Source organism: Rattus norvegicus, chromosome 1, assembly GCF_021556685.1.
Source record: "Rattus norvegicus strain SHRSP/BbbUtx chromosome 1, alternate assembly SHRSP_T2T, whole genome shotgun sequence".
In the NCBI taxonomy this organism is placed as follows: domain Eukaryota; kingdom Metazoa; phylum Chordata; class Mammalia; order Rodentia; family Muridae; genus Rattus; species Rattus norvegicus.
In genome coordinates this window covers 104,652,085-104,796,263 of record NC_141534.1, presented here as the reverse complement: position 1 = coordinate 104,796,263, position 144,179 = coordinate 104,652,085, and the positions used below count along the sequence as shown (strand labels likewise).

Below are 144,179 nucleotides of genomic sequence, written 5' to 3'. Positions count from 1 at the left end.
TTCTCATGTATGAATGTTTTTCATATTACCTGGTGTCAACATAATAGATAAACACTTACAAATATTTGCAGGGCTAGAGGCATTGCCAAACATTTAAGACAAGTTTACTTCTACAACCAAGGGTCAGTTTTTTTTTTTTCTGATACAATAGATAAGATATAATTGTCCACCTAAACATACAAAGCCTTATAGATATCCATCCCTTAAGAACATTCATAACAACCTGTAAAGGTAGAGAATGGATTCTTAACATCCACCTCCATGTTCTTTCAGTGGCCTCCTCTCCCACCTCCTTCTGGTTCAATCTCCTCCTCTTCCCTCAAACTTTTCTCCCGCCCATCCTTCCTTCTCATCCAATGACAGGCCTCATTTTATCTTGTACCTGCCTTCAGCTGTATGACATCATCCTACATTTCACCTTTTTTGTCTAATTAAATAAAAACCTTTTCTCTCAAATATACGCTGAGCACAACTATTATCATTTTGCAATTAAAAGCATAAATATACCCAACACTTGATTCAACATTTTATCAGTTAAACAGAACATTTAGTTATTCATTCCAGCTGAAGAAAGGCTTAAAATCTGTTATATCCTTACTAGCTTGTATACTATCTGATAACTATCTAATAAAATATGTATTTTCAAAGTTTAACAGCCTGATAGGCTACAAGAGTATAATCAGTCTTCAACCCTGTCAGAAATCTGACAATGACCAAAATCTACAAACATAGGAATCCTAACAAGGTTTCCAGAACTGAGAGGTTATAACAGTTCTCTGTTAGCAACATGTGAGCACAAGTCTTCAGGCTTCTAGCCCAAAATCAACTGAGAGACTCTTGAAATGCAGAAACCTTGAAGGGCTGACAATTCTGGCTCTGTAGGGATTATCAGTCAGCAATTATCCTGCATAAGGTGTCCCTTTTGGACAGTATTCGTCTGCAGATGAAGCAGGCAGTTTCTGCCCAGTGGCTGCCTAACTACAAAGTATTACCTTATCTGGAAGTAGAGATGCTCAGTTTATCCCTTAAATCTGACAAAGGAGAGCTGTTAGGAGCAGATATGTCTCAACAAAAGATAAATAACTTTAAATTTCATATTTTATGGATTTCTGATATTTTTGAAAAAATCTATCTATATAAAGTAATCTGGCATATTGTCTTTATATCTTAAATATTATCTTGAAAGTAATCTTACAAACTCAGAGCCATGAATTTGCTATTTGGACATTTACTCACATGTGTAATCAACTCAGAAGTTTGTAATGACATCAATATAAGGACTATTTCTAAACCTTGTACTTTTAAACTTTTTTAACAAATAAATTCTATACCAAAGCAAAGATTTTAGCCTAGATACCAAATAAGAGTATGGTTGTACAACTCAATCTAGCTAATTCCTCCCTGTTAAATTACAACCATTTCTAAATTCCTCATAAAAACAACCTTAGAATAACCACTTTCTGCCCCCCTCAAAAGTCCAGGGAATTGGGGCAACAATTCTTCTATAACTTCTTCAAGCTGTACAGGGGCATTGAGATATCATTGGAGGTAGGGGGTAGGAAGAATGAAGCAAATGTTGTAGCCAGATGTGTGTCTTGACTGGACACAGCTGAAAGTGTTTGAGACCAGAAATCCAAGTTGGTACATTGTGTAAAATATAATTCTCAATACAAAAGTTTAGAGTAGAAACCTGGAGGAAATGAACAATTTTCTAGACAGATACCAGGTACCAAATTTAAATCAGGAACAGATAAAACATCTAAACAACCCCATGACTACTAAAGAAATAGAAGCAGTTATTAAAAGTTTCCAACCAAAAAGAGCCAGGACCAGAAGGGTTTAGTGCAGAATTCTATCAGACCTTCATAGAAGACCTCAAACCAATACTGTCCAAACTATTCCACAAAAACAAAGCAGAAGGGGCACTACTGAATTCCTTCTATGAAGCCACAATTATGCTTATACCTAAACCACACAAAGACTCAACAAAGAAAGAAAATGTCAGACCAATTTCCCTTATTAATATCAATGCAAAAATACTCAATAAAATTCTTGCAAACTGAATCCAAGAATACATCAAAATGATCATGATCAAGTAGGCTTCATCCCAGGTATGCAGAGATGGTTCAATATATGGAAAACCATCAATGTAATCTACTATATAAACGAATTCAATTCAAAGATTAAAAACCACATGATCATTTCATTAGATGCTGAGAAAGCATTTGACAAAGTTCAACACCCCTTCATGATAAAAGTCCTAGAAAGAAAAGGAATTCAAGGCCCATACCTAAACATTGTAAAAGCCATATACAGTAAAACAGTAACTAACATTAAACTAAATGGAGAGAAACTTGAAGCAATCCCATTAAAACCAGGGACTAGACAAGACTGCCCACTCTCTCCCTACTTATTCAATATAGTTCTCAAAATCCTAGCCAGAGCAATCAGACAACAAAAGGAGATCAAAGGAGTACAGATTGGAAAGGAAGAAGTCAAAATATCACTATTTGCAGACGATATGATAGTATAATTAAGTGATCCCAAAAGTTCCACAAGAGAACTACTAAGCCTGATAAACAACTTCAGCAAAGTGGATGGGTATAAAATTAACTCAAACAAGTCAGTAGCCTTCCTCTATTCAAAGGATAAACAGGCTGAGAAAGAAATTAGGGAAATGACACCCTTCACAATAGCCACAAATAACATAAAATATCTCGGTGTGACTCTAACTAAGCAAGTGAAAGATCTGTATGATAAGAACTTCAAGTCTCTGGAGAAAGAAATGGAAGATCTCAGAAGATGGAAAGACCTCCCATGCTCACGGATTGGCAGGATTAATATAGTAAAAATGGCCATTTTACCAAGAGCAATCTACAGATTCAATGCAACCTCCATCAAAATTCCAATTCAATTCTTCATAGAGTTAGAAAGAACAATTTGCAAATTCAGTTGGAATAACAAAAAACCCAGGATATTGAAAACTATCCTCAACAATAAAAGAACTTCTGGGAGAATCACCATCCCTGACCTCAGGCAGTATTACAGAACAATAGTGATAAAACTTGTTTTATATTGGTACAGAGATAGCCCTTTGTAGGGCTGGATTTGTAGAAAGATATTGTGTAAATTTTGTTTTGTCATGGAATATCTTGGTTTCTCCCTCATTGTTAATTGAGAGTTTTGCTGGATATAATAGCCTGGGCTGGGATTTGTGTTCTAGGGTTTGTATGACATCTGTCTAGGATCTTCTGGTTTTCATAGTCTCTGTTGAGAAGTCTGGTGTAATTCTGATAGGTCTGCCTTTATATGTTACTTGACCTTTTTCCCTTACTGCTTTTAATATTTTTAGGACTGTTAATGGTTTTTAGAAGATACTGGAATATATTAACTGGCTGTGGCCTGTGATTATCTTCACTACTCAAGAGTTAAGCAATTTATTTCAGACTTTATGAGGTGATAAAGATTTAAATAGCCCAAGGAAACTCTCAGCTAGGGCTGAGAAGGAGTTAGCTTTGGTAGAAAGAAAATTGCAGAATACACATCTAGATCATATTGATCCAAAGATGGTCTGCATCTTATTCATCTTACCCTCTACTCATCCCCCTACAGGAATTTTTATGCAGAGGGAAGATTATATCTTAGAATGGATATTTTTAGCACATAAACAGAGTAAGAATCTAAAACCTATCTTGAGAAGGTCTCTAAATTGATACTAAAAGGAAAAAATGAGACTTCAACAATTAGAATGGACCCAGCTGAAATTGTGGTACCTTTTTCTAATGCAGAAATTGCCTCACTGTGGGCACAAGATGAACATTGTCAAAGAGCATGCAATAATTTCTTGGGAGAGATTAACAACAGATACCCTAAAACAAGTGACTTCAGTTCATAAAAAGAACTAATTGGATTCTCCCTCATATAATAATGAAAACTCCAATATCTGGAGCCCCTACATTTTACACTGATGCCAGTAATTCTGGAAAGGTAGGTTATAAGTCAGAAGATGTAAGCAAGGTGGCTGAGAGTCCCTATAAGTCAGTTCAAAAATTTGAATTATATGTAATACTCATGGTGTTGTCAGATTTTCAAGTCTCTCTCTCTCTCTCTTTTCACTGACTTTATTGGCTGTGGACTGTGGCGAGCTCAGCACCCGTTGGGTCCACTTGCTCTTCACCTTCTGGCTCTCCGTCTTCTTGGGCAGCAGCATGGCATGGATGTTGGGCAGGATGCCGCCCAGGTGATGGTCACAAGGCCCAGCAGCTTGTTGAGCTCTTTGTCGTTGTGGATGGCTAGCTGCAGGTGGCAAGGGATGATGCGTGTCTTCTTCTTGTCCCTTGCCACGTTGCCTGCCAGGATCTTGGTCATCAGGTACTCCAGCACTGCTGACAGGTACACGGGCGCTCCCATGCCCACACTTTCCTCATAGTTGCCCTTGAGCAGCAGCCGGTTGAACATGGCCCATGGGGAACTGGAGGCCCGCGTGCAATGACCGCGACTTGGCCTTGGGGAGCACTTTATCCCCCTGCTTGCCTCACCCGGACATGCTCGACCCAGCTCCTGGCACTCCAGGCAGGATTGTTTTACACATAGAGACTGCTGAACTTATTCAGATGATTCTGAATTGACTTCACTATTTATTCAGCTACATCAAATGATCAGAAAGAGGAGTTATAACTCTTATGTATATATATCACACATAAGATCTCATACAGTTCTGCCAGGCCCTCTGGCACAAGGTAATAATTAAATTGACAAGCTATTGATAGGAAGTGTACTAAAAGCTTCAGAATTCCATAAAAAACTCCATGTTAACAGCAAAGGTTTAAGGAAATAATTCTTTATCATTTGGCAACAAGCCAAGAAAACTGTGAAGCAATGACTTACTTGCCTCCATTGCCTACAGGAACCAACCCTAAGGGGGTACCCAAAGAATTGGCAGATGGATGTCTTCCATTTTAAAGAGTTTGGTAAACTGAAATATTTACACCATACTACAGATACGTATCCTGGATTTCAATGAGAAACTGCCTTAGCCTCAGAAAAGACTGATTCTGTATTACACAGTTGTTGGAAGTTATGGCCATTATGGGAATATCCATACGAATAAAAATGGAGAACAGCATATATCCACATATATCTCTAATAAGATGAGACAGCTTTTTACATATTATAATATAAAACATGCTACAGGCATATCACACAATCCTACAGGAGGAACGATTGTGTAGTGATCTAATCGAATTCTAAAGGAGATGCTTAATAGGCAAATGGGAGCAATAAATAACCTCAAAGATAGATTATATAGTGCATTATTAACTTTGAATTTTTTAAATGCTAATGAGCAAAATAGCACAGCTGCTGAAAGACTTTGGATTGTGGAAAAAACTACTGAACTAAATAAGCCTGTTCATATTAATGATATTCTGACATCAGAATTGAAAATGGGAAATATGTTGTGCTGGGGGAGGGGTTATGCCTATGTTTCCACAGGAAAAGAAAACCTGTGGGTTCCTTCCAAGTTGATACAGATCAGACATGAGAAAGGGAGACGACCTGAACAACTTGGTGACCAGGAAGAAAAGGGAGACTAGCACAATCAACAAATAGATGACGTATATGTGGTGATGTTTAAGTCTCTGTATATAGAGACGTCTCTGGGACTGACTGAGACTAAAATGTCTATATGCAGCCAATAACATTTATTGGGTACAAATTTCTTATAACTTGTCATTTCATACCATTCTTAAGATTACATGTATACAAAATTATATTATAGTTTAATTATGTGATCAAACTAACCTCTGAAGAAAGGCAGTCATCTCTCTTTATTGATCTTCATTAACCAATCTGTGCACCCTGCACACTCCATGTGATGTCTTTACAAAACTATATGATGCTTGTAAGTTTTGTGTGTCACAGGATGAAAGAAGAGAAAGACAGCCCTGAAAATATCCACACTCCAGGATGCTGAGAGCCTGGGATCTTCCATTCCAGCTCTGTATTTGCTTCTACCTCAACTACATCGAAGCTGCTTCTTTTAAAGACTTGCTTCCAGAACTTTTCCAGAACAGCTAGCTTGCCTATCTAGCCTTTCACACTGTCATAGTCAAAATGTAAGCTAAGCAGTGAAATTTCTCAGCACATAGTGACTAGAAGGCAAATGATGCCAGCTAGCTCTCCTATGACAAAGCCAATTTTCCTATTTTCCCTTGGGCCCCAAGAAGGGAATTCTTTGCCCCAATTTAGCTGGAAGCAGACAAGGAAGATTTTTGTCCCAATTCCTTATGTTGGGGGTGGATGGTTCTGCTTATTTTATGAATTATAGATATGTTGTCATTTAAGGGATACTTTATAAATGTTGCTTTGGATAGGGAGGGAACTGGAGAGTTTAAACCCAGGAATTTCTACCTTTCCTTTCCTCTTCTCTATCCTTCCTTCTTAGGTGAAGGGGAAAGGGGTGGAAGAGAAAGGGGGATATAATACATCATAGAAGTTAGAGAAATAGACAAATAGGGATAGGTTAGCAAATTTATATACAAAAATATTACATAGCTATATCTTACATTGGTAGAAATCTTTGCAATTAATACAACGTTGAAGTTATAGTCTCTTACATTGATATAGACTTTATTTGATACAAATTTAAGGTTTTCATTAGCATGAATTTTTATTGATATGAAATTGGGATTAATATTGTTACTCTCATATAGGCATGTGCCTATACAACACATTGAAGAATATAAGGCTTAGACCCAGTCCTATAACTGCGATTATAAACATTGTTAAGGACCAAATAGCAAACTCACGGTTCTGAGTAATTAAAAGTGTGTCTTTGAGACAATTCAATTAGAAATGGCCAAGAGTAGTCAAGGCTCAACAGTTCAGAAACGCTTTGTGTAGACAAACAGTCTTCAAACATGCCAGAAGTCCACAGAATATGACATTTATGGACATTTCTTTATTAAAGATCACTTGACTAGAGACCTATCTGCTCCTGACAGCGACCCTTCTTGGATTCTAAGAAGAAATGGAGAATCAATGGAGTTGCTCCAATTGTGGCAAGACAGCCACGAGGTAAAAATTGTCTCAATTCATCTACAGACAAAATACTGTCCAGAACAAGGACAAACTGTGCAGAATAGTTAACTGATAATCTCTGCCAAGACTGGGTAATCAGGCCTTCAAAATTCTGCATTACAAAGGTCTGTCAGATGATCCTGAGCCAGAAGACTGAAGATTAATGCTCCAATGTCTTGAGGAATGAGGGACTGTCCAGGTGAACAGCAGTCTTTATAAATTGGCTTAAGTTTTGGAAGCTGTGTTTTGTGCTTCTCATATTTTCAGGGAATATTAGTCACTCTTGGATTCTGACAGGGGTGAAGACTGGTTGAAACCCAAGCAGTTTAGCATTGATTTAGACTTAAGAAGATGGTTCTCAGATGTCATAAAATCTAAGCCAGTATGCATACTAGGTGTAGAATTATAAGTCTTTTAAGTTAGGATAGATGGCAGAGTGCCTTATTGACTAGGTGTTAAGTGTATCTTATACTTTATAAATTGTAGAATGGTAATAGTGGTACTCAATTTATATCTGAGGAAAAAAAGCTTTTTAACTGGACAAAAGGGGAAATGTGGGTTACTCTAATGCTTTTGTATTTGATGCTAATTATGTTTCCCCAAGAGGGGCTGCCTAGGATGCGGAGTGAATCATGTGTTCAGGTGAGTTCAGAAGTTTCTTCCCATTTTAACTTGTAAAATAAAGGTGAGAGCCTGTGATTGGGCAGGGGAAGTGAAAGTGGGGCTAAAAAGTTTTAGAGAGAAAGAGTGGGAGAGAGAGAGAGAGAGAGAGAGAGAGAGAGAGAGAGAGAGAGAGAGAGAGAGAGGATGGCTCAAGAAGAGGAGGTAGAAGCAAGATGAAGCTGAAGCACATGGTCTGGAAAAACTGGGATCACATAGCTGGGGAATAGAATAGTGTAGTGGTAGATCTGCCCAATCTAGGTGCAAAGCTTGTATTCATATTAATTGAGTTGTGCTTTATTTGCATGGACTTATTTTGGTTGGAGAATTTACCGCAACACAGTTACCCTCAGTTCTTTTTCTTAGCTTGCTGATTGTGGGTCAAGATGTGATGTTTCAGCTGCTGCTCCAGCCACCTGCCTTCACACTTTCACTACATTATCATAAGACTCTCACCCCCTAGAAACATAAGCACATTTAAACCCTTTCTTTTTTTTTTTAAGATTTATTTATTTATTATATGTATGTAGGTGAGGACACTGTCACTGTTTTCAGACACATCAGAAAGGGGCATCTAGTCCCATTACAGATGGTTGTGAGCCACCATGTGGTTGCTGGGAATTGAACTCGGACCTCTGGAAGAGCAGTCAGTGCTCTTAACCGCTGAGCCATCTCTCCAGCCCCAATCCCTTTCTTTTCATAAGTTGTCTTGGTTATGGTGTTTTGTCAGAGCAAAGGAAAGAAAAGAAACCTAATATGGTGACCTTGTTAAAAAGAGAAAAAATATGTTAACTTAAGATTCAATGTATAGATTACTGTACTGGTTTGATTGGAGCCTTGAATTCAGTTAGCTTTATCCATGTAACAAACTATGTAAAGACCCAATGACAAGGACCAGCTTCTTCTTGTAGAGAAGTTCTGAGGAAGGGATGTTTGGGAGCAGTGAAACAAAAAATTAGAAGTTAAATGGTGGCTCAAAACTGGAGGGCTGTGTTCTGCTGGAGACACCTTTCCAACGTGCTTTCTTTCTGTTCTGCTTTATTTCTCTCTGCTCTGCTTTTTCTGGAGATATCCAGACAACTCTCTGTATGTTTTGCTCCAGGAGTTCTCTGCTATTCTAAAAAAAATCTCCAGACAGCTCATCCCCAGTAGATCATAAGCCCAGCATTTGATTTTATATATCAATCCAGTCATTACTTCAGGTTTCCTTTTCATTATCATATGAAATCGCATCCCTTGACTCCAGCCCTTTAATTCTTAGGAAACAGCAAGCACACATTAATTTATAACATTACAAAAGAAGTCAGAGATCTGCCTGCCTCTATTAAGCACAGATGCTAAACTAGCTGGGTGGGACCCCACACTGAAGTGAGGATTCCTACCACACCTGGGCCTACACTTCCTTTGTCCTAGGCTCAACCTTTAACTCAGGGATTTGCTTGCCTTTGTAAACATAAACAAACAAACAAACAAAAAAGCTTAGCTGTGTGGCATCTACTGCAATTGTTACTCCCTAAATCTCATTATCACCTCACTTAGTATATTTGTTACAAGTTGTCTTATAGTTTAGCTGCCTCTGTTCCTTTAGATTTGTGAAGCCCCTCATATTGCATTCTTCTCTTTTGCAGAATTAAAAAATTACATATTTTCAAAGTTGTATCTTTAGAATTTGTTTCCACAGCCTTAACGACTGTGCTGAATGTACCAGCATTTACCATTTTTCTAAGACAGTAGCCACACCTTTGCCTTCTGACCTTGTACTCATTCTGATTATCATGAAATCATCTCAGTTAACAGGGAGGGCATTCATTAAAAAAGGAGTGTAAAATATGTACATTATTATATAAACAAGCTTTATGCCCATTTTTGCAATCAACACTTGTGGAGGCCCCCATCTGATAGCCCTGTCCCACGGGCAGGAGGCATGTCATTCTGTCCCCACCAAGGCCATGCTGGACCTGGCAACCCAGAATAAGGAAAGAAGATCATGGAGATCAAGATGAGTATGACCTGAATCTGAGACATGAACTGTTGAGAAATCCCAGCAGACAAAGTTACAGAGATGCTGGTTTGTTTCTCAGGAGTCTCCAGAAAGGCTTCTTAACCCTAAATTTCAAAATTCTGGCCCCAGACTGACTGGCATGCTCTGCCTTCACTCTTTGGCTTTCCAGTCCTTTTTTTATCATCCTTACCTCTTGCTCCATCCCCAACTGTATATAACTCTCTGACCACACTCTTGTTCCCATGCGTCTCAGTCTGAGAAAACTCATCACCCGTTATCTTCCTTTCTGTATACGAATGGCTTGAATCTCCCAGATGTCTCTTCCTAGTCAGTTCTCAGACATTCTTTTCTCTTTTGCTTCTCATTAAGAATCTCAAGACATCCCATTTCCCTTTGGGGCCTGATTATTTTGTTTTGTTATGTTGCGGCTTTGGAGATATGAGCTTGTGATCAAGTAGGATGTGAACTCACTATTTAACATACTCTAGCCTTGAACTCATGATCCTTCCTGCCTCTGCCTCTATAAATAGCAAATATCTACCAGTTAATTTTCTGTTACAATCAGATTTTCTCTCCGGCATTTCCTCATGGTGTAAGTCAGACTAGCAATCTATTCATACTTGATGATCTGTCTCCAATACCTGCAACTAAGAATGACTTATACCCTTGTTTCAATGCATAGAATATTGCACGATTGAAATTACTTGACTTTTAAGGTTACTTCATAAAATGTCAAAGAATGTTTTCATTGTTGATGTAAGTAAATACATTCTCTAGAAGCCTTCAGCCGCCATGTAAGATTCTGATTCACTCTGAGGTCACAAGGTTTAGAAAACACAAAATAGTGAAGATGGAGAGAAAATTATAATGCCCACCAGCTTCCAAAGCTTCATCATAGTGGCCCAAGGTTTATCACATATCAACCACAGAAAAACATGGATCACAACCATCCAGTCAGACCCCTCTAAATCTCCTATCATATAAGAGGTAGGAGCAGCTCAAAGGTACTATGGTTTAAGGTAATTGTAGCCATGCATCAGCAAATAGCTATAACACTTTCCTTCACACATAATAACTGAGCTGACCTGAAGGTCTACCACCAGACTCCATTGGCAGGTCTCAAGGGGGTCTCAGAATGACCCACCAATTTGATCAAGTTTCTTGAGTTTAAGCAGAGACCAGATGAATTGCCTTCAGCCTTTCTAAAGTGGCTCATGGAGGAATTCTGCCAGTGTATACCCTATGAACCCAGTAGTGAGGCACACAAACCTACTGTGACTATTGCTTTTATAGACGAGGCTAATAGAGATATCAGGAAAAAACTTCAGAGGCTAGAGGGACTACAGGATAAGTCATTGAGGGATTTAGTGCAGGTTGGTGAGAAAGTCTGAGACAGGAGGAGAAGGAACAGAGAACGAGAAAGAAAGATGAAAGAGATGAAAAAAGAAAAGTGACAGAAAAGGAATTTACAGAGAATATTGGCTACAGTAGTAAGGGAAAGCAGAGAAGAGAGACTCCAACCAAAGAGAGACAGAACAACATGTTGAAAAGGACTAGTGTGCATATTGTGAGGACAGGGACCACCGGGTCCAAGAGTGCCCTAATAAATGGAAGCCAGGGGCAGGAAATCCCAGGACTTGGGAAAAGCACCACCAAACAATGAAGGTGTTATTCCTGGGGGATGACAGTGACTAGGAAGGGCAGGGTTCAGATTCCTTCCCCAAGCCTTAAAAGTGGAAGGGAAACACACCCAATTCTTGTTGAATACTGGGACCCAACACTCAGTCTTCCTCCAAGTTGAAAGGCTAGTCTCCAGCAAAAAAAAAAAAAAAAGGGTTCAAGAGGCCACTGGGACTAAACAATATTCATGGACTATCTGAGGAATAATGCACCTGGGTGTGGGCCGGGTATCCCACCCATTCATGGTCAATCCTGACTGCCACTATTCCTTGCTCAGGAGAGATCTGCTCTCCAAGGTGGAGGCTCAGATCCACTTCCTTCCTGAGAGCCCTCAATTGAGAGGGCCTTCTGAAGAACCTGACCAGGTCCTTACTATTAGGCTGGAGGACAAATACAAATTGTTTGAGACCAATACCAAAAGACAGAATATTACTTGGTGGCTGGAAAAGTTTCCTCTTGCTTGGGCTGAAATGGCTGGGCTAAGTTATGTGTATCTGCAGGCTGTGTATGTGGAGCTTAAAACCCAGGCTGATCCTGTCTCAGTGTGCCAGTACCCAATGTTGGGGAAGGCATGAGCAGGTATTAAGCCACACATCTCTCAGCTCTTTCAGCTTGGGGTGTCACTTAGTGATGTTTAGCCTGGAACACACTGCTCCTGCCAGTTAAGAAGCCAGGCACTAGCGATTATCACCCAGTCCAGAACTTAAGTAAACCATGGTAGAGTGGCTGACATCTACCCTAATGTGCCTAACCCCTACACTCTGTTGAGTTCTTCACCAACCTTCCAAATTTTGGTACATTGTTTTAGACTTGAAAGACACTTTCCTCTGCCTCACCTTGGCACCCCAAAGTCAATAATACTTCACCTTTGGATGGAAAGACCCAGAGGATGGGACCACCAGTCAGTTTACATGGACTAGATTCTCCACTGGTTGGGCTCAATCTGGCCACCATGTGTGAGGTCCGAATTGAACCTGTTCCAGAACCTCTTGAGTGAGACTCATGGAGGCAATAATCAATGCAATAGCAAGAGGAGTTTAATTCCCACATGTCAGGGTCCTCCCAATTCAAGGGTAGATGTCCCTGAGCAGACTCTGACAGGAAATTATATACCTTACAAATAATTGGGGCAGAATTAAAATAATTGGTAACTAGTCAGGGTATTATTGATGGGGCAAAGTGACCTCCAAGTTGACTCATAGTCAGTGGACCATTCTGGAATCTCCAGGGGGGACAGTTGTGAGTCAAGGGGAAGTGAGTTGGGAGTTACAGGTGGCTTTGTTTGACAGTTTGGCTTGTAGTTGCTCTGGAAACTAACTACTCCTTGGAATGGAGGGGTTTTGTGCTTGGAGGTTTGTGGTGGAACTTTCCCACTGACCTTAGGTTGACCCCAACTCTGGTTCTTTCACTTGCTGCCTGGTCCCGTGTGTGTGGAGCCACCACAGCCCAAGGGTCAAATACTGGCAGAAGCCCATGGGTGAAGGAAATGTAAGACTTGGAGTGAGTCTTATCTACCACAAGACCCCTCAAGTGAGACATGAGAATGGATTTTGATGCAAATCCAAGAGGTTTATTTTTCTGGTGCATCAGGGTCAACCCTCAATCAGCCCCTTGTGGCAAGTGATGAGAAAGCAACCCCGAATGGCTATAACAAGAAGTTTTTATACATTTTAAGGGTGCAGGTTACATCAGCAAGGTTACAGTTTAAACTTATTGGCTAAGCATATTGACCTTTGAATCTATTGGCTAGCAAGCATATCAAATTTGAACTCTATTTGGGACTACTCTGCAGTTTTTCAAGAATTTTCCTACCTTCCAAGAACTGTGGGTAGAGAATGGAATTTGGCCTAGCCTTGACTCAAAGTGGGAAGCTAGTACTTTGTCTAATCTTAACCTGAGGCAGGGGTGTAAGGCTGGCAAAAGCCCCTAGGGTCCTTCACAGGAACCCCATAACCTACCTACTTTCTACCAGGCCAAGCTTCTTTTTTTTTTTTTTTTCCGGAGCTGAGAACCGAACCCAGGGCCTTGCGCTTACTAGGCAAGTGCTCTACCACTGAGCTAAATCCTCAACTCCCAGGCCAAGCTTCTTAATGGCTCTTACACTTTAGTAAGAACTAGGGTCTTTCAGAAAGACCTCTCTGACCAACCCCTGCTGGAAGCCGAGGCTATCCGGTTTACAGATCTTTCTTCATGAAGGTCAGAGATGAGTGGGTGCTACTGTGGTGGACCGCACAAATGTCAACTGGGCTGGCTGTGAAAGACCCAGAGTTGAGGCCAATCTGGGGTGGGTGATAAAATTCCCACCACAAACCTCCAAGCACAAGGACCCTTCCCTTCTAGGAAGAAAAAAGCTGGTTCAGCTCCTGGAATAGCTGCAAGCCAAACTGTCACACAAAGCTACCTGTGGCTTCCAACCTATCCCCCCTCGATAAGTCTTGAATAGTACAATGAGTTGATCTGAAAGTTGTTTTGCTCTACCAAATGCACATAGTACCCTGCTTGATTACCATTGTGCAAATTCTGCCTCCATTGTTTGAATTCTGCCCTAATTGTTTGCAAGGTATATAATCCCCTGTTATAATCTGCTCAGGGTTATCTCCCCTTGAAGTGGTATGATCCCCACATGTTGGAATTAAACTCCTCATGCTTTTGCATTGATCACTGTCTCTGTAAGTCCTAGAAGAGGTACAATTCGAACCTCATAACTGACTCTCCCTACCACCTCCCACATGTTGGCCCAGAAAGTAGAGCTAATTTCCTTTGGAGCCTGGGGCTAGCAAGAAAATTAACATCTATAGGATTAGCAGGTGTGCCTTTGCTGCCAAGAGAAAGGACTGCTTACGTCAGAGGGAAAAAGAAATAAAAAACAGGAAATCTTGGATCTCTTGAATGCCTTGATGAAGCTAGCAACTGTGAGCATTATTCATTGACCAGGACATCAGAAGTGAAGAGATTCAGTGGCACAGGGCAATAATCAGGCAAATCAAGTGGCTCAAGAAGTGGCTATGCCAGAGCCTATTCTGGTTATGGGCCTGCAAAGAGACATCTGCTGGGAACTAGAATTGGACTAAGGGATGGCTTCACTTAGAATATACAACAAAAGAAAAGACCCAAATTGCTTAGAAGAGGAAGGATAATGACACACTCAAGAGGGGAAAACTGTACTTCCCAGAGAATGAACAAAAGAGTCACTTAGCCAAATGCACAAATGGACTCATTTAGGGGATAAGAAGCTCATCCAAGCAGACAAGGGATATGTAATGGACCTTAGGTTTTCAGCCAAGAGAGACAGTAGAATGGTGTAAGGTACGTCAGCAAGTAAATGCTTATATAGCCAAGAGCAAATAGGGCAAGAGACCTAGGGGAGAATGACCTGGGGTATATTAGGAGGTCAATTTCACAGAAGTTAACTCAGGAAAATATGGTTACAAATACCTATTAGTATTTGTAGATTCTCTAGATGGATTGAGGCTTTCCCCACTTAGCAGGAAACAGCTGCTTTGGTAGCCAAGAAGATAGTAGAAGAAAACGTCTTGAGGTTTGGAGTGCCCAAGGGAATTGGATCAGACAATGGTCCTGCTTTTATTCTAAGGTAAGTCAGGGTTTGGTAAAGATATTGGGGACTAGTGGAAAACTCCATTGTGCATACTGTCCCCAGAGCTCAGGGCAGGTAGAAAGAATGAACAGAACCCTAAAATAGACTTTAATTAAATTGACCTTGGAGATTGGTGCTGACTGGGTTGTGCTCCTTTTAACCTGACCCCTTTTAAGATCCTGTTTGGTACCTCAACTCCCTTGGTGTCCACTGGGCCCTCCCTGGAGGTATCCCAACACACTGATAGGAACCTCTTCTTGAGGCTCCAAGCCTTTCAGTCAATACAACATGAGATGTGGCCCAAACTGTCTGCTTTATATACTCCAGGAACGATGGAGACCCCTAACCATTTCCAGACTGGTGACTGAGTCTACGTCCAGAGGCATCAGGCATAGTTGCTGGAACCCCAGTGGAAGGGATCCTTCTTGGTATTGTAAACCACTCCTACAATCCTCAAGGTAGATGATATTGCAGCCCTGGTGCATGCATCCCATGTGAAACTTGCAGATGCCCCATTCCCTGGAGACTCCTGCTACCCACATGTGCTGGTCCATCAAACCTGGACTGTGGTTTCCAGTAGAACTGGAGATGAGGCCATCTCCCTGACTGCCTCCAAACCTCTGGTGGCCTGCCCTGACTTTTGCCCTGTGCCAGTTGGTGGCAGGACTTGATTCATGGGACATCCCCACCCATGATGGGAGTGCTGGCAGAAGCCAACTGCCCATATGGGAAAAAGCGGGTGCTGGGATTGGGGGTGGTGATAGGATGTGCATTCCCTGCACAGAGGTATCATCTGTGGGAGACTCCTACTTACGTTTGCCCTGGAGATAGAAGAAACCGGACAGAAGTTCATAGATGCAGGGGACCAGACCAGCTTTATTGCGGTCTGGGGATGCGGGACTACAAGAAGACACATACTGGAACCCCTCCTCCTCTTGGGACTTGATCACAGTAAAAAGAATTTATACTTCTGAGGGGGCCCTACCAGGGGGACTGAGGGTATTGGGGTACCTTCTGTGCAAACACCACCTATAATGCAATAGTAATTAGATTCACTCGGAAAGGCAATGAAGCAACAAGATGACTAAAGAGAAAAACTTGGGGACTCAGGTTTTACAAATTGTGCTATGATGGGCAGGTGAGAGAAGGGCTGGCCAAACAGGAGGGGGGGGGGAGTGTCAGGGCTGGTTTGAAGCTTGGTTTAATTCGTCCTTTCAGCTAACCACCTCATATTCACCTTGTTAAGACCCCCAATTGCTCTGCTATTGTTGCCCTTTAGACCCTGCATATTGAACAAGCTTATAGCCTTCATAAAAAGAGAGAATAGGTGCAGTACAGTTGATGGTCCTATGCCAACCATGTGAGACCCTGAGGACAGGACCTGAGAATATGAGTTAGTCACCAGAGACCCCTGAGCACAGCTCCAGGATTAGGGCTTGTACAAGAAAAGGGAGGGAATGAAGGACTCTAAGGTCTTTTGCCAATCTTACACCCACCGCCTCAAGTCAAGACTAAGCCAAGTTCCATTCTCCACCCATAGTTCTCCAGAGGAGCAGGAACATTCTTGAAAAACTGCAGAATGTACTGACTGATAGTCACCTGACCCTCTGGTCCCAGATAGAGTTCAAATGCATGCATATGCTTGTTAGCCAATAGATTCAAAGGTCAATATGCTTAGCCAATAAGTTTAAACTGTAACCTTGCTGATGTAACCTATACCCCTAAACTGTATAAAAACTTCTTGTTATAGCCTTTTGGGGTCCACTTCTAGTCAATCGCCATGAGGGGCTGCTTGAGGGTGGACCATACCTGGTCCTGTTTCCCTTTCCCTTCCCCAGCTCAGTCCCATCTTCCACTCTTCTCCCTCTGCCTCCCATGATTATTTTGTCCCCCTTCAAATTGGGATTGAAGCACTTTATTTTTTAATATATCATTATTTTCTATTTATTTTAAATATTTATGTATTTATGTATTTATTTATTTATTATGTATACACCATACAGCTTTTTGTCTGCATGTATACCTGCAGGCCACAAGAGTATACCAGATCTCATTACAGATGGTTGTGAGCCACCTTGTGGTTGCTGGGAATTGAACTCAGGACCTGGGATGAGCAGACAGTGCTCTTAAGCTCTGAGCCATCTCTCCAGTCTGAAACACTTCTTGTTTAACTGTTATGGTCTGTGGAGTGTATCATTGGTACTCTGTACTTTTTGGCCCTGGCACATAATGCAGCAGAGGGCTGCCTTGTCCAGCTTCAGTGGGAGAGGATGTACCTAATCCTGTAGAGACTTTATACCCCAGGGATAGGGGATGACTGGAGTAGGGGCTGGGGGACCGTCTAAGAGGTGAAGAGGAGGGGGACAGACTCTAGGAGGGGGGAACTTGAGGAGGGGCAATATTTGAGATGCAATAAATAAAATAAACAATTTAAAACATGAATAAAATAAAAGCTTGCAAACAACACACCAAAATTAATCCAAATATATATCACTTAATTAACTTATTTACAAATAAATTTTGCATTTGAAATGGTTCTGTAGAAATTCACATTAATTTTTACTCTTTCAGTATTGAAGGTATTTCATACACTTAACTTCCAGCAAGATGAAAATAAGCATTTCTAATAGTTCAGAGAGTGTCCTGAAAAGGGTAAGGGGAAATAATCAGAATGGAAAGCGAAAGATAAGGGTACCTGGGCTCAGTTGAAGCTGCAGTCCTCTATTCCCCAAGAAACACACTTTGACAACAAATGGGAAAGATCCTGAGCTGCCTGATCCTAGTCGATGTGAATCAGAGCTTAATGTTCAAAAAAAAAAAAAGTGTGGAAAAAGAAAAAAATTCAAATAACAAAGTGAAAAACTCCAAACCATAAATAAATAAATAAATAAATACCAAAAATGATAAAACCACAAGAAAAAGGGCTGAACAGGCAGAGAATTCTCAGAAGACATACTTTTAATAATTCTCTGTAGTGTTATAACCTAACATGTAAGGGAAAGGCAAATTAAACTGGTTTAAATTTCCATCTCACATGGGTCAGAAAGCTCATCATAAAAGGACAACAAGGTTCTGCTTAGGATGTGAAGAAAAGGGAGCCCTTATACACTGTTGGAGGGGAACTTAGTGGTGGCAATGTTAATGAAGTCAGTAGGGTTTTTGTTGTTGTTCTTTGGTTGTGTAGATGTGTTTTTGAGATAGGGACTCATTATGCAGCCTCAATAGTGTTTTCTAAAATTACTAAAAGTAGATCTACCCTGTGATCCAGCTAATCACGTCTAGCTACACATACACTGGGAATCCATATCGTAGCAAAGAGATGCTAACATATCCATGCTTACCACTACTCCTTCCACAATTTTCACAAAGGCAAATAAATGGACTCAGTCTATAGGTTCAGCAACACAGATAGATGTATAATGAACTCTGGCATAAATTTAATGGAATTTTTTATTGGGTCATCAAAAATGAAACTCATAGAAAGATGGAATGAATTGGAAAATATGAGTGAGGTACTTGAGGACTAGAAGGACAATCCCACCACGTTCTCTCTCGTGTACAGATACTAACTTCTGATTTCATGCATGTGCAGCTTCAGCTCTGTCTCTCTTCGGTGACTCATCGCTGTGTGTGAGGCAAGCACTCCATCTTCTTGGGGAATGAGCTGTGGTTCAGGCTGAAAGATGGATGGGCATTGTGAAATGTTTACTGACGACAGTGTAACAGTAAGGAAAGAAATTCTGGAAAACCAGGTGGTGCTTGAGATGCAATAAACGGGTATAGTTATCAATAGTGATGTGCTTAAAAATAACAGATACATAAGGAAAATTGATATTTCATGTAGTTTATTGTAATTATGACAAGCAGTGAATGACAGCTGAGCCTACTCTTTTGGATCTTTATCTTTGACCATGAAACTGTGTTCCCTAAATCATCACCCCTGTACTCTGTTCTCAGTGAGAAGATCTAGGACCATCTGTGAACTGGCCATGATCACACATTGCTGTGTAATCCTGGTATTTGAATAGTATAGATAAGAAGATCAGAGTAAGTTCAAGGCCAGCTTGGTCTACATAGTACTAGAGCATCCAGGGCTAGAATATATTTACCCTGTAGACACCTCAGATTATCCTTGGCTTTAGTCTCATACCCTACATTAGGTCTACTGATTCATTTACAGTGTTGGATGCATTCCCCATTTTATTGGCCTCTCCCCATTTAGCATTAGTGCTAATGTCCACCTAGTTCTACACTGTTTCTATTATGCAACTTAAAAAGGAAAGTTTACTTCTCTTTTTAAGTTTCTTTCTTAAAGAAGAAAGTTCAATCCTCTGGGGATCCTGAGATACCCCCAGTCAGAACATGATGGTTCATCTCATATTTTCACTTTTAGTGTTCCATATGGCTTCACTTTCCTGTTTCCTGATAACCCTTCCTGGTTTTCAATCTTTGAAAATTTAAAAAAGGTCAGGTGTGGTGGGAAACAACTTTGGTCCCAGCACTTAGAAGTCAGAGGAGGCCATGGGATGTCTTGAGAGTGCAAAGCCAGAATGATCTACATGGCCAATTGTAAACCTGCCAACAGAGTGAGCTAATCTGAAACATAAACAAATGAGAACCCTTTAAAGGTCAGGAGAAAATAAAGAGACACTGGTGAAGAGAAGTTGTTGTTCTTGAAGATGTCCTGGGTTCCATTCACAGCACCCAGATGAGGACAAAAAAATCATCTGTAACTCCAATTCCAGGGGGGGCTAAACTTTCTTCTGACCTCCATAGGCACAATTGTACACACAGGCAAAACACATGACATAAATCTAAAAAAAACCCTTAAAAGTACTAGAAAAAGTACTTTAAGGAGGATATAATACCACAGTCTCCTAGAAATAGATACAAATGCTGGTAGTAAACAATGCCCCTGGCCATGTGAGACAGCGTTGGACTTTCAGTGCATCACATTCCTTCGGCCTTGTCTCGTTGTAAAGAACTTTGATGGCGGCCTCCTTATCATTGGAGCGTTGAGTGCAGCTGTGGTCTTTCTGAGAGAATAAGAATCACTAGATGAGCCATTGTAAGTACTGGCAAGATTTACCTCTGTCAGTGGTAGCGCTCATGCACTCCTTACCACAAGTGGGAGGTGTGTATGCTGAGGTAACCATTAAGAAAGAACCGGAAGTGACCTAAGGGGACACACCCTCTTGGATCCTAAGGAGTTTGTGGTTAGGACAGCGCGTGTGTTTTGATATGGACCATTGGAATTGTGGGTGTCTGTGGGTGGAGTTTGTTCCTGGCTCTGTGGGCTGCAGCGTGAGGTGAGTGGTGGCCGGGCTGCTAGGAAACTGGGCTGTCACGCCTCGGTTTGTGCTGACTGACGGCTGCAGATGAGTATCAGCCCTGTTTTCATTCTTGTCTTTCGCTTCTCTTTTGTCACTTCCCCATGTGTTCTGCCGTAGGATTTTGCCACGTCGTTCGTGAACGTTGTGCATTCAGGACACAGTTTGGGACAGACTCAGTGCCTGGGTGCTGCAGTGTCCGAGCCTGGGACCAATGAATGGTGCTTGTGAAGGTGACCGCGGTGCTTGCTGAAGGTGACCGCGCCATATTCTGGTCCCTTATTATTTAAGCGAAAAACTCCAAGGAGTAAGAGAAAACGGGAAAATGAGTTTATGTACGTTTGGCCCAAACTACGGACACAGTATCTATGATCAGCCTAAGCAGCATTAGCAACAGATTGCTTCTATTAAATAGAAGGACCTGTGTGAAAGCCAGGACATCGGGGTAAGCTATTTAGTATGGTCCCAGTCATCTGAGCTGGGCTATAAGGCTTAGTGTTTGCCCTAGACACCAGGTGTTCTGATCATTTTCCTTCCCTGTGTCATATTTCCTACATGGAGCTGAAAACAGAAAGGGGATTTTTTTTTTTTTTAAAAAACCTAAACCGAATTCAATTTCTATTGCGAGTTTACCTACCTATTGGGGTCTGTTGCAGATGTGTGGCTAGGTCAGTAGTCTGGCCTGTCCTTCTGACCTGTGGTTGTAGGAAGGGCAGTGGGTTGGTGGGAGGGAAGAGAAAGGTGATCAAAAGAGGTTTTAGGTCAGAAACCTAGGCTTTTGCATCCAAACAGGCCTGGGCCAGCCTCAACTAGTATGTCTCCTGTAGAGACCAGTGATGAGGAAAGGCGGAAAGAGGGAGGGAGCTGAGATGTGGATGAGCAGTGCTGGGTTCCCAGTACCCACATTCACATTGTGGCTTTGATCTGCCAGGAACAGTTCATAGGAATCCCTTGTTCCCTTCTGTCCTCCTGGTGTGCACACAGACAGATAAAACATCCCTGTAAAATAATAATAATTTTTATTATTAGAAAGAAAAGACTGTTAAAAAAATCTTTTTCCCCAGTGAGCTACTTTCTACAAGTAACCCCCCCCCCCATCTTTTGGGACAAAAAGGAAAGTCAGAGGATGAGATTCCATACATTGCTCATGTTAAGTAGACAAATAGTTAAAGTGACCGAGTGTCCCCATGTCTGTCTCTGTTGTACAGAGATCCAGTGTCTCCATGTCCATCTCTCGTGTCCAGATGTGAGGTTAAGTTTAGAAACAAGAGTTATGTATTAAAGTAGTTCGGCAGGCTGTGGCAGCACACAACTGTCCTGCAACCTTAGCACTCTCCATGCAGAGGCTGGGGGATGACTGCATTGTGGAGACCAGGCTGGGCATGAAGGAGGTTAGAGTCAGCACAGAGTAGGAGTCAGAGCCAAAGAGGACAAGACATACAAAAGCGGATTCGTGTGTGTTTCATTTTTAAGTATTTTTACTTTATGTACATAAGGGTTTGACTCGATATATATATAGGCACATCAAGTGTGTGGCAAGTGCCCGGAGAAGCGAGAAGAGGAGATCTGAGACCCTGGAATTAGAGTTTCAGGAGGTTGTGAGCCACATGTGTGTGGATGCTGAACCTGGAACCTTTGCAAGATAACCAAATGCTCTTAACCTCTGAGCCATCGTTTTCGAGTTTGTTTTTTTCTCTTACTACAGCAGTTTTGACAAGCTTAGAAGACAGACAGCATTTGGTTCAAGCACGGAGAGCCCAAGTTTGTCAAAATTACACATCGCGCTTGCCAGCCTCATGTCTATAAATCAAACTAGATTAGCTTTGGGAACATGGCCAGTCAGAGACATGCGTCTTTGACATGCATTGTCCTTGATTTTAAATTAAAAGTTGTTGAGGTTTGGTCTTCTGCACTGCGTATTCAAATGCTGATTTCTGTGTGCTGAGATCTCATTAAAGCCCAGACATGGAAATGATCATGAAGTTTGAAGGATCTCCCATATTAATGTGGTATAATTAATGCTCCACAATTAACTCAAATGAGTGTGCAGAGAGCCAGGGGTCCCAGGGAGAAGAGCAGGGAGAAGGAGCTCACCACAAGGCAGGTGAGGGTACAAGAGAAGAAGGGCCATGAGGTCGAGGAAGGAGGAGATTGTTGCTATGGGATCAGGCACGATTCACCAAGGGGGGTTCTCCATGGGGACACCCAGGAACACCAAGGAGCCAAGCAGAGACCGAATGCAAGTAACTCAGAGAGTGTGGCTGGGAAGTAGCGAGGAAGCATAGGGGCTTAAAACTTGTGCTCAGTTATTCTGATTAAAAACTTATTGAATAAATCAATAGGTCTCTGTCTCAAATATTTGGGGGCTAGTCAGGTTAGGAAAACTGTCTCTTAAATCGAATCATAGACAAAGTCTTTGGTGTTGAAACTCACAGTGACAGCCTGGCACGCGGTGTGTGGTGCCTCCTTTGCATGGCCCGAGCAGACTGTTCCCCGAACCTCAGCGAGTACAGCGTGGGTTCTGTGGGCGTGGAGTCGGCACCGTAGAGTCAGAGAGGAGAGGACATCATGCGTCTAATAGTGGCGCCATTAAATCTTCAGAGATGTCTTTTTAGTAGCTATTATTTCAAATTCAGTTACCCAAGAAATGACTGTGACCAAGACTCTGAGTTAATATGGGTTTATTTTCTTGCCTTCACTCCGAGTAAGGGGAAGCCTAGCTGTGTTGCAGGAGAGCACGGATGCTCTCATTATAGTCCTGTCAAAATCCCTAAATGCTGGGTCTTTTTTAATTTTATTTTTGCCTACAAAGAGGTTGTTTTGTTTTGTTTTTATTTCCTTCCTCCTACCATGGTGTGGGGAGCGGGTGTGGTGGCAAGCCCAAGATGGCGCCCGGGACGCTGCTAAGTCTTATGACTAGCACTTGACTTCCTCATACACCCAAAAGTAAGCCACGCCCATCGTGAGAGCTGCGCAGGTGCACCATGACACAAGATCAGGCCATTTGGCATGGACCTATGAACTGAGACTACATAGACTGGACTGATGGGGCGTGGTTACAGGTTTGTTAGTAGGGGAGTGTGCTTGGGGGTAAGAGATTGCTGCTTGCATGCAGAAAGAAAGGTTCCTGAATAAACTGCTTTGAGAAGAACGTCGTGGTGTCGCTCCTTTCTGCGGGATGGAGACGGAGACGACAAGTGGTGGCCCATATGGGGACATTCGTTCAGAACTCATCACAGTCAGGGTGGCTAGCTGGTAAGTTCCCAGGTAAGTGGGACGAGCTAATCTCTCGGGTTGAGACTATAAGGTTCCCGGTTTTGGGACAAGTTGCACCAAGCACAATGGGGACCTCGACCTCTGCTCAGACAGTTTGCCAGGCCCTCAAGGATTTATTGAAAGCGAAAGGAAGCGGGCTAAAGAAAGACATAGTGGAGAATTTTTTAAAAGCAGTCGACCAAGTTGCTCCATGGTTTCCTGTAACAGGACGCCTGACGATGCCCAGTTGGGAAAAATTAGTGAAAGACTTGAGGTTTGCCGAGGAGCAGGGGGTTTTACCAAAAAGAGTAATGCCAGTATGGAAATTAGTGAAAAATTGCATAGGAGACAAGGAAAGATGTGGTGCAGAGCTAAAAAAGGGCAATGAGGCGATAAGTCAGGTTATCCCAAAAAAATCAGAGACTGAGGGAACTTCTAGTGAGGGAGATATGTCGGAAGACGTTCTGGAGAGCATTGCAGACAGCTTAGAGAAAGTAAAACTGAAGGTAGAGCCATCAGCTCCGGGGCCGTCTCATCCACCGCTGTATGATCCGGTCAGGGTAGAGGGACATAGTCTACACCCAGCAAACTGGAGGGAACTGCGAGCCCAATGCTTCACTGTATTTCAGGATGTGCAGGGCAATCGCACACATGAGCCGCTAGATTGGAAGATTGTCCAAAGACTGGCCGAAGGAGTTCGTGCATACGGTGTTACCGCTGCTTATGTAGTGGTGCAGTTAGAATCCTTACATCGCTTTTGTATGACTCCTAGTGACTGGCAGAATCTGGCTCATGCCTGTCTGACATCAGGCTAGTATTTGGACTGGAAGGTATACTTTATTGAGTTTGCCGCCGAGCAGGCTGTGGTCAACGCTTGTAACGGGCAGCAAGTTTGGGATCAGGACATGTTGCTAGGACAAGGGAGATTTGCGGCAGCTCAGATCAATTATCCTCTTCAAGTATATGGACAAATCAACACCATAGGGACCAGGGCATGGAAATCCCTTCCTAATAGAGGAGAGGTGAGCAGAAACTTGATTAAGATCATCCAGGGACCCACCGAGGCCTTTGCAGATTACGTGGCTCGTATGGTGGAGGCGGGAGGCTGGGTCTTTGGTGATCCTGATACCACCATGCCACCGTTGAAACAGCTTATCTTTGAGCAGTGTACTAAAGAGTGCAGACAAGCTATTACTCCGTGTAAGGGAAAAGGCTTAGACGTGTGGATGAAGCTCTGCAGGGACTTGGGGGGGGCGGGCTTTGTCTAATTCAGGGTTGGCTGCTGCCGTCATGCAGATGTCCCAAGGACGGAATGGCCAAAAGAATAATAATTGCTTTAAATGTGGTCAGCCTGGCCATATGAGGTGCCAATGCCCACAGCTAAAACGAACAGGGGATCAACGGCCTAAGATGCCTGGACTATGCCCCAAATGCAGAAAAGGTAATTACTGGGCCAATGAGTGCCGGTTGGTTAAGGACATTCAGGGGCAGCCACTTAATACCGGTGCCCAGCCAAAAAACTTGAGGAGGGGCCCCCAACACCAGGGCCCACAAATATATGGGGCGGTGTCAGAAGGATGGCCCAACCTGAATCTTCCGATGCACTGGGGCTGCCCCAGAGAGCAACAAAGGGAAGTGAAGGACTTGACCTCAGTTCCACCACCAGACTCATATTAACCTCCCGAACGGGAACTCAATTAGTGGATACAGATTTTAAGGGCCCTTTACCTGCTGATACAGTGGGATTGATTTTAGCTCTGTTACCATGCAAGGGTTAATAGTTCATCTCAGGGTGATTGATCCGGATTTTACCGGGCAGGTTAAAATAATGGTGTCTTCCCCTAGAGGCATCGTTGTGATAGCTCCTGGGGATAGGATAGCTCAATTGCTCCTTTTACCTAGCTATCACTCTAAATTTCCTGCTAAAGATTTGGAATGAGGAAGTAAGGGCTTTGGCTCAACTGGGGTCTCTAACATCTTTTGTTCCTTGGACCTTGACACCCGGCCACTGTTAAAACTGTCTATTGAAGGGAAATCTATATCTGGCCTCCTAGATACTGGTGCTGATTGTAGTATCATCAGCATCAAGGATTGGCCCACTGGGTGGCCAAGACAATAGTCAGAGCAAACACTGAGAGGACTAGGATATGCTCAAATGCCGGAAATGAGCTCTTGTATCCTACATTGGAAGGATGACGAGGGACATTCTGGTGAGTTTCAACCATATGTATTGGCTGTTCCAGTGTCCTTATGGGGTCGTGACCTGATGAAAGAAATGGGCTTTATTTTAACTAATGAAGGTTGCCACAGCACGCAGGCCCGGGATATGATGATGGGAATGGGCTATGTCCCTGAAAGGGGGCTAGGCCGTTCTTTACAAGGCAAAGCCTCCCCTGTGACGGTCCGCAAAAAGACTGATTGTGGCAGTCTGGGTTTTTCATAGGGGCCACTGAGGGAGCTTTACCCATTACATGGAAAACTGAGGATCCGGTGTGGGTTCCTCAGTGGCCACTTCCCTCAGAAAAGTTGAATGCTGCCCAGGAATTGGTACAAGAACAGCTAGAATTGGGCCATATACGCCCTTCTACTTCCCCCTGGAATACTCCTATATTTGTTATAAAGAAAAAAATCAGGGAGATGGAGACTTTTACATGACTTGAGAGAAATAAATAGACAAATGGTTTTGATGGGCTTGGTACAGAGAGGGCTGCCATTGCTGTCTGCTTTGCCCAAAAATTGGCCTATAATAGTTTTAGATATTAAAGATTGTTTTTTCTCAATTCCTTTGCATAAGAATGATATGGTTAGGTTTGCCTTCACTGTTCCTTCTCAAATTCATGAAGAGCCTGATAAAAGGTTTGAGTAGATGGTTCTGCCACAGGGTATGGCAAATAGTCCTACTATGTGCCAACTATATGTTGATACAACCTTAAAAGAGGTTAGACAGAGGCTTCCTAAGGTGAAATGTTATCATTACATGGATGACATCCTTATTGCAGCTCCCAGAGAGGAGTTGCTTGATGAGGCGTATAGCTGCGTGGTTACACAGTTAAGGGAAAGGAACTTGGTTGTGGCCCCGGAAAAGGTTCAAAAGGACCTGGTAGTAAATTATTTAGGGACAAAAATAACTACAAACTCGGTGTCCCCTCAAAAGATCCACATTTGCACTGATAAATTATGTACATTAAATGATTTTCAAAAATTATTGGGAGACATTCAATGGGTCCGCCCTTATTTGTCTTTAACCAATAAACAACTACAGCCACTATATGACCTCTTACCAGGCAATACCGATTTGAATTCTCCCAGATGCCTTAATGATGCTGCCAGAGTGGCTTTGAGTTTGGTGGAGCAGGGCATTCAAGTTGCTGCTTTGAAGTGCCGAGATGAGTCACAGCCTATTGCATTGTTTATCCTGCCAACAAAATCATAGCCAACGGGGGTCTTATGGCAAGGGGCTCCCTTGCTTTGGATACATCCAAAGATATCCCCAGCCAAAACACTTGTTCATTATCACACCTAAGTGGCTCAGTTAGCCTTGCTTGGCATTCAGCAATGTATATAGTACTTTGGCATCCCACGAAAGATTCGATAGTTCCCTATAATGTAAAGCAGCTGGAAGTGTTGTCAGCCTCAATAGATGATTGGGCTATTGTGAGGTGCAGTTTTCAGGGCAACTTTGATAATCATTTTCCCAAGGATCCAATATTGCAATTGATTACAGCTCATCCTGTGATTTTTCCTCATATTACTTCTAAACATCCCTTAATGGATGCTCTGGTCATCTTTACAGATGGTTCCAAGATGGATTGTGGAGCATATGTAGTTGCAGGAGCAGCACCAGTTACTATACAATTTCCCTCTGCATCACCCCAAATTATTGAGTTACAAATTGTGATTAAGGTGTTTGAATTATTTCCAGGTCCTTTTAATTTGATCTCTGATAGCCAATATGTTGTTAATATGTTACTCTGTTTGGAAGTGGTGGGCAAAGTTAATTTAAAATCTACCATTGGAAATTTAGTTGTTACCTTACATGATTTAATTTTAAAGAGATCCTCACCTTTTTTTGCACAACATATTCATGCTCATACTGGGTTGCCTGGACCCCTAGCTGAGGGGAATGATATTGTAGATAAAGCCTCAAAGGCATGCATGGCCTTTTTCATTGCTTCACCTGTTGCATTGACTCGAGATTTTCATGTTAATTCAAAGGCCCTGTCATCCCGCTTTAATATTTCTCGAGCGGAGGCAAGAGATATTGTAAAAATGTGCCAAACATGTGCCCCATTATTGCCTCAGACTGGAGTGGGGGTCAATCCACGTGGGTTGCACCCTCTACACTTATGGCAAATGGATGTTACCCACTTTCCATAATTTGGAAAGTTAAAATATCTTCATGTTTCCATCAATACAGCTTCTGGAGTTGTTTTTGCCTCTCTACATACAGGAGAGAAGGCACGTCACGTGATTGCACATTGCTTTGAAGCTTGGGGTGCCCGGGGACAGCCTAAAGAATTGAAAACTGATAATGGGCCGGCATATACTTCTGCTTCTTTTGTGTCCTTTTGTAAAATGATGGGTGTTCGATTGACTCATGGATTGCCCTACAACCCTCAGGGGCAGGGCATTATTGACCGAGCCCATCGCACCCTAAAGGAATACTTAATTAAACAAAACAGGGGAATTGCCTCTGCTGGCTCCACCCCTAGGGAAAGATTAGCCATTGCCCTTTTTACCTTGAATTTTTTGAATGAGGACAAACATGAGCGGGTCGCAGCCGAGCCTTACAGCAACCCTGATGCTTCTTCAAAAGGAATTGTCATGTGGAAGAACGCCCTAACTGGTACTTGGCAGGGCCCTGATCCAGTGTTGGTTTGGGCGAGAGGGTCTGTTTGTGTGTTTCATCGCTGTGGGTCCTGGAAAGGCTGACCAGAGCGGTCCAAGATGAACGGAAGGAGGATACTATGGATGTTCCTAGTGTTGCCGATGCTTCCTGCAGTGATGGCTGAAGACCTACGCTGGGGACCTTTATCTGTATTTTCCAAACCCCTGCCATTGACACATTTGGCACAAGTGTTTCCCCGGTTTTTCTCTTCTAATGCTTCGTTACAGTTACCCTTTTTGCCATGGGATGGAGAAATAGCGCCTGTCAGTGATTCATTGGAGCTTCAGCTGAAGGGATTGCTATGCTTTCAGATGATTCAAAATATTTCTCAGAATAGTGATTGCATTCAAATGTATAATCAATCAGCTGCATGGTTTGACATGCCTATCAATAGTTCTACCAAAGCTAATGCCACATGGATTTGAGGGGTGTGGCCTGCCAGTATTTCCAAAGGCAATGATACCATACCTTCCCAACCTAGATGGGCTCCCTTTTGCAAGGATACCCATGAATCACTTCCGCCATGGGCTGGGTGTTAGACTAGAAAGGCAGCATGGGCTGTAAAGAAGTATTTTACCTTTTCTCCTTATATTAGCACAGCCCATAATGGCTCATTTTCAGGATATAATTGGACCTATCAGAATCCTGCTCAGGCAGTAGCTAGTAATCCTTTCAATGTGTGGTTGTTGTGTGGAGTGAATGGTAGTTGCACAGATATCTCTCCTCTGAGCATGTTAGTGGGAGTGGTTGGGGTAATGTAAGCTTTCATTGGAATGGATCTATAGGGTTTGAAACCTCTGTTTCTCAACTTGCTTATGGGCTTAATGTTTCCTTTAAGGCTATGCCTGTCTGTATGTGGCCTCCTTTTGTGTTTATTGTCTATAATGGGAGTTATGATGATTATGTTGTTAATTGTAGTAGTGGTAGTTGTTTCTATAGTATGTGTTGGAATGCATCTGCATATTCTTTAGCTGTTGTGACTAGGATGTCTCGTTTTGTACCCTGGCCTGTTCAGGCACCTTCTGCTATGACTTTGTTTAGGCAAAAAAGGGATTTTGGCATCACTGCAGCCATTGTTTCTGCTATAGCAATCTCTGCCGCCGCAGCCACAGCTGCAGCCGTATCCCTTACCTTGGTAGTATAGACTGCTGCCGCTGTAAATAGTTTATCCACAGGTGTTGCAGAAGCTTTGGATTTATCCCACAACTTATCTTAGTATATTACAGGAAATTGTTCTCAACCTAGTTCGGGAGCTTAGATAATCCATCATCCATATCAACTCCACCTGTGTGGACGTGTCTTTAGCTGGAGGACTGGCCAATTGGATCACCACAGCTGCCTCTCAGCTAAAAGAATGGGCAGGACTCACTGGACTCGCCCTGTGCCTGATTCTTATGAGTGTCCTGGTCTTTTGGTGCATTTGTCGTATGGGGTTTCATCAGCGCAGAACTCAAGCTTTAATGATTCAGGCTTTTGCAGCAGTGGAGAAATGACAGTCTCCTCAAGTGTGACTTGGCATGCTAGAGAAGTAGTCAAGGACGGGTAAGACTCCCTGGGTGTGTCACCAACCTAAGACAGGGATCAAACCTAAGATGTTTGTCGCCCGATGATGGGTAAGGGGCATTGCTGCAGGGGGCAACCTAAGACAGGCATTCTATCTGCCAAATATAAAGAAGGGGGAGATATGGGGAGCGGGTGTGGTGGCAATCCCACGATGGCACCCGGGACTGCTGCCAAGTCTTATGACTAGCACCTGACTTCCTCATACACCCAAAAGTAAGCCACTCCCATCGTGAGAGCTGCGCAGGCACACCATGACACAAGATCAGGCCATTTGACATGGACCTATGAACTGAGACTACATAGACTGGACTGATGGGGCGTGGTTACAGGTTTGTTAGTAGGGAGTGTGCTTAGGGGTAAGAGATTGCTGCTTGCATGCAGAAAGAAAGGTTCCTGAATAAACTGCTTTGAGAAGAACGTCGTGGTGTCGCTCCTTTCTGCGGGACGGAGATGGAGATAACACCATGGGCGCTAACCTTTCTTTTTTGACAGTGTCTTGGAGTGCAAAGTTGGACGTTGGTGTAGAGGCTTACTTTATGTTGGACGTGCTTCCTATGAGACGGTGTTGGAACAGTTTGTCTTTAGGGCCTTTTAAAGTTAAGTTTCCACTTTCATTTCTAACTCAAGGAATTGATTATACACAGGAACAATATTGATCTCTTAAAATTCTATGGGTCTTTATTACTCATAATAATTTAAAACTTACCAGTTTTCTGCGACTTTGGGATTGATGGGAGAAAGTATGTGTGGTGTCTGAATGATGCACAAAGTCACTTCTCAGTACTGTGCATTACATTCTTGGTGCAATTGAATTAATGAAGTCCTGTTTTGCAAAGAAGACTCAAACATGAGAGAATATTTATCTTTTAATAGATGTTGAAGTGCCAACAAGGACAGTGATGTTGGCGGATGGAGGTTGGGCATGTATCTTAACAGCAAAGGCATTTTACAATACTGAGACCTCATGTTTTGGTATGAATTTCGCTTTCTGTTTCTCATGTGTCTCATGTGCTTTTGACAGTGCATTCAGGAGAAGCAATGTTGTTGTGCAAAGGAAACTTGTGAATGAATCTACTCATGAATCTCACTGCAATGTTTCAGCATATGATATTTTAGGCTGGGACATGGAAACCCAATAGAATACCTCAGTGGAGGCAATGGTGGAACATTGATTTCCTCCTTCTTGGTCCTAAGCATCTAGATTTTTCACCCATAATGAGAGATTGTTTCAGCTGCTGCTAAGCCATAGATTTCATTAGTTATTCTCAGTAGAAGCATCAATGTTGTTTTATACAAATGCCCCGTGGAAATATAAACCAAGGAATTCTTTGGGTGTCTGACTGATAGCCATGTTCAGGCTCTTTGGAAATGTAGGTATGCATGTGTAATATATCACAAGTCAAGTCACCTGCACAGGTCCACAATGTAGTCCTTCGCCTTGCTTACAAATCAGGGTACCTAAGTGCCAAAATGGCAGACCCTAGGCTTGGCCTGCCTCTAGAACCTGTGGGGAAGTACATCTGCCTTTGTTCAGGGAAAGGGGTGAGCTCATGTAGGATTCACGCTTTCCAATCTTTGGGTATAGTAGGAGGTGGGAGTTTGTTGTTGGCTTCAAATCCAGATTATCAGGAAGGTGAAATTTTGAGAAGCAGTTTCTTGCAAAGATCTAAGCAGAAGGGTAATGGTAGATGCCCTGTTCTCAGGTAAATGTATACTCTCTGTACATGGGGAGTGGACACATTGACTGTTTTTACAAGAATGCTGGTTTGCAGAATCCATCACCTTTCCTGTTTCCTCCCTTTTTACAGTGCTTTGTTTTCCTTTTCTCAAATGACTGTCAATGTCAACTCTTGTGAAAATCATGTTATCTGTTTGCCTTTGTCTGTTTTCCATTTTCTATTCTTCAGGATAAATTCTCCCCAGCATACATAACCTGCAGTGTCTTTAAAATTTTAATTTTATAAATAAAAAACAGCCTACTGATAATGGAATTGGGTCATCACTTATGAATAAGGACCCATTTTTTTAATGGCTCTTTTATCTAGAGTTCTATTGGACTTGGTATTCAAGTCTGAGAAAGAGACACAAAGAAATGGTGTGATTCTTTGACAAGAATGATGTTTGAAGCCAAAGTATCAGAAGAGACTTCTTCCCTCCTATACTAAGATGAAATATTTGTGTTATAAACTTGCAGGTCAGAAATGTGTTAGACATAGGTAGTGTCAACTTTTCTTAATTTGTTCTCGTTACCAATCATCTTGACTTTATGTGACTTGAAACAGGGAGGCCTACAAATTGTTCTGGTTGTTACCTACCAAATCACCCTGAACAAGCAATGCCCTTCCTTATGCTGACACCTGCCAGCAATCTCTCCAGTGGGAGTTGGTTCTAATTTTCTTGCTGTGGCTGAGGACCTTCCCCATTATTTACCTTCACCATGATTTTTTTCCTCTTTACCAGTAGTATCAGCTTTAAGGAAATTTACAGAGAAATGTACAAATGTTAACACACCTAACATCACCAAAACATTACTTTTTTTTTACAAAGCTAAAAAGTAGGGCATTCAGGAAAAAAATACTTACTGAAATATGATCATGAGAATCATTCTCCTTTTCACCAAAACAATTTATTAAAATCACAAATGGTAGAACTTAATATTTATACTCACCTTCCCTTTATTTTCTCATGAGCTTTCTTACTTGTTTGTTTGTTTATTGTGTGTGAGTACACGATTGCTGTCTTCAGAAACACCAGAGGAGGGCATCAGATTCCATTACATGTGGTTGCAGGGAATTGAACACAGGACCTCTGCAAGAGTAGCCAGTGCTCTTTACCTCTAAGCCATCTCTCCAGCCCTCTCATGAGCTTTCTATTCTGCTTCTTTTCATAAATGAATGGTTATTACCTCTTTATATAACCAAGTTGTGTTTAATTATTATTTGATCGACTTCTGCTACCTTCTTATTGTAGTTTTCTGTTGAGAACAGAAAGCATATGTCAAAATTCCATTTTATTTATATGCATGGTATAGAAGAGTACATATGTTTTTACATTCTTACCACTCTATTTGGCAACATGACGCTGGAGTTGGAGAATCTAAACATGAAGGAGACTAAGGTCTCACATATTAAACATCTTTTTTCAGGGAATAGGACAGTATATATTTTGAGGGTTAGGCACTTATGAGCAGAGTTCACTTGAGCTGAAGCTACACACAGTTTCAAGGGTGAGGTCACATGAATTAAGGCTGTGTATTGTTACAAGGGTAAGGTCATTAGTTCAAATTGTATATAGCCAAGAGGGCAAGGTCACATTAAGCCAAGCTGTGGTTCTCACACACCAGTGGTTCTCAACATTCCTAATGCTGTTATAGGTTAATACAGTTCATACATGCTCATATGTGGGTATACCTGTGTGTGGGCAGACCCACCTGGACCCACCTGGCAATTCCCATGACCATCAGGAATAGTGTTTTCTAATGTTTTAGGCAGAGTCACAACCTACAGTTTGAGAAATGCTGTTAAAGAACTTTCGGGTGAGCTTTTAAGTTGCTAGAAGAGATTGTCAGGTTGTGTTATGTAGGCACTTAGTGCTATGAATTTTTTCTTCTTAGCATTGCTTTCATTGTCTTCCATAATTTTCAGTATGTTGTGTCTTCATGTTCATTGAATTCTAGAAAGTCTTATATTTTCCTCCTTTATTTGTGTCCTGACCCATTTTTCTTTCTGTTTCTTTTTATTTTTTCATACAATGCATCCCTACCATAGTTTCCACTTCCTTCACTGCTCCCAGTCTCTTTCCCTCTTCCTCCCCACCTGTTTGCCTTCAGAAAACAGCATGCCTCCCAGGTACATCAGCTGAACATGGCACGAGAAGACACGATAATATGAGGCAGAGGCCTTCATATCAAAGCTGGATGAGGCAAGCCAGTAGTGGGAAAAGGATCCCAACAGGCAAAAGATTCAGAGCCCCATCCCCTATACACACATAATACATACCTACTGTTAGGAGTCCCACAAGAGCACCAAGCTAAGCAACCATACATATATGCAGAGAAGCTAGCAGAGACCTGTGCAGTATTCATGATTGCCTCTACAGTCCCTGTGAGCCCATATGGGCCCAGGCTAGTTGATTCTGTGGGCTAGCTTTCCTATTATCTTCAACCTCCTTGGCTATGATAATTCTTTCTCCTCCTCTTCTACATGGTTTCTTCAGTACTGCCTAATGTTTGGCTGTGAGTGTCTGCCTCCGCAAAAAGCTGTTGGAGAAAACCTCTTTGATGAAATTGGAGCTAGTCACTGATCTGTGAGTATAGCAGAATATTATTAATAATCATTTCATTGATTTTGATTTTCTTTTTCCAGTCATGTTTGGTTCTATCCTAGGTCTCTGCGCTCTTCACTGCCCAGCTCCTAACTATCCAGGAACTGTCTGTCATGGCTTCCTCTTGTTGCATGAACCTCAAGATAGTTCCGTCAATGGCCACTCTCACAAGTTTAGTGTCTGGATTGCTCCTGCACATCTTGCAGGCAGGAAAGACTGCATGTTGGACAGATTGTGGGTTGAAACCTTTGTGACTGGATTGGTGTCCCAGTCCTACCACTGGTAGCCTTGCTTGTTTGCAGAAGATGGTTTGTTAGTGCTCGTTACGCCCCATTACTATGGGATTTCACTAGGGTTACTCCCATAATTTCTAGGGAATTTTCATAGCATTAGGCTTCTTTCTCACACCACCCCCAAATATGTCCCCAATTTACTAGACTCCATGTACTTTCTCCTTCCATCAATCTCCCCATACCTAATCCCTCCTGTTCTCATCCCACCCACCCCTAGTTCACCTGCAAAATCTATTCTATTTACTTTTTCCAAGGAAATCCAGAGAGATGTCTCAGGCATTAAAAGGTTAGGCTCACAACCAAAATATCCTTAACCCATTTTTTGATTCTATAGATTGTTGTTCAGTTTTCATGGTTAGTAAGTTTTCTGTTTCTGTTATTCCCTTTCTTTTCCAACTTTAATCCATGGTGGTATGATAGGATGTAGGAGTACTTCAGTTTTCATGTATTCTAAAGACTTACTTTTTACCCAAGTATGTGGTTAATTTTGGAGAAAGTTCAGTTAAATGTCAAGAAATTATATTGTTTTTTTGTTTGGGTGAAATGTGCTGCAAACGTGTGTTATGCCCATTTGGTTTATAAAATTCATTAGCTCAAGTATTTCTCTGTTTTGACTGGATGACCCTTTCCACTTTCTGGTTTTTAGAGACTTTGTTGAGAAGTAGGATATAATTTTAATAGGTCTGACTTTATATATTATTTCATATTTTTCACTTGCAGCTTCTAATATTCTTTCTCTGTTTTGTATGTTTAGTGTTTGATTACTATGTGGCAAGTTTATTTTTTATCCTGGTGCAATCTGTTTGGTGCTCTGCATACTTCTTGTAATAGTATAGACATCTCCTTTAGGCTAGGAAACTTTACTTCTGTGATTTTGTTAATGTGTAGCAATGAACATGTATGTGCAAGTATATCTGTGTCAACAAAATGGTATACCATGTGACATATTATGACACGCTATAATTTCCAAAATGAGACGTTTTTGTTTCCTTTTGTTTTTTTTTAAAGATTTATTTATGCACATCAAAACAATCATCCATCATGATCAAGTAGGCTTCATTCCAGGGATGCAGGGATGGATTTATATACGGAAAACCAACAACGTAATCCACTATATAAACAAACTGAAAGGTAAAAACCACATGATCATTTCATTAGATGCTGAGAAAGCATTTGACATAATTCAACACCCCTTAATGATAAAAGTCCTGGAAAGAACAGGAATTCAAGGCCCATACCTAAACATAGTAAAAGCCATATACAGCAAACCAATAGCTAACATTAAACTAAATGGAGAGAAACTTGAAGCAATCCCACTATAATCAGGGACTAGACAAGGCTGCCCACTATTTCCCTATTTATTCAATATAGTCCTCAAAGTCCTAGCCAGAGCAATTAGACAACAAAAGGAGATCAAAGGGATACAGATTGGAAAGGAAGAAGTCAAAATATCACTATTTGAAGGCAATATGATTGTATACTTAAGTGATCCCAAAAGTTCCACCAGAGAACTACTAAACCTGATAAACACCTTCAGCAAAGTGGCTGGGTATACAATTAACTCCAATAAATCAGTAGCCTTTCTCTACACAAAAGAGAAACAAGCCGAGAAAGAAATTAGGGAAAAAACACCCTTCATGATAGTCCCAAATAATATAAAATACCTTGGTGTGACTTTAACCAAGCAAGTAAAAGATCTGTATGATAAGAACTTCAAGCCTCTGAAGAAAGAAATGAAGAAGATGGAAAGATCTCCCATGCTCATGGATTGGCAGGATTAACATAGTAAAAGTGGCCATTTCACCAAAAGCAATTTACAGATTTAATGCAATCCCCATCAAAATACCAATCCAATTCTTCAGAGAGTTAGATAGAACAATTTGCAAATTCATCTGGAATAAGAAAAAACCCAGGATACCTAAAATTATCCTCAACAATAAAAGGATGTCTGGGGGAATCACTATCCCTGAACTTAAGCAGGATTACAGAGCAATAATGATAAAAACTTCATGGTATTGGGACAGAGACAGACAGATAGACCAATGGAATAGAATTGAAGACCCAGAAATGAACCCACACACCTATGGTCACTTGATTTTTGACAAAGGAGCCAAAACCTTTGGAAAAAAGATAGCATTTTCAGCAAATAGTGCTGGTTCAACTGGAGGTCAGCATGTAGAAGAATGCAGATAGATCCATGCTTATCACCCTGTACAAAGCTTAAGTTCAAGTGGATCAAGGACCTCCACATAAAACCAGATACACTCAAACTAATAGAAGAAAAAGTGGGGAAGAATCTCGAACACATGGGCACTGAAGAAAATTTCCAGAACGAAACACCAATGGCTTATGCTCTAAGATCAAGAATCGACAAATGGGATCTCATAAAACTGCAAAGCTTCTGTAAGGCAAAGGACACTGTTGTTAGTACAAAATGGCAACCAACAGATTGTGAAAAGATCCTAAATAATCCTACATCTGATAGAGGGCTAATATCCATAATATACAACAAAATCAGGAAGTTAGACTCCAGAGAGCCAAATAACCCTATTAAAAATAGGGTACATAGCTAAGCAAAGAATCCTCAGCTGCGGAATACTAGATGGCTGAGAAGTACCTAAAGAAGTGTTGAATGTCATTAGTCATCAGGGAAATGCAAACGAAAACAACACTGAGATTCCACCTCACAGAAGTCAGAATGGCTAAGATCAAAAACTCAGGTGACAGCAGATGCTGGCGAGGATGTGGAGAAAGCGGAACACTCCTCCATTGTTGGTGGGATGCAGACTGGAACAACCATTTTGGAAATCAGTCTGGAGGTTCCTCAGAAAATTGGACATTGAACTACCTGAGGATCCAGCTATACCTCTCTTGGGCATATACCCAAAAGATGCCCCAACATATAACAACGGCACATGCTCCACTATGTTTGTAGCAGCCTTATTTATAATAGCCAGAAGCTGGAAAGAACCCAGATGCCCTTCAACAGAGGAATGGATACAGAAAATGTGGTACATCTTCACAATGGAATATTACTCAGCTATCAAAAACAATGACTTTATGAAATTCGTAGGCAAATGGAGGGAACTGGAAAATATCATCCTGAGTGAGGTAACCCAATCACAGAAAAACACACATGGTATGCACTCATTGATAAGTGGATATTAGCCCAAATGCTTAAATTACCCTAGATGCCTAGAACACATGAAACTCAAGACGGATGATCAAAATGTGAATGCTTCATTCCTTTAAAATGGCAACCAGAATCCCCTTGGGAGGGGATAGGGAGGCAAAGTTTAGAACAGAGGCAAAAGGAAAACCCATTCAGAGCCTGCTCCACATGTGGCCCATACATATACCGCCACCAAACTAGGTAAGATGGATGAAGCAAAAAGTGCAGGCTGACAGGAACTGGATGTAGATCTCTCCTGAGAGACACAGCCAGAATATAACAAATACATAGGCAAATGCCAGCAGGAAACCACTGAACTGAGAATGGGACTCCTGTTGAAGGAATCAGAGAAAGAATTGGAAGAGCTTGAAGGGGCTCGAGACCCCATATGAACAACAATGCCAAGCAACTAGAGCTTCCAGGGACTAAGCCACTACCCAAAGACTATACATGGACTGACCCGGGGCTCCAACCTCATAGGTAGCAATGAATAGTGTAGTAAGAGCACTAGGGGAAGGGGAAGCCCTTGGTCCTTCCAAGACTCAACCCCCAGTGAACGTGATTGTTGAGCAGAGGGTGGCCAGGGGGGCAGGATGGGGAAGGGAACACCCATATAGAACGGAAGGGGGAGAAGTTAGGGGGATGTTGGCCTGGAAACCGGGAAAGGTAATAACAATTGAAATGTAAATAAGAAATACCCAAGTTAATAAAGATGGAGGAAAAAAAAAGAAAATATGTAAGAAAAATAAATAAAAGCACATTGCTTTTCCAAAAAAATTATTTATTATATATAAATACAGTGTAGCATCCATATAGAAGTGGAGGTGGAAGGGTTAGGGGGATGTTGGCCCAGAACCTGGGAAGGGGAATAACAATCAAAATGTAAATAAGAAATACTCAAGTTAATAAAGATAAAAAAAAAAGAGAGAGAGAGAAGGGAGTGCGCTTCTGGTAGACCAGCCTTGTGCTGCTTGGTTTTGGTTCTGAAGGACTGTGGGACAGCCTTAGCACTGGGCACATATGAAGACTCTATGATAACGTTTTTCAACATTCATTTGTCAACATTCAACATTCAACATTCATTGGAATTTATACATTACTTTCATGTCTCTAAGAAAGACTTTTAATTTTTCAATGAAGTATATAACCTCCATATTACATCTGCTGTAGAGTTTTACTAACTCCATCTTCCATAGTCCTCTTAGTAATCTGAGCTAACCTGCATGCTTCTTTCCAATGTGGTGTGCTCATAACAGCCTATGAAAAACCTAATCAGTCACTCCCATCTTGTTTATGAGCTCTAAGTTTGTAAACAAATGCTATTTACAACTCAGGCTCTTTTTTAGTTCCCCAGAGTAAGTGGCTTCATTTTTCTCTCATGCAACAAAATAATGATATATTAAAATAGAAGGAACTTGTACTGCATTCAACACCATACTATTTTTTTTTCTGATCACTGGAAATAAGAACATGTTAAATTGAATCTTGAGAGACACTTTGTTCTAATAATGGTCAGCCTTCAGAGTAGAATATAATAGAATATTCTGGAGTCCAAAACTAAACAAATCAATTATATGATTTTTTAAAGGAAAGAAGGGCACAAAGATTACACCATGGCTGGATATGTTGACACATCTTCCACAGCAGCACTTCGAATGCAAAGTAAAGCACATTGTGTCCATTAGTTGATGATACATTGGTATAAATATGGCAAAGTAGGCCAATAAAGGGTACATAGTAAAATTATGTCACAAAAAACCATTCAATGAATCTAAAACATAAAATAAAATTAATGGTTTCAGTACAAAGAGAGTTTAATAAAATTGGATAAAGAACTATGAGTGTACACAATCACATCATATTATACCTGAATAAGACATTTAGAATGCTGGGGCACTGAATTAAACCATAATATTTAACTTACTATCATAGATAAATTTTAATTTTTAACTAAATTTAAATGGATATTGCTTCTTGAATGTTTTTTGTGCCTGATACCAGGACAGGAGTTTTTTTCTGGCCTTAACAAAATAATGTAGCACTTGGGTGCAAAAATCAATCCAAGGAGTGCTATACTGGAAGCCAAGATGGAGAATACTTCCATAGCCACCATGACCTTTCCCTTCGTGCTGTGATAGACAGGGAGGAAAGTGATCCAAACACAGAAGAATACCTGCATGCTGAATGACAGGAACTTGGCTTTGTTGAATGTGTCAGGCAGATTCCTGGACAAAAAGGCCATGGTGTAGCTCCCAAGTGCTAAGGAGCAGAGGTACCCCAGGACAGTGTGGAAGGCAACTGTTGAACCCATGTTGCACACAATGATGATGTGACCACGCTCGGCATGAGTATCTTGATCAATGAAGGGTGGAGAGGTAACTAACCAGATTCCTCAGATAATAATTTGGATCAGTGTGCAGAAGGGAATGATGAAATTAGGGGCTCTTGATACCATTAACCACCTCACCATTCTAGCTGGAACAGTGGCCTTGAATGCAATAATCACTGTAATGGCTTTGGCCAACACTGTGGAGAGAGCCAGAGTAAACAAAATTCCAAATGCTGTCTGCTGCAAGATGCAAGTGGCTGTCCTGGGCTGTCCAATGAAGAGCAAGGAACTGAGGAAACAGATGAAGAGTGTCAATAGCAGGATATAGCTGAGAGACCGGTTGTTAGCCTTGACAATGGGTGTGTCTCTGTGCTTCACAAAGACAACAAGAACCACAGCTGTGAGCACAGAGAAGCCCAGTGCTGTGATGGTGAGTGCCATTCCCAGTGGCTCTTCATAGGCCAAAAAGCTCACAGATTTCCGGAGGCAGTGGTTCTTCTCTGAGTTGGCATAGTGACTTTCTGGGCACTTCAGACACTGATCCATATCTGTTCAGAAATGAAAGTGACTGTGAATCAATCTTCAGGTCTTTCTTTCTTTCTTTCTTTCTTTCTTTCTTTCTTTCTTTCTTTCTTTCTTTCTTTCTTTCTTTCTTCCTTTTCTTTTGTTTTTGGAGCTGGGGACCAAACCCAGGGCCTTGAGCTTGCTAGGCAAGCGCTCTACCACTGAGCTAAATCCCAAACCCCAAGTTTTCCTTTCTCCCCTTAATAAATTAATTATGCCCAGCTCATTGAAGTGCTTCCTGATTCACCTCTTTTTATTGTTTCAGAAAGACATTTTTAAAGGACTCCGTGCATTATTTCAAATCTATACTGTGCTCTTTGCCTGTGCTGAAAAAAAATCAAACAGCCCACTGCTTTTGTTCTCCCTTTGTATGCTTTCCTGCAATTTGTGACTCTGTTGCATATATTTTATGAGTCATAACATTTCAGAGCAATATTGTATAATTGCAATTTGATTCTGACATCACCTTATGAAAAACGTCTAATCCTGGACATATTTCTTTTTATACAATACTGTCATTACTGTTTGAAATTCACTTCTTAAATTGTGTTGTCAGATTTGGGACCCATAGTTACTTATTTTCATAAAATCTCTTGGGAACTCCAATTTGGTTAATACCCTGAATGATTTCAAAATAATAAACACTATTACATTTTTGGAGCTTAATTCCTTCACTAGTATAATGTTGTAACATCTATCTATGGCATTATTTGTTAGCACATAGGTAGAGAACTATTACTAGGTATTAAAAATAGTTTTTCAATATTCTGCTCCTAAACATTTGTGAATTTTACCTTGAAGTAAAAAACATGTGCCTCAGTTCATAATGCCATATTTCTATTACATTAAATCTTTTTGTATTTCTGGACACTATCAACCTTATCAAGGGATTTTCTCTGCTTTATATTTTTAAAGATTTTATTTATTCAGTTTATATATGACGGGTGCACTGTCACTGTCTTCAGACACACCAGAAGAGTGAATCGGGTGGTTGTGAGCCACCATGTGGTTGCTGGGATTTGAACTCATGACCTCTTGAAGAGCAGTCAGTGCTCTTAACTGCTGAGCCATCTCTCCAGCCCTCTGCTTTATATTTTGGGCTAGCATTATCAAGGTTATTTTTAGAAGTATGAAGTTTCTTCTCTGATATCTTGCTCTCTTTACTTTAATGACCATGGAACTCTACTCATATTTCCTCAAGCTTTTTACACATACACAACTTGTCCCTTTGCTACTATTATGAGCATTTTGCTGTTGCTTTTATATTGTACAGTATATACTTCAAGAGTAGAATTCTATCTTTGACTTACTTTTTTTTTATATTGAACCAGTTTTTTACTGTTTTATATAATATTCAAAATAAAAACAGTTGACAAGGATATTTAATCCCTCATTCCTTAACTTATTTAAATAATAAAAATGCCAACAAGTTATTTTATCAGGTACTTTCACTGTGTTCAGCTCAAATTTAATAGAGAAATAAAAATGCAATAGATTAAGTGATTGTGCAGCTCCAGCATTCTGGTTGTTTGCTTTTATATTTTGTTTGTTTATTTTGTTGCTTCTATGACAGAAACTATAGAAAATGGAATATGAATGTTTCAGTGTTTCTCATCCCTTTCCCAATGAAGAAGCTTCTGAAATGACAGCCTGATAATACGTATTTCCAAGGTGAAGTCCTTGTGTACTGTTACTCCAATATAGTTTCCCCGGACGCTTACTGAAGAAGTCCACCACAGCCCCACACTGGCTTCCTTGCAGCATCCTGTTGCATCAATGCATCAGCCACATGAGCTCAGTTCGGAAGGGACTGTGTATGGTTACACACCTCCATTAGTAGCTCTTAGCTGCAGAGGTTCATAATGTGTTTGCAAAGACCTTGCTAGTCTGTTCCTTACTTTAGTTGACATAGAAACCCAGCTATATGGTAGTAATTTTGTTTTGAGCATTTTGTAAATGTTCTCCTACAGTCATTTTTACAAGCTGCTTCAATTGTGAGGGAGCAGGGCTATCAAAGGAGTAGAAGTGCTGCAGTCGAATGTCTCATAAAAACACCCATTTTAAAATTCATAGTAAAATTAAAATACTTCATTTTATCTTGAAGTGGCAACTGGAAAATATGTTTTACAAATGAAAACAAGAGACTGGAGAGATGGCTCTGTGATTGTGAGCACTGACTGTTCTTCCAGAGGACCCAAGTCCAATTTCCAGCACCCACATGGAATCTCACACCTATCTGTAACTCCAATTCCAGTACTCTGACAACCTCACATGCTCATATACATAGGTAAAACATGGATGAACATTAAAGAAAAAATAATTTATGTATTTAAAAAATTAAAATGGAATTGCCTTGTAGTTTATCAATATGTAAAGCACTGGTCTTGCTTTTGTGGTTATTGAATTAGTACCATACATTCTTTCAGATACTATGTTTTTATTACCCTGAGAAATCATGAGGGAGGAATTAAGTATTTTTCCCTTTATGGGTGGCCTTGTACTTAATGGAAGTTACACCCACTCATATCAGAAAAGAAATACGTGAGAAACTATATTTCTGTAGTTCAATATAAATCCTTAACATCATAGACTAAATACTTCAGATTAATAGTAGTTGGGTTGTATGTCGCTTGTGGACAAATATTAGATAAAACAATTAGCTCCCTGCCCGTCTTCTTCTTTACAAATATTTTTCCTTATAAGGATAGAGACCTAAAACTTGCATATGATTTTCCAGCATCTTTCCTTTCAGAGGATAAGCTGATAGACAAGTGTGCAGAGAAATCCTGTTGCACTACATCATTATTTGGCTTCACAGTTGTCCAGAGGAGAAATCAGAGTGTCAGAAGCAGTCTGGGCAGCAGCTCTCTACTCCCAGACCCTGTGAGAGAGAGACCCAACCGCCTGGTCAGGTGGGCACTCCTGAGGCTGCAGAGCGGAAGAGACCACCAACACTGCTCACCCCTGCCCACATCCCTGGCCCAAGAGGAAACCGTATAAGGCCTCTGGGCTCCCGTGGGGGAGGGCCCAGGAGCAGCAGGACACCTGCCAGAGACACCGCCGGACCCTGAAGGAAACAGACCGGATAAACAGTTCTCTGCACCCAAATCCCGTGGGAGGGAGAGCTAAACCTTCAGAGAGGCAGACAAGCCTGGGAAACCAGAAGAGACTGCTCCCTGCACACACATCTCGGACGCCAGAGGAAAAAGCCAAAGACCATCTGGAACCCTGGTGCACTGAAGCTCCCGGAAGGGGCGGCACAGGTCTTCCTGGTTGCTGCCGCTGCAGAGAGCCCGTGGGCAGCACCCCACGAGCAAACTTGAGCCTCAGGACCACAGGTAAGACCAACTTTTCTGCTGCAAGAAAGCTGCCTGGTGAACTCAAGACACAGGCTCACAGGAACAGCTGAAGACCTGTAGAGAGGAAAAACTACACGCCCGAAAGCAGAATACTCTGTCCCCATAACTGACTGAAAGAGAGGAAAACAGGTCTACAGCACTCCTGACACACAGGCTTATAGGACAGTCTAGCCACTGTCAGAAATAGCAGAACAAAGTAACACTAGAGATAATCTGATGGCGAGAGGCAAGCGCAGGAACCCAAGCAACAGAAACCAAGACTACTTGGCATCATCGGAGCCCAATTCTCCCACCAAAACAAACATGGAATATCCAAACACACCAGAAAAGCAAGATCTAGTTTCAAAATCATATTTGATCATGATGCTGCAGGACTTCAAGAAAGACGTGAAGAACTCCCTTAGGGAAACACAGGAAAACATTAATAAACAAGTAGAAGCCTACAGAGAGGAATCACAAAAATCCCTGAAAGAATTCCAGGAAAACACAATCAAACAGTTGAAGGAATTAAAAATGGAAATAGAAGCAATCAAGAAAGAACACATGGAAACAACCCTGGATATAGAAAACCAAAAGAAGAGACAAGGAGCTGTAGATACAAGCTTCACCAACAGAATACAAGAGATGGAAGAGAGAATCTCAGGAGCAGAAGATTCCATAGAAATCATTGACTCAACTGTCAAAGATAATGTAAAGCGGAAAAAGCTACTGGTCCAAAACATACAGGAAATCCAGGACTCAATGAGAAGATCAAACCTAAGGATAATAGGTATAGCAGAGAGTGAAGACTCCCAGCTCAAAGGACCAGTAAATATCTTCAACAAAATCATAGAAGAAAACTTCCCTAACCTAAAAAAAGAGATAGCCATGGGCATACAAGAAGCCTACAGAACTCCAAATAGATTGGACCAGAAAAGAAACACCTCCCGTCACATAATTGTCAAAACACCAAACGCACAAAATAAAGAAAGAATATTAAAAGCATTAAGGGAAAGAGGTCAAGTAACATATAAAGGCAGACCTATCAGAATCACACCAGACTTCTCGCCAGAAACTATGAAGGCCAGAAGATCCTGGACTGATGTCATACAGACCCTAAGAGAACACAAATGCCAGCCCAGGTTACTGTATCCTGCAAAACTCTCAATTAACATAGATGGAGAAACCAAGATATTCCATGACAAAACCAAATTTACACAATATCTTTCTACAAATCCAGCAGTACAAAGGATAATAAAGGGTAAAGCCCAACATAAGGAGGCAAGCTATAACCTAGAAGAAGCAAGAAACTAATCGTCTTGGCAACAAAACAAAGAGAATGAAAGCACACAAACATAACCTCACATCCAAATATGAATATAACGGGAAGCAATAATCACTATTCCTTAATATCTCTCAACATCAATGGCCTCAACTCCCCAATAAAAAGACATAGATTAACAAACTGGATATGCAACGAGGACCCTGCATTCTGCTGCCTACAGGAAACACACCTCAGAGACAAAGACAGACATTACCTCAGAGTGAAAGGCTGGAAAACAATTTTCCAAGCAAATGGTCAGAAGAAGCAAGCTGGAGTAGCCATTCTAATATCAAATAAAATCAATTTTCAATTAAAAGTCATCAAAAAAGATAAGGAAGGACACTTCATATTCATCAAAGGAAAAATCCACCAAGATGAACTCTCAATCCTAAATATCTATGCCCCAAATACAAGGGCACCTACATACGTAAAAGAAACCTTACTAAAGCTCAAAACACACATTGCAAGTCACACAATAATAGTGGGAGATTTCAACACCCCACTCTCATCAATGGACAGATCATGGAAACAAATTGAACAGAGATGTAGACAGACTAAAAGAAGTCATGAGCCAAATGGACTTAATGGATATTTATAGAACATTCTATCCTAAAGCAAAAGGATATACCTTCTTCTCAGCTCCTCATGGTACTTTCTCCAAAATCGACCATATAATTGGTCAAAAAACGGGCCTCAACAGGTACAGAAAGATAGAAATAATCCCATGCGTGCTATCAGACCACCACGGCCTAAAACTGGTCTTCAATAACAATCAAGGAAGAATGCCCACATATACGTGGAAATTGAACAATGGTCTACTCAATGATAACCTGGTCAAGGAAGAAATGAAGAAAGAAATTAAAAACTTTTTAGAATTTAATGAAAATGAAGGTACAACATACCCAAACTTATGGGACACAATGAAAGCTGTGCTAAGAGGAAAACTCATAGCGCTGAGTGCCTGCAGAAAGAAACAGGAAAGAGCATATGTCAGCAGCTTGACAGCACACCTAAAAGCTCTAGATCAAAAAGACGCAAATACACCCAGGAGGAGTAGAAAGCAGGAAATAATCAAACTCAGAGCGGAAATCAACCAAGTAGAAACAAAAAGGACCATAGAAAGAATCAACAGAACCAAAAGTTGGTTCTTTGAGAAAATCAACAAGATAGATAAACCCTTAGCCAGACTAACGAGAGGACACAGAGAGTGTATGCAAATTAACAAAATCAGAAATGAAAAGGGAGACATAACAACAGATTCAGAGGAAATTCAAAAAATCATCAGATCTTACTATAAAAACCTATATTCAACAAAACTTGAAAATCTGCAGGAAATCGACAATTTCCTAGACAGATACCAGGTACCGAAGTTAAATCAGGAACAGATAAACCAGTTAAACCACCCCATAACTCCTAAGGAAATAGAAGCAGTCATTAAAGGTCTCCCAACCAAAAAGAGCCCAGGTCCAGACGGGTTTAGTGCAGAATTCTACCAAACCTTCAGAGAAGACCTCATACCAATATTATCCAAACTATTCCACAAAATTGAAACAGATGGATCACTACCGAATACCTTCTACGAAGCCACAATTACTCTTATACCTAAACCACACAAAGATCCAACAAAGAAAGAGAACTTCAGACCAATTTCCCTTATGAATATCGACGCAAAAATACTCAACAAAATTCTGGCAAACTGAATCCAAGAGCACATCAAAACAATCATCCACCATGACCAAGTAGGCTTCATCCCAGGCATGCAGGGATGGTTTAATATACGGAAAACCATCAACGTGATCCATTATATAAACAAACTGAAAGAACAAAACCACATGATCATTTCATTAGATGCTGAGAAAGCGTTTGACAAAATTCAACACCCCTTCATGATAAAAGTCCTGGAAAGAATAGGAATTCAAGGCCCATACCTGAACATAGTAAAAGCCATATACAGCAAACCAGTTGCTAACATTAAACTAAATGGAGAGAAACTCGAAGCAATCCCACTAAAATCAGGGACTAGACAAGGCTGCCCACTCTCTCCCTACTTATTCAATATAGTTCTTGAAGTTCTAGCCAGAGCAATCAGACAACAAAAGGAGGTCAAGGGGATACAGATCGGAAAAGGAGAAGTCAAAATATCACTATTTGCAGATGATATGATAGTATATTTAAGTGATCCCAAAAGTTCCACCAGAGAACTACTAAAGCTGATAAACAACTTCAGCAAAGTGGCTGGGTATAAAATTAACTCAAATAAATCAGTAGCCTTCCTCTACACAAAAGAGAAACAAGCCGAGACAGAAATTAGGGAAATGACACCCTTCATAATAGACCCAAATAATATAAAGTATGTCAGTGTGACTTTAACCAAGCAAGTAAAAGATCTGTACAATAAGAACTTCAAGACACTGAAGAACGAAATTGAAGAAGACCTCAGAAGATGGAAAGATCTCCCATGCTCATCGATTGGCAGGATTAATATACTAAAAATGGCCATTTTACCAAAAGCAATCTACAGATTCAGTGCAATCCCCATCAAAATACCAATCCAATTCTTCAAAGAGTTAGACAGAACAATTTGCAAATTCATCTGGAATAAAAAAAAACCCAGGATAGCTAAAGCTATCCTCAACAATAAAAGGACTTCAGGGGGAATCACTATCCCTGAACTCAAGCAGTATTACACAGCAATAGTGATAAAAACTGCATGGTATTGGTACAGAGACAGACAGATAGACCAATGGAATAGAATTGAAGACCCAGAAATGAACCCACACACCTATGGTCACTTGATTTTTGACAAAGGAGCCAAAACCATCCAATGGAAAAAAGGTAGCATTTTCAGCAAATGGTGCTGGTTCAACTGGAGGGCAACATGTAGAAGAATGCAGATCGATCCATCCTTATCACCCTGTACAAAGCTTAAGTCCAAGTGGATCAAGGACCTCCACATCAAACCAGACACACTCAAACTAATAGAAGAAAAACTAGGGAAGCATCTGGAACACATGGGCACTGGAAAAAATTTCCTGAACAAAACACCAGTGGCTTATGCTCTAAGATCAAGAATCGACAAATGGGATCTCATAAAACTGCAAAGCTTCTGTAAGGCAAAGGACACTGTGGTTAGGACAAAACGGCAACCAACAGATTGGGAAAGATCTTTACCAATCCTACAACAGATAGAGGCCTTATATCCAAAATATACAAAGAACTCAAGAAGTTAGACCGCAGGGAGACAAATAACCCTATTAAAAAATGGGGTTCAGAGCTAAACAAAGAATTCACAGCTGAGGAATGCCGAATGGCTGAGAAACACCTAAAGAAATGTTCAACATCTTTAGTCATAAGGGAAATGCAAATCAAAACAACCCTGAGATTTCACCTCACACCAGTGAGAATGGCTAAGATCAAAAACTCAGGTGACAGCAGATGCTGGCGAGGATGTGGAGAAAGAGGAACACTCCTCCATTGTTGGTGGGATTGCAGACTGGTACAACCATTCTGGAAATCAGTCTGGAGGTTCCTCAGAAAATTGGACATTGAACTGCCTGAGGATCCAGCTATACCTCTCTTGGGCATATACCCAAAAGATGCTTCAACATATAAAAGAGACACGTGCTCCACTATGTTCATCGCAGCCTTATTTATAATAGCCAGAAACTGGAAAGAACCCAGATGCCCTTCAACAGAGGAATGGATACAGAAAATGTGGTACATCTACACAATGGAATATTACTCCGCTATCAAAAACAACGAGTTTATGAAATTCGTAGGCAAATGGTTGGAACTGGAAAATATCATCCTGAGTGAGCTAACCCAATCACAGAAAGACATACATGGTATGCACTCATTGATAAGTGGCTATTAGCCCAAATGCTTGAATTACCCTAGATCCCTAGAACAAACGAAACTCAAGACGGATGATTAAAATGTGCATGCTTCACTCCTTTTTTAAATGAAGAAAAAGAATACCCTTGGCAGGGAATAGAGAGGCAAAGATTAAAACAGAGACTGACGGAACACCCATTCAGAGCCTGCCCCACATGTGGCCCATCCATATACAGCCACCCAATTAGACAAGATGGATGAAGCAAAGAAGTGCAGACTGACAGGAGCCGGATGTAGATCGCTCCTGAGAGACACAGCCAGAATACAGCAAATACAGAGGTGAATGCCAGCAGCAAACCACTGAACTGAGAATAGGACCCCCGTTGAAGGAATCAGAGAAAGAACTGGAAGAGCTTGAAGGGGCTTGAGACCCCAAAAGTACAACAATGTCAAGCAACCAGAGCTTCCAGGGACTAAGCCACTACCTAAAGACTATACATGGACTGACCCTGGACTCTGACCCCATAGGTAGCAATGAATATCCTAGTCAGAGCACCAGTGGAAGGGGAAGCCCTGGGTCCTGCTAAGACTGAACCCCCAGTGAACTAGACTATAGGGGGAGGGCGGCAATGGGGGGAGGGTTGGGAGGGGAACACCCATAAGGAAGGGGAGGGGGGAGGGGGATGTTTGCCCGGAAACCGGGAAACGGAATAACACTTGAAATGTATATAAGAAATACTCAAGTTAATAAAAAAAAAAAAAAGAAAGCAGTCTGATCCAGGTGCTTTGAGAAACACGGCTTCCTCTTCCAGTGTTCCCTCCATGTTCCTGCTGACGTTTGTGTGCCTTGGCACTGACAGCGTTCTTTCTGGACTGTGTGACAATTAAGGATATTTTTTAAACTTAGAGAATACTTTATTAGTTTTTGTAATCAAACCCACGTAGATAAGACCTTACATATTTAATACAGTGTGTTACCCCTGTACAAATGGAAAAAACTTAAGTTCAACATTTCTAGACTAATATGGCTGTTAATTTCTGTACAGTGCCAACTCAACACAGTAAACAGGGATACTTTTTTCCAAAGTTGACAGCACAGCTAAAGTTTCAAAAAATTCAAATTATATATCTGTATATATATATTTATATTTATATAAAAAGACCAATAATAGCAGTGTGTTATGCATCAACAGCAGCAACAGCTTTTCCAGGTTCTGCAGTCATCTGAACAAAACTGTAGAGACATCCAGCACACTCCATTAAAAAAAAAGTAAAAAAACAAAACCCGAGAAAACAGCACAGTTCTGTTACTCTTGTGGTACCTCGCACCATTTTTTTTTAAAATTAGCTTCTCAATCATCATCTGGAAAGAAAACATTCTGAGCAACATCATTAAAAACAGCTCTGATAAAGCACGGTCACTACTACGTATCATAAAGCAGGTACAAGCTATTTTACATCCACAGAGGTATGATACAGTACTGTCCTACATCTATAATACTAGAAGATACAATTTAAAAGGCATTATTTGAGACTTGATTCTACTTTTCCAGCAGAGGGCCCAAAGTATGGTGTGACACAGCTTTGTAAAGAAACATACTCTAGACAGGATTTCCTTTCACTAGTGGCACAGTTCTAAGGATTCATTCTCTCCATGAATGTCAGCTAAAACCGTTATTAAAAAAATGAAATATCCCTAGAACAAAACCGTATAACCACCGGATTCACATGAAGATGACCTAGTGGAGACAAGCTGGACCTCACCTTACCAACAAGCTATCAAATCTGTTACGTTTAAACAGTGAGGCCTCCAAGGAAGGAGATGCCAAGTAGTGCTTCAAAGCTTCGGACCACAATCAAACACAGCATCCTTTTCAACAGAAGCAGAAGCTCATCTGAATATGCTCAAGGATGCTGACATCAACATTTAATCATCTCCTCACTCATCCAGGAAGAAGGGGAGATCAGTTACTACTGGACTTTATTGTGTTCAACCAAATCACCATGTTACAAAAATAGCAAGCTGCCATAATAAAAAATAAGGCTCCTCTATCCAGCACCAGGTAGCTTCATTTTACTTTCAAGCCTAGAAATTGCACACTTGTATATAAACCAATCGAAGATGAGGATTGAGAGTTCATCTTGGTGGATTTTTCCTTTGATGAATATGAAGTGTCCTTCCTTATCTTTTTTGATGACTTTTAATTGAAAATTGATTTTATTTGATATTAGAATGGCTACTCCAGCTTGCTTCTTCTGACCATTTGCTTGGAAAGTTGTTTTCCAGCCTTTCACTCTGAGGTAGTGTCTGTCTTTGTCTCTGAGGTGTGTTTCCTGTAGGCAGCAGAATGCAGGGTCCTCATTGCATATCCAGTTTGTTAATCTATGTCTTTTTATTGGGGAGTTGAGACCATTGATGTTGAGAGATATTAAGGAATAGTGATTATTGCTTCCTGTTATATTCATATTTGGATGTGAGGTTATGTTTGTGTGCTTTTCTTCTCTTTGTTTTGTTGCCAAGACGATTAGTTTCTTGCTTCTTCTAGGGTATAGCTTGCCTCCTTATGTTGGGCTTTACCCTTTATTATCCTTTGTAGTGCTGGATTTGTAGAAAGATATTGTGTAAATTTTGTTTTGTCATGGAATATCTTGGTTTCTCCATCTATGTTAATTGAGAGTTTTGCAGGATACAGTAACCTGGGCTGGCATTTGTGTTCTCTTAGGGTCTGTATGACATCAGTCCAGGATCTTCTGGCCTTCATAGTTTCTGGCGAAAAGTCTGGTGTGATTCTGATAGGTCTGCCTTTATATGTTACTTGACCTTTTTCCCTTACTGCTTTTAATATTCTTTCTTTATTTTGTGCGTTTGGTGTTTTGACAATTATGTGACGGGAGGTGTTTCTTTTCTGGTCCAATCTATTTGGAGTTCTGTAGGCTTCTTGTATGCCCATGGGTATCTCTTTTTTTAGGTTAGGGAAGTTTTCTTCTATGATTTTGTTGAAGATATTTACTGGTCCTTTGGGCTGGGAGTCTTCACTCTCTTCTATACCTATTATCCTTAGGTTTGATCTTCTCATTGAGTCCTGGATTTCCTGTATGTTTTGGACCAGTAGCTTTTTCCGCTTTACATTATCTTTGACAGTTGAGTCAATGATTTCTATGGAATCTTCTGCTCCTGAGATTCTCTCTTCCATCTCTTGTATTCTGTTGGTGAAGCTTGTATCTACAGCTCCTTGTCTCTTCTTTTGGTTTTCTATATCCAGGGTTGTTTCCATGTGTTCTTTCTTGATTGCTTCTATTTCCATTTTTAATTCCTTCAACTGTTTGATTGTGTTTTCCTGGAATTCTTTCAAGGATTTTTGCGATTCCTCTCTGTAGGCTTCTACTTGTTCTCTAAGGGAGTTCTTTATGTCTTTCTTGAAGTCCTCCAGCATCATGATCAAATATGATTTTGAAACTAGATCTTGGTTTTCTAGTGTGTTTGGATATTCCGTGTTTGCTTTGTTGGGAGAATTGGGCTCCGATGATGCTATGTAGTCTCGGTTTCTGTTGTTTGGGTTCCTGCGCTTGCCTCTCGCCATCAGATTATCTCTAGTGTTACTTTGTTCTGCTATTTCTGACCGTGGGTAGACTTTCCTATAAGCCTGTGTGTCAGGAGTGCTGCAGACCTGTTTTCCTGTTTTCTTTCAGCCAGTTATGGGGAGAGAGTGTTCTGCTTTCGGGCGTGTAGTTTTTCCTCTCTACAGGTCTTCAGCTGTTCCTGTGGGCCTGTGTCTTGAGTTCACCAGGCAGGTTTCTTGCAGGGGAAAAGTTGGTCCTACCTGTGGTTCCAAGGCTCAAGTTTGCTCGTGGGGTACCGCCTAAGTCCTCTCCGTGGCAGCAGCAACCGGGAAGATCTGCGCCGCTCTTTCCGGGAGCCTCCGTGCACCAGGGTTCCAGATGACGTTTGGTGTTTTCCTCTGGCGTCTGGATGTGCACAGAGTGCAGTCTCTTCTGGTTTCCCAGGCGTGTCTGCCTCTCTGAAGGTTCAGCTCTCCCTCCCACGGGATTCGGGTGCAGAGAACTGTTTATCCAGTCTGTTTCCTTCAGGTTCCTGGGGTGTCTCAGGCGCAGGGTTCTTGCCGCTCCCGGGCCCTCCCCTACGGGAACCCAGAGGCCTTATACAGTTGCCTCTTGGGCCAGGGATGTGGGCAGGGGTGGGCAGTGTTGGTGGTCTCCTCCGCTCTGCAGACTCAGGAGTGCCCTCCTGATCAGGCGGTGAGGTCTCTCTCCCACGGGGCATCTTTGACTTACATAAGAAACATGATGACTGTGTCATTAACTAATTCATGTAATAATGACACTTTATTTGAAAATTAGGTTTTGCTCATTCTACCAGCTTGCATCAATTATATCTTGAATTGTAAATTGTTATCATGTGTATTTTTACCCTAATATGTCTTATGTATGACTTGGAAATATATTCAATAAATAAAATTGTGCAGGACTTTGTATCTATGAATGAAGTTCTCCTATTCTGTTCATACTGAAAATATCTACGGACATTCCATATAGCTTAAGTGCAGGCAAGAGACATTTCAAAGTTACTTTGAGCGCCCATGAGAATTCATGGTGGTAGGAATTCGTATCAAAGAAGGATGAACTCAATGCTGTCCTTGAGCTTAATCTACTTATTGTAAAAAAATCTAAATGTTTGTTTTTACGTACATCAACAGGTGACATTTTCATTCAAACTCCAAGAAATCTATTTTTTTTTAAAAAGAATTATTCATTTCATTTATATGAGTACTAGATTGTACATATTTTCAGTGGGTCCCATTATAAATAGTTGTGAGCCACCATGCGGTTGCTGGGAATTGAACTCAGGACCTCTGGAAGAGTAATTAATGCTCTTTTTTTTCATTGTATGACCTTGTACAAGGTACTTTTTTTTTATTAACTTGAGTATTTCTTATATACATTTCGAGTGTTATTCCCTTTCCTGGTCTCCGGGCAAACATCCCCCTCCCCCCTCCCCTTCTTTATAGGTGTTCCCCTCCCCATCCTCCCCCCTTGCCGCCCTCCCCCCAAAAATCTAGTTCACTGGGGGTTCAGTCTTAGCAGGACCCAGGGCTTCCCCTTCCACTGGTGCTCTTACTAGGATATTCATTGCTACCTATGAGGTCAGAGTCCAGGGTCAGTCCATGTATAGTCTTTAGGTAGTGGCTTAGTCCCTGGAAGCTCTGGTTGCTTGGCATTGTTGTACATATGGGGTCTCGAGCCCCTTCAAGCTCTTCCAGTTCTTTCTCTGACTCCTTCAACGGGGGTCCTATTCTCAGTTAAGTGATTTGCTGCTGGCATTCGCCTCTGTATTTGCTGTATTCTGGCTGTGTCTCTCAGGAGAGATCTACATCCGGCTCCTGTCAGTCTGCACTTCTTTGCTTCATCCATCTTGTCAAATTGGGTGGCTGTATATGTATGGGCCACATGTGGGGCAGGCTCTGAATGGGTGTTCCTTCAGTCTCTGTTTTAATCTTTGCCTCTCTCTTCCCTGCCAAGGGTATTCTTGTTCCCCTTTTAAAGAAGGAGTGAAGCATTCACATTTTGATCATCCGTCTTGAGTTTCATTTGTTCTATGCATCTAGGGTAATTCAAGCATTTGGGCTAATAGCCACTTATCAATGACTGCATACCATGTTTGTTTTTCTGTGATTGGGTTACCTCACTCAGGATGATATTTTCCAGTTCCAACCATTTGCCTACGAATTTCATAAAGTCATTGTTTTTGATAGCTGAGTAATATTCCATTGTGTAGATGTACCACATTTTCTGTATCCATTCCTCTGTTGAAGGGCATCTGGGTTCTTTCTAGCTTCTGGCTATTATAAATAAGGCTGCGATGAACATAGTGGAGCACGTGTCTTTTTTATATGTTGGGGCATCTTTTGGCTATATGCCCAAGAGAGGCATAGCTGGATCCTCAGGCAGTTCAATGTCCAATTTTCTGAGGAACCTCCAGACTGATTTACAGAATGGTTGTACCAGTCTGCAATCCCACCAACAATGGTGAGTGTTCCTCTTTCTCCGCATCCTCGGCAGCATCTGCTGTCACCTGAGTTATTGATCTTAGCCATTCTCACAAGTGTGAGGTGAAATCTCAGGGTTATTTTGATTTGCATTTCCCTTATGACTAATGATGTTGAACATTTCTTTAGGTGTTTCTCAGCCAATCGACATTCCTCAGCTGTGAATTCTTTGTTTAGCTCTGAACCCCATTTTTTAATAGGGTTATTTGTCTCCCTGCGGTCTACCTTCTTGAGTTCTTTGTATATTTTGGATATAAGGCCTCTATCTGTTGTAGAATTGGTAAAGATCTTTTCCCAATCTGTTGGTTGCCGTTTTGTCCTAACCACAGTATCCTTTGCCTTACAGAAGCTTTACAGTTTTATGAGATACCATTTGTCGATTCTTGATCTTAGAGCATAAGCCACTGGTGTTTTGTTCAGGAAATTTTTTCCAGTGCCCATGTGTTCCAGATGCTTCCCTAGTTTTTCTTCTATTAGTTTGAGTGTATTCTGGTTTGATGTGGAGGTCCTTGATCTACTTGGACTTAAGCTTTGTACAGGGTGATAAGCATGGATTGATCTGTATTCTTCTACATGCTGACCTCCAGTTGAACCAGCACCATTTGCTGAAAATGCTATCTTTTATCCATTGGATGGTTTTGGCTCCTTTGTCAAAAATCAAGTGCCCATAGGTGTGTGGGTTCATTTCTGAGTCTTCAATTCTGTTCCATTGGTCTATCTGTCTGTCTCTGTACCAATACCATGCAGTTTTTATCACTATTGCTGTGTAATACTGCTTGAGTTCAGGGATAGTGATTCCCCCTGAAGTCCTGTTATTGTTGAGAATAGTTTTAGCTATTGTGGATTTTTTGTTATTCCAGATGAATTTGCAAATTGTTCTGTCTAACTCTTTGAAGAATTGGATTGGTATTTTGATGGGGATTGCATTGAATCTGTAGATTGCTTTTGGTAAAATGGCCATTTTTACTATATTAATCCTGCCAATCGATGAGCATGGGAGATCTTTCCATCTTCTGAGGTCTTCTTCAATTTCTTTCTTCAGAGTCTTGAAGTTCTTATTGTACAGATCTTGTACTTGCTTGCTTAAAGTCACACCGAGGTACTTTATATTATTTGGGTCTATTATGAAGGGTGTTATTTCCCTAACTTCTTTCTCGGCTTGTTTCTCTTTTGTGTAGAGAAAGGCTACTGATTTATTTGAGTTCTTTTCATACCCAGCCACATTGCTGAAGTTGTTTATCAGCTTTAATAGTTCTCTGGTGGAACTTTTGGGATCACTTAACTATACTATCATATCATCTGCAAATAGTGATATTTTGACTTCTTCTTTTCCGATCTGTATCCCTTTGACCTCCTTTTGTTGTCTGAGTGCTCTGGCTAGAACTTCAAGAACTATATTGAATAAGTAGGGAGAGAGTGGGCAGCTTTGTCTAGTCCCTGATTTTAGTGGGATTGCTTCAAGTTTCTCTCCATTTAGTTTAATGTTAGCAACTGGTTTGCTGTATATGGCTTTTACTATGTTTAGGTATGGGCCTTGAATTCCTATTCTTTCCAGGACTTTTATTATGAAGGGGTGTTGAATTTTGTCAAATGCTTTCTCAGCATCTAATGAAATGATCATGTGGTTTTGTTCTTTCAGTTTGTTTATATAATGGATCACGTTGATGGTTTTCCGTATATTAAACCATCCCTGCATGCCTGGGATGAAGCCTACTTGATCATGGTGGATGATAGTTTTGATGTGCTCTTGGATTCAGTTTGCCAGAATTTTATTGAGTATTTTTACGTCGATATTCATAAGGGAAATTGGTCTGAAGTTCTCTTTCTTTGTTGGATCTTTGTGTGGTTTAGGTATAAGAGTAATTGTGGCTTCATAGAAGGAATTCGGTAGTGCTCCATCTGTTTCAATTTTGTGGAATAGTTTGGATAATATTGGTATGAGGTCTTTATGAAGGTCTGATAGAATTCTGCACTAAACCCGTCTGGACCTGGGCTCTTTTTGGTTGGGAGACCTTAAATGACTGCTTCTATTTCTTTAGGAGTTATGGGGTTGTTTAACTGGTTTATCTGTTCCTGATTTAACTTCGGTACCTGGTATCTGTCTAGGAAATTGTCGATTTCCTGCAGATTTTCAAGTTTTGTTGAATATAGGCTTTTATAGTAAGATCTGATGATTTTTTGAATTTCCTCTGAATCTGTTGTTATGTCTCCCTTTTCATTTCTGATTTTGTTAATTTGGATACACTCTCTGTGTCCTCTCGTTAGTCTGGCTAAGGGTTTATCTATCTTGTTGATTTTCTCAAAGAACCAACTTTTGGTTTTGTTGATTCTTTCTATGGTCCTTTTTGTTTCTACTTGGTTGATGTCAGCTCTGAGTTTGATTATTTCCTGCCTTCTACTCCTCCTGGGTGTATTTGCTTCTTTTTGTTCTAGAGATTTTAGGTGTGCTGTCAAGCTGCTGACGTATGCTCTTTCCTGTTTCTTTCTGCAGGCACTCAGCGCTGTGAGTTTTCCTCTTAACACAGCTTTCATTGTGTCCCATAAGTTTGGGTATGTTGTACCTTCATTTTCATTAAATTCTAAAAAGTCTTTAATTTCTTTCTTCATTTCTTCCTTTATCAGGTTATCATTGATTAGAGCATTGTTCAATTTCCACGTATATGTGGACATTCTTCCCTTATTGATATTGAAGACCAGTTTTAGGCTGTGGTTGTCCGATAGCACACATGGGATTATTTCTATCTTTCTGTACCTGTTGAGGCCTGTTTTTTGACCAATTATATGGTCAATTTTGGAGAAAGTACCATGAGGAGCTGAGAAGAAGGTATATCCTTTTGCTTTAGGATAGAATGTTCTGTAAATATCTGTTAAGTCCATTTGGCTCATGACTTCTCTTAGTCTGTCTACGACTCTGTTTAATTTCTGTTTCCATGATCTGTCCATTGATGAGAGTGGGGTGTTAAAGTCTCCTATTATTATTGTGTGAGGTGCAATGTGTGTTTTGAGCTTTAGTAAGGTTTCTTTTACGTATGTAGGTGCCCTTGTATTTGGGGCATATATATTTAGGATTGAGAGTTCATCTTGGTGGATTTTTCCTTTGATGAATATGAAGTGTCCTTCCTCATCTTTTTTGATGAATTTTAGTTGAAAATTGATTTTATTTGATATTAGAATGGCTACTCCAGCTTGCTTCTTCTGACCATTTGCTTGGGAAGTTGTTTCTCAGCCTTTCACCCTGAGGTAGTGTCTGTCTTTGTCTCTGAGGTGTGTTTCCTGTAGGCAGCAGAATGCAGGGTCCTCGTTGCATATCCAGTTTGTTAATCTATGTCTTTTTATTGGGGAGTTGAGACCATTGATGTTGAGAGATATTAAGGAATAGTGATTATTGCTTCCTGTTATATTCATATTTGGATGTGAGGTTATGTTTGTGTGCTTTCATTCTCTTTGTTTTGTTGCCAAGACGATTAGTTTCTTGATTCTTCTAGGGTATAGCTTGCCTCCTTATGTTGGGCTTTACCATTTATTATCCTTTGTAGTGCTGGATTTGTAGAAAGATATTGTGTAAATTTGGTTTTGTCATGGAATATCTTGGTTTCTCCATCTATGTTAATTGACAGTTTTGCAGGATACAGTAACATGGGCTGGCATTTGTGTTCTCTTAGGGTCTGTATGACATCTGTCCAGGATCTTCTGGCTTTCATAGTATCTGGTGAGAAGTCTGGTGTGATTCTGATAGTTCTGCCTTTATGTTACTTGACCTTTTTCCCTTACTGCTTTTAATATTCTTTCTTTATTTTGTGCATTTGGTGCTTTGACTATTATGTGACGGGAGGTGTTTCTTTTCTGGTCCAATCTATTTGGAGTTCTGTAGGCTTCTTGTATGCCTATGGTTATCTCTTTTTTTAGGTTAGGGAAGTTTTCTTCTATGATTTTGTTGAAGATATTTACTGGTCTTTTGAGCTGGGAGTCTTCACTCTCTTCTATACCTATTATCCTTAGGTTTGATCTTCTCATTGAGTCCTGGATTTCCTGTATGTTTTGGACCAGTTGTTTTTTCCGCTTTACATTATCTTTGACAGTTGAGTCAATGATTTCTATGGAATCTTCTGCTCCTGAGATTCTCTCTTCCATCTCTTGTATTCTGTTGGTGAAGCTCGTCTATGGCTCCTTGTCTCTTCTTTTGGTTTTCTATATCCAGGGTTGTTTCCATGTGTTCTTTCTTGATTGCTCCTATTTCAATTTTTAATTCCTTCAACTGTTTGATTGTGTTTTCCTGGAATTCTTTCAGGGATTTTTGTGACTCCTCTCTATGGGCTTCTACTTGTTTATTTATGATTTCCTGGAATTCTTTCAGGGATTTTTGTACCTCCTCTCTATGGGCTTCTACTTGTTTATTTATGATTTCCTGGAATTCTTTCAGGGATTTTTGCGATTCCTCTCTGTAGGCTTCTCCTTGTTCTCTAAGGGAGTTCTTCACGTCTTTCTTGAAGTCCTCCAGCATCATGATCAAATATGATTTTGAAACTAGATCTTGGTTTTCTGGTGTGTTTGGATATTCCGTGTTTGCTTTGGTGGGAGAATTCGGCTCCGATGATGCCATGTAGTCTTGGTTTCTGTTGCTTGGGTTCCTGCCCTTTCCTCTCGCCATCAGATTATCTCTAGTGTTACTTTGTTCTGCTATTTCTGACAGTGGCTAGACTGTTCTATAAGCTTGTGTGTCAGGAGTGCTGTAGACCTGTTTTCCTGTTTTCTTTCAGCCAGTTATGGGGACAGAGTGTTCTGCTTTCGGGCGTTTAGTTTTTCCTATCTACAGGTCTTCAGCTGTTCCTGTGGGCTTGTGTCTGGTGTTCACCAGGCAGGTCACTTGCAGCAGAAAAGTTGGTCTTACCTGTGGTCCCGAGGCAGCACCCCACGAGCTCTTTGTGGCGGCAGCAATCAGGAAGATCTGTGCCGCCCTTTCCGGGAGCCTCCGTGCACCAGGGTTCCAGTTGGCGTTTGGTGTTTTCCTCTGGCGTCAGAGATGTGTGCAGAGTGCAGTCTCTTCTGGTTTCCCAGGCGTGTCTGCCTCTCTGAAGGTTTAGCTCTCCCTCCCACGGGATTTGGGTGCAGAGAACTGTTTATCCGGTCTGTTCCTTCAGGTTCAGGTGGTGTCTTAGGCGCAGGGGTCCTTCTGCTCCTGGGCCCTCCCCCACGGGAACCCAGAGGCCCCAAATACATTTTCCTCTTGGGCCAGGGATGTGGGCAGGGGTGGGCAGTTTTGGTGGTCTTTTCCGCTCTGCAGCCTCAGGAGTGCCCACCTGACCAGGCGGTGAGGTTCTCTGCCACGGGGTCTCGGAGCACAGAGCTGCTGCAGGCTGGGATCCGCAAGTAATTAATGCTCTTAACCACTGAGCAATCTCTCCAGCCCCCAAGAAGCCTATCTTAAGTGATCTGTGATGAAGGCCAAGAGATATGACTGTGGAAGATCCTGAAATAAGTGATGCCTATCCACACACAAGTACTTTATAATGCATAGGCATTCTAAGGCATAGTGGAAATAAAGTCATAATGATTATTAGATGGGGACTGAGAGTTGCCTCCTACCAGGCAATACACACATAGCTTTAAGGAACTCTCAACAATTAAGGATAATTTTTTTGGTTGTTTCTGCATAAGTATGGGTAGTAATAAAATGAGCAAATTGTATTATCCTTCCTTGCTAAACTATACCCTGCAAAACGGTCAAAGAATTAAGCTAATCATTTCATTTACATAACAGTTGATAACTACACTGGTCCTCAAGTACATTCTAAACTCAAAGGTCATGAGGATGATGATGATTAAACCAAAGAGGTGATGTACCAAATGAAAAACATCATGAAACTGTTAAAGAGATGATGAAAGATGGAATTACTTGACAAGTGCTAGAAGGAGTGAGTGAACCTCAGAGGTATTGAATACATGTGGGAAACTGTAAGAGAATGACATTGACAAAAGAAAAAATATGGAGGATATACTCAACAGAGAATGAGGTAGATTACCTGCAGACCTTCTCTTCTCTTTATTCCCCTAGAGCTTATTCCTCAATGTTGTCTTTCGTGATGCAACAAAACATCAGCTGCAGCCTCCCTTCCTCCCACATCTTCTGTGGATACCACAGATCATCCCACACATATAACAAAAAAGAGTATTAAAAACAAGTGGAAAAGATGTAGCATATAGAGCAGACACAATGCAATTTCAACTGACACCTCATTAGAAACTCTAAGTCCAGAAGGCTCTGGAGGGATCTACTGCAGTCTGTATGATCCTCGCACATATGACTCTACCCAGCTAAATTTTTTTTTAAAGTTCAACTTTCTCTTTAAATAAGACATTTGGGAATGGAATCAAACTTGAAAAACAGTAACACTTATTTTGGCAAGATAGTAACCAAAATCTAAAGTACAAGATTTAAATTATTATTTTAATTATTATTAATTTAAATTTAAATTAAAACACATTAAAGAATAAACCATAACATGGGGGAGGGGAAACACTGCAAACATAAGATACAGTATGTCTAAGAATTTTGAAATAGTAATTTAATGGTAAAAACTGAAAATTTTTGCTGTTTTAGCCAGAGATTAAGTGTATCTTTTGTTTCTCCCAAATATAATCAGAGTTTATGAGTTAATTATAGCTTTTTTCTCAGTACAAAACAACCACCAAACACACACAAAATACTTATTTGCTAATCATTTTCCTGCTCAATCAACATAGATGCAAAAAATACAATAAAGTCAGATTTAAACACTGTCTATCTACAAATCTAGCCATAGAAAAATGTGTGAGTGGCAAAAGTCTAATTTATTGAGGTTAAATACATTGACAAAAACCCAGGAAACAGAATACTCTTACTGAAAAATTAATAGAAACAAAACACATATGACCACCACTACTACCACCACCACCAGCAGTCACAAGAGTACAATAAAAGAAATCAACAGTTATTGGTCATTGATATCCCTCAATATCAATGATCTCAGTTTATGGATTCAGAGATACCAAATATAGGAACACAATAAAAATAGTATACAGAGAAAGTTGATAGCTCTTTGTGCCTACATAAAAAAGAGGAAGTCTTATATAAAGAATTCAACAGCATACCTGAAAGCTCTAGAACAAAAAAGATAATCTGAAGAAATAATAGAAGCCTTATTCATAATAGCCAGAAACTTGAAGCAACCATCATGAATTTTGTAGGCAAATGGGTAAAAGTAGAAAATATTAACCTGAGTGATGCAAACAGGACCCAAAAGGACATACATGGTCCATACTTACTGATAAGTGCATATTAGCCAAAGTGAATACACATGATACAACCCACTGGGCATAAGAAGTTTAGCAAAGAAGGCCCAAGTGAGGAAGTTTCAGTAACACTTAGAAGGGTAAATAAAATAATCACAGGAGACAGAGGGAGGAAGGGAGTAGAAAAGGGGGCATGCTCAGGTATTGGGAGTGGGAGACAGGAGAGAAGCGCAGAGGGCCAGGATAATGAATGCAACCATTTGAATGCTGGAGATGGTTGGGGAGAATCTCTACAAAGTGCCAGAGACCTGTGGTGTGAGAGGCTCTCAGGATTCAATGGGGGTGACCTTAGCTGACATGACCCACAGTGGGATTAGAACCTACAGACACCACCTTTAGTAGATAGATAGGACCCCTAAGGAGGGATGGGTCACCAATTTACCTCCAAAAATTTTGACCCAAAATTGTTCTTGTCCAAAAGAAATGCAGGAACAAAAATGAAGCAGACTCAACAAAGGCAGTCTAGGGTTAGACTGGCCCAACTTGGGATCCATTCCATGGACGGGCACCAACCTGACACTATTATTGATGTTTTGTTGTGCTTGGAGACAGGAGCCCTAAACATGGCTGTCCTCTCAGAGATTCTACCAGCAGCCGACTGAGACAGAAGCAGATAGGTTGGGGACCCATATGGAAGAGGTAGGAGGATTGAAGGAGCTGAATGTAATGGCAACCCTGTAGGAAGACCAACAGTGTCAATTAACCCAGACCCCTGGGAGCTCCCAGAGTCTAAGTCACCAAACAAAGAGAATAAATGGCCTGGTGGATGGCCCCAGTACATATGTAGCAGAAGGATGCCTTGTTTGACCCCAGTGGGAGAGGATATGCAAATCCTATAGAGATTTGATGCCCCAGGGAAAGATCATGCCCTCCCTCCTCCCTTGTGGGGCAGCCTCTCAGAGGTGAAGGAGAGGGAAGATGGGGTGAAGAACTCTGGGAGGTGGGATAGAAAGGAGGGTCAACATAGAAAGGAGGGATGTGTGAAAATAAAATAAGTAATTAAAAAAATAAAAAATTAGGGCTCAAAACAATACAATAACAATAAACAAAACAATCCAAAGAATCAATAAAATAATTTGTTCTTTGTGAAAAATCAGTAAGAAATCCTTCTCTAAGTTAACTAAAGATAAAGACTTTTGAAAGTTTTAAAAATCAGAAACAAACAACCAAACAAGCCCCCCCCCCCATCAGAAATAAAAAGACTTAAGAAGAGACACTTATAGGATAAGGAGATTCTTTTAAAATTTGTACCCTACCAAACTGAAAATCTAAATGAAGTGGAAATTTTTATCATTTGATACTACTTACCAAAGTTAAATCAAGATCATGTAAATAATTTAAATATACCAGTAACCTACAGCTAGATAGAAGCAGTCATTAAAATCTCCCAAACAAAAACATGCTAGGGCAAGATGGTTTTAGTGCAGAATTCTCCTAGATTTTTCCAGAAAATTTAATGCCAGTATGTCTTTTTTTTTTTTTTTATTAACTTGAGTATTTCTTATATACATTTCGAGTGTTATTCCCTTTCCCGGTTTCCAGGCAAACATCCCCCTCCCCCCTCCCCTTCCTTATGGGTGTTCCCCTCCCAACCCTCCCCCCATTGCCGCCCTCCCCCCATAGACTAGTTCACTGGGGGTTCAGTCTTAGCAGGACCCAGGGCTTCCCCTTCCACTGGTGCTCTTACTAGGATATTCATTGCTACCTATGGGGTCAGAGTCCAGGGTCAGTCCATGTATAGTCTTTAGGTAGTGGCTTAGTCCCTGGAAGCTCTGGTTGCTTGGTATTGTTGTACTTTTGGGGTCTCGAGCCCCTTCAAGCTCTTCCAGTTCTTTCTCTGATTCCTTCAACAGGGGACCTATTCTCAGTTCAGTGGTTTGCTGCTGGCATTCGCCTCTGTATTTGCTGTATTCTGGCTGTGTCTCTCAGGAGCGATCTACATCCGGCTCCTGTCAGTCTGCACTTCTTTGCTTCATCCATCTTGTCTAATTGGGTGGCTATATATGTATGGGCCACAAGTGGGGCAGGCTCTGAATGGGTGTTCCTTCAGTCTCTGTTTTAATCTTTGCCTCTCCCTTCCCTGCCAAGGGTATTCTTTTTCCTCATTTAAAGAAGGAGTGAAGCATTCACATTTTGATCATCCGTCTTGAGTTTCGTTTGTTCTAGGGATCTAGGGTAATTCAAGCATTTGGGCTAAAAGCCACTTATCAATGAGTGCATACCATGTATGTCTTTCTGTGATTGGGTTAGCTCACTCAGGATGATATTTTCCAGTTCCAACCATTTGCCTACGAATTTCATAAAGTCGTTGTTTTTGATAGCTGAGTAATATTCCATTGTGTAGATGTACCACATTTTCTGTATCCATTCCTCTGTTGAAGGGCATCTGGGTTCTTTCCAGCTTCTGGCTATTATAAATAAGGCTGCAAGGAACATAGTGGAGCACGTGTCTTTTTTATATGTTGGGGCATCTTTTGGGTATATGCCCAAGAGAGGTATAGCTGGATCCTCAGGCAGTTCAATGTCCAATTTTCTGAGGAACCTCCAGACTGATTTCCAGAATGGTTTTACCAGTCTGCAATCCCACCAACAATGGAGGAGTGTTCCTCTTTCTCCACATCCTCGCCAGCATCTGCTGTCACCTGAGTTTTTGATCTTAGCCATTCTCACTGGTGTGAGGTGAAATCTCAGGGTTGTTTTGATTTGCATTTCCCTTATGACTAAAGATGTTGAACATTTCTTTAGGTGTTTCTCAGCCATTCGGCATTCCTCAGCTGTGAATTCTTTGTTTAGCTCTGAACCCCATTTTTTAATAGGGTTATTTGTCTCCCTGCAGTCTAACTTCTTGAGTTCTTTGTATATTTTGGATATAAGCCCTCTATCTGTTGTAGGATTGGTAAAGATCTTTTCCCAATCTATTGTTTGCCGTTTTGTCCTAACAACAGTGTCCTTTGCCTTACAGAAGCTTTGCAGTTTTATGAGATCCCATTTGTCGATTCGTGGTCTTAGAGCCTAAGCCATTGGTATTTCGTTCAGGAAATTTTCTCCAGTGCCCATGTGTTCAAGATGCTTCCCCACTTTTTCTTCTATTAGTTTGAGTGTGTCTGGTTTGATGTGGAGGTCCTTGATCCACTTGGACTTAAGCTTTGTACAGGGTGATAAGCATGGACCAATCTGCATTCTTCTACATGTTGACCTCCAGTTGAACCAGCACCATTTGCTGAAAATGCTATCTTTTCTCCATTGGATGGTTTTGGCTCCTTTGTCAAAAATCAAGTGACCATAGGTGTGTGGGTTCATTTCTGGGTCTTCAATTCTATTCCATTGGTCTATCTGTCTGTCTCTGTACCAATACCATGCAGTTTTTATCAATATTGCTCTGTAATACTGCTTGAGTTCAGGGATAGTGATTCCCCCTGAAGTTCTTTTATTGTTGAGGATAGCTTTAGCTATCCTGGGTTTTTTGTTATTCCAGATGAATTTGCAAATTGTTCTGTCTAACTCTTTGAAGAATTGGATTGGTATTTTGATGGGGATTGCATTGAATCTGTAGATTGCTTTTGGTAAAATGGCCATTTTTACTATATTAATCCTGCCAATCCATGAGCATGGGAGATCTTTCCATCTTCTGAGGTCTTCTTCAATTTCTTTCCTCAGTGTCTTGAAGTTCTTATTGTACAGATCTTTTACTTGCTTGGTTAAAGTCACACCGAGGTACTTTATATTATTTGGGTCTATTATGAAGGGTGTCGTTTCCCTAATTTCTTTCTCGGCTTGTTTCTCTTTTGTATAGAGGAAGGCAACTGATTTATTTGAGTTAATTTTATACCCAGCCACTTTGCTGAAGTTGTTTATCAGCTTTAGTAGTTCTCTGGTGGAACTTTTGGGATCACTTAAATATACTATCATGTCATCTGCAAATAGTGATATTTTGACCTCTTCTTTTCCGATCTGTATCCCTTTGATCTCCTTTTGTTGTCTGATTGCTCTGGCTAGAACTTCAAGAACTATATTGAATAAGTAGGGAGAGAGTGGGCAGCCTTGTCTAGTACCTGATTTTAGTGGGATTGCTTCAAGTTTCTCTCCATTTAGTTTAATGTTAGCAACTGGTTTGCTGTATATGGCTTTTACTATGTTTAGGTATGGGCCTTGAATTCCTATTCTTTCCAGGACTTTTATCATGAAGGGGTGTTGAATTTTGTCAAATGCTTTCTCAGCATCTAATGAAATGATCATGTGGTTCTGTTCTTTCAGTTTGTTTATATGATGGATCACGTTGATGGTTTTCCGTATATTAAACCATCCCTGCATGCCTGGGATGAAGCCTACTTGATCATGGTGGATGATTGTTTTGATGTGCTCTTGAATTCGGTTTGCCAGAATTTTATTGAGTATTTTTGCGTTGATATTCATAAGGGAAATTGGTCTGAAGTTCTCTTTCTTTGTTGTGTCTTTGTGTGGTTTAGGTATAAGAGTAATTGTGGCTTCGTAGAAGGAATTCGGTAGGGCTCCATCTGTTTCAATTTTGTGGAATAGTTTGGATAATATTGGTATGAGGTCTTCTATGAAGGTTTGATAGAATTCTGCACTAAACCCGTCTGGACCTGGGCTCTTTTTGGTTGGGAGACCTTTAATGACTGCTTCTATTTCCTTAGGAGTTATGGGGTTGTTTAACTGGTTTATCTGTTCCTGATTTAACTTAGATACCTGGTATCTGTCTAGGAAATTGTCCATTTCCTGAAGATTTTCAAATTTTGTTGAATATAGGTTTTTATAGTAAGATCTGATGATTTTTTGAATTTCCTCCGAATCTGTAGTTACGTCTCCCTTTTCATTTCTGATTTTGTTAATATGGACACACTCTCTGTGTCCTCTCGTTAGTCTGGCTAAGGGTTTATCTATCTTGTTGATTTTCTCAAAGAACCAACTTTTGGTTCTGTTGATTCTTTCTATGGTCCTTTTTGTTTCTACTTGGTTGATTTCAGCTCTGAGTTTGATTATTTCCTGCCTTCTACTCCTCCTGGGTGTATTTGCTTCTCTTTGTTCTAGAGCTTTTAGGTGTGCTGTCAAGCTGCTGACATATGCTCTTTCCTGTTTCTTTCTGCAGGCACTCAGCGCTATGAGTTTTCCTCTTAGCACAGCTTTCATTGTGTCCCATAAGTTTGTGTATGTTGTATCTTCATTTTCATTAAATTCTAAAAAGTTTTTAATTTCTTTCTTTATTTCTTCCTTGACCAGGTTATCATTGAGTAGAGCATTGTTCAATTTCCACGTATATGTGGGCATTCTTCACTTATTGTTATTGAAGACCAGTTTTAGGCCGTGGTGGTCCGATAGCACGCATGGGATTATTTCTATCTTTCTGTACCTGTTGAGGACCGATTTTTGACCAATTATATGGTCAATTTTGGAGAAAGTACCATGAGGAGCTGAGAAGAAGGTATATCCTTTTGCTTTAGGATAGAATGTTCTATAAATATCCGTTAAGTCCATTTGGCTCATGACTTCTCTTAGTCTGTCGACATCACTGTTTAACTTCTGTTTCCATGATCTGTCCATTGATGAGAGTGGGGTGTTGAAATCTCCCACTATTATTGTGTGAGGTGCAATGTGTGTTTTGAGCTTTAGTAAGGTTTCTTTTACGTATGTAGGTGCCCTTGTATTTGGGGCATAGATATTTAGGATTGAGAGTTCATCTTGGTTGATTTTTCCTTTGATGAATATGAAGTGTCCTTCCTTATCTTTTTTGATGACTTTTAGTTGGAAATTGATTTTATTTGATATTAGAATGGCTACTCCAGCTTGCTTCTTCTGACCATTTGCTTGGAAAGTTGTTTTCCAGCCTTTCACTCTGAGGTAGTGTCTGTCTTTGTCTCTGAGGTGTGTTTCCTGTAGGCAGCAGAATGCAGGGTCCTCGTTGCGTATCCAGTTTGTTAATCTATGTCTTTTTATTGGGGAGTTGAGGCCATTGATATTGAGAGATATTAAGGAATAGTGATTATTGCTTCCCATTATATTCATATTTGGATGTGAGGTTATGTTTGTGTGCTTTCATTCTCTTTGTTTTGTTGCCAAGACGATTAGTTTCTTGCTTCTTCTAGGGTATAGCTTGCCTCCTTATGTTGGGCTTTACCATTTATTATCCTTTGTAGTGCTGGATTTGTAGAAAGATATTGTGTAAATTTGGTTTTGTCATGGAATATCTTGGTTTCTCCATCAATGTTAATTGAGAGTTTTGCTGGATACAGTAACCTGGGCTGGCATTTGTGTTCTCTTAGGGTCTGTATGACATCAGTCCAGGATCTTCTGGCCTTCATAGTTTCTGGCGAGAAGTCTGGTGTGATTCTGATAGGTCTCCCTTTATATGTTACTTGACCTTTTTCCCTTACTGCTTTTAATATTCTTTCTTTATTTTGTGCGTTTGGTGTTTTGACAATTATGTGACGGGAGGTGTTTCTTTTCTGGTCCAATCTATTTGGAGTTCTGTAGGCTTCTTGTATGCCTATGGGTATCTCTTTTTTTAGGTTAGGGAAGTTTTCTTCTATGATTTTGTTGAAGATATTTACTGGTCCTTTGAGCTGGGAGTCTTCACTCTCTTCTATACCTATTATCCTTAGGTTTGATCTTCTCATTGAGTCCTGGGTTTCCTGTATGTTTTGGACCAGTAGCTTTTTCCGCTTTACATTATCTTTGACAGTTGAGTCAATGATTTCTATGGAATCTTCTGCTCCTGAGATTCTCTCTTCCATCTCTTGTATTCTGTTGGTGAAGCTTGTATCTACAGCTCCTTGTCTCTTCTTTTGGTTTTCTATATCCAGGGTTGTTTCCATGTGTTCTTTCTTGATTGCTTCTATTTCCATTTTTAATTCCTTCAACTGTTTGATTGTGTTTTCCTGGAATTCTTTCAGGGATTTTTGCGATTCCTCTCTGTAGGCTTTTACTTGTTTATTAATGTTTTCCTGTGCTTCCCTAAGTGTGTTCATGTCTTTCTTGAAGTCCTCCAGCATCATGATCAAATATGATTTTGAAACTAGATCTTGCTTTTCTGGTGTGTTTGGATATTCCATGTTTGTTTTGGTGGGAGAATTGGGCTCCGATGATGGCATGTAGTCTTGGTTTCTGTTGCTTGGGTTCCTGCGCTTGCCTCTCGCCATCAGATTATCTCTAGTGTTACTTTGTTCTGCTATTTCTGACAGTGGCTAGACTGTCCTATAAGCCTGTGTGTCAGGAGTGCTGTAGACCTGTTTTCCTCTCTTTCAGTCAGTTATGGGGACAGAGTGTTCTGCTTTCGGGCGTGTAGTTTTTCCTCTCCCCAGGTCTTCAGCTGTTCCTGTGGGCCTGTGTCTTGAGTTCACCAGGCAGCTTTCTTGTAGCAGAAAATTTGGTCTTACCTGTGGTCCCGAGGCTCAGGTTCGCTCGTGGGGTGCTGCCCAGGGGCTCTCTGCAGCGGCAGCAACCAGGAAGACCTGTGCCGCCCCTTCCGGGAGCTTCAGTGCACCAGGGTTCCAGATGGTCTTTGGCTTTTTCCTCTGGCGTCCAAGATGTGTGTGCAGGGAGCAGTCTCTTCTGGTTTCCCAGGCTTGTCTGCCTCTCTGAAGGTTTATCTCTCCCTCCCACGGGATTTGGGTGCAGAGAACTGTTTATCCGGTCTGTTTCCTTCAGGGTCCGGCAGTGTCTCTGGCAGGTGTCCTGCTGCTCCTGGGCCCTCCCCCACGGGAGCCCAGAGGCCTTATACAGTTTCCTCTTGGGCCAGGGATGTGGGCAGGGGTGAGCAGTGTTGGTGGTCTCTTCCGCTCTGCAGCCTCAGGAGTGCCCACCTGACCAGGCGGTTGGGTCTCTCTCTCACCGGGTCTGGGAGTAGAGAGCTGCTGCGGGCCGGGATCCTCGGGTGTGGGATTTCCAGTAAACACAGAACGTGCCTGGTCCTAGAGAAATTCTGCTTCCGTTTGTCCCAAGCTCACCAGGCAGCTTTCTTGCAGCAGAAAATTTGGTCTTACCTGTGGTCCCGAGGCTCAGGTTCGCTCGTGGGGTGCTGCCCAGGGGCTCTCTGCAGCGGCAGCAACCAGGAAGACCTGTGCCGCCCCTTCCGGGAGCTTCAGTGCACCAGGGTTCCAGATGGTCTTTGGCTTTTTCCTCTGGCGTCCGAGATGTGTGTGCAGGGAGCAGTCTCTTCTGGTTTCCCAGGCTTGTCTGCCTCTCTGAAGGTTTAGCTCTCCCTCCCACGGGATTTGGGTGCAGAGAACTGTTTATCCGGTCTGTTTCCTTCAGGGTCCGGCGGTGTCTCTGGCAGGTGTCCTGCTGCTCCTGGGCCCTCCCCCACGGGAGCCCAGAGGCCTTATACAGTTTCCTCTTGGGCCAGGGATGTGGGCAGGGGTGAGCAGTGTTGGTGGTCTCTTCCGCTCTGCAGCCTCAGGAGTGCCCACCTGACCAGGCGGTTGGGTCTCTCTCTCACCGGGTCTGGGAGTAGAGAGCTGCTGCGGGCCGGGATCCTCGGGTGTGGGATTTCCAGTAAACACAGAACGTGCCTGGTCCTAGAGAAATTCTGCTTCCGTTTGTCCCAAGCTCACCAGGCAGCTTTCTTGCAGCAGAAAATTTGGTCTTACCTGTGGTCCCGAGGCTCAGGTTCGCTCGTGGGGTGCTGCCCAGGGGCTCTCTGCAGCGGCAGCAACCAGGAAGACCTGTGCCGCCCCTTCCGGGAGCTTCAGTGCACCAGGGTTCCAGATGGTCTTTGGCTTTTTCCTCTGGCGTCCGAGATGTGTGTGCAGGGAGCAGTCTCTTCTGGTTTCCCAGGCTTGTCTGCCTCTCTGAAGGTTTAGCTCTCCCTCCCACGGGATTTGGGTGCAGAGAACTGTTTATCCGGTCTGTTTCCTTCAGGGTCTGGCGGTCGCCAGTATGTCTTAAATTAGTCCATAAGAAGCAACAACAACATGCCCATTTTGGTCATGCTTCTTCTTGAGTTTCATGTGGTCCATGGATTGCATCTTGGGTAATTTGAGCGTTTGGGCTAATATCCACTTATCAGAGAGTGCACACAATGTGTGTTTTTTTGTGATTGGGTTACCTCATTTAGCATGATATTTTCTAATTCATTCCATTTACCTATGAATTTCATGAAGTCATTGTTTTTGATAGCTGAGTAGTACTCCATTGCGTAGATGTACCACATTTTCTGTATCCATTCCTTTGTTGAAGGGCAACTGGGTTCTTTTTCAGCTTCTGGCTATTATAAGTAAGGCTGCTATGAACATAGTGGAACATGCATCTTTGCTCTATGTTGGAGCATCTTTTGGGTATATGCCCAGGATTGGTACAGCTGGATCCTACGGTAATGCAATGTCCAATTTTCTGAGGAACCTCTAGACTGATTTCTAGAGAGGTTTTACCAGTTTTCAATACCAACAACAATGGGGGGTGTTCCTCTGATGAATGATGACCAAAATGAGGATGCTTCACTCCTTCTTAAGAGGGGACCAAAAATATCCATAGTAGGGGATAGGGAGGCAAAGTTTAGAGCAGAGACTGAAGGAACAACCATTCAGAGCCTGCCCCACATGTGGCGTGCATATATATATATATATATATATATATATACCAAAATGAGATACGATGGCTGCAGCTAAGAAGTTCATGCTGACAGGAACTGGATATAGATCTCTCCTGAGAAACACAGCCAGAACAAATACAGAGATGAATGCTATCAGCAAACCACTGAACTGAGAATGGGATCCCTGTTGGAAGAACTAGAGAATGGATTGAAAAAGCTGAAGAGGCTTGCAACCCCATAAGAACAACAATGCCAACAAATCAGAGCTTCCAGGGACTAAACACCTACCCAAAGACTATACAAGGAATGACCCATACCTCCAACTGCATATGTAGCAAAAGATGGCCTTGGTGGGTACCAATGGAAGGAGAATCCCCAGTGTAGAGGATTGTGGGTGGGGGGAGGGTGGCTGGATGGGGAGGGGAACATCCTTATAGAAGGGGAGGTGGAGGGGTTTTGGGGCTTATAGATTGGACACCAGGAAAGGTAATAACATTTGAAATGTAAATAAGAAATACCCAATTAAAAAAACAATGACTTCCTGCAATTCATAGGCAATGGATGGAACTAGAAAATATCCTGAGTGAAGTAACCCAATCATAGAAAAACACACATGGTATGCACTCACTGATAAGTGAATATTAGCCCAAAAGATGGAATTATTCAAGATATAATCCACAGAGCACATGAAGTTCAAGAAGAAGGATGACCAAAATGCGGATGCTTCACTCCTTAGAAGGGGGAACAAAATATTCATAGGAGGGGATATGGAGGCTATGTTTGGAGCAGAGACTGAAGGAATGGCCATTCAGAGCCTTCCCAGCATGTGGCATATATATATATATATATATATATATATATATATATATATATATATATATATATATATATATGATCTCCACCAAAACTAGATAAGATTGATGAAGGTAAGAAGTGCATGCTGACAGGAACTGGATATAGATGTCTCCTGGGAGACACAGCCAGAGCGTGTCAAATACAGAGGTGAATGCTAGCAGCAAACCATTGAACTGAGAAAGAGATCCCCATTGGAAGAGTTAGAGAAAAGATAGAAGGGGTTGAAGGGGTTTTCAACCCCATGAGAACAACAATACTAACCAACCAGAGCTCCCATTCATGGGACAGACCCATGAATCCAGCTGCATATGTAGCAGAGGGTGTCCCTGTTGTGCCCCAAATGGAAGGAGAAGCTCTTGTTCCTGCCAGTGTAGGGGAATGTTGGGGAGAGGAAAAGGGGTTTGGATGGGGGGGGGGGACCACCCTTATAGAAGAAGGGGAGTGCGGATGGGATAGGAGGTTTATGTCCAGGAAACCAGGAAAGGGAATAATATTTGAAATGTAAATAAAAATTATCCAATAAAAGAAAAAAGAGAAAAAAATTTATTACATAACAACAAGACAAAGAAATTGTAAAAAAAAAAAGTCCTACTTGTTCTTTGTGTATTCAAGTACCATTAGCTGCTGGAAGTAACTCTTAGTGTACCCACAGAAATGAAATTTGACTGATGGATGTATTTTGCTTTGCAGAATTTGGAAAACTATAGTGTATATATCATACAATTGATGTATTTGAGATTTCAATAGGCTTCCGCTTTTAGTTCTGAAAAGGCTGATTCTGTAATTGCACATTTGTTGCTAGTGATGCTTATCATGGGGAAACCTTTACAAATTTAGACTGATAATGGCTCCACAAACATTTCCAATAATATAGAGCTATTTTGTCTATTATAACATAAAGCATATTTCAGGTATACCAGACAATCCAACAGGACAAGCAATTATACAAAGATGTAATCATACCTTAAAGGAGATGCTTAATAAACAGAAAGGGAGAATAAGAACTCCCAGAAATAGACTTAATACTGCCTTATTAGCTTTAATTTGGAATTTGTTGAATGCCACGGAATGATGCAGGGACAACAGTTGTAAAAAACAAAAAGAAGCAACAAAAACAATATTTCTGAAATCATTTGATATGGTACAGTTACCCTGGTACTCAATTCACATAGCACCTGAAAGAAAAATAATTACAGAGTAATATTTTTATGTACATGGTTGCAAAAATACTAAATAAAATTCTTGAAACTGGATGTAACAATACATCCACCAGACAAGATGAATAAGGTTTATCTCAGTGATTCAAAGATAGTAACATACAAAAATAAGTAGATTCAACATTTCATATAAATTAACTGAAAGAAAAAATGAATAATCATATCATTCGATACAGAATAGGCCTTTGATAAAATCCAACGTACCTTCATTATAAAAATTCTGAAGAGATGAGGGACACAAGGGCCATACTTAATTGTAAGGAAGGTAATTACAGCAATCATATAGCCAAACATCAAACCAAATGGATAAAAACACACAATGTAATTCCACTAAAATCAGGAACAAGACTAATTAGTGTATTCTCTACATATCTATTCAGTATAGTACTCCAAGTTTTAGCTAGAGCAATAAGACATCTGAAAGAGATCAATGCAATAAAATCTGGAAAAGAAATCAATGTACTGTCATTTGCAAATGATAGAATATTATACATAACTCAATATAAGACTTCCACTAGAAGACTCCTCCATCTGAAAACCACTTTCAGCAATGTGGTTGGATATGAGATTAACTAAAAATAAATCAGTAGCCTCTCTATATACAAAAGGCAAATGGACTGATAAAGAAATCAGAGAAACACAACCAATTCACAAAAGCCTCAGATAATATTAAATATCTTGGCATAATTCTAACCAAGGAAGTTACAGTCTTCTGTTTTAAAAGCTTCAAGTGTTTGAACAAAGAAATTGAAAGAGATATGTGAAAATGAAACATTATTCTATGCTCATGACATCTATGGGATTAACACATTAAAATGAACACCCTACCAAAAACATTTTAAAGATTCTATGCAACCCCCTTAAAAATTCTAGCATGGTTCTTTGGAACTTTAGAGGATAATTCTCAACTTCACATGGAAAAACACACAATACCCAAAATAGTCCTGAACAATGAAATCATTGCTGGATATATCACCATCCTTGATTGAACCCTGTTTAACAGAGATATAACAAAACCTGCATTGTATTGGCATAAAAACAGACACTTTGGTCAATGAAATTGAACTGAAAACCAAAATATAAATCCCAATACATATGGACACCTGAATTTGATAGAATTCAAAAATACATACTGGGAATAAGGCAGCATCTCCATCAAATGAAAATGGTAAAATAGATTTCTGCATGGAGGACAGAAATAGCTCCATATTCATTGCCTTGCAATAACCTCAATTCCCAATGTTCCCAGACCAGGACATAAAAGAAGAGACACTGGATCAGAGAGAAGATAAAGTGGGGCGTAACCCTGAATTCATTGGAACAAGTGAAGACTCTTTTCACTGATAGCATAGGCACTAAGGTGAACAATTAATATATGGGACTTCATGGAAGTGACAAATTTGTAAGACAAAGGACACAGTTATTTAGACAAAGCAGTTGCTAACTAATTGATAAATCATTTTTTTACCAAACTATACATCTGACAGAGCACTAATGTCCAGAATATATAAAGAACTCAATAAGCTAGATATGGAAAACAAATTATCCAACTAGAAAATAATGTAGAACCCTAACAAAGAATGTTCAATAAGTTGAGAAAAACTTTAATGTTCAACATCGTTAGACACATGGAAATCTAATATAAATCAGATCTACTTTTGGTTTACACCCCACATTGATAACTGAGATCAATGGTACAATGATACCTCATGTTGCTGAGGATATGGAGTGGGAACACTTCTCCATTGTTGGTGGAAGTGAGACCTTGTATAACCACTCTGGACATCAATAAGTTAACTCCTCAGTACATTAGGAAGTGAGCTATCACAAAAACTAGCTATACAACTTTTTAGCAAACAACCAAAAAACACCCCATCCTAAATATTAAAACACTTCCTCAAACATGACCAATGTAGACTTATATTCAAAATAGAAACTAGAAATAAATTACATGCCACCCAACTGAAAATGGATAAAAATCATGGTATGGTTAAGTGTTGGAATATTATTCAGCTGTGAAAAAATGACATCATGAAATTTGCAGGAAAATGGATACTAGAAAAAAAACCATTCTCTTGAGTGAGATAACCCAGACCTAGAAAGACAAATATGATACCTATCACTTACAAGTTGATATTTGTCCTTAAGTAAATAATAAGCAATTTACAATAAATTGACTCAGAGATGTTAGGTCAGTTGTTCTTAACCTTCTAGTGCTGTGATCTTTTAATCCAGTTCTTCATGTTGCTGTGATATCCAGCAAAAAGTTACTTTTTTGTTATTTCATAACTGTAATTTTGCTATTGCTATGAATCATAATGTAAATATATTCCCCTTAATACTCTTAAATGACCCTTGTGAAATAGTTTTTCAATCCCCACAGACTGAGAAATGATGGACAATTTGAATCTCTGAAAGTGATTCTATTGAGGACTCCTAGTAATAGATGATAAGGAATCTCCTGTAGCCAGGCTAGAAGTACTGGAGCTAAATCACTTTCATTCACGTTTTTGGCCAAGAAAGTCTTATGGAATCACCAAATAATTCAGGCTGACAAAGGCCTAGTTTCCAAAAACTGAGAGAATGGGTCCTTGTTTCAGAGGACAACATTCATACAAATTACTGAATATAGAAAAGTTGACCTGGTGCCCACATGGAGCCTTGATGCCTGTGTTTTCTCAGCCATTTGTGATTCCTCTATTTAGAATTCTCTGTTCAGATCTGTACATCATTTTTCAGTTGACATTTTTATAGCTATTTCACTAAGTTCTTTATATATTCTGGACTTTAGGGATTTTTTTTTAATTTGGAGTTGGTAAACATAATTTATTGTCCTGTAGGGAGCTGCTCTGTTTGGTTGTTTTCACTTATAAACTTGCTCTTTTGTAATGAGAGAAAGAACATGAGTTCATCCACATGTTGGAAGGGAACTGGGAGGAACAGAGTGAGGAAAAACTATAATCATGATACTTTTTAAAAACAAATTGTTTTCACTAAAAAAAATAAAATAAAATTAGTAGTGAATTCAAAAGAAAGCAAGCAAGAGTTTATAGAAGAATGTGTGGGTATAAAATGAAAGAATAGAATGAAATAAGAAAAATAACAAAATTAAAAAATAAACTAAACATGTTAGTTTAGCAGAAGCAGAGGTTATAAGATCAGCACCAGATTTCACACACAGATATATCCAGATGTGATGTTCCCATTTGAAAAAGAAATTGGATCTAAACTAGTGATTTTAAGTGATAATGAATGATTTCAATATAGCATTCTAACAAGAGGTCTGAAGGATGAAACTCTGTACAACATCATCATCTAATTAAGACCAGCACAATGGCAATGCCAGTAGACATTCCAACATTCATTTGGGTCTTTCAATCTTTGTTCATAAACAGAGCTTTAACACTATGATAGAGGAAATCTAATTTTAAATGTGGTTTTATTTTAAAATAGTTTTTCAAGGAGCTAGCTGTGACCTGACCCCAGATCTCCATTGTTTAGCTGCTCTGCCAGCTGCCATGAGGCCCTCTGAACAAGGAACAATCAGGTCAGATCCCTTCCCCCAATTCCACTTCTATCTCTCAGGGCAAGCCCAGATGCCCTGAGCTAGCTGCAGACTGTCACACTGACCTATATTGTTTGTTCTCAGTTCTGCTGGCCTCAATCAGGCCCAACAAACATGGAATATCCAGGCCTGCTATACTAAGAACCTCCATTACACAACTGTCCACCAGAGGCCTCCTACACAAGGAACATCCAGATTAGGCCTGCTTTCCCAATATTTGGTACACTAGGAATATCCACAGACAACCAGATGCCGAATGGCCAGCACTAGATTCCAAACAAGAGCCAAGGTAATATGGAACCTTCAGAGCAAAGCTATCCCACTATACCAATCCCTGAATATCCTAAGACAACCAAAGCATAAGAAAATGACCTTAAATTCACCCTTATGAAGATGATTGATACCTTTAAAGAGAAGTCCCTCAAAGAACTTTAGGAAGATAATAAATGTAGATGCCTTTAAAGAGAAAACTGATTAAGTCCCTTAAAGAAATACAGGAAAATACAATTCAACAGGTGAAGTAAGTGAATAAAAAGCTCAAGACCTATAAATGAAAATAGAAGTAATGAAGAAAACACAATCTGAGGAAATCTATGAAATTCCTGATACAGAACACCTAGGAAAGACCAAACCTAAAAAAAAAATAGGAATAGAAAGGAGGAGAAGAGAACCAGCTTCAAAGACTGCAAAATATTTTCAGGAAAATTATAAAACAAAATTTCCTCAATCAAAAGAAACAGATGCCTATAATAATCCATGATGTGTACACAAAACCAAGCCAATCAGACTAGAAAGGAAAATACTCTCATCACATAATAAACGAAACACAAAATCTCTAAAGAAAATATATTAAGAGTCATAAGGGAAAAATTTGACATGCAAAGTCCTACCAGAATTACACATGACTTCTCAACCTCAACAGAGACTATAAAGGTTAGAAGAGCATGAACAGAGAAATGTCTTACAGCTTCTAATAAAGCACAGATGCAAACCTAGAATATTCTACCCAGCAGAACTCTCATTCACTATAGGTGGAGAAAATAAGATATCCCAAGTCACAAGCATATTTTAAAAATATCTATCTACAAATCCAGCCCTACGAAAAGTACTAGAAGGAAAATTGCAACCCAAGGAGGAAAACTAGACATAAGAAAACACTAGTAATAAGTAATTTTACACCAATGAAAACAAAATAAGGGAAGTGTGGGGCAGTGGATCATGTCAGGAGACTTGATGAGGCTGAGTGGGCTTGGAAGCCCTGGAATCTCATATCAAAGAATGGTAGGTATTCACCTGTTCCTGACCACGCCCCTGTCATGTGACCACAGCATCCTATGGAGAGGATCATGACAATAGATCACATAGGGGCAGCACCCCAAGCCCCTCTATAGTAGATGAGGCATTCCTAACATCTCAGACCAAGCCAATGTAAGGCATCTATTGTCAGATGCCAATCTACACCAAAATGTATATAACACCCTATCCAGAAGGAATAAATGTGTGAGAATTATTCTATGAAGGATATGAGAACTTTTGTCATATGAGAGTTGTAACACCTGAAGGGGGAATATTATTTTTGCCCAAAGTGCTGACTCTGGAGCAGTGGCAGAGGTCAGAGCAGTAGAAGCAGATGAGCAATTACAGTCCTCTCTGTTTTTGGCCAGCCCGTCTGCTGTGTGTATCTTGCTGCTCTAGAGTAGGAACAGCCACAGGACAGAGCAGTGGTCTTCTTGTTCTGACTCTCTTCTCCCCTTCAGAGAGTGTAATTTCTTGACCACTCCAGTCAGGCCTGAACTGCCACGGATCTCTATGGATAGTGTATATAGACTGGTAATATAGACTGGCAACAGGCAACCACATGGGGCAAGAATAGCAGTCACACTAAAATCAATGGGATGGGAAGGTGAGGGCTCCTCCCCCACTCCAACTCTAGAGACAAAGTTGCTTTTTGTAGATTTAGACAAGCTAAAGGGATGTTTAAAGTCTTCTGGCCAGAGCAACTCTCTGATATTGGCTGAAGGTTCCTCTAGCCCCTGTCGAAAACCCAATAGCCCATAACAGACATTGACAAACACTCTATCTAACTTTTCCTTAAAACAAAAACAAAAAACCTGGTAACACAACAATCACATAAAAGCCACAGGGTGGCTGCCAGTTCTTAAATCAGCAGAAAGGATTAGGATTTTAGACCTCTGTAAAGTTCCTCCAAAGCCAATAGGCCAAGCAAGTGTTCCCATTAGACAAGACATTTCTCCTCTTTTCTGTCATGGATAACTCCTCATCACATAGAAGAAACCCAGGTTATAGAGATATATGCCCTGCTAAAAGCCCACAAAATAAAAATAGCCAAAACCCAAGCTTCCTTATTTTAGGAAAAAGTCCTTCAGATAGCACCATACGTGGTCAATGATAATATTTACAGCCCTGAGTTATGGACCCAAGAAACTTTTCTCATCAGAAATAGAGATACTAAAGAAGAAAAAAACCCTCCTGTGATTTTTTGCCAATCTTAGCTACAGTCTGACAATACATAAGACTGTCTGAAATAGGACAGATTAATAACAACATAGCCCCAGAATTCACTCAGCCAGATGACCCCAAAGATCAAGGTCTTAAAGACCATTCTATTTCAGATCTCATATCTCTTACCCAACGAGCAAGAAAAATAAAAATCATTCTACACAGCCCCTGCCCCCTTATCCCTCAAAAAAGTACTAAATGAACCATATACTCACCTCCATCCTCCTTCCCTCTCCCAAAGACTGGGCTCCATTAAAAAACAACTAGACTGCTTCTGGCCTCTCCCTGCACTTCACATTCTCTCTTGGGAGAGAGGTATCTCTCTTCCCCTCTCCCTGAGACACAAATGACAAAGTCCTACCAAAGCTTCAACAAAAACCTGCCAAACTCCAGAGTCACCGACCCTCAACCACCTATTATACAACTTTATAATTTTCATTACTCCCTTATAAAAACAAACCCTGTCTTTCATATTGCTCAAGACTCTGATACAGAAATCCCCAAACAGCCAATCATTCTCTATAAATATTAACTCCAATCAAACTAAACCACTCAACCCATTCCAAGTATCCACGCTAAGCCTCAGACTTAAAAATCTCAGAAAATAAAAAAATATGACACCCACACACCTTAGATAAAATTTCTCCTACAGAGCCATATTGTTCTGTAAAGTGCACCAAATTAAAAAAAATTATTTGTCAGTCCTACCTGCCCAGTCTGATATTTTTACAATGAGAGACACTATTTCAAGATAAATGTCTTCAACAAGTCAAACAAAATTGAGACTGACGTGACACTCCATAGGGTTGTGATAAACTCTTTGGCCAAAAAGATGTTTCCACTATAACACAACAAACAACACAGGCAACAATCTATTATAATCAGGTCTGCCTCTTAATAACCCAAGCTAGAGACAGCCTCAAACTACTCTCAGGTTTAAAAAACCTTGCCTTCTCCCTGATTTTTCTGTGCCAGCTACCACCACCACCACCACCACGACCACCACCACCACCACCATCAACAACAACAACAACAACAACAACAGCAACAACAACAATACCCCACAAATATATCTATTCATAACACTTCCTGGGGAGGATTGTTCTCTCCTGAAAGTTTCATCACTGGAAGCTGCCTGGGACCACCACACTCACTTCCCACCCAGAGTCCCTGACCTTGAAACTAGCTCATCCCCTCTCCACAGTCTCCCTCCTCTCCCCCTCCCTCAGCATCTTACTGCTTTGTTCCTCAGGAACAGGCATGATGGTCTAGCTTCCTCTCTCTGCTCAAGCAGAAGTTGCCCTCTCTGCTAATGCCAGCATTCCCAACTCTAGAGTAGCAACAGCTGTGAAAGAGAGCAGAGAATATCTCAGTCTGACTCCCCTCTCCCCTTGGGAGATTACAATTCCTTGAACACTCTATCTGGGTCAGAATCCCTACAGCTATCTCTGGATAGCATCCCGTATACACACCAAAAGGGAAGCACACATGAGTACACAGAAACACACACACACACACACACACACACACACACACACACACACACAGTACCACCACCACCACCACCACCACCACCACCACCACCACCACCACCACCACCAACAACAACAACAACATCAAAATAATAGAAATCAATGATCATGGGTCATTAACATCTCTCAACAACAATTGACTCAATTCCCCAATAGAAGACACACGCCAAGAGAATGAATGAGAACACAGGACCCATTATTTTGCTGTATACAAGTAACACACTCCAGCAACAATGACAGTCATTACTTCGCAATAAAAGCCTGAAAACATGTTTATGAATAAATAGAGCCAAAGAAGCAAGCTGGCGTAGCTGTTATAATATCTAATAAAATAAGCTTTCAATGAAAATTAAGCAAAAGAGATGGGGTATGTGCAGTTCATACTCATCGAACAAAAAAATGCAATAAAATGACAGCTCAATTTGAACATATATGTCCCAACTCCAGGGCACCCACATTCATAAAAGAAATGTTACTAAAACTTAAACCACACCTCAAACCTCATGCATTAATAGTGGGAGACATCCTCACACTCTCCCCAGAAGACAAGTCATCAAGAATCAGATACTAACAGAGAAATAATGAAACTAAGTGAGGTTATGAATCCAATGGATCTAAAAGATATTTACAGAATCCTTCACCCAACACACACAAAAAAATACCATTTTCTTAGCACTTCATGGAACCTTCTCCAAAGTTGACTATATAGGTGGTCACAAAGCAATCTCAACAGAATCAAGAAAATTGAAATAGTTCCCTGTATCTAATTAGACCACCATGGATTAAAGCTGGATTATTTTTTTCTTTTTTTAAAATTTTTTATTTTATTTTATTTTATTTTTTAACTTGAGTATTTCTTATTTACATTTCGAGTGTTATTTCCTTTCCCGGTTTACGGGCCAACATCCCCCTAACCCCTCCCCCTCCCCTTCTTTATGGGTGTTCCCCTCCCCATCCTCCCCCCATTGCTGCCCTCCCCCCAACAATCACGTTCACTGAGGGTTCAGTCTTAGCAGGACCCAGGGCTTCCCCTTCCACTGGTGCTCTTACTAGGATATTCAATGCTACCTATGAGGTCAGAGTCCAGGGTCAGTCCATGTATAGTCTTTAGGTAGTGGCTTAGTCCCTGGAAGCTCTGGTTGGTTGGCATTGTTGTTCATATGGGAAATCGAGCCCCTTCAAGCTCTTCCAGTTCTTTCTCTGATTCCTTCAACGGGGGTCCTGTTCTCAGTTCAGTGGTTTGCTGCTGGCATTCACCTCTGTATTTGTTGTATTCTTGTAAAGCTGGATTATTTAGAACAACAGAAGCAACAGACAGACCACATAATCATGGAAACTGAACAACTCTCTACTCAATGATAAGTGCCAAGAAGAAAGTTCATAGCACTGAGTGCCTTTGTAAACAAATTGGAGAGTTCTCATACTAGCAATTTAAAAATACACCTGAAAGCTCTAGAAAAAAAAAGCAAATGCACCTAAGAGGAACATATGGCCAGAAATTATGAAAATCAGTCTGGAGGTTCCTCAGAAAATTAAACATTCCATTACCTGAGGACCCAGCAATACTTCTCTTGGGCATATACCCAAAATATGCTCCAACATACAACAAAGACACATGCTCCACTATGTCCATAGCAGCCTTATTTATAGTAACCAGAAGCTGTAAAGAACTGAGATGCCCTTCAACAGAGGAATGGATTAAAAAATGTGGTACATCTACACAATGGAGTACTACTCAGCTATCATGAACAATGACTTCATGAAATTCATAGGCAAATGGATGGAACTAGAAAATATCATCCTGAGTGAGGTAACTGAATCACAGAAAAACACACTGGGTAAGCACTCATTGATAAGTGGATATTAGTCAAAAAGCTCGAATTACCCAAGATGCAATCCACAGACCACAGGAAGCTCACGAAGAAGGATGACCAAAGTGCTAGCAGCAAACAACTGAACTGAGAACAGAACCCGCTTGGGGGGAGATTAGAGGAAGTATTGAAAGAGTTGAAGGAGCTTGCAATCTCATAAGAACAACGATGGTAACCAACCAGAGCTTCCAGGGACTAAACCACTACCGAAAGACTACACATGGACTGACCCAGGGCTCCAACTGCATATGTAGCAGAGAATAGCCTTGTTGGGGCACCAGTGGAAGGGGAAGTCCTTCGTCCTGCAAAGGTTGGACCCCAGGGCAGGGGAATATGGAGGGGTAGTAAGGGTGATATATGGGGGAAATACCCATATGGGGGAGGGGAAGGGACGGGGGATTATGGACAGGAAACCGGAAAGGGGAATAATGGCATTTGAATTGTAAGTAAAGAAATATGTCCAATAAAAATAAAAAAAACAACCCTGGGCTTTTGAGGCTATAGAGATGGCTCAGTGGGTAATAGTACTGACTGCTTTCCAGAGGTCCTGAGTTCAAATTCCAGCAACCACATGGTGGCTTATAACCATATGTAATGAGATCTGATGCCCTCTGTTGGTGTGTCTAAAGACAGCTACAGTGCACTTATATTTAATAAATAAATAAATATTTTAAAAAACCTGGACTTTTTGTCCTCATGTGATGATCTACCAGAGAGTGGTTCTTTTTTTTTTTCCATCTTTATTAACTTGAGTACTTCTTATTTACATTTCAATTGTTATTCCCCTTCCTGGTTTCTGGGTCAACATCCCCCTAACTCCTCCCCCTCCCCTTCTATATGGGTGTTCCCCTCCTATTAACGCCCCCCCCCGTCACCAATCACGTTCACTGGGGGTTCAGTCTTGGCAGGACCAAGGGCTTCCCATTCCACTGGTGCTCATACTAGACTATTCACTTCTACGTATGAGGTTGGAGCCCAGGGTCAGTGTTTGGGTAGTGGCTTAGTCCCTGGAAGTTCTGGTTGGTTGGCATTGTTGTTCTTATGGGGTCTTGAGCCCCTTCAAGCTCTTTCAGTGCTTTCTAAGATTCCTTCAACCAGGATCCTGTTCTCAGTTCAGTGGTTTAATGATGGCATTCACCTATGTATTTGCTGTATTCTGGCTGTGTCTCTCAAAGAGATCTACATCTGGTGCCTGTCGGCCTGCACTTCTTTGCTTCATCCATCTTATCTAGTTTGGTGGCTGTATATGATGGGCCACATGTGGGGCAGGCTCTGAATGTGTGTTCCTTCTGCCTCTGTTCTAAACTTTGCCTCCCTATTCCTTCCCAAGGGTATTCTTGTTCCCCTTTTAAAGAAGGAGTGAAGCATGCGCATTTTGGTCACCCTTCTTGAGGTTCATGTGTTCTGTGCATCTAGGGTAATTCAAGCATTTGGGATAATATCCACTGATCAATGAGTGCATACCATGTGTGTTTTTCTGTGATTGGGTTACCTCACTCAGGATGATATTTTCCAGTTCCCTCCACTTGCCTATGAATTTCATAAAGTCATTGTTTTTGATAGCTGAGTAATATTCCATTGTGTAGATGTACCACATTTTCTGTATCCATACCTCTGTTGAAGGGCATCTGGGTTCTTTCCAGCTTCTGACTTTTATAAATAAGGCTGCTATGAACATAGTGGAGAACGTGTCTTTGTTATATGTTGGGACATCTTTTGGGATATGCCCAAGAGAGGTATAGCTGGGTCCTCAGGTAGTTCAATGTCCAATTTTCTGAGGAACCTCCAGACTGATTTCCAGAATGGTTGTACCAGTCTGCAATCCCACCAACAATGGAGGAGTGTTCCTCTTTCTCCACATCCTCGACAGCATCTGCTGTCACCTGAGTTTTTGATCTTAGCCATTCTCACTGGTGTGAGGTGAAATCTCAGGGTTGTTTTGATTTGCATTTCCCTTATGACTAAAGATGTTGAACATTTCTCTAGGTATTTCTCAGCCATTCGGGATTCCTCAGCTGTGAATTCTTTGTTTATCTCTGAACCCCATCTTTTAATAGGGTTATTTGTCTACCTGGGGTCTAACTTCTTGAGTTCTTTGTATATTTTGGATATAAGCCCTCTATCTGTTGTAGGATTGGTAAAGATCTTTTCCCAATCTATTGTTTGCCGTTTTGTCCTAACAACAGTGTCCTTTGCCTTACAGAAGCTTTGCAGTTTTATGAGATCCCATTTGTCGATTCGTGGTCTTAGTGCCTAAGCCATTGGTATTTCGTTCAGGAAATTTTCTCCAGTGCCCATGTGTTCAAGATGCTTCCCCACTTTTTCTTCTATTAGTTTGAGTGTATCTGGTTTGATGTGGAGGTCCTTGATCCACTTGGACTTAAGCTTTGTACAAAGTGATCAGCATGGATCGATCTGCATTCTTCTACATGCTGACCTCGAGTTGAACCAGCACCATTTGCTGAAAATGCTATCTTTTTCCATTAGATGCTTTGGCTCCTTTGTCAGAAATCAGGTGCCCATAGGTGTGTGGGTTCATTTCTGGGTCTTTAATTCTATTCCACTGGTCTATCTTTCTGTCTCTGTACCAATACCATGCAGTTTTTATCACTATTGCTCTGCAATACTGCTTGAGTTCAGGGATAGTGAATCCCCCAAAAGTCCTTTTATTTTTGAGGATAGTTTTAGCTATCCTGGTTTTTTGTTATTCCAGATGAATTTCGAAATTGTTCTGTCTAACTCTCTGAAGAATTGGATTGGTATTTTGATGGGGATTGCATTGAATCTGTAGATCACTTTTGGTAAAATGGCCATTTTTACTGTGTTAATCCTGCCAATCTATGAGCATGGGAGATCTTTCCATCTTCTGAGGTCTTCAATTTCTTTCTTCAGAGGCTTGAAGTTCTCATCGTACAGATCTTTTACTTGCTTGGTTAAAGTCACACCAAGATATTTTATATTATTTGGGACCATTAGGAAGGGTATCGTTTCCCTAATTTTTTTCTCAGCTTGTTTCTCTTTGTGTAGAGGAAGGCTACTGGTTTATTTGAGTTAATTTTATACCCAGCCACTTTGCTGAAGGTGTTTATCATGTTTAGTAGTTCTCTGGTGGAACTTTTGGAGTCACTTAAATATACTATCATATCATCTGCGAATAGTGATATTTGTAAATGTAACCTGTTCCAACTATAATTTTTGGGTTTGTTAAGGATAGATACTCAAGAAAATACCTGGAGTCATGGCCTCACTTAGAAATTTCTAACTTTGTGCTTATTTGTGCTTATCATGATCTCCAGAACACAGAAGGGCTTCAAAATAAGGTCAAATAAAAATGTTTCCTTAAAAAACAAAAGGAATACTTCATTTATGACTTTCCTAAAGACTTAGACATAATTTTCTCTGGAAAAGACATAAAATAATTCATAATGCACACAAAAGCAATAGATGGCAGAAAATAGTCAAATTCAGGGCTGATATAATCCACAGACCACATGAAGCTCAAGAAGAAGGATGACCCAAGTTTAGATGCTCCAGTCCTTCGTAGAAGAGGGATCAAAAATATTCATAGGAAATATGGAGACAAAGTTTGGAGCAGAGACTGAAGAAATGGCCGTGCGGAGCCTGCCTCACCTGGGGATCCAGCCCATATACATACAGCTACTAAACCAGATAATATTGCTGATACCGAACAGTGCATGCTGACAGGAGCCTGATATAGCTGTCTCATGAGAGGCTCTGCCAGAGCATGGCAGAGACAGAGGTGGCAGCTTGCAACTAACCACTGAACTGAGAATGGGTTCCCCATTGGAGGAGTTAGAGAAAGGTTTGAAGGAGCTGAATGGGTTTACAGCCCCAGAAGAACAACAATACCAACTGACCAGAGCTCCCAGGGACTAAACCACCATCTAAACATCACACATGGACAGACTAATGGCTCTATTTGCATATGTAGCAGAGGATGGCCTTGTTGGGCACCAACGGGAGGAGAAGCCCTTGGTCCTGTCAAGACTTGACTCCTCAGTGTAGGGTAATGTCAGGGAAGGGAGGCGGGAAGGGGTGGGTGGATGGGTGGGGGGAACATCTTCATAGAAGAGGGGGCAGGGGGATTTCAATAGGGGGTTTATGGATGGGACACCAGGAAAGGGGATAACATTTAAAATGTAAATTAGAAAATCCAGTAAAAGATACAAGGAAAAATACAAAATATCTTGCTGGGATCTCCATGGGGTGATAGAATTTCTGGGTGGAGTGAGGCAAGGGAGATGAAAATAGGATGAGCTGTAAGAAGTGTGATATGAGATGGAATTGAGGGTGAGAATGAGGACAAGGACAACTAGAAATAAAGTGTATTATTGAAGGAACAACATGGAAACCTGATGCAAGGGAAACATCCTTTAACAGTGATAGAAATAGAATCCCACTGCCCATCTCTGGTCAACAAATGAAGTTATGAATACTGGGACTGGGTTTCATGAATGAGTTGTTTGTTCAAAAGGTGCCCTGCATTCCTTCCCACCCCCACAAAAAACAGGCTATTGCCAAGACAGTAGGTTGCTCTGCAAAACCTGATAACAAAGTCCCACTGCTCCAGATAAAACAAAAGAAACTTAGCAATGATAGAGATTAAATATATCTACTGGAGAAATCAAATCTAACTGCTTATTCCCCTAAAGTGTAAAACAACAGCAGCAGCAGCAGCAACAACAAATCCCTGTATTGGAAATAATGGTAAAGAGGATGTGAGAAACCCAAGTTTTAAGTGAATGCAACATGTGACCGAGTATTGTTTGAAAATATATAGAAATGGTGCTAAAAACACTGTGTCCATGGTGAAATGAAAAAGGCCATTAATGTGTGGGAAAAGTGAGTATTCAGGAAAAAATATGTGTAGTGGATCAGCAATATAAGTCAAGGATGATTTCAATATCTAGAGAATGTGATTTAAAAAAATAAAACTAGCAGCAATCCTTAAATTTCTAATAAGGAAATGTGAGATAATCTCTTACTTATTTCCAGTCTTTCCCCATTTGCTTAGGTATAACAGACTCCTGTGGATGAGCTGGAAACTTCTCTGTAAGCCTGTATTTACCTGTCTCGTTGGAAATCTCATTGTCTGCACAAGGAGTACAATCAAAGCAGCAGACAGCCTTGCCTTCCTGGGCAGCTTTCCTGAATCCAGGCCTACAGCTCGCACTGCACACAGACTGAGGAACCTGAGAGAAATGTAAGCTATTAGTCAATGCTTGGGCTCATTTGAAAAATCCAAGTATTTCTGACTGTAATTGAGCAGTTAATTTTACAATTGAAGCTAATGGGTTTTGGTATTGCTAATTTTATCTACACAGGCCATATGTTTAAGATTTGGTCCAATTCCTGAAGACATTGATAATTATAGATGATTAAAGGAATGTTCAAGAAAGTCATGATATGAATTCAGATTTAACTTGTCTCTATGCTTACTAGGGGGAACTTTTATATTGAAAGTAATTGTTTTTTTCAAGTTGTTTTATATTTTATTTCATTTTTATCAGATATATTTCTTTACTTACATTTCAAATGTTATTCCCTTTTCTGGTTTTCTGTCCATAAGCCTCCATCCCCTCACCTCCCCTATGGATGTTTCCCCCATCCATCCCCCTTACCCCCCTCCCACACACACATTCCCCTTCCCTGGCGGTCAAACCTTGGTAGGACCAAGGACTTCCCCTTCCACTGGTGCCACAACAAGGCTATTCTCTGCTACATATGCAGTTGGAGCCCTGGCTCAGTCCATGTATAGTCTTTCGATAATGGTTTAATCCCTGGAAGCTCTGGTTGGTTGGCATTGTTGTTCTTATGTGAAAGTGGTTGTTAATGTTGATTGACAACTTTACAGATCTTGGATTCATCATGGAAGCAAATCTTATGCATCTCCATGCTTAATTTTATATAGGCACTTACTGAGATCTCAAAATGGTGGTCAGTATTTCACTGGCTAATGTCACACAATGAAAAGGTGATAGAAGTGAGCAACCACATCCTTTCTTCTCTGGTTCTAATTCTGGTCTATGAACATGTTGTCATCACTACATCTGGCTTCCAAAACATTTTTTGCCCAACACAATATAACGAGTGTTACAGAGTCAGCCAATAAAAACTTGTCCTCCTCTTTGTTGCTTTGGTTGAATATTTACATGAAGTAGCAAGTCAAGCATTACACATAACAGAAACACACACAAATATACACACAAACAGACACATACACCTGTTATACTATTGTGGCTTTTCTCAAGCTGGGAAACTAGAATGCCATCTTACATTACTGTAATTTCTTCATTTAGGTGACAAAATGAATATATATGTGGCCTGAGGCAGTAACTAATAGACAATCTATTTTTAAGAAATGTTTGGGCATTATCAAATTTAAAATAAACATATCCATTGAACAGAGTTAAGGCATGAGAAAATAGTCTATGTTATCTGTTTTTATGTGAAGATCCTTAATGGTAGTTCAATATTTATTGGTATTGACTAAGAGTCTAATGATCATTACATCCTGAGAATTACCTTAGTTCTAAGAAAGGTCAGAGAAGTGAAAAAAGTCACAACTCACCTTTGTAAGCCTTGTAGGCCATTGTATCATCTCTTCACATAGAGATAACTGTACACCCTAGTGAGCACTTAGAGAATAGGTTCCTACTTTCACCTTTAATCCAAGACCACTTGGAAAATTCCAAAAATTAAGAATGTCATACTTTGTATCTAAGTTTCTTCCCCCATCCATTAGTGTGTGTCCTCTCACATGGCTTTTCATTATTGTGTTCTTTAGGAAAGGGAGAAGCTAAAAGAAATGCAAAAACATAGGTTAAAAATCATATGAGGTACTAAAACATTTTTTTAATTAACTTGATTATTTCTTATTTACATTTCGAATGTTATTCCCTTTCCCGGTTTCTGGACAAACATCCCCCTAATCCCTCCCCCTCCCATTCTTTATGGGTGTTCCCCTCACCACCCTCCTCCCATTGCTGCCCTCCCCCCAACAATCACGTTCACTGGGGGTTCAGTCTTAGCAGGACCCAGGGCTTTCCCTTACACTGATGATCTTACTAGGATATTCATTGCTACCTATGAGGTCAGAGTCCAGGCTCAGTCCATGTATAGTCTTTAGGTAGTGGCTTAGTCCCTGGAAGCTCTGGTTGCTTGGCATTGTTGTTCATAAGGGGTCTGGAGCCACTTAGAGCTCTTCCAGTTCTTTCTCTGATTCCTTCAACGGGGGTCCTATTCTCAGTTCAGTGGTTTGCTGCTGACATTCGCCTCTGTATTTGCTGTATTCTGGCTGTGTCTCTCAGGAGCGATCTACATCCGGCTCCTGTTGGCCTGCACTTCTTTGCTTCATCCATCTTGTCTAATTGGGTGGTTGTATATGTGTGGGCCACATGTGGGGCAGGCTCTGAATGGGTGTTCCTTCAGTCTCTGTTTTAATCTTTCCTTCTCCATTCCCTGCCAAGGGTATTCTTGGTCCCCCTTTTAAAGAAGGAGTGAAGCATTCACATTTTGATCATCTGTCTTGAGTTTCATGTGTTCTATGCATCTAGGGTAATTCAAGCATTTGGGCTAATATCCACGTATCAATGAGTGCATACCATGTGTGTTTTTCTGTGATTGGGTTACCTCACTCAGGATGATATTTTCAAGTTCCAACCATTTGCCTATGAATTTCATAAAGGCATTGTTTTTGACAGCTGAGTAATATTCCATTGTGTAGATGTACCACATTTTCTGTATCCATTCCTCTGTTGAAGGGCATCTGGGTTCTTTCCAGCTTCTGGCTTTTATAAATAAGGCTGCTATGAACATAGTGGAGCACGTGTCTTTTTTATATGTTGGGGCATCTTTTGGGTATGTGCCCAAGACAGGTATAGCTGGGTCCTCAAGTAGTTCAATGTCCAATTTTCTGAGGAACCTCCAGACTGATTTCCAGAATGGTTGTACCAGTCTGCAATCCCACCAACAATGGAGGAATGTTCCTCTTTCTCCACATCCTCGCCAGCACTTGTTGTCACCTGAGTTTTTGATCTTAGCCATTCTCACTGGTGTGAGGTGAAATCCCAGGGTTGTTTTGATTTGCATTTCCCTTATGACTAAAGATGTTGAACATTTCTTTTTTTTTTTGATTTTTTTCTTTTTTTAAAATTTATTTAGTACTTAATAATAATTCTTTGGTTTCTGGGCAAACATCCCCCTCCCCCCTCCCCTTCCTTATGGTTGTTCCCCTCCCAACCCTCCCCCCATTGCCGCCCTCCCCCAAACAGTCTAGTTCACTGGGGGTTCAGTCTTAGCAGGACCCAGGGCTTCCCCTTCCACTGGTGCTCTTACTAGGATATTCATTGCAACCTATGAGGTCAGAGTACAGGGTCAGTCCATGCATAGTCTTTAGGTAGTGGCTTAGTCCCTGGAAGCTCTGGTTGCTTGGCATTGTTGTACATATGGGGTCTCGAGCCCCTTCAAGCTCTTCCAGTTCTTTCTCTGATTCCTTCAACGGGGGTCCTATTCTCAGTTCAGTGGTTTGCTGCTGGCATTCGCCTCTGTATTTGCTGTATTCTGGCTGTGTCTCTCAGGAGAGATCTACATCCGGCTCCTGTATGTTGAACATTTCTTTAGGTGTTTCTCAGCCTTTCGGGATTCCTCAGCTGTGAATTCTTTGTTTAGTTCTGAACCCCATTTTTTAATAGGGTTATTTGTCTACCTGGGGTCTAACTTCTTGAGTTCTTTGTATATTTTGGATATAAGCCCTCTATCTGTTGTAGGATTGGTAAAGATCTTTTCCCAATCTGTTGGTTGCTGTTTTGTCCTAACCACAGTGTCCTTTGCCTTACAGAAACTTTGCAGTTTAATGAGATCCCATTTGTCGATTCTTGATCTTAGAGCATAAGCCATTGGTGTTTTGTTCAGGAAATTTTTTCCAGTGCCCATGTGTTCCAGATGCTTCCCTAGTTTTTCTTCTATTAGTTTGAGTGTATCTGGTTTGATGTGGAGGTCCTTGATCCACTTAAACTTAAGCTTTGTACAGGGTGATAAGCATGGATTGATTTGCATTCTTCTACATGTTGACCTCCAGTTGAACCAGCACCATTTGCTGAAAATGCTATCTTTTTTCCATTGGATGGTTTTGGCTCGTTTGTCAAAAATCAAGTGCCCATAGGTGTGTGGGTTCATTTCTGGGTCTTCAATTCTGTTCCATTGGTTTATCTGTCTGTCTCTGTACCAATACCATGCAGTTTTTATCACTATTGCTCTGTAATACTGCTTGAGTTCAGGGATAGTGATTCCCCCTGAAGTCCTGTTATTGTTGAGGATAGTTTTAGCTATCCTGGGTTTTTTGTTATTCCAGATGAATTTGCAAATTGTTCTGTCTAACTCTTTGAAGAATTGGATTGGTATTTTGATGGGGATTGCATTGAATCTGTAGATCACTTTTGGTAAAATGGCCATTTTTACTATATTAATCCTGCCAATCCATGAGCATGGGAGATCTTTCCATCTTCTGAGGTCTTCTTCAATTTCTTTCTTCAGGGTCTTGAAGTTCTTATTGTACAGATCTTTTACTTACTTGGTTAAAGTCACACCGAGGTACTTTATATTGTTTGGATCTATTATGAAGGGTGTTGTTTTTTCCGTAATTTCTTTCTCGGCTTGTTTCTCTTTTGTGTAGAGGAAGGCTATTGATTTATTTGAGTTAATTTTATACCCAGTCACTTTGCTGATGTTGTTTATCAGCTGGTACTAAAACATTTTTAAAGTGCTACAAGAAATTTCAGTTGACACAGCCATGTCCATTGGAAATGGTGAAAGTCATGAAGCTTGGACAGTTGTTTGCCACAAGTCAAGCAAAGATAAGCCAATGCTTGGATCATTTTCATGCTGTTTCTCTTTTAGGATTGGTCTCTGTCTCTAGAATTCTTGGAACTTTCTGCATTATGATTTATTTTATGTCTTTTCCAGAGAAAATTATGTCTAAGTCTTTAGGAAAGTCATAAACGAAGTATTCCTTTTGTTTTTAAGGAAATACTTTTATTTGACCTTATTTTGAAGCCCTTCTGTGTTCTGGAGATCATGATAAGCACAAATAAGCACAAAGTTAGAAATTTCTAAGTGAGGCCATGACTCCAGGTATTTTCTTGAGTATCTATCCTTAACAAAGCCAAAAATCATAGTTGGAACAGGTTAAATTTAGAAATATTTGAGAAATTCTAACTGGCCAGGAGAACTGATAACTGACTGTACACCATTTTTTTACAATACATTTAGAGTTCTCTTAAAATGTACTTTAACTGTAGGGCATCATACATGGTATACTCACTGAGGAATGGAACTCAGTAAATAAGATAGATTGATTAAAATAAACTTTTATTACTTAATACACATGATGAAATTATATAAATAAAAACATTACATACTAGTATTAGCTATTCATGAAATGACCAGTTCATGTATTTTTTATTTGTTGGAGCGTACATACTGTAAATACTGACAGCTTAAGAGCATGCCGTTATATAATAAATGTTTGCTTTGGTAGACACACTTCTTAAATTCTTTGAATTAGAATTGTAAAGTAGATTTAAAAAATCTGTTCTATTTGTACTTTCTAATTTTGATTGAACTTCTAACCATGAAGATGTAATGGAAAATCAAAAAACATGCATGGAGACAAAATGATATAATCTGTATTTCTTGGATAATCTTTGGATGTCATTCTTCTGTGGAACCTGTATACATGAGGAATCAATCTGACTATTAGTGGGACAGAACATTGTGATTTCCCTGACAACCATGCCTAAGTCACTCCTCTCTCACAGACTCATGGTCTTCTCTTGAGGAGCCCTAAGTACCTTCAGGGTTGCTCCCTGACCCTCAATGGTGTCCACACAACAAGGATCATCATTAAAGGAGCTATCAAAGATCCTGAGATACTTGCATGGAAATGCATTAAATTTCAAAAGTCTCATTCTGTACAAGATGAATCATTGAACTAAATATTGGAAAGATACAAAGATACCAATGTACATGGACTGAGATAATTCATATTTTGTTGATAAGCTAGCCCTACCTATTCACTTTAGGAATATATTTAGAGATTCTGTCCTTAAAAAAAGGACCTGAAAGTCTGAAGTACACTTTAAAGTAATCCTTAACTTTATAACCCTGTGGTAGTACTCAGGATCATTTTAACTCTTTTTTTTTAATTTTTTTTATTAACTTGAGTATTTCTTATATACATTTCGAGTGTTATTCCCTTTCCCGGTTTCCGGGCAAACATCCCCCTCCCCCCTCCCCTTCCTTATGGGTGTTCCCTTCCCAACCCTCCCCCCATTGCCGCCCTCCCCCCACCAGTCTAGTTCACTGGGGGTTCAGTCTTAGCAGGACCCAGGGCTTCCCCTTCCACTGGTGCTCTTACTAGGATATTCATTGCTACCTATGGGGTCAGAGTCCAGGGTCAGTCCATGTATAGTCTTTAGGTAGTGGCTTAGTCCCTGGAAGCTCTGGTTGCTTGGCATTGTTGTACATATGGGGTCTCGAGCCCCTTCAAGCTCTTCCAGTTCTTTCTCTGATTCCTTCAACGGGGGACCTATTCTCAGTTCAGTGGTTTGCTGCTGGCATTCGCCTCTGTATTTGCTGTATTCTGGCTGTGTCTCTCAGGAGCAATCTACATCTGGCTCCTGTCGGTCTGCACTTCTTTGCTTCATCCATCTTGTCTAATTGGGTGGCTGTATATGTATGGGCCACATGTGGGGCAGGTTCTGAATGGGTGTTCCTTCAGTCTCTGTTTTAATCTTTGCCTCTCCGTTCCCTGCCAAGGGTATTGTTTTTCCTCATTTAAAGAAGGAGTGAAGCATTCACATTTTGATCATCCGTCTTGAGTTTCGTTTGTTCTAGGGATCTAGGGTAATTCAAGCATTTGGGCTAATAGCCACTTATCAATGAGTGCATACCATGTATGTCTTTCTGTGATTGGGTTAGCTCACTCAGGATGATATTTTCCAGTTCCAACCATTTGCCTACGAATTTCATAAACTCGTTGTTTTTGATAGCTGAGTAATATTCCATTGTGTAGATGTACCACATTTTCTGTATCCATTCCTCTGTTGAAGGGCATCTGGGTTCTTTCCAGTTTCTGGCTATTATAAATAAGGCTGCAATGAACATAGTGGAGCACGTGTCTTTTTTATATGTTGGGGCATCTTTTGGGTATATGCCCAAGAGAGGTATAGCTGGATCCTCAGGCAGTTCAATGTCCAATTTTCTGAGGAACCTCCAGACTGATTTCCAGAATGGTTTTACCAGTCTGCAATCCCACCAACAATGGAGGAGTGTTCCTCTTTCTCCACATCCTCGCCAGCATCTGCTGTCACCTGAGTTTTTGATCTTAGCCATTCTCACTGGTGTGAGGTGAAATCTCAGGGTTGTTTTGATTTGCATTTCCCTTATGACTAAAGATGTTGAACATTTCTTTAGGTGTTTCTCAGCCATTCGGCATTCCTCAGCTGTGAATTCTTTGTTTAGCTCTGAACCCCATTTTTTAATAGGGTTATTTGTTTCCCTGAGGTCTAACTTCTTGAGTTCTTTGTATATTTTGGATATAAGGCCTCTATCTGTTGTAGGATTGGTAAAGATCTTTTCCCAATCTATTGTTTGCCGTTTTGTCCTAACCACAGTGTCCTTTGCCTTACAGAAGCTTTGCAGTTTTATGAGATCCCATTTGTCGATTCTTGATCTTAGAGCATAAGCCATTGGTGTTTTGTTCAGGAAATTTTTTCCAGTGCCCATGTGTTCCAGATGCTTCCCTAGTTTTTCTTCTATTAGTTTGAGTGTGTCTGGTTTGATGTGGAGGTCCTTGATCCACTTGGACTTAAGCTTTGTACAGGGTGATAAGCATGGATCGATCTGCATTCTTCTACATGTTGCCCTCCAGTTGAACCAGCACCATTTGCTGAAAATGCTATCTTTTCTCCATTGGATGGTTTTGGCTCCTTTGTCAAAAATCAAGTGACCATAGGTGTGTGGGTTCATTTCTGGGTCTTCAATTCTATTCCATTGGTCTATCTGTCTGTCTCTGTACCAATACCATGCAGTTTTTATCACTATTGCTCTGTAATACTGCTTGAGTTCAGGGATAGTGATTCCCCCTGAAGTCCTTTTATTGTTGAGGATAGCTTTAGCTATCCTAGGTTTTTTGTTATTCCAGATGAATTTGCAAATTGTTCTGTCTAACTCTTTGAAGAATTGGATTGGTATTTTGATGGGGATTGCATTGAATCTGTAGATTGCTTTTGGTAAAATGGCCATTTTTACTATATTAATCCTGCCAATCCATGAGCATGGGAGATCTTTCCATCTTCTGAGGTCTTCTTCAATTTCTATCCTCAGTGTCTTGAAGTTCTTTTTTTTTTTTTTTTTTTTTTCCGGAGCTGGGGACCGAACCCAGGGCCTTGCGCTTCCTAGGTAAGCGCTCTACCACTGAGCTAAATCCCCAGCCCCTTGAAGTTCTTATTGTACAGATCTTTTACTTGCTTGGTTAAAGTCACACCGAGGTACTTTATATTATTTGGGTCTATTATGAAGGGTGTCGTTTCCCTAATTTCTTTCTCAGCTTGTTTCTCTTTTGTATAGAGGAAGGCAACTGATTTATTTGAGTTAATTTTATACCCAGCCACTTTGCTGAAGTTGTTTATCAGCTTTAGTAGTTCTCTGGTGGAACTTTTGGGATCACTTAAATATACTATCATGTCATCTGCAAATAGTGATATTTTGACCTCTTCTTTTCCGATCTGTATCCCTTTGATCTCCTTTTGTTGTCTGATTGCTCTGGCTAGAACTTCAAGAACTATATTGAATAAGTAGGGAGAGAGTGGGCAGCCTTGTCTAGTCCCTGATTTTAGTGGGATTGCTTCAAGTTTCTCTCCATTTAGTTTAATGTTAGCAACTGGTTTGCTGTATATGGCTTTTACTATGTTTAGGTATGGGCCTTGAATTCCTATTCTTTCCAGGACTTTTATCATGAAGGGGTGTTGAATTTTGTCAAATGCTTTCTCAGCATCTAATGAAATGATCATGTGGTTCTGTTCTTTCAGTTTGTTTATATAATGGATCACGTTGATGGTTTTCCGTATATTAAACCATCCCTGCATGCCTGGGATGAAGCCTACTTGATCATGGTGGATGATTGTTTTGATGTGCTCTTGAATTCGGTTTGCCAGAATTTCATTGAGTATTTTTGCGTCGATATTCATAAGGGAAATTGGTCTGAAGTTCTCTTTCTTTGTTGTGTCTTTGTGTGGTTTAGGTATAAGAGTAATTGTGGCTTCGTAGAAGGAATTCGGTAGTGCTCCATCTGTTTCAATTTTGTGGAATAGTTTGGATAATATTGGTATGAGGTCTTCTATGAAGGTTTGATAGAATTCTGCACTAAACCTGTCTGGACCTGGGCTCTTTTTGGTTGGGAGACCTTTAATGACTGCTTCTATTTCCTTAGGAGTTATGGGGTTGTTTAACTGGTTTATCTGTTCCTGATTTAACTTCGATACCTGGTATCTGTCTAGGAAATTGTCCATTTCCTGAAGATTTTCAAATTTTGTTGAATATAGGTTTTTATAGTAAGATCTGATGATTTTTTGAATTTCCTCTGAATCTGTAGTTATGTCTCCCTTTTCATTTCTGATTTTGTTAATTTGGACGCACTCTCTGTGTCCTCTCGTTAGTCTGGCTAAGGGTTTATCTATCTTGTTGATTTTCTCAAAGAACCAACTTTTGGTTCTGTTGATTCTTTCTATGGTCCTTTTTGTTTCTACTTGGTTGATTTCAGCTCTGAGTTTGATTATTTCCTGCCTTCTGCTCCTCCTGGGTGTATTTGCTTCTTTTTGTTCTAGAGCTTTTAGGTGTGCTGTCAAGCTACTGACATATGCTCTTTCCTGTTTCTTTCTGCAGGCACTCAGCGCTATGAGTTTTCCTCTTAGCACAGCTTTCATTGTGTCCCATAAGTTTGAGTATGTTGTATCTTCATTTTCATTAAATTCTAAAAAGTTTTTAATTTCTTTCTTTATTTCTTCCTTGACCAGGTTATCATTGAGTAGAGCATTGTTCAATTTCCACGTATATGTGGGCATTCTTCCCTTATTGTTATTGAAGACCAGTTTTAGGTCGTGGTGGTCCGATAGCACGCATGGGATTATTTCTATCTTTCTGTACCTGTTGAGGCCCGTTTTTTGACCAATTATATGGTCAATTTTGGAGAAAGTACCATGAGGAGCTGAGAAGAAGGTATATCCTTTTGCTTTAGGATAGAATGTTCTATAAATATCCGTTAAGTCCATTTGGCTCATGACTTCTCTTAGTCTGTCGACATCACTGTTTAATTTCTGTTTCCATGATCTGTCCATTGATGAGAGTGGGGTGTTGAAATCTCCCACTATTATTGTGTGAGGTGCAATGTGTGTTTTGAGCTTTAGTAAGGTTTCTTTTACATATGTAGGTGCCCTTGTATTTGGGGCATAGATATTTAGGATTGAGAGTTCACCTTGGTGGATTTTTCCTTTGATGAATATGAAGTGTCCTTCCTTATCTTTTTTGATGACTTTTAATTGGAAATTGATTTTATTTGATATTAGAATGGCTACTCCAGCTTGCTTCTTCTGACCATTTGCTTAGAAAGTTGTTTTCCAGCCTTTCACTCTGAGGTAGTGTCTGTCTTTGTCTCTGAGGTGTGTTTCCTGTAGGCAGCAGAATGCAGGGTCCTCGTTGCGTATCCAGTTTGTTAATCTATGTCTTTTTATTGGGGAGTTGAGGCCATTGATATTGAGAGATATTAAGGAATAGTGATTATTGTTTCCCTTTATATTCATATTTGGATGTGAGGTTATGTTTGTGTGCTTTCATTCTCTTTGTTTTGTTGCCAAGACGATTAGTTTCTTGCTTCTTCTAGGGTATAGCTTGCCTCCTTATGTTGGGCTTTACCATTTATTATCCTTTGTAGTGCTGGATTTGTAGAAAGATATTGTGTAAATTTGGTTTTGTCATGGAATATCTTGGTTTCTCCATCAATGTTAATTGAGAGTTTTGCTGGATACAGTAACCTGGGCTGGCATTTGTGTTCTCTTAGGGTCTGTATGACATCAGTCCAGGATCTTCTGGCCTTCATAGTTTCTGGCGAGAAGTCTGGTGTGATTCTGATAGGTCTCCCTTTATATGTTACTTGACCTTTTTCCCTTACTGCTTTTAATATTCTTTCTTTATTTTGTGCGTTTGGTGTTTTGACAATTATGTGACGGGAGGTGTTTCTTTTCTGGTCCAATCTATTTGGAGTTCTGTAGGCTTCTTGTATGTCTATGGGTATCTCTTTTTTTAGGTTAGGGAAGTTTTCTTCTATGATTTTGTTGAAGATATTTACTGGTCCTTTGAGCTGGGAGTCTTCACTCTCTTCTATACCTATTATCCTTAGGTTTGATCTTCTCATTGAGTCCTGGATTTCCTGTATGTTTTGGACCAGTAGCTTTTTCCGCTTTACATTATCTTTGACAGTTGAGTCAATGATTTCTATGGAATCTTCTGCTCCTGAGATTCTCTCTTCCATCTCTTGTATTCTGTTGGTGAAGCTTGTATCTACAGCTCCTTGTCTCTTCTTTTGGTTTTCTATATCCAGGGTTGTTTCCATGTGTTCTTTCTTGATTGCTTCTATTTCCATTTTTAATTCCTTCAACTGTTTGATTGTGTTTTCCTGGAATTCTTTCAGGGATTTTTGCGATTCCTCTCTGTAGGCTTCTACTTGTTTATTAATGTTTTCCTGTGTTTCCCTAAGTGTGTTCATGTCTTTCTTGAATTCCTCCAGCATCATGATCAAATATGATTTTGAAACTAGATCTTGCTTTTCTGGTGTGTTTGGAAATTCCATGTTTGTTTTGGTCGGGGAATTGGGCTCCGATGATGGCATGTAGTCTTGGTTTCTGTTGCTTGGGTTCCTGCGCTTGCCTCTCGCCATCAGATTATCTCTAGTGTTACTTTGTTCTGCTATTTCTGACAGTGGCTAGACTGTCCTATAAGCCTGTGTGCCAGGAGTGCTGTAGACTTGTTTTCCTCTCTTTCAGTCAGTTATGGGGACAGAGTGTTCTGCTTTCGGGCGTGTAGTTTTTCCTCTCTACAGGTCTTCAGCTGTTCCTGTGGGCCTGTGTCTTGAGTTCACCAGGCAGCTTTCTTGCAGCAGAAAATTTGGTCTTACCTGTGGTCCTGAGGCTCAAGTTCGCTCGTGGGGTGCTGCCCAGGGGCTCTCTGCAGTGGCAGCAACCAGGAAGACCTGTGCCGCCCCTTCCGGGAGCTTCAGTGCACCAGGATTCCAGATGGTCTTTGGCTTTTTCCTCTGGCGTCCGAGATGTGTGTGCAGGGAGCAGTCTCTTCTGGTTTCCCAGGCTTGTCTGCCTCTCTGAAGGTTTAGCTCTCTCTCCCACAGGATTTGGGTGCAGAGAACTGTTTATCTGGTCTGTTTCTTTCAGGTTCTGGCGGTGTCTCTGGCAGGTGTCCTGCTGCTCCTGGGCCCTCCCCCACGGGAGCCCAGAGGCCTTATACAGTTTCCTCTTGGGCCAGGGATGTGGGCAGGGGTGAGCAGTGTTGGTGGTCTCCTCCGCTCTGCAGCCTCAGGAGTGCCCACCTGACCAGGGGGTTGGGTCTCTTTCTCACCGGGTCTGGGATCAGAGAGCTGCTGCGGGCCAGGATCCGCGGGTGTGGGACTTCCGGTAAACACAGAACATGCCCGGTCCTAGAGAAATTCTGCTTCCGTGTGTCCCAAGCTCACCAGGCAGCTTTCTTGCAGCAGAAAATTTGGTCTTACCTGTGGTCCCGAGGCTCAGGTTCGCTCGTGGGGTGCTGCCCAGGGGCTCTCTGCAGCGGCAGCAACCAGGAAGACCTGTGCCACCCCTTCCGGGAGCTTCAGTGCACCAGGGTTCCAGATGGTCTTTGGCTTTTTCCTCTGGCGTCTGAGATGTGTGTGCAGGGAGCAGTCTCTTCTGGTTTCCCAGGCTTGTCTGCCTCTCTGAAGGTTCAGCTCTCCCTCCCACGGGATTTGGGTGCAGAGAACTGTTTATCCTATCTGTTTCTTTCAGGTTCCGGCGGTGTCCTCATTTTAACTCTTAAAGATACCCTGCATGCAGTCCAGACACCACCTGGACATGAAGGGAACCATTCAACAGTTCTCTGCACCCAAATCCCGTGGGAGGGAGAGCTAAACCTTAACAGGGACAGACATGCCTGGGAAGCCAGAAGACACTACACTGTGCCCACATATCTGACTCCAGAGGAAAATACCTTATGCCATCTAGGACCCCGGTGCACGGGGGCCACAGGAAAAGGCGGCGCAGTCCCTCCTGGTTGCTGCCCTCATAGAGAGTTGAAAAGCAGCCCCCCACTAGCAACATGAGCCGGGGACCACAGGTAAGATCAACATTTCTGCTCCAAGCGACCTGTCAGGTGGACTCAGGACACAGGCCCACAGGAACAGCTGAAGACCAGTAGACAGGAAAGACTACATGCCTGAAAGCAGAACACTCTGTTCCCATAACTGGCTGAAAGAAAACAGGAAAACAGGTCTACATCACTCCTGACACACAGGGCTATAGGATGGTCTAGCCACTGTCAGAAATAGCAGAACAAGGTAACACCAGAGACAACATGATGGCGAGAGGTAAGTGCAGGAAGCCAAGCAACAGAAACCAAGATTACATGGCATCATCAGAGCCCAATTTTCCCACCAAAGCAAACACTGAAAACCCAAACACACCAGAAAAGCAAGATCCAGATTAAAAATCACATTAGATCATGATGCTGGAGGACTTCAAGAAAGACATGAAGAACTCCCTCAGAGAAATGCAGGAAAACAGCAATAAACAAGTAGAAGCCTATAGAGAAGAATCACAAAAATCCCTGAAAGAATTCCAGGAAAACACAGTCAAACAGGTGAAGAAATTAAAAATGGAAATAGGAGCAATAAAGAAAGGACACAGGGAAACAACCCTGGATATAGAAAACCAAAGGAAGAGACAAGGAGTCATAGATACAAGCATCACCAACAGAATACAAGAGATAGAAGAGAGAATCTCGGGAGCAGAATATTCCATAGAAATCATCAACACAACAGTCAAAGATCATGTAAAACAGAAAAAGCTACTAGTCCAAAACATACAGGAAATCCAGGACTCAATGAGAAGATCAAACCTAAGGATAATAGGTATAGAAGAGAGTGAAGACTCCAGCTCAAAGAACCAGTAAATATCTTCAACAAAATCATAGAAGAAAACTTTCCGAACCTAAAGAAAGAGATGGCAATAAACATAAAAGAAGCCTACAGAACTCCAAATAGATTGGACCAGAAAAGAAAATCCTCCCATCACATAATAATCAAAACAGCAAATGCACAAAATAAAGAAAGAATATTAAAAGCAGTAAGGGAAAAATGTCAAGTAACATATAAAGGCAGACCTATCAGAATCACACCAGACTTCTCGCCAGAGACTATGAAAGCCAGAAGATCCTGGACAGATGTCATACAGACCCTAAGGAAACAAAAATGCCAGCCCAGGTTACTGTATCCAGCAAAACTCTCAATTAACATAGATGGAAAAACCAAGATACACCATGACAAAACCAAATTTACACAATATCTTTCTACAAATCCAGCACTACAAAGGATAATAAATGGCAAAGTCCAACATAAGGAGGCAAGCTACACCCTAGAAACTTGGCAACAAAACAAGGAGAAGAAAAGCACACAAACATAATCTCACATCCAAATATGAAAATAACAGGAAGCAATAATCACTATTCCTTAGTATCTCTCAAAATCAATGGTCTCAACTCCCCAATAAAAAGACATAGATTAACAAACTGGATACACAATGAGGACCCTGCATTCTGCTGCCTACAGGAAACACACCTCAGAGACAAAGACAGACACTACCTCAGAATGAAAGCCTGGAAAACAACTTTCCAAGCAAATGGTCTGAAGAAGCAAGCTGGAGTAGCCATTCTAATATCGAATGAAATCGATTTTCAACTGAAAATCTTCAAAAAAGATAAGGAAGGACACTTCATATTCATCAAAGGAAAAATCCACCAGAATGAACTATCAATCCAAAATATCTATGCTCCAAATACAAGGGGACCTACATACATAAAAGAAACCTTACTAAAACTTAAAGCATTTTATTTTACTAAAAAAAAAGCAGGAGATCTCCCCCCTCTCATAAATGGACAGATCATGGAAACAGAAATTAAACAGAGACATAGACAGACAAAGAGAAATCATGAAACAAATGGACTTAACAGATATTTATAGAACATTCTATCCTAAAACAAAAGGATATGCCTTCTTCTCACCACCTAATGGTATTTTCTCCAAAACTGACCATATAATCAGTCATAAAACAGGCCTCAACAGATACATAAAGATAGAAATAATCCCATGCGTCCTATCAGACCACCCCGGCGAAAGCTGGTCTTCAATAACAGTAAGGAAAGAAAGCCCACATATACATGGAAGTTGAATAATGCTTTACTCAATGATAACCTGGTTAAGGGAGAAATAAACAAAGAAATTAAAGACTTCTTAGAATTTAATGGAAATGAAGGGACTACATACCCAAACATATGGGACACAATGAAAATTGTGCTAAGACAAAAACTCATAGGTCAGAGTGCCTGCAGAAAGGAACAGGAGAGAGCATATATCAACAACTTGACAGCACACCTAAAAGGTCTAGAAAAAAAAGAACCAAACACACCCTAGAGGAGTAGAAGGCAGGAAATAGTCAAACTCAGAGCTGAAATCAACCAAGTAGAAACAAAAAGGAGTATACAAAGAATCAACAGACCCAAAAGTTGGGTCTTTGAGAAAATCAACACGATATATAATCCCTTAGCCAGACAACAAGAGGACACAGAGAGTGTGTATAAATTAACAAAACCAGAAATGAAAAGGGAGACATAATTACAGAATCAGAGGAAATTCAAAAAATCATCAGATCCTACTAAAAAAGCCTATACTCAACAAAACTTAAAAATCTTCAGGAAATGGACAATTTCCTAGACAGATACCAGGTACTGAAGTTACAGATAAATCAGGAACAGATAAACCATGTAAACAACCCCATAACTCCTAACGAAGTAGAAGTAGTCATTAAAGGTCTCTCAACCAAAAAGAGCCCAGGTCCAGACGGGTTTAGTGCAGAATTCTATCAGACCTTCATAGAAGACCTCGTACCAATACTATCCAAACTATTCCACAAAATTGAAACAGATGGAGCGCTACCAAATTCCTTCTATGAAGCCACAATTACTCTTATACCAAAACCACACAAAGACCCAACAAAAAAAGAGAAATTCAGACCAATTTCCCTTATGAATATTGAAGCTAAAATACTCAATAAAATTCTGGCAAACCGAATCCATGAGCACATCAAAACAGTCACTCACCCTGATCAAGTAGGCTTCATCCCAAGCATGCAGGGATGGTTTCATATATGAAAAACTATCAACGTAATACACTATATAAACAAACTGAAAAGTAAAAACCACATGATCATTTCACTAGATGTTGAGAAAGCATTTGACAAAATTCAACACCCCTTCATGATAAAAGTCCTGGAAAGAATAGGAATTCAAGGCTCATACCTAAACATAGTAAAAGCCATATACATCAAACCAGTAGCTAACATTAAACTAAATGGAGAGAAACTTGAAGCAATCCCACTAAAATCAGGGACTAGACAAGGCTGCCCACTCTTTCTCTACTTATTCAATATAGCTCTTGAAGTCCTAGCCAGAGCAATCAGACAACAAAAGGAGATCAAAGGGATACAGATTGGAAATCAAGAAGTCAAGATATCACTATTTGCAGATGATATGATAGTATATTTAAGTGATCCCAAAAGTTCCACCAGAGAACTACTAAAGCTGATAAACAACTTCAGCAAAGTGGCTGGGTATAAAATTAACTCAAATAAATCAGTAGCCTTCCTCTACACAAAAGAGAAACAAGCCGAGAAAGAAATTAGGGAAACGACACCCTTCATAATAGACCCAAATAATATAAAGTACCTCGGTGTGACTTTAACCAAGCAAGTAAAAGATCTGTACAATAAGAACTTCAAGACTCTGAAGAAAGAAATTGAAGAAGACCTCAGAAGATGGAAAGATCTCCCATGCTCATGGACTGGCAGGATTAATATAGTAGAAAGGCCAATTTACCAAAAGTGATCTGCAGATTCAATGCAATCCCCATCAAAATACCCATCCAATTCTTCAGAGAGTTAGACAGACGAAATTGAAAATTCATCTGGAATAACAAAAAACACAGGATAGCTAAAGCTATCCTCAACAATAAAAGGACTTCAGGGGGAATCACTATCCCTGAACTCAAGCAGGATTACAGAGCAATGGTGATAAAAACTGCATGGTATTGGTACAGAGACAGAAAGATAGACCAGTGGAATAGAATTGAAGACCCAGAAATGAACCCACACCTATGGTCACTTGATTTTTGACAAAGGATCCAAAACCATCCAATGGATAAAAGATAGCATTTTCAGCAAATGGTGCTGGTTCAACTGGAGGTCAGCATGTAGAAGAATGCAGATCGATCCATGCTTATCACCCTGTACAAAGCTTAAGTCCAAGTGGATCAAGGACCTCCACATCAAACCAGACACACTGAAACTAAGAGAAGAAAAAGTAGGGAAGCATCTCAAACAAATGGTCACTGGAGAAAATTTCTTGAACAAAACACCAATGGCTTATGCTCTAAGATCAAGAGTCAACAAATGGGATCTCATAAAATTGCAAAGCTTCTGTAAGGCAAATGACACTTTTGTTAGTACAAAAGGGCAACCAACAGAGTGAGAAAATATCTTTACCAATCCTACAACAGATAGAGGCCTTATATTTAAAATATACAAAGAACTCAAGAAGTTAGACCCCAGGGAGACAAATAACCCTATTAAAAATGGGGTTCAGAGCTAAACAAAGAATTCACTGCTGAGGAATGCCTAATGGCTGAAAAACATCTAAAGAAATGTTCAACATCTTTAGTCATAAGGGAAATGCAAATCAAAACAACCCTGAGATTTCACCTCACACCAGTGAGAATGGCTAAGATCAAAAACTCAGGTGACAGCAGATGCTGGCGAGGATGCAGAGAAAGAGGAACACTCCTCCACTGTTGGTGGGATTGCAGACTGGTACAACCATTCTGGAAATCAGTCTGGAGGTTCCTCAGAAAATTGGACATTGAACTACCTGAGGACCCAGCTATACCTGTCTTGGGCACATACCCAAAAGATGCCCCAACATATAAAAAAGACACGTGATCCACTATGTTCATAGCAGCCTTATTTATAATAGCAAGAAGCTGGAAGGAACCCAGATGCCCTTCAACAGAGGAATGGATACAGAAAATGTGGTACATCTACACAATGGAATATTACTCAACTATCAAAAACAATGACTTTATGAAATTCATATGCAAATGTAGGGAATGGAAAATATCATCCTGAGTGAGGTAACCCAATTTCAAAAAAACACACATGGTATGCACTCATTGATCAGTGGATATTATCCCAAATGCTTGAATTACCCTAGATGCACAGAACACATGAACCTCAAGAAGGGTGACCAAAATGCGAATGCTTCACTCCTTCTTTAAAAGGGGAACAAGAATACCATTGGGAAGGAATAGGGAGGCAAAGTTTAGGACAGAGGCAGAAGGAACACCCATTCAGAGCCTGCCCCACATGTGGCCCATCATATACAGCCACCAAACTAGATAAGATGGATGAAGCAAAGAAGTGCAGGCCGACAGCAACCGGATGTAGATCTCTCCTGTGAGACACACCCAGAATACAGAAAATACATAGGTGAATGTCAGCAGCAAACCACTGAACTGAGAACAGGACCCCCGTTGAAGGAATCAGATAAAGGATTGGAAGAGCTTGAAGGGGCTCGATTTCCCATATGAACAACAGTGCCAAGCAACCAGAGCTTCCAGGGACTTAGCCACTACCCAAAGACTATACATGGGTTGACCCTCGGCTCCAACCTTTTAGGTAACAATGAATAGCCTAGTAAGAGCACCAGTGGAAGAGGAAGCTCTTGGTCCTGCCAAGACTGAACCCCCAGTGAACATGATTGTTTGGGGGAAGGTGGTAATGGGGGGAGGATTGGGAGGAGAAGCCCATACAGAAGGGGACAGGGGTGGTTAGGGGGATGTTGTTCTGGAAACTGGGAAGGGGAACAATAATCAAAATGTAAATAGAAATACTCAAGTGAATAAAGATAAAAAATGATGCTAATATAATATTTTGGGAAATTAAAAAAATAGATATACTGCCACGATATCTTCACTGAGAAATATATATGGCAAAGCTCAACTTTTCACTTTGAAGATATTGTGAAGAATCCTGTGAGGCAATGTGGTACATAAATTCCATATTAACATAAGGTTTGTTTCTTGTTACTGACACTTCATTAATTAAGAACCCTTATTCAGGTTTTAATATTTATCTCCAGACATAGAAAAATATTCTCTTTCTTGTTTATTGTTAACGTAGTCTAGAACTTAGGATGTCAAATTTGAGACAGATGCTTGACTCCAACCATTGGACTGAGAATGGGGTTCCCAATGTAGGAGTTAGAGAAAGGACTGAAGTAGCTGAAGGGGTTTTCAACCACATAAGAATAACAACAATAGCAAACAACTAGAAAACTCAGAGCTCCCATGTTCTAAACCACCAACAAACGAGTACACATGGTGCAACCACTGGCTTCAATCCCATATGTATCAGAGGATGGCCTTGTCAAGCACCAATGAGAGGAGAGGCCCTTGGTCCTCTGTAGTCTAGATGCATCAGTGTAGGGGAATGACAGTATGGAGAGGCAGTGGGTAGGTAGGTGTGGCAGCACCCTCAAAGAAGGAGGGGGAAATGGCATAGGGGGATTCCAGAGGGAAAACCAGGAAAGGTGTTTGAAATGTATTAAGAAAATATCCAATTTTAAAGAAAGTTAAAAAAAAGAGAAATAATAAAAAAATGCCACATGGCTGACATTACAATACAAAGGAAGAAGTATCACCTGCCAGTGTGAGAATACCATTCCTTCTTCATTAGCATATGATTGTGTCTGTATTTGTTGAAGATTTAACTCATGGAGACTATAGGCCACAGCATACACAGCATTGTATATATTGTAGCCTTCTTCATTCATAGTTGGGTCAAAAATGTGTCTGGGAACTAGTTCCAAAGAAGCATTGGGTTGGCAGTTCTCCAAAAGTTGACAGTCAAACTTAGAAAATGAGCACTTGAAAAACAAAAACCAAAATTTAGGAAGATAATCATCTTTTGGGTATTTGTAAGGATTAACTGTTTGAATAAAATTCATAAACTCAATCATATCTTCATGGCAGTATGAAAAAAATGAGACTCCCATGAAAAGACTCTAACATAAAATAATCAGAATGGCTATCAACATCCCAGGAAAAGTTCAAGACCCAAACTTTCCATGTAACTAACAGTTGTGCAATATGCCGAATTAACCCTTCTACAGAAATGATGTCCCCATAAATAAGTATCACATTTGCTGATGATTCCTCAATCTTCTCCATATTTTTCCATAATGCATTGGAAAATGCATTCCATGTGCCAGGGATCATTTTCAAAAAAGCTATGCAGATGTTATTGCTCTCCATATTTTCTCTCAAGTCTGATAGAAACTGAGTACCTCTGTGGTCATCTGGGAGCATCAGACCAACCCAGGACCAGCTGAAATGAAGCATCAAAAGGACTATCACAAGTGACAGAGATGTGTCCTTGGGAGCCATCTGATAGCGTGAATTAAATTGACCTTGGTCATTCAAGATAGAATCAAAAGGCCCAAAAGTGAGCTGAAGAGATAATAAAATACATTGCCATGAAATACAATCTCAGATCAAAATCAACAGATGGAAACAGAATTCAAGATGAAGATGGGCTTATTTGTAAACTCACTACATTTTTTTCTCTACAAAAATTGCTGACAGTCTTCCAGTTCCAATAACCTAGCTGGTCTTTCCCACTTCTCTGTTCATTCTATTTTAAGAAATGGAAATATGGGTCTATTAAATATCTTCATACTTTTCTTTGATAGGTCATTAAATCCAGTACCCCTATTTTACATTTTCAGATACCTATAATGCCACAAAGGATATTTTTCTCCTAGTTCTTACATCCCATTCCTCACCTGAGGTATTTTGTAGAGTTGTAGCAGTGTTCCAATGTGGGCAGAGGCTGACCATGATGGTCCTGTGAGTACAGCAGGTGACTTTCTCTTGTGCCCACAGTCACAGTTAGGAAGGGGACTGATTATCCCCGTACGCCAAAGAAAGGCACTATAAAAAATATTCTTTTCAGTATACAGAATATTATAGACATCATATCCAAGAGTTGTATTGGGTAGAAGATCAGGGTTTCTGTTGATCTCTTCAATGGCAAACATCAGGGCCAGAACAAACTTGCAGTTCTTAAATTTATACCTGCACAGATTTCACAAAATTACACAGGAAGAAATCATAGACCATACAACCTTTCTATTTGGTGTAAATGTAAATGTAAATGTTTCTATGAAATCATTATTTTAGTATCTTCTCATGAATGATTGGAATGAAAATGGAGATTTTAAGCAGATGAGGTTAGTAATATCCTACACTCATTCATTATGGTGCATGAGATTCTAGGTTATCATTATATTGCTTTATTTATCTTTAATGTGTGGAAAAATTAAAAAAAAACTCCATGAATAAGGAATTAGGTCCTGAAAAACAGCAGAACTCTTGTCTGGAACTTGGCTTTTCAGTTTCTTCAGTTATTGAAGGACAATATGTCTTGATCCAATCTCCCACTTTTCTGTAACAATACCCACCTTAAAATTAGCAAAAAATTAATTCAAATAATATATCACCACAGGTGTCATTTCTAAGACTTTTTAATAGGGTGGTCTGGAACATACTATGTAGAACAGGCTGATCTTGAAGTAATGAAGATATTCTTGACTCTGTCTCTTGGTTAATGGGATTAATTAATGTGAAACCACACCCAAATTTATTTCACCTTTGTGTGTGTTCATTAGTTTTGTATAACACTTATGTAGATGTGAGGTTTTGTGTAGGTATAGATTCATCAGTTTCATGAACTATGAGTCCAAGGCAGAGAAGGACATCCAGGGTCAGTTCAGGCTATCCACATGATTTCACGTGGAGTCTCTTAATTTGCTTAATTATTGATTGACTGACTAACTTATTTGATTGACTGAGACAGGTTCTGAACATGTAGCCTTGGCTGGCATGGAACACACTTTGTAAACAAATTTGACCTCAAAATCATGAAGACTTTCTGCCTCTCCTTTCCCAGTGCTGGAGAGAAGAGAGAATACTATGCTAACTGACTTCCAGTTTCTTCATTGTTTTCAGCACATAAGACTTGAACTCTAGCCAGCAAACTTGTAGGGAGTCACCTCTCCTATTCTACCCTCCATATGATCATTAGAATACAAGAGTATACTCATGATTGTTAGGAGGTCCAAGGTAAGGTCCTCAAACTTGCACCTAGAGCATTTTACCTTGTTAGGCAAATATGTCTAACAATAATGTGATAAGAGAAAACATTAGACCTCTAGTAATGCCAAAGATTCACACACAAAGAAATAGCATTACATTTTAGTGTAAAAGTCTGCAATTGACAAAAACGGTTTCCTTAAGATTATGTTTAGCAAATTGTTCTTCAGTTGCACATAAAATATTTCTTCTTTTAAGTTCTTTTCTTTTTTTTTAATTATTTTTTTTAATTTATTTAATACTTAATAATAATTCTTTGGTTTCTGGGCAAACATCCCCCTCCCCCCTCCCCTTCCTTATGGGTGTTCCCCTCCCAACCCTCCCCCCATTGCCGCCCTCCCCCCAACAGTCTAGTTCACTGGGGGTTCAGTCTTAGCAGGACCCAGGGCTTCCCCTTCCACTGGTGCTCTTACTAGGATATTCATTGCTACCTATGAGGTCAGAGTCCAGGGTCAGTCCATGCATAGTCTTTAGGTAGTGGCTTAGTCCCTGGAAGCTCTGGTTGCTTGGCATTGTTGTACATATGGGGGTCTCAAGCCCCTTCAAGCTCTTCCAGTTCTTTCTCTGATTCCTTCAACGGGGGTCCTATTCTCAGTTCAGTGGTTTGCTGCTGGCATTCGCCTCTGTATTTGCTGTATTCTGGCTGTGTCTCTCAGGAGCGATCTACATCCGGCTCCTGTCGGTCTGCATTCTTTGCTTCATCCATCTTGTCTAATTGGGTGGCTGTATATGTATGGGCCACATGTGGGGCAGGGTCTGAATGGGTGTTCCTTCTGTGTCTGTTTTAATCTTTGCCTCTCTCTTCCCTGCCAATGGTATTCTTGTTCCCCTTTTAGAGCAGGAGTGAAGCATTCACATTTTGATCATCCGTCTTGAGTTTCATTTGTTCTAGGCATCTAGGGTAATTCAAACATTTGGGCTAATAGCCACTTATCAGTGAGTGCATACCATGTATGTCTTTCTGTGATTGGGTTAGCTCACTCAGGATGATATTTTCCAGTTCCAACCATTTGCCTACGAATTTCATAAAGTCATTGTTTTTGATAGCTGAGTAATATTCCATTGTGTAGATATACCACATTTTCTGTATCCATTCCTCTGTTGACGGGCATCTGGGTTCTTTCCAGCTTCTGGCTATTATAAATAAGTCTGCGATGAACATAGTGGAGCACGTGTCTTTTTTATATGTTGGGGCATCTTTTGGGTATATGCCCAAGAGAGGTATAGCTGGATCCTCAGGCAGTTCAATGTCCAATTTTCTGAGGAACCTCCAGACTGATTTCCAGAATGGTTGTACCAGTCTGCAATCCCACCAACAGTGGAGGAGTGTTCCTTTTTCTCCGCATCCTCGCCAGCATCTGCTGTCACCTGAGTTTTTGATCTTAGCCATTCTCACTGGTGTGAGGTGAAATCTCAGGGTTGTTTTGATTTGCATTTCCCTTATGACTAAAGATGTTGAACATTTCTTTAGGTGTTTCTCAGCCATTCGGCATTCCTCAGCTGTGAATTCTTTGTTTAGCTCTGAACCCCATTTTTTAATAGGGTTATTTGTCTCCCTGCAGTCTAACTTCTTGAGTTCTTTGTATATTTTGGATATAAGGCCTCTATCTGTTGTAGGATTGGTAAAGATCTTTCCCCAATCTGTTGGTTGCCGATTTGTCCTAACCACAGTGTCCTTTGCCTTACAGAAGCTTTGCAGTTTTATGAGATCCCATTTGTCGATTCTTGATCTTAGAGCATAAGCCATTGGTGTTTTGTTTAGGAAATTTTTTCCAGTGCCCATGTGTTCCAGATGCTTCCCTAGTTTTTCTTCTATTAGTTTGAGTGTGTCTGGTTTGATGTGGAGGTCCTTGATCCACTTGGACTTAAGCTTTGTACAGGGTGATAAGCATGGACCAATCTGCATTCTTCTACATGTTGACCTCCAGTTGAACCAGCACCATTTGCTGAAAATGCTATCTTTTCTCCATTGGATGGTTTTGGCTCCTTTGTCAAAAATCAAGTGACCATAGGTGTGTGGGTTCATTTCTGGGTCTTCAATTCTATTCCATTGGTCTATCTGTCTGTCTCTGTACCAATACCATGCAGTTTTTATCACTATTGCTCTGTAATACTGCTTGAGTTCAGGGATAGTGATTCCCCCTGAAGTCCTTTTATTGTTAGGATAGTTTTAGCTATCCTGGGTTTTTTGTTATTCCAGATGAATTTGCAAATTGTTCTGTCTAACTCTTTGAAGAATTGGATTGGTATTTCGATGGGGATTGCATTGAATCTGTAGATTGCTTTTGGTAAAATGGCCATTTTTACTATATTAATCCTGCCAATCCATGAGCATGGGAGATCTTTCCATCCTCTGAGGTCTTCTTCAGTTTCTTTCTTTAGTGTCTTGAAGTTCTTATTGTACAGATCTTTTACTTGCTTGGTTAAAGTCACACCGAGGTACTTTATATTATTTGGGTCTATTATGAAGGGTGTCGTTTCCCTAATTTCTTTCTCGGCTTGTTTCTCTTTTGTATAGAGGAAGGCTACTGATTTATTTGAGTTAATTTTATACCCAGCCACTTTGCTGAAGTTGTTTATCAGCTTTAGTAGTTCTCTGGTGGAACTTTTGGGATCACTTAAATAAACTATCATGTCATCTGCAAATAGTGATATTTTGACTTCTTCTTTTCCGATCTGTATCCCCTTGACCTCCTTTTGTTGTCTGATTGCTCTGGCTAGAACTTCAAGAACTATATTGAATAAGTAGGGAGAGGGTGGGCAGCCTTGTCTAGTCCCTGATTTTAGTGGGATTGCTTCACGTTTCTCTCCATTTAGTTTAATGTTAGCAACTGGTTTGCTGTATATGGCTTTTACTATGTTTAGGTATGGGCCTTGAATTCCTATTCTTTCCAGGACTTTTGTCATGAAGGGGTGTTGAATTTTGTCAAATGCTTTCTCAGCATCTAATGAAATGATCATGTGGTTTTGTTCTTTCAGTTTGTTTATATAATGGATCACGTTGATGGTTTTCCGTATATTAAACCATCCCTGCATGCCTGGGTTGAAGCCTACTTGATGGTGGATGATTGTTTCGATGTGCTCTTGGATTCGGTTTGCCAGACTTTTATTGAGTATTTTTGCGTCGATATTCATAAGGGAAATTGGTCTGAAGTTCTCTTTCTTTGTTGTGTCTTTGTGTGGTTTAGGTATAAGAGTAATTGTGGCTTCATAGAAGGAATTCGGGAGTGATCCATCTGTTTCAATTTTGTGGAATATTTTGGATAATATTGGTATGAGGTCTTCTATGAAGGTTTGATAGAATTCTGCACTAAACCCATCTGGACCTTGGCTCTTTTTGGTTGGGAGACCTTTAATGACTGCTTCTATTTCCTTAGGAGTTATGGGGTTGTTTAACTGGTTTATCTGTTCCTGATTTAACTTCGGTACCTGATATTTGTCTAGGAAATTGTCCATTTCCTGTAGATTTTCAAGTTTTGTTGAATATAGGCTTTTATAGTAAGATCTGATGATTTTTTGAATTTCCTCTGAATCTGTTGTTATGTCTCCCTTTTCATTTCTGATTTTGTTAATTTGGATACACTCTCTGTGTCCTCTCGTTAGTCTGGCTAAGGGTTTATCTATCTTGTTGATTTTCTCAAAGAACCAACTTTTGGTTCTGTTGATTCTTTCTATGGTCCTTTTTGTTTCTACTTGGTTGATGTCAGCTCTGAGTTTGATTATTTCCTGCCTTCTACTCCTCCTGGGTGTATTTGCTTCTTTTTGTTCTAGAGATTTTAGGTGTGCTGTCAAGCTGCTGACGTATGCTCTTTCCTGTTTCTTTCTGCAGGCACTCAGCGCTGTGAGTTTTCCTCTTAACACAGCTTTCATTGTGTCCCATAAGTTTGGGTATGTTGTACCTTCATTTTCATTAAATTCTAAAAAGTCTTTAATTTCTTTCTTCATTTCTTCCTTTATCAGGTTATCATTGATTAGAGCATTGTTCAATTTCCACGTATATGTGGACATTCTTCCCTTATTGATATTAAAGACCAGTTTTAGGCTGTGGTTGTCCGATAGCACACATGGGATTATTTCTATCTTTCTGTACCTGTTGAGGCCTGTTTTTTGACCAATTATATGGTCAATTTTGGAGAAAGTACCATGAGGAGCTGAGAAGAAGGTATATCCTTTTGCTTTAGGATAGAATGTTCTATAAATATCTGTTAAGTCCATTTGTTTCATGATTTCTCTTTGTCTGTCTATGTCTCTGTTTAATTTCTGTTTCCATGATCTGTCCATTTATGAGAGGGGGGAGATCTCCTGCTTTTTTTTTAGTAAAGTAAAATGCTTTAAGTTTTAGTAAGGTTTCTTTTATGTATGTAGGTCCCCTTGTATTTGGAGCATAGATATTTTGGATTGATAGTTCATTCTGGTGGATTTTTCCTTTGATGAATATGAAGTGTCCTTCCTTATCTTTTTTGAAGATTTTCAGTTGAAAATCGATTTTATTCGATATTAGAATGGCTACTCCAGCTTGCTTCTTCAGACCATTTGCTTGGAAAGTTGTTTTCCAGCCTTTCATTCTTTCATTTTTATAGAAAAGTAGCATTATGTTTTATAGTTTCAAAAGACATATAGGGAAGAAGAATATTTCTACACTAAAAAATACTTGACAAAAAGGAACATGACATCTTTAGACGCAGAAATTTTCTATAGAAAGAATTCTGGCATTTTAGTCACATTTAAAAAATTCTGTTTTGCGTTTTTTGTTTATGCTTTAGTGAATGTTTGCTTCTTTGATACTTTGTGCTTCACTCCTTTTCTAAAACTTCTTTTTTTCCATTCATGTAACTGCAGATATGCCACATATCTGACATGCATGATGGCACAAGAAAAATGTTGCTGTTGTTCTTCCCTCCTCTGTATTCCTTTTTATAATTTCATGCCCCGAGGTATATATTATTTAAACCAAGTGGATTTTTCTAGTAACATGACACAAAATAAAACAAAAGACTTTGTGTATATAATTATTTAAAACAATATGTAATGATAAAACTTTTATTTATCAGGATGAAATTATGACAGCTACAGATTTCATAAAGAACATGAGAGACTACAAAGACAAAAATATGGGTGAAAAGTATAGGTATGAAAATACTTTACGTAAAATATATTATGAAGGAAGCTGAGGAGGATGGTGGCCCTATGGAAAGATCAGCAATCTCAACTGACCTGTATCCCTGAGATCTCTCAGAACCTGGCCCACCAATCAGCATATACCAGTTGATATGAGACTCCTGACACATATACATCAGAAGACTTCCTGGTCTGGGCTCAGTGAGAGAAGATGCACCTAGCCTTTAGAGACATGAGGCTCCAGAAAGTGTGGAGGTCAGGTGGGGTGGAGGTGGGGGAGTGGTGACATACTCTTGGAACCAGGGAGAGGAGGTATGAGATAGTGAGTGTTCAGGGAACAGACTGGGAGATGGATGAAGACTGGACTATAAAAAGGATTAAAGAATAATAATTTAAAAAAGAATTCTTAAATCAAATGTACAGGGAAACAAAATTAACCACACCATAACCACAGCTCCATGAACATTCATACAATTAAAATAACCAATCGGAGTCACATTTAGAGAGTCAAATATCATACATTTTCATACTCTTCATCTAGAATATCTCTCAGGAAGACACAAGATTGGATCCTGCAGAACTTGATGGAAAGACTCCATTGCTGAGGACACTGCATACCTGAATCACGGAATATAGAGAAATGACACTGTTACTCACCTGGATTCTTTATATCTCCTGGCTAGATTTCAGAGTGCTGGAATATGCTATTCATGCTACCAAAGAAAATGAAATAATCATCATTCTCACTAAGCTGGGTACCATGAGGGATACAGTAATGACTGGTTTATCTGATATGCCATCTGGTACTAAGATGGGCACACATGTTACATGTGGATCCAACCTTTGTCTGATTCAATATAATATTCACTCCCCAGTATAGAAAACATCCATGGCACTATAAAATTGCAAGACTCTGTGATAAGGAAAGTCATAGTCACACAGGAATAGTTTAATAATTTTATTATATTAAAGCACAAAACCAACCACTAATAGTTAATTGCTGTACCGGTGAATTAGTGCTTCCATTAGATATTCTCATAGGGTGTTTTTACAGTAAATGATACATAGTACACAAACCAATGCCTGTGATACAGAAAATAATAGACTATAAACATGGGTTAGATATCACACCCCTACAAACAATGCTGAGCAATCATGGCCAAAAAGAAGTAGAAAGATTGTATAGACTAGAGGCTGTGGATAATCTCAAGAAAGCAACATTTTCTTTCCACAAGAGATGCACATTTGAACCCAGCACAATTATGAAAGCATGTACAAGACCATGTGTATTCAAACAAGACACAATACCAACATGGAGGCGATAGTCATGAAATTTCACCCTGAGCTAAGATACTATTGAGATTTGATAGTTATTAGGTGAGAGATAGTCTATTTCCTCACTGTTGTGACCCTTAGGAGGTCAACCACACTCAAAGGAAGGTTTCAGTGATGATAGAACTTATAGAACACAAACTGTACTTGACTGGAAAAAAAGAAAGAAGTTAATTTTGTAAGAGGATAAGGGTCAAAAGAGAAGATATGAAAGTATAGGATGGGGTGGGTGATTACACTCAAAATGTTTTGTATGAAGTTAGTAAAGAATTAAATGCTTTTCAAGGAAAAAATTAAAAAGTTCGAGTTAAATGATACCATCGCACAGTTCCCTGCACCCAAATCCCATGGGGAAGAGAGTGTACTATACAGGAGTTTGGACATCCTGACGCAGTAGGACAGACTTGGACCACTGCACACCTCGGCCCACATCCCTGGTCCAAGGGGAAACTGCACAGTGCCTCTGGACACAGGGATATGAGAACAGTCAGGTGCCATACCTGCTGTTCTGGTCTGTGCCCAGGACCATTGGAACTGGCCAAACAGCTCCCTGCGCCCAAATCCTGTGTGGGAGAGATCTGGACCCTTAGAAGTGCAAATATTCCTGAGAAGTCAGAGGAGAATACCCTCTGTCCACAGTCCAGACACAAGAGGGAATCGGATATTGCCAAATGTGCCCGTGGGGTCCAAGGACTTACATGAGCAACAAGGGGCAGGACTCTTTGATTCTGGCCCACGCCTAGAGCTGGAAGACAGTCTTCAGGAGCACTGCCACACTTGAAATCAGAGCACCTATTCTCAGGAAAGGCTGTAAGAAAACAGGAAATCAGTTCTACAGGAGTGCTGACTCAGAGGCCTACAGCAAGGTAAAGTCACTCCCAGAAACAGTAAGACAAGTAAAAACTCATGACAACCCAATGGGTAGAGGCAAGCGCAAGAACCTAAGCAACAGAAACCAAGACTACTTGGCATCATTAGAGCCCAGTACTCCCACCAAAGGAAATACTGGATATCCAAACATAGCAGAAAAGCAAGAATTAGATTTAAAATCACATTTTTTTAGAATGATGGAAGACTTTAAGAAAGACTTAAAGAACTCCCTTAGAGAAATGGAGGAAAACCCAAGTAAACAAGTGGAAGCCCTTCGAGAGGAAACACAAAAATCCCTGAAAATTATAGGAAAACACAAGCAAACAGGTGAATGAATTGAAAATGGAAATAGAAATTATAGAGAAAGCACAAAGGGAGACAACCCTGGAAAAAGAAAACCAAAGGGAGAGACAAGGAGTTATAGATACAAGCATCATCAACAGAATACAAGACATAGAAGGGCAAATCTCAGGGGCAGAAGATACCATGGAAAACATTGACATGACTGTCAAAGATAATGTAAAATGCAAAAAGCTTCTAGCCCAAAACATACAGGAAATCCAGGACACAATGAGAAGATGAAACCTAAGAATAATAGGTATAGAAGAAGGTGAAGACTCCCAATTTAAAGGGCCAGTAAATATATTCAACAAAATTATAGAAGAAAACTTCCCTAACCTAAAGAAAGAGATGCCCATAAACATACAAGAAGCCTACAGAACTCTAAATAGATTGGACCAGGAAGGAAAATCCTCCTGTCACATAATAGTCAAAACACCAAATGCACAAAACAAAGAAAGAATATTAAAAGGAGTAAGGGAAAAAGGTCAAGTGACATATAAAGGCAGACCTATAAGAATTACACCAGACTTCTCACCAGAGACTATGAAAGTCAGAGGGTCCTGGGCAGATGTCATACAGACCCTAAGCGAACACAAATGTCAGCCCAATCTACTGTATCCAGCAAAACTCTCAATAACATAGATGGAGAAACCAAGATATTCCATGACAAAACCAAATTTACACAATATATTTCCACAAATCCAGTCCTACAAAGGATAATAGATGGAAAACTCCAACACAAGGAGAAAACTACACTGTACAGAAAGCAACAATATAATTTCCTTGCAATGAAAACAAAAGAGAGACAAACAAACATAATTCCACCTCTAACAACGAAAATAACAGAAAGTGACAATCACTATTCCTTAATATCTCTCAACATCAATGGACTAAATTCCCAAATAAAAAGACATAGACTAACAGACTGGATACATAAAGAGGACCCATCATTTTGCTGCATACAGGAAACACACCTCAGAGACAAAGACAGACACTACCTCAGAGTAAATGGCTGGAAAAGAACTTTCCAAGCAAATGGCCTGAAGAAACAAGCTGAAGTTGCCACTCTAATATCAAATAAAATTGACTTTCAACCAAAAGTCACTAAAAAAGATAAGGAAGGACACTTTATATTCATCAAAGGAAAAATTACAAAGATGAACTCTCAATCCTAAATATCTATGCTCCAAATACAAGGGCACCTACATTCCTAAAAGAAACCTTACTAAAGTTCAAATACACATTGCACCTCACATGATAATAGGAGGAGATTTCAACACCCAACTCTCATCACTGGACAGATAATGGAAACAGAAATTAAACAGAGACATGGAGAAACTAACAGAAATTACAAATAGATTTAACAGATATTTATAGAATATTCCATCCTATAACAAAAGGATATGCCTTCTTCTCAGTACCTCATGGAACCCTCTCCAAAACTGACCATATAATTGGGCACAAAACAGTCCTCAACAGATACAGGAAGATAGAAATAATCACATGCATCATATCAGATCACCATGCACTAAGACTGGTGTTCAATAACAAGAATAATGGCAGAAAGCCCCCATATACATGGAAGTTGAACAGTGTTCTACTTAATGACAACTTGGCCAAGGATGAAATAAAGAAAGAAATTAAAGACATCTTAGAATGTAATGAAAATGAAGATACAACATTCCCAAACTTATGGGACACAATGCAAGTGGTACTAAGAGGAAAACTCATAGCTCTGAGTGACTGCAAAAAAAAAAACAGGAGAGAGCATATGTCAGCAGCCTGACAGCACATGTAAAATCTTTAGAAGAAAAATAAATAAAAAACCTAAGAGGAGTAGAAGTCAGGAAATAAACAAATTCATAGTTGAAATCAACCAAGTAGAAATGTAAAAAACTATACAAAGAATCAGCAAAACCAGGAGCTGGTTCTTTGAGAAAATCAATAAAATAGATAAATCCTTAGCCAGATGAAACAGAGGTCACAGAGAGTGTATCGAAATTAACAATATCAGAAAGGAAAAGGGAGACATAACAATAAAATCTGAAGAAATTAAAAAAAATCAACAGATCCTACTACAAAAGCCTATATTCAAGAAAATTTGAAAATCTGTAGGAAATGGACAATTTTCTAGACAGATACCAGGTAACAAAGCTAAATCAGGAATAAATAAACCATCTAAACAACCCCATAATTACTAAAGAAATAGAAGCAGTTATTAAAAGTCTCCCAACCAAAAAGAGCCCAGGTCCACATGGGTTCAATGCAGAATTCTATCAGACCTTCATAGAAGATCTCATACTAATACTGTCCAAACTATTCCACAAAATTGAAACAGACAGAGCACTACCAAATTCCTTCTATGAAGCCACAATTACTCTTATACTGAAACCACACAAAGAGCAACAAACAAAGAGAACTTCAGACCAGTTTCCCTTATGAATATTTGTGCAAAAATACTCAATAAGATTCTTGCAAACTGAATCCAAGAACACATCAAAACAACCATCCATCATGATCAAGTAGGCTTTATCCCAGGGATGCAGGGATGGTTTAATATATGAAAATTCATCAATGTAATCCACTATATAAGAAAACTCAAAGATAAGAACCATGTGGTCATTTCATTGGAGGCTGAGGAAGAATTTGACAAAATTCAACATAGTGAAAGCCATATACAGCAAACCTGTAGCTAACATCAAACTAAATGGAGAGAAACTTGAAGCTATCCCACTAAAATCAGGGATTAGACAAGGCTGCCCACTCTCTCCCTACTTATTCACTATATTACTCAAAGTCCTAGCTAGAGCAATCAGACAGCAAAATGAGGTCAAATGGATACAAATTGGAAGGGACGAAATCAAAATATCACTATTCGCAGATGATATGATAGTGTACTTAGGCGACCCCAAAAGTTCTACCACAGAACTACTTAACCTGATAAACAACTTCAGCAAAGTGTCAGGGTATAAGATTAACTCAAACAAATCAGTTGCCTTCCTGTACTCAAAGGACAAATAGGCTGAAAACGAATTTAAGGAAATGACACCTTTCACAATAGTACCAAATAATATAAAATATTTTGGTGTGACTTTAACCAAGTAAGTGAAAGATCTTTATGACAAGAACTTCAAGTCTCTGAAGAAAGAAATTGAGGAAGATCTCAGAAGATGGAAAGATCTTCTATGCTTATGGATTGGCAGGATTAATATAGTAAAGATGGCCATTTTGCCACAAGCAATCTACAGATTCAAAGCAATCCCCATCAAAATTCCTACTCAATTCTTTATAGAGATAGAGCAATTTGAAATTTCATTTGGAATAACAAAAAACCCAGGATAGTGAAAACTATACTCAACAATAAAAGAATTTCTGGGAGAATCACCATACCTGATTTCAACCAGTATTACAGAGCAGTAGTCATAAAAACTGTATGGTATTGGTACAGAGACAGGCAGATAGATTAGTGGAACAGATTTGAAGTCCCAGAAATCAATCCACACACGTACAGTCACTTGATCTTTGACAAAGGACCTAAAACCATTCAATGGAAGAAAGATAACATTTTCAACAAATGGTGCTGGTTCAACTGGAGGTCAGCATGTAGCAGAATGCAAATTGATCCATTCTTATCGCCCTGTACAAAGTTTAAGTCCGATGACATCCACATCAAATGAGATACACTCAAACTAATAGAAGAAAGAGTGTGGGAAGAGTCTTGAACACATGGGCACTGGGGAAAATTTCCTGAAGAAAACACCAATGGCTCATGCTCTAATATAAAGAATGGACAAATGGAACCTCATAAAATTGCAAAGCTTTTGTAAAGCAAACGACACTGTCATTAGTACAAAACGGCAACCAAAAGATTGCCAAAAGATCTTTACCAATCCTACATCTGATAGAGGGCTAATATTCAAAATATACAAAGAACTCAAGAAGTTAGACTCCAGAGAGCCAAATAACCCTATTAAGAAATGGGGTACAAAGCTGAACAAAACATTCTCTGTAGAGGATTATTGAATGGCCAAAAAGCACCTAAAGAAATGTTCAACATCCTTAGTCATCAGGGAAATGCAAATCAAAAGAACCCTGAGATTCCACCTCACACCCGTTAAAATGGCTAAGATTAAGAAACTCAGGTGACAGCAGATGCTGATGAGGATGTGGAGAAAGAGGAATGTAGAGAATAGCCATGTTGGGGCACTAGGAGAAGGGGAAGCCCTTGGTCCTGTCAAGGTTGGACCCCCAGTGCATGGTAATATAGGGGGGCATAAGGGGAATGTATAGGGGAAATACCCATGTGGGGGAGGGGGAAGGGAGGTAATGGGGGCTTGTGGACAGCAAACCATGAAGGGGAATAATGTTTGAAATGTAAGTAAAGAAATATATCTAATAAAAAAATATAAAAATATTTAAAAGGTTCATCTAATGGAGAGTCATTGGGTCAGAATTGTGAGAAACAAGAAAATTATAGTTTTTATCAATAGACAGTATAGATTTAAAAGCATATATACATAAATATGGCATGTATTATTTTGACAATTTTGTACATCTAAGCAAAGGTTTATGAACTCAATATGGAGAGAAATCACCACTACATAATTCATGATGAAGCAGCATAGTCAATCCAAACTTTCCACATAAAGTAATGATAAGGAGATAGGGACTTTGCCTCCACGATTTCAGTACTTTTAGATTCACATTTTGAGAAAACATAGTATGTCATAAACATGTATGATTCATGACAAATTTATGTACAATTAATGATAAAACTGTTTAAAATTCAACACTATTTTACTTCATACTTCGTAATTTTTTTCATGCACCGTGTTTAAAACTGGATTTTATAGATTGGTTAAACAGTCATTTTGATTAATATATTCAAAGTATGTAATGTTCATGAACATTTTTTATAATGACTGGATTTGTTTTTCTTTTTCTTTTTCCTTCCCATATTATAACCCATCTATATCCATGCTCTCTGTCTCTGTCATTCTCTCTCTCTCTCTTGTGTGTGTGTGTGTGTGTGTGTGTGTGTGTGTGTGTGTGTGTGTGTGTTTAGAAAACAAACAGCAAAATTGAAAGAGCAACCAAACAGTTACTTTGAAAAAACAGGGAACCTGAGTTTGATGGTACAACATTAGTAAAAAAGTCCAAGAGGCAAAAGCAGGTAGATTTCTGATTTCAGGATCAGCCTGGTATACATAGAGGGTTTTAGGGCAGCCAGGGCTAAAAAAGAAATTTATTTCTCAAAGAAAGTAAGAAAGAATGAAGAAGCAAACAAAGAAAAAGAGAGAGAGAAACAAAAATGTTCCATGTGGAATATGGGTGCATGCCTTCAGGCTCAGCACTCAGGAGGCAGGGGCACATGGATCTCTGACCACCTGGTCTACATAGTATGTTCTTCATTGCTTTTCATTATTGGAGGGAGTCAGGACAGGTACGCAAGTAAGGCAGATCTCTGTACACAGGAATTGATCTACTGGCACCATGGAGCAATGCTGATTATTGTTTTGCTCACTTTGACTGGCTCAGTCTTTTTTTGGAACCCAGTGCCACATTTGCAGAGGTGGTACCCCAACCACAATGGACTGGGTCCTCTCACATCAAGGAAGGATTAAGAAAATACCCTACAGGTCTGCCTACAGCCTGATTTTATTGAGACAATTACTCAATTGAGTCTTCCTCCTCTCCCGTGACTCTAGTCTGTGTCTAGTTGATATAAAACTAATCAGCACACCAAGAAAAAAGATGAACAAATCTACAAATGTTTCAGAGAATGTGAAAATGTTAAGAACTTGGTAATAATACTTTAATAAATGTGTAAGACAATGAGTACATGAAAATAATCTTAATAAGTGGTTATTTACAAGATGTTTCTTGGAATAATGATCATAACAGAACATGTAGACAAATCTGTAGAAAATTACTCAGAATTCTGAGTAATTTTTTTGTATTATTTCTAAATGTTTACTGCATCATACAACTTACACTGAAAATTAGAGACTACTTTATGAATTATTTACTTATTCAATTAGAGGAGATAAAGTTGAAACATTATACAATTTAATAATTTCTTAATCTGTTAATTTAAAAGAACATTAACCTACAAAGGTCTAGATATTTTCTTCACCTGTTTCTGTTATCTATATTTATTTCTGTAAGTGATAGTTTGAGGTAAATGGTAGAAAAATATTCACAATGCTGACAATGACTGCTATAAGCACTCACCTAAGCAAACCAAGTAGGGAAGAACCCTGAACACAGGAGCTGATCCACTGGCCATGGAGCAATGCTGGTTTTTTTTGGTTTGCTCACTGTGGCTTGCTCAGTTTGTTTTCCTATTGAACTCAAGACCACGTTTACAGAGATGGTACCCTACCCACAATGGACTGGGCCATCCCACATCAAGGAAGGATTAATAAAATACACTACAAACCTGCCTATACCCAATCTTATTGAGGTACTTACTCAATTGAGTCTCCCTCAACTCCAATGACACCAGTTTGTGTCAAGTTGACATAAAAGTAACCACCACACCAAGGAATGAGATAAAAAATCTACAAATGTTTCATACAATATGGAAATGTTAAGAAATTGGTAATAATAGTTTAATAAACATGTAAGATAATGAATACTCAAAAAATCTTAAGTGCTTCTTTACAAGATTCTTATTAGAATAATGATCATAACAGAATATGCAGATAAATCTTTAGAAAAGGTCAGCATTCTGAGAAGTTTCTTGTATTATATGAAAATGTTTACCACATCAGGTCATTTACACTGAAAATTAGAGAATACTTCTTGAATTATTTACTTATTCAACTACAGTAGATACAGTTGAAACTTCACAAAATTCAATAATTTCTTAATCTGTTAATTTAGAAGAAAATTAACCTACAAAGGTCTAGATATTTTCTACATCTATTTCTGTAGTTTATATTTATTTGTGTAAGTGATAGTTTGTGATAAATGCTAGAGTAATTCCTACAGTGCAGACAATGACTGCTATCAGCACTCACCTAAGCAAACTATGGCAAAGCTCTTGCATCAGAGAGGTTGGCACATACTTGAATGGCTGTTTGTGTTTGTGTTTCCAGCTATGCTGGAAGTTACCTTTGTATATTACAGCTTCTTTGTTAATTATCAACCTGAGTGCCAGTTAAATAACAAACAGTAGATGACAAAATATCAGTGAATACACTAAAGCAGATATCACAATTGTACTTCTCAAATAAATCAATGCAGTCAAAATACATGATAGATATCCATGAACGAATTTAAAGGCTACTCAAGGGCTATTCTAAATATGATGAAAAGAACACAAGGTTGCAATTCATGAAGTCACGACTTCAAGTGTAAGGCACCAGGCAAGAGTAGAGAAATGTGCTCAAGATAAAGATACATTTAGGGGTCGAATTATTTTCACTGCTAATACACGTAAGGATAAAATGGACAAAACAATCTCAGGTGACTTTTAGACACCAGAGCAATGTCCTAGGAAACTTAGAGCAGCTCCAAATTTTTATGTTCTTTTAGTTGGGAAAATATAATACGAATATGTGTATGTAGGTAATGTTTGGGAATTGTATAGACAAAACTGTTAAATATTTTATAGTGAAAATACTGTTTCTTTGTAATGAACTACTTTGATTTTTTTCTATATAAGATGTTGAATAATTTTTATAGGATGAAATACTTTCATTCTTTCATCATGGAAAAATCCAACTACTTATGGCTCTCGTCTCTGACAGTACACTCTGTCTACCTATGGGTCTATTGCTGCATGAGGTAAAACGAACTACATACACATGTACATTCATGCCTGGACTGTTGAAAGTAGGGAAGAGTGGAAAAAGAGAGGAAGAAGAGATCTTAATTATAATGAAATAGAAGGAGCTCCACCCAGCATCCAGTGTCCCCAGGCCACTAGGCATATGACACATATTTAAGGTTTGATCCTTAAACAATTTTCTACCATGAATTCCCTTATTGAGATATTAATTATGGCATACAGATATAGAAGTTTGGCTCTATGGCCATCTTTGCTATGTTAGTTTCAAACTAAATGTGTCAAGACTCCAAATAGCTCATAATTTTTCCATTTGAACATATTTCTTCTTCTACTATCCTTGATTTTTTTTATTTTACACCACAGCAAGTATTTAACAATTACACAGTGGTATCACACAGAGCACAAGTCACATTCAGAAGTATGTTTTCTTTCTTTCTTTTTAATCTGATTTTTTCTTTTCTTTTTTTTTTTTTTGATGGATGAGCAGAGCCCCAGTAGTCACACTTTATTTCTTCTCTCAGTCTTTTGATACTTTCTTAGACAAAAGTTCTTGGTAAAATTACCTCACAGATAAAATGTTACACAAAAAGAGAGTTACAGAAGTATGTAAATATTACGTTCAAAGCAGTATTTCATTCCATAAGCTCATTATAAGTTCAGAGCAACAGTTTCATGTGGCCTCGCTTAATCATGGTGCACATCTGTGGCTTCATCCTTGGAGCTGACCTAGAGTGAATGTTTTCCTAGATCCCAAATCTGTCCCAAGCCTTTTTCTCTTCTTAGTGCAATTTGTGAAAGTTCATTGTTTTCCTCATAATGCAGTCTTTGCTTAAAATGTTATGAAGAGTGGGCACATTCTATTCTTGATTCTAACTTTATCACATTTTTCTGGCAAGACAACTAAAACCATCTCCTTAAACTTTCTTCATAAAATTATTTGAATCAAATCAGCAATGCTATGAAGTCACTAATTCATCTAAACGGCATTAATTCTTTCAAGTTCATCTTCTTGTTGAACCACAGGAAATTTGCTCAATGGTGGACCGGTGCCCAGAAATCATTAGGTTATGTGATAGTGGCAGGAAAAGCATATCAGCATCAAGAAGCAATCCTAGGACAAAGTCTTTGGGATGTGCCCCTCCAGAGTCCACCCATTGCAGCCATATTTGCTTGCCATAGTCTTTCCTAGATGGCTTCTGTCAAGAATGGCCCTCAAAGTCTCACATACTTAAATGATGTCACCAGGGAGTGCAACTGTTGGAAAAGAATTAGAAGAATTAGGATGTGTGACCTTGTTGGAGGAAGTGTGTCGCTGGGGGTAAGATTAAAAGTCAGTGTTTCTCTCTGACTGCTGCCTGTACATGAGGATGAAACTCTCGGATACAGCTCTGGTCCCACCATGCTCCCATCGTGATGACAACAGACTGACCCTCTGAGAGTATAAAGCAAGCCCAGACTAAATGCTTTCTTTCACGGGAGTTTCCTTTGATCATGGTGTCTCTTCATAGCAATAGAACAGAGGCTAGGACACTCCTCGTGGCTTCCTCAGCTGGCTTTCTTATAAAACCAGGACCACAAGCCCAGGGCTGGCAGCATACAATGAGCTGGGCCCTCCCACATGAATCTCTAAATAAGAAAATACCCTATAGACTTACCTATAACCAGATCTTATGGAAGCATTTTCTTTTTCTTTTTTTTTTAATTTAGAGAATACTTTATTAGTTTTTGTAATCAAACCCACGTATATAAGACCTTACATATTTAATACAGTGTGTTACCCCTGTACAAATGGAAAAAACTTAAGTTCACCATTTCTAGACCAATATGGCTGTTAATTTCTGTGCAGTGCCAACTCAACACAGTAAACGGGGATACTTTTTTCGAAAGTTGACAGCACAGGTAAAGTTTCAAAAAATTCAAATTATATATCTGTATATATATATATATTCATATTTATATTAAAAGACCAATAATAGCAGTGTGTTATGCATCAACAGCAGCAACAGCTTTTCCAGGTTCTGCAGTCATCTGAACAAAACTGTCGAGACATCCAGCACACTCCATTAAAAAAAAAAGTAAAAAAACAAAACCCGAGAAAACAGCACAGTTCTGTTACTCTTGTGGTACCTGGCACCATTTTTTTTTAAATTAGCTTCTCAATCATCATCTGGAAAGAAAACATTCTGAGCAACATCATTAAAAACAGCTCTGATAAAGCACGGTCACTACTACGTATCATAAAGCAGGTACAAGCTATTTTACATCCACAGAGGTATGATACAGTACTGTCCTACATCTATAATACTAGAGGATACAATTTAAAAGGCATTATTTGAGACTTGATTCTACTTTTCCAGCAGAGGGCCCAAAGGATGGTGTGACACAGCTTTGTAAAGAAACATACTCTAGACAGGATTTCCTTTCACTAGTGGCACACTTCTAAGGATTCATTCTCTCCATGAATGTCAGCTAAAACCGTTATTAAAAAAATGAAATATCCCTAGAACAAAACCGTATAACCACCGGATTCACATGAAGATGACCTAGTGGAGATAAGCTGGACCTCACCTTACCAACAAGCTATCAAATCTGTTATGTTTAAACAGTGAGACCTCCAAGGAAGGAGATGCCAAGTAGTGCTTCAAAGCTTCGGACCACAATCAAACACAGCATCCTTTTCAACAGAAGCAGAAGCTCATCTGAATATGCTCATGGATGCTGACATCAACATTTAATCATCTCCTCACTCATCCAGGAAGAGGGGGAGATCAGTTACTACTGTACTTTATTGTGTTCAACCAAATCACCATGTTACAAAAATAGCAAGCTGCCATAATAAAAAATAAGGCTCCTCTATCCAGCACCAGATAGCATCATTTTACTTTCAAGCCTAGAAATTGCACACTTGTATATAAACCAATCGAAGATGAGGATTGAGAGTTCATCTTGGTGGATTTTTCCTTTGATGAATATGAAGTGTCCTTCCTTATCTTTTTTGATGACTTTTAATTGAAAATTGATTTTATTTGATATTAGAATGGCTACTCCAGCTTGCTTCTTCTGACCATTTGCTTGGAAAGTTGTTTTCCAGCCTTTCACTCTGAGGTAGTGTCTGTCTTTGTCTCTGAGGTGTGTTTCCTGTAGGCATCAGAATGCAGGGTCCTCATTGCGTATCCAGTTTGTTAATCTATGTCTTTTTATTGGGGAGTTGAGGCCATTGATGTTGAGAGATATTAAGGAATAGTGATTATTGCTTCCTGTTATATTCATATTTGGATGTGAGGTTATGTTTGTGTGCTTTCATTCTCTTTGTTTTGTTGCCAAGACGATTAGTTTCTTGCTTCTTCTAGGGTATAGCTTGCCTCCTTATGTTGGGCTTTACCCTTTATTATCCTTTGTAGTGCTGGATTTGTAGAAAGATATTGTGTAAATTTTGTTTTGTCATGGAATATCTTGGTTTCTCCATCTATGTTAATTGAGAGTTTTGCAGGATACAGTAACCTGGGCTGGCATTTGTGTTCTCTTAGGGTCTGTATGACATCTGTCCAGGATCTTCTGGCCTTCATAGTTTCTGGCGAAAAGTCTGGTGTGATTCTGATAGGTCTGCCTTTATATGTTACTTGACCTTTTTCCCTTACTGCTTTTAATATTCTTTCTTTATTTTGTGCGTTTGGTGTTTTGACAATTATGTGACGGGAGGTGTTTCTTTTCTGGTCCAATCTATTTGGAGTTCTGTAGGCTTCTTGTATGCCTATGGGTATCTCTTTTTTAGGTTAGGGAAGTTTTCTTCTATGATTTTGTTGAAGATATTTACTGGTCCTTTGAGCTGGGAGTCTTCACTCTCTTCTATACCTATTATCCTTAGGTTTGATCTTCTCATTGAGTCCTGGATTTCCTGTATGTTTTGGACCAGTAGCTTTTTCTGCTTTACATTATCTTTGACAGTTGAATCAATGATTTCTATGGAATCTTCTGCTCCCGAGATTCTCTCTTCCATCTCTTGTATTCTGTTGGTGAAGCTTGTATCTACAGCTCTTTCCGGGAGCCTCCGTGCACCAGGGTTCCAGATGGCGTTTGGTGTTTTCCTCTGGCGTCTGGATGTGCACAGAGTGCAGTCTCTTCTGGTTTCCCAGGCGTGTCCGCCTCTCTGAAGGTTTAGCTCTCCCTCCCACGGGATTTGGGTGCAGAGAACTGTTTATCCGGTCTGTTTCCTTCAGGTTCCGGCGGTGTCTCAGGCGCAGGGGTCCTGCCGCCCCTGGGCCCTCCCCTACGGGAACCCAGAGGCCTTATACAGTTGCCTCTTGGGCCAGGGATGTGGGCAGGGGTGGGCAGTGTTGGTGGTCTCCTCCGCTCTGCAGCCTCAGGAGTGCCCACCTGACCAGGCGGTTGGGTCTCTCTCTCACCGGGTCTGGGAGCAGAGAGCTGCTGCGGGCCGGGATCCGCGGGTGTGGGACTTCCGGTAAACATAGGAAGTCTAATCTGATTTTTTCTAATGATTTTCTCATACATTCAAAGGCAAACTCTATTGCCCTACTCCATGGTCTTTTTCCACTGATGCATGGGTATTTTTGGTATATACCTCGGATAAGTATACTTTATCTCCTCTATAAAGAGCAAAAACATAATTCTTGTCACTACTTTCCTAAGAAATCAGATTTTCTGACACTATTTCTTAATATTGCAAATTTCAGTAAAGCCTAAAAATGCCCTACGTGGCCATCCTCCCAGATAGAGTATTTTGGGAGCACACACACATGAAGGACGAAAAGCTCTAGACACATATATGGTAATCAAATAAACATTTAAATCTGCTTTAGAATAAAAAAACTTTTGGAGGAAAAACAAAAACAATATTAAAACAATGAAATTAAAAGAAAGATAGAAAGAAAAAAGAAAGAAAGAAAAGAAGGAATAAAGAAGAAAAGACATGTGTAGAACAGAAAAGGCTCCTAAATCTTAATGGGGCAGTCCTCTTCTGAAATCAGCTGGGTTTACTATAGTCATTACTTGTCACTCTTGCAATATTCTAGGCTCTCAGGGGTCTCTTCACTCATTTACATCATCCCTTCCCTCAAGAGTACATATGAACTTCAAGAAAACCTAGAAATTCAAAGTCATACTTAAATTAACTTACCCATATTCTGAAATCATTAATACTGAAAATACTCTAATTATCTGGTGTTACAAGCATGACAGACAAAAAATCATGGATATTGAATAACAACAGGGAAAGCAAAATGAATAACATCAAATTTATCAATTTTCCTTTTAAAGAGGAAAAGTAGTACACAAGAAAATATAGTTGAAGAGATCTGAGAATGGAAAATGATTGTGGAAAAAACTAAAGGAATTTTTTATCTATATATCCACTAAATCATAAGAATTCAGAACTTTTAGAATGAATAATAGTACTTACTGTATATGAGTGTCTCGATAACTGTATGGCATATATTTATGAGGAACTTTGTTGCCTGTGTATGCTACATGTAGAGGGAAAAATGCACCAATTGTCACATCTCCTTTGTGGCAAAAATAATTCTTGCTTGTTAGACAGCAGTCATTGTCAGAAAAGGCACACACATAATCAGGAATATACAGGAGCCCAAATATAAAAATCCAGAACATCCTATTAACATATATATCTGCCCAGCCATAAGACTGATAGATACATATCTAATGATTTCCAGTAGGTATATATTTAGTTCAAGTGTTTGTGAATATTTTGTGCTTCTGACTGTTAATTAGTACAGCTGTGGCATTAGTCACCCACAAGTTCATAAGGACTCTTCTGGCACTGCCAATGAGAGTTGTATAACTCTGCTCCCTTAGGTGCTGCATCTGAGGCCCTGTTTCCTGATTTAAAAACAAATTGAAATTTATGTTTTGAATCTTCAATTCTTGCCAGAGGCACCATGATTTCAGCTAAGAAGTCACTGGGAGATAAATGATCAACTTCCTGACTGGGCTGTTGGGGCTTAATTTGAAACTTTTAATACGACAATTTTGGCTGATGAAATCATGCTACAACAGAGGTTGCAGTGGTAGATGAATTGGAAGAAGGCCTGAAAATGTCCATGCTAGTCTTGCACAGGGCATGTCAGTGGGCCATGCTATCACAAGGGCAATATTTGTATTTTATTCTTTGTACTCATTGACTCCTGTCTCAGAATTTTCTTCTATGATATATTTTTATCTGAAGAAAATGTGTTGTCTGCACCAAACACAATCAGTTTATTTCTCACTTTGGAAAAGTTAGTAGTCCTGCTGGATTTCTCAAATTATCTACGTAATTTCAATGAAAAAAATCAAGTCTATATTCTGATATTTGAACTTCTCTCCTCATACATTTTTTCTTTAATCCAAGGTTAATGTTTGAGTAAAAGTGTCTTTGTGCTCCATTTCTGCATCTAGACCAGGATGTTTACCTGCTGTTCATCATGCTCTGAAATTATTATGTGTTTCTTATTTAAGCAAAATGTATGGCAATTAAAGGCCTTACAATCTGTCCTTTCACCTAAATACTGAGGGAAGCGATCTTCAGCACGGTTCTCTTTCTAACCTCCAGCAGTTTAGGATAATGAATGTACTATCTACTGTGATAATGTTATGAAAGCATGCACTGCTCCCCAATAAGTCAACTCACCTACAGAAAAATGGGAGAATAGAGTGAACAAAATCCCAAATGAAACAAGAATAAAAAGCACTACCATAAGAAATGTTAACCAGTCACAGTGTAGCTTGTTGGAACTGTTGTTTTGCTTTAGATTAACAATATTCAATGAGCATATAGTAGACAGAACTTGTCTATTATAAGACTGAATGCAATGAACAGGCACAGGGAAACTTTCTGCTCAGTATATCACAATTTTAGTGCAGTCATAGGTAATAGAGCAAGCCTATGTGTCATTCAATTCAAATATGCTACTCCTTTTGTAACAGAGAACTAAATCTTCAGAAAAGGAAGTACACTGATGAATTTTTCAACAAGATTCTTTGGCAACATCTCTCTTTTCCCCGCTCCATCTTTCCCACTGTCTTTTGTGAGTTATAGAATCTGTTGCCTTGTTAATCAAGGGCCATAGTCACAGTAGTCCTGGCAACTGTTACCCATCAAAAACAACTACTCCTCTCCTCCTCTTCCTCCTATTCTTCCTCCTCTTCCCCACCACCAGCATTTCCATCACCCACCAACAACACCACAATAGTACACAGCCAAGAATGAAAATTCTGGATCATTATAATCTTCAGAAATAGTGGTAGAAGGTGTCAGAATGATTCCTTTTTCACATGAGAAAAGTGTAGTGTCTTTCATATGTAAGTTTCAAGAACGTTCCTAGGGAGAGAGAGCTGAAATCCCAGAATTGTGGACAATCCAGAGACCTCAGGACAGACTTCCACTTCTGCCCACTTCTGCCCATTTCTGCCCACATTCCTGGTCCAAGAGGAAACTACATAGTGCCTCTGGATACAGGGATATAGGATCAGCCAGTGGCAGGAACCAGTTGATTTCTGGCTATGCCAGGAACTGAATTGAACTGGTACCACAGCTCCCTGTACCCAAGTCCCATGGGGGAGAGAGCTGGACTGTCAGAAGTACGGATATTCCTGAGAAACTAGAGTCAACGAATATTTTCTGCCCACATTCCTGACTGAAGAGGAAATCATCTATTGCCATCTGTGCTCCCTAGGCACAGGGACATAGGAAGAGTCAGGGGCAGGACTCTTTGGGTTTCTGCCTGTGCCCAGAGCTGAAGCCAGTGTCTAGGAACACCTACACATCTGAGTGAAGATCTCTCTGTTCACATATCTGGATGAAAGAAAACAGGTCAACAGGAGTGCTGACACACAGGCCTAAAGGAGGGCCAAGCCACATTCAGAGTCAGCAAGACAAGCCAACACCACAGAAAACCTCACTGTGAGAGGCAAGCATAGGAGACTAAGCAACAGAAACCAAGACTACTTGCCATCATCAGAGCCTAGTTCTCTCACCAAGGCAAAGAGTGGATATCCAACACACCATAAAAGCAAGATTTAGATTTAAAATCACATTTTATGATAATGAAAGTGGACTTTAAAAAGGACTTAAATAACTTCCTGAAAAAAAATACAGGACAACACAAGTAAACAAATAGAAGCCCTTAAAGACGAAACACAAAAATCCCTTAAATAATCCCTTAAAGAATTACAGGAAAACACAACTAAATAATTGAAGGAAATGGACAAAACCATCCAGGATTTTAAAAATGAAAATAGAAACAATAAAGAAAGCACGAGGGGTTGGGGATTTAGCTCAGTGGTAGAGCGCCTGCCTAACAAGCGCAAGGCCCTGGGTTCGGTCCCCAGCTCCAAAAAAAAAAAAAAAAAAAAAAGAAAGCATGAAGAGAGACAACTCTGGAGATAGAAAACTTAAGGAAGTGATCAGGAGTCATAGATGCAAGCATCACAAACAGAATACAAGAGAGAGAAGAGAGAATCTCAGGGGGCAGAAGATACCATAGAAATTCCTCCTGTCATATAATAGTTATGGTGTTTGGCGTTAATAATAACACCAAATGCACAAAACAAAGATAGAATCTTAAAAGCAGTAAAGGAAAAAGGTCAAGTAACACATTAAGGCAGAACTATCAGACTTCTCACCAGAGACTATGAAAGCCAGAAGATCTCGGACAGATGTTATACACACCATAGAAGAACACAAATGCCAGCCCAGGCTACTATATCCAGCAAAACTCTCAGTTAACACAGATGGAGAAACCAAGATGTTCCATGACAAAACCAGGTTTATAGAATATCCTTCTAAAAATTCAGCCATACAAAGGATAATAGATGGAAAACTCCAACACAAGGAGGGAAAGTATACCTATTCAAAGCAAGAAAGTAATCTCCTTGCAACCAAATCAAAAGAAGAGAGACATACAAGTAGAATTCCAACTCTAACAACAAAAGTAACAGGAAGCAACAATCCTCACTATTCCTTAATATGTCTTAACGTCAATGGACTCAGTTCCCCAATAAAAAGATATAGACTAACAGAGTGGATCTGTAAAGAGGACCCAGCATTTTGCAGCATGCAGGAGACAAGACAGACACCATCTGAGAGTAAAAGGCTGGAAAACAACTTTCCAAGCAGATGGTCCAAAGAAGCAAGCGAGAATAGCCATTCTAATATCAAATAAAATCAACTTTCAATCAAAATTATCAAAAAAGATGTGGAAGGAAACTTCATATTCATCAAAAGAAAAATCCACCAAGATGAACTCTCAATCCTAAGTATCTATGCTCCAAATACAGGGTCACCTACATTCATAAAAGAAACCTTACTAAAGCTCAAAGCTCACATTGCACATCACAAAATAGTAGTAGAGTGTAGGGAGCGGCTAAAGATGGCGCCGACATCCAGTGGTTGTTTGTGATAAACACCCACAGCGCATGTGTTGGCAGTTCTCCGGCAGCTTCAGGTTGGAGTGATATTCATGCTAATGATGTATTTCATGCTCCACCAATCCCTAGAGGACAAGTATATAGCCATAGCCTGTCTTGTATATAAGGCTGGTGCCTTTGTTCCTCAGGGTCCCCTGTATCAACAATGCGGTGTTCCTGCAATAAAGGCTGTTGAGAAGAATCCAACGGTGTTGCGTCTCCCTTTCTGGATGAGGTGGGCATTACAACTGGTGGCCACATACGGAGACCCGAGAAAATTCTCCTGGATTCAGAACTCTTCAGAATCAGGACGGCGACGTCGGTAAGATTCCCGGATAAGGGACAATAAGGCTCCTGGATAAGGGACTATAAAGCTCCCGGGTAAAGGGACTATAAAATTCCCTAATAGGGACAATAAGGTTCTCTGGAGTAAGCAGAGATGATGAAAGCCTTGGTTTAGAGGCAAAAATGTTTGTGGAACACAGCAATGTTGTTTTCCCCAATTGATCCTCTGTGGGTTGGACTAGCACTTTTGCCTTTTACCCTTTTTGTGTTGTGGTGTTGTTACTGTTTGAATTGCCACCGTCCAGGACACGAGTGCATTTGCTGGGAAGAGCCCACTAATGATGAGCTACAAGATCATGTGTAAATAAACACGTCAGCCCGCCCTGCTTGTAAATCGATCGTAAATAAGCTCGTAAAGCATGGGAAACTCACACTCCACCCCACTGCTGTCAGCTCTTCAGGAGCTTCTTGGTCAGCGTAAGCTTAAAATCGAAAGGAAAATTCTGTTGAGTTTTCTTGATGAATGTAACCGTTGTGCTCCATGGTTTATAGTGTCAGGATCTCTTACTTTAAGAGCATGGAACAAGTTAGGAAAAGATCTGGATAGGGAAACAACAGAGGGCAAGCTTAAACCAGGGACAAAGCTGCTTTGACGAATGGTCCGTGCCTGCTTAGAAGATAAACGATGTGAAGAAGCTGTTAGGACAGGTCATAAAATCCTTACAGAACAACAAGAAAGTATGTCAGAGGGAGAGAAAGTTTTGAAGGAAGAAATAAAAAAGAAAGGGAGGAAAGGAAGTAAAAGAAAAGACAGAAAAAAACAAGGCGAGGATAGAGAAAGAAAAGAGCAATAGTCCAGACCTAGAGACAAAGAAAATATATCCCTCTTTAAAGGCATTGACCTTGGGAATGTCTAGTGACTCAGAGCTTAGTGAGAATGACTTGGCAGACCTTGAGGAAGAAACCAATCATAAATAAAAGTTCCCCAGATAAGGCCTCCAGCTATGGAGCAAGTATAGTGAGTAGGAAATTTAATTTATTGGATCCCGCTCTAGTGGCTGTGTGTTGGTTGATAGCCAACGTTAATTTTTGAAGCATAGTGTTTTATCTGTACTTGTGCTCACAGCCCACACAGTAGGGGGGAGCGAAACTAGCTGTGGAGCTGCTGCAGTGAGCATGGAGGCTTCTCAGTCTCACCCAATTTTTCTGGCTCTTCAAGAGCTGTTTGAAAGAAAAAGGCTTAGGATAGGGAGATTTCTTAGTGAATTCGATGCCATTGCACCTTGGTTTGCTGTCTCTGGGAATCTCACAGTGGACAGCTGAGATAAGCTGGGGAAAGATTTAGATTTTGCTTGGGAGCAAGGAACCTTGAAAGCACTTAGTGCGTAGCTGCCTAGAAGATCAGAAATGCTGTCAACAGGCTATAAAAAAGGGACAGGCTGTGTTAGAAATGCTACAGGAGGAACGATCTGAAAAGGCTGGGAGTGACGCGGGGGAAGATTCTAAGGAAAACAAAAACAAAAAAGGAATTTATCCATCCCTCAAAGAACAAGGTCAGAAAAAAAATAAAAAAAAATTCCAGTTGTTGCTTTTAGTGGCCTGACCTTCAACACTTGCTCACAGAAGGAGAGCGTTCATTAAGAGAAGTTCTTTCAGGGAGCCTACCTTATCTGTTGGCCTTATTCCAAGAGAGGAGTCAGTCTCCAACATTAAGTTACCTTTCCCATTGGTCATCATTAACATGGAGAGTGCCTTTGATCCTATCCCCTCAGCAGCCAGTTCCTGCCTCTATGGTCAAAATGCCCCAGGTTTGGGGACAGGAGAGCCCCTGAAGTAGTTTCAGAAAAAGTCTACAGCAGACTGTGAGTAACTGTTTTGCCAGACAGAACAGGCTTTACTGTAAGATGATAAGAGGAGAAAGTCTTGGCACCAGCTCTTCAGCTTACTCCAATTAGAGGCTGTGGCCAAGGTCAAGATTAATGTTTTCTTTTCCATGGGCCTTTAGCCCACTGAGACAGTTTTTGATAAAGGGCTGCTACTGAGGTCCTAAAACTCCCAGGTGAACTGGTTACAATTCTTTTGTCAGCCACTTGACGAAAAAAATCATCTAAAAACAGTGAATGACTTTCAAAAATTACTAGAACACATAAATTGGATTCGACCCTATATTAAAATGCCTAATATAGATTTACAACCACTCTATGAGATCCTGAAAGGGGATTCTCAGATTACTTCACCCCATGCTTTAACTAAGGAAGGACAATTATCCTTAAGGAAAGTAGAAGAAAGACTGGAAAGGGCAATGCTAAGAAGGTACAAGGAAAAGGAGGATCTCTTTTTGTGTATACTGAGAGCCTTTCATCAGCCTACAGGAGTGCTATGGCAACAAGGACCACTTCTGTGGATTTATCCCCATATTTCTCCAAATAAGACCCTTGAATGTTACCCTTCTGCTGTTGCCCAGCTTGCTATGTTAGGTGTTAAATCTTGCATTCAGCATTTTGGTATTTTACCCAAGAAAATTATTATACTTATACTACAGCTCAGATGGAAACATTGTGTGCCTTGATAGATGATTGGGCCATATTACACTGTAGTTTTGATGGAAAGTTTGACAATCATTCTCCTAAGGATCCTTTGCTACAATTTTTTACTGAACATCCAGTGATTTTTCCAAAGGTCACTGCCTCAGAGCCTTTGTCTGGAGCGTTAGATATTTATACAGATGGCTCCAAAACAGGTGTAGGTGCCTATATGGTTGATTCGCAAGAACCAGTATTAATTCAATACAGTCCAGGTACCCCCCAAATTACAGAATGTAAAATTGTATTGGAAGTTTTTAAAAGATTTCATGATTCTTTTAATTTAATTTCTGATTCTGCTTATGTAGTTAACGCTGTGCGCTCACTTAAAATTCAGGGCCAATTAGGTCGACTAGTACTGTATGTCAAATTCTTTTAGAATTCCAAAAATTGATTTGGGCCAGAAAAAATAAAATTTTCATACAACATATTCGAGCTCATACTTATTTGCCTGGTCCCATGGCCAGCAATAACGCCCTGGTGGATGCTAGTACTCATAGAGAGTTTATTTTTCATGCTGCTCCGGTTGATCTCGCTAGAGAATTTCATCAGAAGTTTCATGTTCCTACATTCACTCTTCAACAAAAATTTAAAATCTCTAGAGCTTCAGCTCGTGATGTGGTATTACGTTGCCAGAATTGTGTTCAATTTCATCACCCTCCTCAGGTGGGGATTAACCCTCGTGGTTTGCTCCCGCTAAGACTTTGGCAAATGGATGTCACACATATATCTCAATTTGGAAATTTAAAATATGCTCACGTTTCTGTTGATACCTGTTCCGGTATTGTACATGCCACTCTGATGACTGGTGAAAAGGCTCATAATGCCATTAGTCATTGCTTAGAGGCATGGACAGCCTGGGGAAAGCCTGATAGTCTCAAGACAGACAACAGGCCTGCCTACACAGCAAAGTCCTTTCAGGCACTTTGCCAGACAATGCAGGTCAAGCATACTACTGGATTACCGTACAATCCCCAGGGTCAAGGAATTGTGGAAAGAGCACATTGTACCTTGAAAGAGCTTATACAAAAACAAAAAGGGGGAATTGCCTATGGCAGAACATCAAGAGAACAGTTGTCATTAGCGTTTTTTACTTTGAACTTTTTAATCTTGGCCGCACATGGCCGCACTACACCTATGACTAATGCAGAAGTAAAGTGGAAGGATATCTTAACTGATGAATGGTGTGGCCCAGATCCCATAATTTCGAGATCTAGGGGAGCTGTTTGTGTTTTTCCACAGAATCAAGACAATCCAATCTGGGTGCCTGAACATTTGACTCGAAAACTGCTTCCTGCTATTCCTGAAGATGAGACTACAAACCCTACTATTACTACTGGGAATGGTAATTCAGGTTGATTCACTCACTCTGTGGGCTATTGCCAGATCCTGGCCAGTACTTATGCCAGTTCATAGCAATTCTACTGTTTTGCCAACTTTTTTCTCCACCTCCTGTTTGCGTGGTGTTCCTTGTATAGTGCCAAATGGAGAATTGCCCCAATGGTATACTGCCACTAATCTTTCTTTGTTGCATACATTATGTTTTACTCTTAAAAATTCCTCCCAGCCTTGTATATGGCTGTGAAGGACCACATTGGCTAATTGGTTAGATCCTGTTAGCAATAGTGCTATGGGCACTGGAACTATCCTGGCTGCTTTGAGTCAAGTTACCCAAGGAGCCTCTTCAGGCAGTGGAGACACATCAATCAATAATTCTGCTGAGTTGAACATTACAACTTTGATTATAATGTATAATTGTAGTTTTCCATCACCCCCGGGGCAAGGCAATCACACACTGGATAACTCTACCTGTCGTAGAGTCCTACCTACTTGCCCCCCATATCAAGCGTTTCCACCTAATTTTACCGCATGTCAGAGTCCATTCCATAGAGCAAAACAATTCCTACTGGAATTTGAATTTTCCCCTCCTCTTGGCAATGTACAGTATGATCGGGGAAAAAATAAGACTGGTAAGTGTAATTTTTGGCCTTGGTGTCAATGGGTATTATCAAATGAGCAGGGAGCATACACATCTCTAATTCCTTTTGCCCGATTATTAGGTGAAGACTTTACATTGTATAATATTTCAGCCACTAGAACAAATAACAAAACCAGTTTAGTAAATGTAAAGATTAATGGCCTTCTAGCAAATGATACTGCCATTGGAGCTTCAGTATGTGGTAGACCACCTTTCTTCTTTCTGATAAGCACTAATGTAAGCAATAATGCTTTAAATTGTAATAACTCTGATGTAGTCTGCTATTTAGCTGAATGCCGGGATGGCACCAATGATACCACAGTGATGGTCAAGATTCCCTCCTTTGTGCCAATTCCAGTAGAGGCCAACCCAGATAATTTTCCCATACTTCATTTACTAAGAATCAAAAGGGATTTTGGTATTATGGCCGCTATAATTTCAGCCATTGTACTATCAGCCGCTGCAGCAACAACAGCCGCGATTGCTATGACTAATCAAGTACAGACGGCTGAGACTATCAATCAGATTGTGGAAAGAACCGCAGTGGCATTAGAAATACAAGAAGAATTTAATGCCCACTTGGCATCTGGCTTTCTATTAGCTAATCAACCGATAGATTTAATTCAAGAACAAATTGAAGCACTATATCATATGACACAGCTGTCCTGCATTGCTTCCCTTAGAGGTTTATGCATTACTCCTTTGCAAGCTAACCTTTCTCAGTATTCTCAACAGAGCAAAGAAATCTCGAATTATCGGAAAGGAAACTGGTCCATGAAAGCGGAGCAATTATCGAGACAATTGCTGATGCAGATTGCTGTCCTTAACAACACTAGATTGGAACCCATCACGTTTGGAGATTTCACCTCATGGATTACCAATGCTTTCTCGATTTTTTTTTTAAAGAATGGGCTGGCATGTTTGCCTGGGGGGCCATTGTCCTTTTGGGATGCGGAGTATGTCTATGGCTTTTCTGCCGTTTACAACAAGAACATGCCAGACACAAAGCGATTGTTTACCAAGCTATAGTTGCCATTGATAGTGGTACGTCTCCCAACATATGACTGGCTTCTTTAAAAAATTAAGAGTTCACCCTAGATCATATTTTGTCACTGTCATGTGATGCCATTGTATCCAGAGACGGGCAACTTTCCTCGGGTTCAGACCAACCTAAGACACGGGGCCCGGTGGCAATAGGGTTACTGAAGGACAGGTAAGGCCGAGTTCGGGGAGGAACGACCTAAGAAAGGAGCAATGACATAAATTGACGTGACACCCAGATCTAGACCAGTCATTTTTAGAAAACAAAAAAGAGGGAGCTGTAGGGAGCAGGTAAAGATGGCGCCGACATCCAGTGGTCGTTTGTGATAAACACCCACAGCGCATGTGTTGGCAGCATTCCAGCAGCTTCAGGTTGGAGTGATATTCATGCTAATGATGTATTTCATGCTCCACCAATCCCTAGAGGACAAGTATATAGCCATAGCCTGTCTTGTATATAAGGCTGGTGCCTTTGTTCCTCAGGGTCCCCCATATCAACAATGAGGTGTTCCTGCAATAAAGGCTGTTGAGAAGAATCCAACGGTGTTGAGTCTTCCTTGCTGGACGAGGTGGGAGTTACAGTAGAGATTTCAGCACCCCACTCTCATCAATGGACAGATTATGGAAACAGAAATTAAATAGAGACATAGAGAAACTAACAGAAGTTATGAACCAAATGGACTTAAAGGTATTTATAGAACATTCCATCCTAAAACAAAAGGATATACATTGTTCGCAGCATCTCACAGTACCTTCTCAAAATTGACCATTTAATTGGTCACAAAATGGGCACCAGCAGATACAGTAGGATAGAAATAATCCCATCTTCCTGTCAGATAACCATAGACTAAGGCTGGTCCTCAATAGCTACAAAAATGTCAGAAAGTCCACATGAAAGTGGAAGAATCCTCTACTCAATAATAGCTTGGCCAAGGAAAACATAAAGAAAGTATTTAAAGACTTTTTAGAATTTAATAAAAATGAAGTCTCAATATACTGAAATTTATGGGTCAGAATGAAAGCAGTGATAAGAAGAAATCTCATAGCTATGAGTGCCTCAAAAAAGAAACAGGAAAGAGCATATATTACCAGCTTGACAGCACACTTAAAAGCTCTAGAACAAAAAGAATCAAATAGACACAAGAGCAGTAGAAGATAGGAAATAATGAAACTAGGAGCTGAAATCAACCAAGTAGAAACAAAGAGGACTATATAAAGAATCAACAAAACCAGGAAGAAGTTCTTTGAGAAAATCAACAATATAAATAAACCCTTAGCCAGACAAACCAGTGGGCACAGGGACAGTATCCAAATTAACAAAATCAGAAATGAAGAGGGAGACATAACAATAGAATCTGAGGAAAATAAAAAAAAATCAGATCCTACTACAAAAACCTACATTCACCAAAACTGGAAAATCTGTATGAAATGCAAAATTTTCTAGGCAGATACCAGGCACCACATTTAAATAAGGATCAGACAAACCATCTAAAGTGTCGCATAACTCCTTCAGAAATAGATACACTTATTAGAAGTCTCCCAGCAAAAAACAAACAAACAAACAAACAAAAAACTCCATGACTAGAGGGTTTAGTGCAGAATTCTATCAGACCTTCATACCAATAGGAAACCTCATACCAATACTGTCCAAACTGTTCCACAAAACAGAAATAGACGGAGCACTACCCAATTACTTTTATGAAGCCACAATTACACTTATACCTAAATCACACAAAGACCCAACAAAGAAAGAGAACTTCTGACCAATTTCCCTTATGAATATCGACACAAAAATACTCAATATAATTTTAGCAATCCATATCCAAGAACACATTAAAATGTTCATCCATCATGATCAAGTAGGGTTCATCCCAGGGATGCAAGGGTGGTTCAATATATGGAAATCCATCAATGTAATCCACTATCTAAACAAACTCAAAGATAAAACACATTATCATTTCTTTAGATGCTAAGAAAGAACTTGCAAAATTCGACACCCCTTCGTGATAAAAGCCCTGGAAAGATCAGGAATT

General features: G+C 40.1%; 2 pseudogenes; both read right to left on the bottom strand.

Annotated features, from left to right (window-relative positions):
- LOC134484571 (histone H2A.J-like) overlaps positions 1–4,546 on the bottom strand; it is a 4,642-nt pseudogene extending 96 nt beyond the window's left edge.
- A 35,234-nt stretch (positions 4,547–39,780) lies between these two features.
- Vmn2r116l-ps12 (vomeronasal 2, receptor 116 like, pseudogene 12) lies at positions 39,781–132,465 on the bottom strand (annotated as a pseudogene).
- Between the last annotated feature and the right edge of the window lie 11,714 nt (positions 132,466–144,179).